This window comes from Diplotaxodon limnothrissa, linkage group LG15, assembly GCF_057381915.1.
Source record: "Diplotaxodon limnothrissa isolate DT_005_m linkage group LG15, D_limnothrissa_male_GT1.1, whole genome shotgun sequence".
Lineage (NCBI taxonomy): Eukaryota > Metazoa > Chordata > Actinopteri > Cichliformes > Cichlidae > Diplotaxodon > Diplotaxodon limnothrissa.
In genome coordinates this window covers 40004764-40148942 of record NC_140610.1, presented here as the reverse complement: position 1 = coordinate 40148942, position 144179 = coordinate 40004764, and the positions used below count along the sequence as shown (strand labels likewise).

Genomic DNA, 144179 nt, shown 5'->3' with positions numbered 1-144179 from the left:
AGACATCTCAGAGAGAGGAGACACCAGCATCTGAACAGAGACTCAAACCAGCAACCTGCAGCTCCCTGCTTGGCTGCTCCAGTTTTCTCCTCACTCATGTTGCCCACCAGTGATTTCTAGCTGCCCACCCACACAGCAGGCTAGAATATGCGCTGAGCCTCAGCACCCAATACTTGGACATGTTTTCTTTATTAAATAATGAACCAGACCCCAAAAGTAAACAGCTGTTATTGCTAGGCAACGGGAGCAGCATTTGGTGATGCAGCACCTGACATTCCTGACCATGTGGGCGGAGCATGCATGAAATGGAATGTTTAGTAGAACTGTGCAACACAAGCACTTAGTTCCAGCATGTTTCATTGTATCCAGACACAGCTAGAGACACATCTACAGCAGCATCTCTGTGCAGGACAAACGACAGTTGACGAAGAAACATCGAAAACTTCACTTCACTCCTCTACAAAACGTTGGCTCCTTTGTTTAAAAGGCCAAAATGAATCAGGGGAGAACGAGAAGAGGATCGGCGAGTGCTTCACCTCACAATTCAGTACAGCTGATTAACCTGCAAGAAGAACTTCAAATGATACAGGCTGAAAATATCAAATTAAAAGAAGAGGCAGAAAAATCAAGAGGAGAAGCTAAAGATTCAAAGTTTGAAACTGATGTAGTATTGCAGGAATTACTGCATGTGGGTCTCAAACTTAAAGGAGAGAAAATGGGAAAACAACAGGCAGAAAAGGAGAATGAAAAGATGAAGAAAGAACTGTTGGAAGCTCAAAAAGCATTGGAGGAAGAGAAAAGCACAGCACAAGAAGCCAAAAATAAATATCAAACTGCAAAGAAGGAGGCAGGAAATGTGATGCAGGAATTACAGGAGGTGCAGGAAGCTTTTGGAGAGGGAAAAAGGAAAATGCAGTTGGCAACACAAGAAGCTGCAAATGTAACAGCTGAAGCTGAAACACTAAGGAAGGAATTACTGCATGTAAAGCAACAACTTGAAGAGGAGAAAAGACGTAAAGATGAGGCAGAAAATGAGATTGAAAATTTGAAGAAAGAATTGTTGGAAGCTCAAAAAGTGTTGGAGGAAGAGAAAATGAAAATACAGGAAGCAAAGAAAGAAATGGAAGATACAAAGAGTCACACTGAAAACATGAAGAAGGAACTGATGAAAGTGCAAGAAGAACTTGCAGAAGAGAAAATTGAGGTGAAGGTATTCAAGAAAGAAATGACGGTGACCAAGAAAGACTGCAAAGACGCACTGAAAGAAATGCGAAAGCACAAAAAGGAAGCTAAAGAGCTCCTCAAACACAAAGGGAAACTGGCCAAACAGCAGCTGAAAGAAAAATTTAAAGATGCCGAGGAGCAGCTCAACAAAACCTTAAACGAACTGAAGGCAAAAGAAAAAGAAAAGCAAGCCGAGGACAGGAGGGGATTCTGGAGCAGACTGCTGAGAAAGAACTGACCCAGCAGCATCAATAGTTTCTTCCCCCTCTCTCCACCTTTCTTTCACCCCATCCTTCTTCTTGGGACGTTTGTTTGTTTTTTAAAAACTGAAATGCACAAATAAAATTGCCATAACTTTACATGTTGCCTGCTTCTTTTCTTGTGTGTCTGTGGATGTAAAACAGTAACACACTTTCTGCTCTGTGTCTTTAATTGTAAATAAATGCAATATGTTTTCATTTTAAAATGCAGTGCAAAAAACTTCTGCTCTGAATCTTTTTTTTAGCAAAAAGCTTTTTTTTGCCTGTTGTGGAAGTTTTCCATTTAAATAAAGCCTGCAGACGAGCGGTGAGCGGTAGCTAACATTCTTTAATCAAACACACAAAGAACAGACAACCAAGCTTGATGAAGTCCCTGCATGACCGCGGGACAGACGGTCAGCAGAGTCTGAGCCCAGCATGGCTCTCAGTTAAATATCTCCAGGAACAAAAGGCAGTACACAGCTGTTTCACACTTTAAGGTTCACACTCCCTTGCTGCCTCCCAGAGTCCTCAAAGAGACAAAAGACTCTTCCTGTGGAGTTCCTGTTTCCCCCAACTTCCTTACTACACCCCCACCATTTGTCTTACTGTATGAGTGTGAGACATGTTAAAATCCAGTGGCACCAAGATATCATACAATAAAATAATGTGATTAATACATAAGTAAAAGAAATTCCTATACATGCCCCTTCCTGATTTCTTATGTTTTAACATGTTTGTTACACTTACATGTCTCCAATTTCAAATGTTAACACAGATGTTCAGAGTAAATACAGATTGTAGTTTTTTAAATGATGATTTCATTTAGTTTGGGGAAACAGCTCCAACTTTACCTCATGTAGAAAAAGTCATTTCCTTCTAAACCTAATAAGTGGTTTTGTCATCTAGCAAGAACTGCAATCAAGCATTTGCAATAACTAATAAAAAAGCACTTGTGACAATTGTGTTGGTGACAGCTTTTGTTATAATATCAATAATATTCATATGAATATGGGATACTGTTACATGTTTGCACAGACTTTTGTGGAATATGGAGACACTCCTGGCATTATATGAGCAAAGTGAGACTCATTTTTTAGGGTTGGTGGAGATGAGTGTGAAGATCCAAACAATCCCTGTCAGTGATGGAGAAGCTTTGATGGAAATATTTGGTAAAAAGTTCACCAGCATGAAGGAAATGAAGTTTCAAACTTTCCTTAGGAGGAGCCCAGCACGCCTGCTTAAAGAAAAGTGAGTGTGGCGATGTGGATGCTTGCAGCGACTGCTGTATAGAGGCCATCCTGCTACACATGAAACACATCAGAGTCATAATTGTTATTTTAGTCACGTGTTTGTTTATTATCCTTATTGTTTTATCTGGGACTGTTTGCAGACATCTCAGAGAGAGGAGACACCAGCATCTGAACAGAGACTCAAACCAGCAACCTGCAGCTCCCTGCTTGGCTGCTCCAGTTTTCTCCTCACTCATGTTGCCCACCAGTGATTTCTAGCTGCCCACCCACACAGCAGGCTAGAATATGTGCTGAGCCTCAGCACCCAATACTTGGACATGTTTTCTTTATTAAATAATGAACCAGACCCCAAAAGTAAACAGCTGTTATTGCTAGGCAACGGGAGCAGCATTTGGTGATGCAGCACCTGACATTCCTGACCATGTGGGCGGAGCATGCATGAAATGGAATGTTCAGTAGAACTGTGCAACACAAGCACTTAGTTCCAGCATGTTTCATTGTATCCAGACACAGCTAGAGACACATCTACAGCAGCATCTCTGTGCAGGACAAACGACAGTTGACGAAGAAACATCGAAAACTTCACTTCACTCCTCTACAAAACGTTGGCTCCTTTGTTTAAAAGGCCAAAATGAATCAGGGGAGGACGAGAAGAGGATCGGCGAGTGCTTCACCTCACAATTCAGTACAGCTGATTAACCTGCAAGAAGAACTTCAAATGATACAGGCTGAAAATATCAAATTAAAAGAAGAGGCAGAAAAATCAAGAGGAGAAGCTAAAGATTCAAAGTTTGAAACTGATGTAGTATTGCAGGAATTACTGCATGTGGGTCTCAAACTTAAAGGAGAGAAAATGGGAAAACAACAGGCAGAAAAGGAGAATGAAAAGATGAAGAAAGAACTGTTGGAAGCTCAAAAAGCATTGGAGGAAGAGAAAAGCACAGCACAAGAAGCCAAAAATAAATATCAAACTGCAAAGAAGGAGGCAGGAAATGTGATTCAGGAATTACAGGAGGTGCAGGAAGCTTTTGAAGAGGGAAAAAGGAAAATGCAGTTGGCAACTCAAGAAGCTGCAAATGTAACAGCTGAAGCTGAAACACTAAGAAAGGAATTACTGCATGTAAAGCAACAACTTGAAGAGGAGAAAAGACGTAAAGATGAGGCAGAAAATGAGATTGAAAATTTGAAGAAAGAATTGTTGGAAGCTCAAAAAGTGTTGGAGGAAGAGAAAATTAAAATACAGGAAGCAAAGAAAGAAATGGAAGATACAAAGAGTCACACTGAAAACATGAAGAAGGAACTGATGAAAGTGCAAGAAGAACTTGCAGAAGAGAAAATTGAGGTGAAGGTATTCAAGAAAGAAATGACGGTGACCAAGAAAGACTGCAAAGACGCACTGAAAGAAATGCGAAAGCACAAAAAGGAAGCTAAAGAGCTCCTCAAACACAAAGGGAAACTGGCCAAACAGCAGCTGAAAGAAAAATTTAAAGATGCCGAGGAGCAGCTCAACAAGACCTTAAACGAACTGAAGGCAAAAGAAAAAGAAAAGCAAGCCGAGGACAGGAGGGGATTCTGGAGCAGACTGCTGAGAAAGAACTGACCCAGCAGCATCAATAGTTTCTTCCCCCTCTCTCCACCTTTCTTTCAGCCCATCCTTCTTCTTGGGACGTTTGTTTGTTTTTTAAAAACTGAAATGCACAAATAAAATTGCCATAACTTGACCTCATGTTGCCTGCTTCTTTTCTTGTGTGTCTGTGGATGTAAAACAGTAACACACTTTCTGCTCTGTGTCTTTAATTGTAAATAAATGCAATATGTTTTCATTTTAAAATGCAGTGCAAAAAACTTCTGCTCTAAATCTTTTTTTTAGCAAAAGGCTTTTTTTTGCCTATTGTGGAACTTTTCCATTTAAATAAAGCCTGCAGACGAGCGGTGAGCGGTAGCTAACATTCTTTAATCAAACACACAAAGAACAGACAACCAAGCTTGATGAAGTCCCTGCATGACCGCGGGACAGACGGTCAGCAGAGTCTGAGCCCAGCATGGCTCTCAGTTAAATATCTCCAGGAACAAAAGGCAGTACACAGCTGTTTCACACCTTAAGGTTCACACTCCCTTGCTGCCTCCCAGAGTCCTCAAAGAGACAAAAGACTCTTCCTGTGGAGTTTTCTGCTTCCCCCAACTTCCTTACTACACCCCCACCATTTGTCTTACTGTATGAGTGTGAGACATGTTAAAATCCAGTGGCACCAAGGTATCATACAATAAAATAATGTGATTAATACATAAGTAAAAGAAATTCCTATACATGCCCCTTCCTGATTTCGTACACTTACATGTTTCCAATTTCAAATGTTAACACAGATGTTCAGAGTAAATACAGATTGTAGTTTTTTAAATGATGATTTCATTTAGTTTGGGGAAACAGCTCCAACTTTACCTCATGTAGAAAAAGTCATTTCCTTCTAAACCTAATAAGTGGTTTTGTCATCTAGCAAGAACTGCAATCAAGCATTTGCAATAACTAATAAAAAAAGCACTTGGGACAATTGTGTTGGTGACAGCTTTTGTTATAATATCAATAATATTCATATGAATATGGGATACTGTTACATGTTTGCACAGACTTTTGTGGAATATGGAGACACTCCTGGCATTATATGAGCAAAGTGAGACTCATTTTTTAGGGTTGGTGGAGATGAGTGTGAAGATCCAAACAATCCCTGTCAGTGATGGAGAAGCTTTGATGGAAATATTTGGTAAAAAGTTCACCAGCATGAAGGAAATGAAGTTTCAAACTTTCCTTAGGAGGAGCCCAGCACGCCTGCTTAAAGAAAAGTGAGTGTGGCGATGTGGATGCTTGCAGCGACTGCTGTATAGAGGCCATCCTGCTACACATGAAACACATCAGAGTCATAATTGTTATTTTAGTCACGTGTTTGTTTATTATCCTTATTGTTTTATCTGGGACTGTTTGCAGACATCTCAGAGAGAGGAGACACCAGCATCTGAACAGAGACTCAAACCAGCAACCTGCAGCTCCCTGCTTGGCTGCTCCAGTTTTAGCGGTTTTTTATCTACTTTTAACCGGATTATTCGTCCAGAATTGCTGTGCGTTCCTGACCTACAGCAGACAAGAGCTTCTGGACATCTGGACTCATAACTCCAACAGTTTTATCGCCGATCTCCGACTCATCCCAGAGATCTCCAGAACACCGGAGGCTGCCCACTCTACCCGGCCGGGCGGAAGTGCACGCAGACAGCGCCGAGATCGTAAACAAAGGCGAGGTAGGCGCGGAGGGCTACGGGCTAAGCTAAAGCTAACACCACACCGGCTGCCTTTACCCAGTATTTTCCTCGCCAATGTCCGTTCTCTGGCAAACAAAATGGATGAGATACGGCTCTCCATCACTAACAACAGACGGATTATGGACTCAAATGTCATGTTTTTCACCGAAACATGGTTGAACAACAGCTGCCCGGACAATGCTATCGAGTTAGCAGGACGCCACACACACCGAGCCGACAGGCTAGCAGATGACTCCGGCAAGACCAGAGGTGGAGGTTTGTGCATTTATATTAACAATGCTTGGTGCATGAACTCCACTACTACTGAGAGTCACTGCTCACCTAATGCGGAGTTTTTAATGGTCAAATGCAGACCTTATTATCTCCCCAGAGAATTCACTTCGATCATACTCACTGCCGTGTATATACCCCCCGACGCTAATGCTAGGTTGGCCATGAAAGAACTTTCTGCAGCCATTAACAAACACCAGAATAAACACCCCGAGGCTGCTTTTATTGTTGCTGGCGACTTCAACCACACCAACTTAAAGACAGTCCTCCCCAGATTCCACCAACATGTCTCCTGCCACACCAGAGGAGACAGGACTTTAGACCATGTGTATTCCAACCTGGCTGGAGCCTACAAAGCCACACCCCTCCCCCACATTGGACAATCGGACCATCTCTCCCTGTTCCTTACACCTAGGTATTCACCACTCATCCAACGTGTGAAACCTGCTGTGAGGACAATTAAAGTGTGGCCAGAGGGGACAGACGCAGTGCTCCAGGACAGATTTAAAAACACAGACTGGAATATGTTCACCCACACAGACCTGGACCAGTACGCCTCATCTGTACTGGATTACATCTCCGAAACCACAGACAGTGTCACCACCCAGAAACGGATCACCATGTACCCCAACCAGAAGCCTTGGATGAACCGGGATGTTCGTCTCCTCCTGAAGGCCCGCAACACTGCCTTTAGGTCAGGAGATGCACACGCCTACAGTACAGCCAGGGCTAATCTAAAGAAGGGTATCAAAAAAGCCAAACACCATTACAAAAAGAAGGTAGAAGAACACTTCTCCAACTCCAACCCCCGACGCATGTGGCAAGGACTCCAGACCATTACAGACTACAGGACCACCAAACCCTCCCCCGCATCCTCTGATGTCTCCTTCCTCAACGAGCTCAACAACTTTTATGCTCATTTTGAGCGAGGGAACCCCACAACCACAACCAAAGCAGACGTGACGCCAGACCACCAACCTCTGACTCTCTCCCCCACCGATGTAGGAGCGGTGCTGAGCAGGATCAATGTCCACAAGGCTGCAGGTCCCGATGGCATCCCCGGGCGTGTTCTCAGAGCGTGTTCTGAGGAGCTTGCAGGAGTGCTGACAGACATATTCAACCTCTCCTTGGCCTACGCTGTGGTACCGGCCTGCTTCAAATCCACCTCCATCGTCCCGATACCCAAAAACTCCAACCCATCTTGCCTCAATGACTACCGCCCAGTAGCACTCACCCCCATCATCACTAAGTGCTTAGAGCAGCTGGTCCTAGCACACTTCAAATCCTGTCTCCCCCCCACCCTGGACCCCCACCAATTCGCATACCGCCAGAACAGGAGCACAGAGGATGCAGTCTCCATCGCAATGCACTCTGTCCTCTCACACCTGGACAACAACAACACCTACGCCAGAATGCTGTTTATAGACTTCAGTTCAGCGTTCAATACAATCCACCCCTCACAACTCATCAGGAAACTGACAGACCTGGGCATCAGTTCCCTCATCTGCAAATGGTTACTGGACTTCCTGACCAACCGCCCCCAACATGTCCGGCTGGATAACCGCTGCTCATCTACCATCACAATGAACACCGGTGTACCACAAGGCTGTGTGATGAGCCCTTTCCTCTACTCCCTCTTCACCCACGACTGCAGACCTGCTGATGGTTCCAACACCATCATTAAGTTTGCAGATGACACCACGGTGATTGGCCTCATCAGTGACAACGATGAGGCCGCCTACAGGGAGGAGGTGGATCGTCTGGCTGAGTGGTGCGACACAAACAACCTGCTGCTTAACACCGAGAAGACCAAGGAGCTCATCGTGGACTACAGGAGGAATGCTGACCCACATCCACCCATCCACATTAAGGGGACGGCTGTGGAGCGTGTGAGCAGCTTCAAGTTCCTGGGAGTCCACATCTCCGAGGATCTCACCTGGACGACCAACTGCTCCAAGCTGGTCAAGAAGGCTCACCAGCGCCTCTTCTTCTTGAGGACTCTGAGGAAGAACCACCTGTCCTCAGACATCCTGGTGAACTTCTATCGTTGCACCATCGAGAGCATCCTGACCAACTGTATAACAGTCTGGTACGGGAACTGCTCTGCCTCGGACCGGAAGGCGTTGCAGAGGGTCGTGAAAACTGCCCAGCGCATCGCCAGAGCACCACTTCCTGCCATAAAAGACATCTACAGGAAGCGGTGTCTGAAAAGGGCTGGGAAAATCATCAGAGACCCCAGTCACCCATCACATGGACTCTTCACCCTCCTGCCCTCTGGGAGGCGCTACAGGAGCCTCCGGACTAAGACCACCAGGTACCGGAACAGCTTCTTCCCCACAGCTGTCAGACTCCTGAACTCTGCCTCCTGACATCTGACCCACGTTAACTCATGGACTGAACATACACACACACACACAATGGACAACTGTACCCTCAAACACACAATAATAACATGGAGTGAACCACCACTCACAACCACTATCACTTTATATAGCCTCTGTAGAAATTATCCACACCCTCACTTACCTTAACTGCACTACTGTATAGCCCTGTGTAAACAATCATTCTGTACATACGATAATTTTTAACCCTACAACTGTTTACAACTTGCATAGTTCCCATTTCTGTATAGCTGTATATCTCAGATTCCTGTAAAGTTATTTATTTCATATTCTGTATAGTTTTTCATATTTATATCCTGTCCATATCCTGTACATAGCTTGTACTCACTACAGCCTGTACATACTTATAGTTATAGAATATTCACAACATACTTCATACCGTGTACATTATAACATAATAGACCCATTTCTGTAATATACTTACATATCTATATTATTGCTAATATATATTGTAATATATCTATATCACTAAGCACTTCTGGATGGATGCAAACTGCATTTCGTTGCCCTGTACCTGTGCATGTGCAATGACAATAAAGTTGAATTCTATTCTATAATTCTATTCTATTCTATTCTAAACGTCAGCTGAATTATTGAATATTCAATTCTTCGGTTTTCCAAGTCCTCCTTTGCTTGTTGTTTAGGTTAGAAAAAAAGAATTGCGGTATAAATGATTCTCACTGAAAATTCACAATAACACAGTCTAGCAGAGACAGGATAAAGACATGATACAAAGTTCTATGGATGTGGCAAAAGAAAAAAGAGAATACCAATGACAAAAATAGAGTGAAATTAGTGTTGTGTGTTAAATTTGACATCTGTGTTTGGTCCATTTGCTTAGGCTGAGTAAAGAAAGTTCTCATATTTTGGTCTTTCAACTTTATTGTATTTTAGTGACAGATCTTGAAAATGAAGTTTAGTTTTCAGATTTTTTCTTGCTGTGTGTCATTATGCCAGCAGGTGGCAGTACGTTAGTCCAGTCGCCTGTGTTGCTGCTCCGTCCACGCGCAGAATCATGTCAGGAAAAGTCGGGAGAAAGCACCAGAGTCCAATTTGGGATTACTTTGAATATGACTATGCTTTGCTTAAAGCAAGTGTCTTGCAGTGGAAAGAGACAAATTGAGGGGCAAATGAGGGACATTTCTAAAGGGAAAAAATCCCACAAACCTTAAAGTGCACTTGAAAAGTTCACACCAGAAGGCTAACCTAGCTTACCTTGAGAAGGTACGGGAGCACACTCAACCCTCATCCCCAGAAAACAGAAGCTAACCCCAGACAAGGCGGCGTGATGCATCCCGAGACAACAGGACGGGGACATCTACATAACTGTGTGAGTCAATTGCCCTCAAAAAGTTTATCAATTCACTTGAACCAAAATTACGAACACCCGGTGCTGCAAGAGTTAATAGTCTCAATACCCAAGGATAAGCACAAGAGCATGACAGATATGAGGAAACTGGGATTTTGTTACACTTAATTATTGCAGACACAACTAAAACTATAACTGAAACTAATCAAAACTAAACTGAAACTAAGGATTTTCAGAAAATAAAAACTAGACTAAACTAGCAAACAATTGGTAAAAACTAATTACAACTGATATAAAATTGAAAATCTGAAGTCGAAGCTGAGTAAAAATAAAAACTAATGAAAATTGCAAAACGATTAAAACCCTGGTGCAGAGATTGGCAAATCTGACCAGGAAATGTTATAAAATGGATTGTCGGAACAGTCAGCGTTAAAGTCACCTTTGACAGTCCAGACTAAGATGTCCGACGCCATGTTGGACATCTTCAGGGTGGAAAAGGGTTGGTGTGACCGAGGTGTGGTTTGGCTTGTTGTATGTATATTTCGAGATGATATGGCTCTGGATGGATCAGTTACCAGGGCATGGAAGGAGGACAGACTCATTAAATGAGGAGAAGGAATTTTCTGGGATTGGAGATCCTCTGGGTGAGTGGTTGACTAAAAGCATGCATAAAATAAAAGCTATTTTTTATTATTGATTGGTAATCGATTGATAATTGGCCACATTTACAGCTGTATTGACTTGTTGTGGACGTAGTCTACTTCATGTTTAAGCACTCTAATTAACAGATTGAAAATAGTGACATTAAAGGAAGAGTATGCAGCGCCACCCTGTCAGACGCCAGTGACGGTGGGGCTCACTGATGAATCAGGTGAGCTGGATTCATGGCTGAATCAAAACATAGATTCCCCTGCTGTGGTCAGTGAGGGGAAAAACAGGGGGAAATAAAAGTAAAAGAGGCATGGATAGACGTTTATGTGTCAAGTTTGTAAACGGGATAAAAAGGGGGTGTTTTACTGTCATTTTAGCATCAGCATTATTGTTACATCAGAATCATATAACAAGCATTGCATTAATCATTTATTGAAGCATTTGACATTATACTAACATTTGTATTACGGTGATTGTTATAACCTCAGGTTAATCTTCTATTTACAGGTGTCAGGATAATCATATGATCTTTCATTGCAGGTGTAACCATGATCATTTCTATACATATTGCAGTTTGTTGCTCATTATAGAGTTGTGCTCAAGTTAATAAGGGTTAAAAGCTACAGTCAACGCAATGTTTGGCTGATCTATGGACTGGAGTGACTTTGGGCATGGAAGGCTGCACGCGCTTACATAACACTGATATCGTGTTTTTCTTTGTGATCTTTTATTCAGTCATGTCTTTTGCTAAGTTTTAAGTAGTGGCAGTTGATTAAACGACATTCATTTAATATTACATACCTGATTCAGAGCATTACACACAGATCAACTTAACAATCTGCAAAACCTTGTAGCTGCAATGTTGTGTCTCCATAAGGGACAGTTGGCTCCAGGAGATAAGTGGGAGTCAGTGCCTGTCCTCGAGAAGGAGAGCATCTTCCTTTGCTGTGTCAACAAGTTCATATTCAAGTGAAGTTCATATTAATACAGGTTTTGTTTCATGGCGATTCTGCGGACGCAGGCTCTGGGCGGAGCCAGGAGTTGAACAGATCTAACATGACAATTAAATTGGTTTCATTCCCTGGCACAGGATGACAGGACTGGAGCAACGACACTGGATAGGAGAAAGTCTCATACTTTCTGAGGTATGAGGTCACTAACCTTTTCTTTTAATTTTCTAGCTCCGTTGATTTGACACATGGGAATGTGTCAAAAAAAGGGGGGAAGTTGAGTTTTAACATCAAACAAGGGTTATATGAACATTTTTATGACTTCATTTGTGTTTTTAATAACTTAGGTATGGTAAAGCTTAAGCTAATAGTGACCCAAGAGGTTTCCGGACTTTTTTAGAGAATCAGTGAGAAGCATAAATCATTATTTCCATGTTTAAGCATTAATCATTGAAATGAACTGAATAGCGTTTAGATGATAAAATGCCTGTGTTCATGAGAAGCTGAGTACCACACTGGAGAGGAAACCGTGGGACAGTAGGCGGAAGCAAACACATGATTTTTGGGGGGCAAATGTTAGGATTAAAAATGGCTAATTTGTTTTTGATGTCTTTTGCTAAAATGAGTGGTTTTAATAATTTTCGTACACACCTTGCAAATGTGCTTATAATGAGTTGGCACTCGGTCTTTTGAAGGTCATAAGCTTCGTTCGGCGTGATGGTCCGGACTGATAAAGTGTAGGAAATGCCTTGAGTGCAGAGGGCTAAATGCAAACACGCTTACACACACATAGGATATGATTAGAATAAGTCCCTGGGACATTCTGAATATTCTAAACCAATTCTGAATCGCCAGAAGATCAGTAGATAACAACATTAGATTATTAGAGCTAGGAAGAGAGGTGTTTTGGTTTTCTGTCTCTTACAGAGAAAGGAACAGACACCAGACGAGGTCACAGATATACGAGGATCCTTCGCAGCAGAGACAGACACAGTGACTGCCGAGATACCAACTGGGTCCAAGTGTCATGGCGTTTGGGCTCCGATTAGTCACCTCAAAAGGATGGATCCCATAAACACAGCAATAACCATGAAGGGGGTGGCGGAAATCCAGGAACACCAGACCAACGAGGTTCGAGAGGCTCTTGGGCAAAAGGGGGACACGTTCCTGTTCCTTTTTCTGGGGGATACACAGGACGCACAGGACCCGAGGATACACAGATCGTTGTTTGAAATCGGGGCAGAATAATCCACTGATCTGTGCAATGACTGAAGGGTTGTCTAACCCCTGAGGTTGAAGAAAGAAGAGCAGAGGATCACCCAACTGGAAGGCACTGGTGGCTGCAGCAATAAAATAAAGGCTAAAAGCTCCTCGGACAGAGGTTCTAGTCTGAGTACGTCTGAAGGGTATAAGGTAGCACCAAAATAAAGCTGTGGGAGAACTGGGGAGTGTCATCTGTACCTGCTATTGTTGTAATAATAGTTTTTCTTGCATCTGAACTGCGCAAACACAGAGGTCATCTCACATATGGTTCGTCCAACAGGGGGACAAAGGGCCTCAGGAGTGAGAAGGAATGAACCCGGCCACACTGGATTACAGGGTGTAGGTGAGCTCTCTATTCTAAAGAGCTCATCAGGGGGAGTGTGAGATTATAATATTATTTTATGCCATGTTAGACCCCTAATTAAAGATTGTGAATTATTATGTAGTTTTAGTTTGCATTATTCTCCTGAATTAGAAGAAGGTGATAACTATTGCATTTGTTAAACTGATTTGCATTACATTAGACTGCTGATTTATTGTGAATGAATGATATTGTTTTATGATGCATTATACTGCTGAGTTATAAGAAATACTGTCATCGCCTTATTTGTCTGATTAGAAGAGAACAGAACATGCTGGAGTTTTCTGCCTCATCTCAGCAGGAGCAGATAAACAGGGAGCCAAGGTCGTAGCTTAGGCGCTGTGTGAGAGAAAGCATGTGAATGTTGTAGAATATTTAGCTGGTTTAGAGTTTAGAAATGTGTTATCATAGAATGTAGAACTGTTGTAGAGACACTGACACTGCCCTCAATATAATAAAGGCTGATTGTGTCGTGAACTTAGGAGTAGATTGTAGGAGACCCCTCCCCCACTTGAGCTGTGAAAGTAAAACAGAGAAGAGTTAATGCTGAGTGGAAATTACCCAGAGGATGTATGGGTGGGGGTCTCAACATTGTAACTGGATACCTGTGGTCTGGAAGGGAGAGGGGTTTTATGACCTCTAGGGCGTTACCTATACCCATAGTGTTTTAACTGTCACGCACACACATTCACACGCACATTCACTTATGTGCACTCACACATACACACAGGTATGCGCACACAGACACAGAGTTTGCAGCACACCGTGGGGGGTTTTATGATAGGGTCACCCCTATAAAACTGTGTTTCACAGACAAAGGGGTGAAGATTTTGCAGAGGGACACCGGCCTCGTCTTCCCTTCTAGAAGTGCATGCTTAAATGAAGATGAATAAAGGTTTTGTGAAATGACTACTGAGTTTCGGTGTCGTCTCTGGAAGTTTCGACGAATAAAAGAACCGGGGTAAAACTGATTTCGCAACAATGTTTAGGCTTTTATGATAAGGTGGGGGCCACTAGAGGCTATAAGAGTTTGATCAATGCTCCACCATTTTGAGATCTGATGCTGTCTGCGTGCGGTGTCCATCTCCCACGCGTGTGACCATTAAAATCATTGTTTGACTCAACCCGGCCGGACCAGTGTTGTTATTGTGGTTTTTCCTCTTGTATCCATCCCCAATATTTGAATCCGTAACAATCTCCACACAAGCACTGAGATTTTACACCAGCTGCTATGTTTTAGGTCACAGTGATCCATTGCCTGAGGAAACAGTAATAAAGATAATTTTGTTCAGGTGCACGGATGCTGTTAGATCTTCCATGCACTCAGCAGGTGACCTTTTGACTACTCCAAGGTTGTTTATGCGACCATACTTTTTCCTCACACTAATCACAGATGCATTGTTATGTCTGATTCACTGATCACACAGTCTGCTAACAAATCCTTAATCCCTCAATATTTAAAATATACAGTAAAAGCATAAGCTAGGTAAAGTAGAGGCATCTATCAACCCCTAATTAATTAAATTAAAGTTGTGGCTCTGCTCCTTGAGAGGCCCAGGAGGAACAATTATGTCATTTAGAGCAAACGCACATTTATCTGTCTCAGCATAATGGTCTTTTGGAAGTAGAGCACTGTCCAACAGTAGCAGCAGTGGTGTACATCCAGTATGTGCGCACACCTGAAACAGGAAATATGGAACTTCAAACAACAATCAAATCAAAACCGCCTCACCGTCATTATGTTCTGGCCCTGTATTTATAGAAATAACCTCTATGATTTACCGTTTCCAATTCCTCTTTAAAACACTTGCTGGTAATGGGTGAATCATTTTGTTGTATCCAGGCTTTGAACATTACTTGTTTGTCGTAAAGAGACACTTACGCTTAAGCACAATAAAGAAAGACCGTAATTTAAAAAGGCAAACGAATATAAAATTGCCTTTCATTTGCTAACAAGATTTGTGATTTTCTGTGTTAAGATGAGTTTTTGTTCTTCTTTTCACAACTTTTTAGTGAGTTTTATATAAAGTGCTAAAAAACAAATTAAATGAAAAGTTAAAAACACATCAGCTCTCAGTGGGGAGAAAATCAGGCTGGATTTCTGTTCTTGTTCAGACTCTATAATCTGTCAGGATCCAAAGGATGCCGCATTGTTTGATGGAAATTTGAATTATTAACATATAAAAGGCTGAAATCTGTGTTTGTGTACTGACAAATTCAGGATGTATTTCTAATGAGACAATGGATAGTATCCTGAAGACGGCTCAGTGAGCTCCTGGACAGTCTGAAGTGCAACCTGGTGGTATTTGAGGGACCAAAACATAACGTCACAGAGCGCCTCTATTAGTATCAGGTGAGCGTGGGCACCAGTCAATGATATCAATTCCTTCATCCTCCAGGAACTGCCTGCATACTCACACCGCATCAGGCAGGGTGTAATCATGGCAGTGGATGACCTGCCAGGTTTGGTATTCTACAGCAAATGTCGATCGAGCTCCATACTGCTGGACAGGGCCCACTACAGAACGTCAGGGCCTCAGGCCACCTTCATGAACTCTGTTTCTGATTGTTTGGTCAGAAACATTTACACCAGTGGCCTGCTGGAGATCATTTTATATCTCTAGCAGTGCTCATCATGTTCCTTCTTGCATAAAAGAGCAGATCCTGCAGTCCTGCTGATGGATTAAGGTTCACACTCCCTTTCTACCTACCAGAGTCCTCAAAGAGACAAAAGACTCTTCCTGTGGAGTTCCTGTTTCCCCCAACTTCCTTACTACACCCCCACCATTTGTCTTACTGTATGAGTGTGAGACATGTTAAAATCCAGTGGCACCAAGGCATCATACAATAAAATAATGTGATTAATACATAAGTAAAAGAAATTCCTATACATGCCCCTTCCTGATTTCTTATGTTTTAACATGTTTGTTACACTTACATGTTTCCAATTTCAAATGTTAACACAGATGTTCAGAGTAAATACAGATTGTAGTTTTTTAAATGATGATTTCATTTAGTTTGGGGAAACAGCTCCAACTTTACCTCATGTAGAAAAAGTCATTTCCTTCTAAACCTAATAAGTGGTTTTGTCATCTAGCAAGAACTGCAATCAAGCATTTGCAATAACTAATAAAAAAAGCACTTGGGACAATTGTGTTGGTGACAGCTTTTGTTATAATATCAATAATATTCATATGAATATGGGATACTGTTACATGTTTGCACAGACTTTTGTGGAATATGGAGACACTCCTGGCATTATATGAGCAAAGTGAGACTCATTTTTTAGGGTTGGTGGAGATGAGTGTGAAGATCCAAACAATCCCTGTCAGTGATGGAGAAGCTTTGATGGAAATATTTGGTAAAAAGTTCACCAGCATGAAGGAAATGAAGTTTCAAACTTTCCTTAGGAGGAGCCCAGCACGCCTGCTTAAAGAAAAGTGAGTGTGGCGATGTGGATGCTTGCAGCGACTGCTGTATAGAGGCCATCCTGCTACACATGAAACACATCAGAGTCATAATTGTTATTTTAGTCACGTGTTTGTTTATTATCCTTATTGTTTTATCTGGGACTGTTTGCAGACATCTCAGAGAGAGGAGACACCAGCATCTGAACAGAGACTCAAACCAGCAACCTGCAGCTCCCTGCTTGGCTGCTCCAGTTTTCTCCTCACTCATGTTGCCCACCAGTGATTTCTAGCTGCCCACCCACACAGCAGGCTAGAATATGCGCTGAGCCTCAGCACCCAGTATTTGGACATGTTTTCTTTATTAAATAATGAACCAGACCCCAAAAGTAAACAGCTGTTATTGCTAGGCAACGGGAGCAGCATTTGGTGATGCAGCACCTGACATTCCTGACCATGTGGGCGGAGCATGCATGAAATGGAATGTTTAGTAGAACTGTGCAACACAAGCACTTAGTTCCAGCATGTTTCATTGTATCCAGACACAGCTAGAGACACATCTACAGCAGCATCTCTGTGCAGGACAAAACGACAGTTGACGAAGAAACATCGAAAACTTCACTTCACTCCTCTACAAAACGTTGGCTCCTTTGTTTAAAAGGCCAAAATGAATCAGGGGAGAACGAGAAGAGGATCGGCGAGTGCTTCACCTCACAATTCAGTACAGCTGATTAACCTGCAAGAAGAACTTCAAATGATACAGGCTGAAAATATCAAATTAAAAGAAGAGGCAGAAAAATCAAGAGGAGAAGCTAAAGATTCAAAGTTTGAAACTGATGTAGTATTGCAGGAATTACTGCATGTGGGTCTCAAACTTAAAGGAGAGAAAATGGGAAAACAACAGGCAGAAAAGGAGAATGAAAAGATGAAGAAAGAACTGTTGGAAGCTCAAAAAGCATTGGAGGAAGAGAAAAGCACAGCACAAGAAGCCAAAAATAAATATCAAACTGCAAAGAAGGAGGCAGGAAATGTGATGCAGGAATTACAGGAGGTGCAGGAAGCTTTTGGAGAGGGAAAAAGGAAAATGCAGTTGGCAACTCAAGAAGCTGCAAATGTAACAGCTGAAGCTGAAACACTAAGGAAGGAATTACTGCATGTAAAGCAACAACTTGAAGAGGAGAAAAGACGTAAAGATGAGGCAGAAAATGAGATTGAAAATTTGAAGAAAGAATTGTTGGAAGCTCAAAAAGTGTTGGAGGAAGAGAAAATTAAAATACAGGAAGCAAAGAAAGAAATGGAAGATACAAAGAGTCACACTGAAAACATGAAGAAGGAACTGATGAAAGTGCAAGAAGAACTTGCAGAAGAGAAAATTGAGGTGAAGGTATTCAAGAAAGAAATGACGGTGACCAAGAAAGACTGCAGAGACGCACTGAAAGAAATGCGAAAGCACAAAAAGGAAGCTAAAGAGCTCCTCAAACACAAAGGGAAACTGGCCAAACAGCAGCTGAAAGAAAAATTTAAAGATGCCGAGGAGCAGCTCAACAAGACCTTAAACGAACTGAAGGCAAAAGAAAAAGAAAAGCAAGCTGAGGACAGGAGGGGATTCTGGAGCAGACTGCTGAGAAAGAACTGACCCAGCAGCATCAATAGTTTCTTCCCCCTCTCTCCACCTTTCTTTCACCCCATCCTTCTTCTTGGGACGTTTGTTTGTTTTTTAAAAACTGAAATGCACAAATAAAATTGCCATAACTTGACCTCATGTTGCCTGCTTCTTTTCTTGTGTGTCTGTGGATGTAAAACAGTAACACACTTTCTGCTCTGTGTCTTTAATTGTAAATAAATGCAATATGTTTTCATTTTAAAATGCAGTGCAAAAAACTTCTGCTCTGAATCTTTTTTTTAGCAAAAAGCTTTTTTTTGCCTGTTGTGGAAGTTTTCCATTTAAATAAAGCCTGCAGACGAGCGGTGAGCGGTAGCTAACATTCTTTGATCAAACACACAAAGAACAGACAACCAAGCTTGATGAAGTCCCTGCATGACCGCGGGACAGACGGTCAGCAGAGTCTGAGCCCAGCATGGCTCTCAGTTAAATATCTCCAGGAACAAAAGGCAGTACACAGCTGTTTCACACCTTAAGGTTCACACTCCCTTGCTGCCTCCCAGAGTCCTCAAAGAGACAAAAGACTCTTCCTGTGGAGTTGTCTGCTTCCCCCAACTTCCTTACTACACCCCCACCATTTGTCTTACTGTATGAGTGTGAGACTTGTTAAAATCCAGTGGCACCAAGGTATCATACAATAAAATAATGTGATTAATACATAAGTAAAAGAAATTCCTTTACATGCCCCTTCCTGATTTCTTACACTTACATGTTTCCAATTTCAAATGTTAACACAGATGTTCAGAGTAAATACAGATTGTAGTTTTTTAAATGATGATTTCATTTAGTTTGGGGAAACAGCTCCAACTTTACCTCATGTAGAAAAAGTCATTTCCTTCTAAACCTAATAAGTGGTTTTGTCATCTAGCAAGAACTGCAATCAAGCATTTGCAATAACTAATAAAAAAAGCACTTGGGACAATTGTGTTGGTGACAGCTTTTGTTATAATATCAATAATATTCATATGAATATGGGATACTGTTACATGTTTGCACAGACTTTTGTGGAATATGGAGACACTCCTGGCATTATATGAGCAAAGTGAGACTCATTTTTTAGGGTTGGTGGAGATGAGTGTGAAGATCCAAACAATCCCTGTCAGTGATGGAGAAGCTTTGATGGAAATATTTGGTAAAAAGTTCACCAGCATGAAGGAAATGAAGTTTCAAACTTTCCTTAGGAGGAGCCCAGCACGCCTGCTTAAAGAAAAGTGAGTGTGGCGATGTGGATGCTTGCAGCGACTGCTGTATAGAGGCCATCCTGCTACACATGAAACACATCAGAGTCATAATTGTTATTTTAGTCACGTGTTTGTTTATTATCCTTATTGTTTTATCTGGGACTGTTTGCAGACATCTCAGAGAGAGGAGACACCAGCATCTGAACAGAGACTCAAACCAGCAACCTGCAGCTCCCTGCTTGGCTGCTCCAGTTTTCTCCTCACTCGTGTTGCCCACCAGTGATTTCTAGCTGCCCACCCACACAGCAGGCTAGAATATGCGCTGAGCCTCAGCACCCAATACTTGGACATATTTTCTTTATTAAATAATGAACCAGACCCCAAAAGTAAACAGCTGTTATTGCTAGGCAACGGGAGCAGCATTTGGTGATGCAGCACCTGACATTCCTGACCATGTGGGCGGAGCATGCATGAAATGGAATGTTCAGTAGAACTGTGCAACACAAGCACTTAGTTCCAGCATGTTTCATTGTATCCAGACACAGCTAGAGACACATCTACAGCAGCATCTCTGTGCAGGACAAACGACAGTTGACGAAGAAACATCGAAAACTTCACTTCACTCCTCTACAAAACGTTGGCTCCTTTGTTTAAAAGGCCAAAATGAATCAGGGGAGAACGAGAAGAGGATCGGCGAGTGCTTCACCTCACAATTCAGTACAGCTGATTAACCTGCAAGAAGAAGTTCAAATGATACAGGCTGAAAATTTCAAATTAAAAGAAGAGGCAGAAAAATCAAGAGGAGAAGCTAAAGATTCAAAGTTTGAAACTGAAGTAGTATTGCAGGAATTACTGCATGTGGGTCTCAAACTTAAAGGAGAGAAAATGGGAAAACAACAGGCAGAAAAGGAGAATGAAAAGATGAAGAAAGAACTGTTGGAAGCTCAAAAAGCATTGGAGGAAGAGAAAAGCACAGCACAAGAAGCCAAAAATAAATATCAAACTGCAAAGAAGGAGGCAGGAAATGTGATGCAGGAATTACAGGAGGTGCAGGAAGCTTTTGGAGAGGGAAAAAGGAAAATGCAGTTGGCAACTCAAGAAGCTGCAAATGTAACGGCTGAAGCTGAAACACTAAGGAAGGAATTACTGCATGTAAAGCAACAACTTGAAGAGGAGAAAAGACGTAAAGATGAGGCAGAAAATGAGATTGAAAATTTGAAGAAAGAATTGTTGGAAGCTCAAAAAGTGTTGGAGGAAGAGAAAATTAAAATACAGGAAGCAAAGAAAGAAATGGAAGATACAAAGAGTCACACTGAAAACATGAAGAAGGAACTGATGAAAGTGCAAGAAGAACTTGCAGAAGAGAAAATTGAGGTGAAGGTATTCAAGAAAGAAATGACGGTGACCAAGAAAGACTGCAAAGACGCACTGAAAGAAATGCGAAAGCACAAAAAGGAAGCTAAAGAGCTCCTCAAACACAAAGGGAAACTGGCCAAACAGCAGCTGAAAGAAAAATTTAAAGATGCCGAGGAGCAGCTCAACAAGACCTTAAACGAACTGAAGGCAAAAGAAAAAGAAAAGCAAGCCGAGGACAGGAGGGGATTCTGGAGCAGACTGCTGAGAAAGAACTGACCCAGCAGCATCAATAGTTTCTTCCCCCTCTCTCCACCTTTCTTTCAGCCCATCCTTCTTCTTGGGACGTTTGCTTGTTTTTTAAAAACTGAAATGCACAAATAAAATTGCCATAACTTGACCTCATGTTGCCTGCTTCTTTTCTTGTGTGTCTGTGGATGTAAAACAGTAACACACTTTCTGCTCTGTGTCTTTAATTGTAAATAAGTGCAATATGTTTTCATTTTAAAATGCAGTGCCAAAAACTTCTGCTCTGAATCTTTTTTTTAGCAAAAAGCTTTTTTTTGCCTGTTGTGGAAGTTTTCCATTTAAATAAAGCCTGCAGACGAGCGGTGAGCGGTAGCTAACATTCTTTGATCAAACACACAAAGAACAGACAACCAAGCTTGATGAAGTCCCTGCATGACCGCGGGACAGACGGTCAGCAGAGTCTGAGCCCAGCATGGCTCTCAGTTAAATATCTCCAGGAACAAAAGGCAGTACACAGCTGTTTCACACCTTAAAGATCTTAAGTTGAATGTTAATATCTATGTGCGAACGTATTTGAGGGAATTTTCTCAGATGTTTTATCATCAGCAGTTACAGTGCTGTGAAAAACTATTTGCCCTCTATCTGATTTCATTTTTGCATACTTTTGTGTTTGTGCCAACTGACAATAGATAGTGACTTAATGTATTTAAATGAACATCTTTGAACTTTCCATAATGCAAATTTTTATTTATGTTGTGACAAAGTACTTTACAAAATTTATTACAGTTCACGCTAAGGGAAAGATCCAGGAAAAACCAAATATGTCAATTCACGTGACAGTAATTGTGAAGCTGGCATTGAAACAGCTGATCGTTTTCTGTGAATTAATTACTCACAAACTAATTTTTTAAATTAGTCATGAGATCTAGTGTTCATAAAAACATATTGGCATGAACAACATGAAAGAATGGATCCACCCTGCCTCATTCACACTGTGGGATATTTTCTTGGCGCACGTTGGGCCCTTTAGTGGCAACTGAGCATATAAACACTGCATCCTCCCTGAGCATTGCTGCTGTCCATCCCTTTATGACTCTGATGTACCCATCTTCTGATGGCTGCTTCCAGCATAATAACACACTATGTGAAAAAGTCATCTCTAACTGATTTCTAGAGCATGACAGTGAGTTCCCTGTTCTGAAATGGACTCCAGAGTCACCAGATATTAAAGCCGCAACTTTGTGATGTGCTTCACATCTTGTATCTATTTTGTATCATTTTGTATCTTCACATTTTGTATCTGCAACCGACAAATCTGCAGCAACTACGTGACGCAGTACCAAGTCAGTACTAACACAGCGTACCAAATAAAGTGACCATGAGTGTATAGCTGTGGTATTGTGGGAAAACTCAACAGGTCATTTATAACCCTGTGGCTTTGCAAACATCTAACATCACATTTAACAGACAGTTTAAAGATTCATTTGCTTATCTGTAAATATGAGAATTATTTAGCAGCACAAAAAACATTAATATGCATAAAAGCTTAACAACATGTTAGGCCCCAGGGTAAAGTCAGACTTTATTCAAATACCCACACAGGAAATCCTTTAAACAGAAGCTGTAAACTCAAAGGGGTCTGGTGTGTTTACAATACTCTAGAAGCTGCACATCATAGTGATTTTATTCAGGATTCGTAAGGTATAAATGTGACTGGAAGTCCAAACCAAACACTGCAGCTCTTAAACCAGACTCGTGGCATCTTTTAAGTGTCATTACGTTGCCACTCTTCAAATGATGAAGGAGCCTGACATGAGTAATGCTCATCTGTGTAACGCAATGTAAAAAGAGCCGTTGAATGGGACGTGGCAGGTCATTTTGTTCTTCTCAGATGTTTGCAGCAGTAATTGAAGACCGGGAATTTCTCACACGTTCAGAATGACCGCAGGCCAGGGATGAAAATTGGAAAAACAGTAACCATGAAGTTACAAGATCAGAGGCAGAAATATTACTCTGAACAAGAATATTTTCTGATATCCTGTTTTTTGTGAGAGGTTTTACTGTTTGTTTAAGTTTAAGCTTTTTGTCCTGGTTGAACTGTTGTAGTAGTTACTGCTGGTAACGTTTAACACGACTGGTCACAGAATTAATGTTCATTCCCTGCAATGTTCATTAAGGCCCATACGTTTTCGGACAGTGACACACTTTTGTAGTTTACCATGCTGGATTTTAACTCAATTGTTCAAGATTTGACTGAAGTTCATTAAAAGTATGTATAAAGTATCAAGTAAAAGTCGTGGACATCGTGTTTGTTCGCTTGGATGCTCTGTCAGGGCTTCACTGCAGTCAGCTTCAGCTGCTGCATGTTTGTGGGTCTCTCTATTTGATAACTAAAAAGCTTGCTGTATTAGACTGTGATCAGGTGATTGAGGTGGCCATTGAAGAATATTGCATTTCTTTCTCTTAAGAAGTATTCGTTTTGCAGTAAGCTTTGGGCCATTAGCGATTCCCGCTGTGACAGGCTGAGCAGAGAGCATATTGCTTCATAATTGATCCTGCTATTTCTATCAGCAGTCACATCATCAATAAACAGTAGCAGCCCAGTTCCACTGAGCCATACATGCCCATGTCCTAAGGTAGCCTGCTTCATGTTTAAAATATGTTGTCATACGCTTGAGTTCATGAAGTGTGCCTTTCCTTTTTGTATGACTCTCATCGTTCTTTCAAGTTAATCTTGTTTTAATCTGGCTGAAAATATTATTTGATACACTCTTTTCTTTTTCAGACGACTCTTTCAGATGTTTTTACGTCAAAATCTAATCTGGCCTTCTTGTTCTTGAGAGTAACCAGTGGTCTGAACTTTGCTTTTAAACCCTCTGCATTTACACTCAGGAAGACGTCTCTTGAAATCCATAAATCCTCGAGAGTGTTCTTGACTTGGTTAGAAGTTGTTTTTCCTAACCATGGAAATAATACCGTCATCATCCACTTCCACCATAATAAAAAGTGAAAGTCTGCTCTTAAATCATATCATGATTGTTTGAGTTGAAATCCACTAAGGTGGTATCCAAGTGTCATTGTACAATAACTGTTTACTTTGAGTGTTACATTCACTGACAACAATATTGTCTGTGACTTCTTAAACCCTTTTAATGTAAAGCTGTAGCAGCAGAAAATGCTTGGTTTGCATTGACAAGTGCATCATTTTTATTACTACTTTCATCACTGGGTTAGAGTCTCAGTCTATGTTATGCTGTCTGACAGCAGACTGTGTCTTTATTTATTTATATAAATATCTTTGAATTTTCCACTATAATGCATATTTGTGTTTCATGGATGTGAAATATCTGCAGCTTACAGCAAAGCCCCTGTCAGTCTGAGATGCAGCAGGCATTTGCTTTGTTTTTGCATCAAACATCCATCTGTCCTTATCCCAGCTACATGTTTTAGATCATCAAATAAAAAATTTTATTAGACAAAAAACAGAGTAAATACAAAATTCACTTTCTAAATGATGCTTTTGTTGTCTTTGTCTACATCTCAGCTTTATCACACCATTTATCATGTCATCACTGGTCTGGTCCAATCACCTTCTCCCGGCCTTCTCCAGGCCAATCAGCATTCATGACACGTACTTTTAATCTCACTGTGCATCTGTCATTCTCTATGCAGACGCCTGCGTGCAACCCACCTCCTCCCCATCACTGCTTCTCTTCATTAAGGCTCCATTCAAGCCACCTTCGTCTCTGGGGGGGTCCTGCTATAATGCCTTTCACAGCTGGGGTTCTGTTCCACTGAGACGGTCCTAACAGTCAAAAACCTATATCGAAATTCTGTTCATCAATAAATCATGTTCATTCTTTCCAATGATCTCTGCTTTTGTCTAATGGTCTAAAACATCTAAGCTTGACAAATAGGCAAAAAAATAAATCAGGAAGAAGGCAAATTCTTTTTCATTGTATTTTATATAGAATAGGCAAACCTCTGGAAAGTTAATCTGAAGTGCCTTAAAATGCCTTGTTTCTATGGCCGACATGAGGTGACTCCTCGGGCTGTAAAAATAGCCCATTATTAAACGCTTAGAGATCGATCAGAGAGCTCACTTGATCTATGACCTCAGTATTCATTTTCCTAATGACTTTATGATTTTATTTGCTAATTTCAAGTCTCATTTAATACAAAATAGTGTTCATTTTGTTAATGATGGTCCTAGTTTATGTAAATAGGTAATTAAACAAAGTATGATGAGTCTTTTCTTCTCCTCACGTCAGGTTTTGCAAACCAAAATGGTGATGAGTGTCCCCAGCCCTCTTATAACTTCCAATACAATTTCAAGTTCTGTGATATTCGCAGAAATATTCACATGAATCAGCCATAGTTGTATGCATCGCCAAATGAGTTGGGGGAATACAGGGTAGCGGTGAATAACTTTGTGCAGTGGTGTGGGAGGAACCATCTGCAGCTGAATATATTAAAAACCAAAGAGATGGTGCTAGATTTCCCACAAAAGGCCCCTTTCTCAGCCAGTCTTCTCAAGGGGGTTGAGACTCACGTCCTCTAAGTACCTATGGCTCCTACTCGACCACAAAATGAACACCAATCTTCGCTACTGGAAGTGGTTTTCTGCACAAAGCTGCTACAGAGTTCGGTTGGTGGTTGCTAGCAGGATTCTCTATGCAGTGGTACCAACAATAAGAACATATACTGGCTGAATAGAATAATCAGGTTGTTGGGCTGAAGATGGACCCTGTGGAGGTCAGAGCGAGAGCAGAGAGCACGGTTCAGGTTTAAGTCAGTCATAGGGGTTACTTTCCACCCTCGGCACTCTGACTTCACAGAGAGAGAGTATATACAGCAACAGCCTGCTGTCTCAGAGCTGCTGCACAGATAGACTGAGAAAGTCTTTTGCCCCCTGGTGATTAGACTGCACAGAAACTCTGGAGGAGAGGGACGAAGCAGGGGGCGGAGGAAGTGAATGACCCGATGGACTTTAAGGATGGGATGGACAGTAATGAGTTTGTGAGCAGCTGACCACCACTGATGGACATTATAAAGTTTTATTAAATGAGTTGCTCTGTCCGTCTTTTACACACTATGTAATGTGCACCTGTAATTTTTTGTCAGTTTTAACGTGGCCAGACACATTAAAATTATTTTATCTACAAAAGTGAAAACAAAAAGGGAGACCAAGTGGCTTAAGAGACAAATATAAATCTTAGTGTTCCATATTTGGACTCTGAAGCGTTAGAATGCTTTAATGCAATGAGAAGTCTGGCTTAATGCACCCTGTGTTTTATGATCTACAGCACAAAAATGTTTATTTTGTCCCCTAACAAAGTAAATCGAAAAGCAGAACATGCTGGTAATTTATCTTACCCACATAGTGTAATGGAAAAAGCTGTGGTAAGCTCTCCTCTCTGCTCCACTTCTGCATGGTCTAGGAGTCTAAGCGGCACTGTCACAGGCAGTGAATTGATGCTGTCAAAGACTATGAAGAATGCAAATTCAGCATTAATGGTCTGTGTCTTCCATCTTTGTAAAACAGCCCTTTTTCAACATTACGCCCACAGAGCAAAGAGCTCCTTGCAGTACAGAAATTAATCAAGATCTTAAGCGTCACAAGGTTAATGTGGAAAAGACATCACATAAAACATTTGTCACGCAAGTCTTCATCCTCTAAACTGCGTTGTTTTGTATGCAGACACCGACGATGTGACAACATATCGGCTTTCATACTCACTTAGCAATTTTTGATCCTATTTCGAGCAAGTTCATCAAACCATGATGTGGAGCTTTTACTAAATAACAACCTGAAACTACATCAGTCCAGCCATTAAAGTCATTATCAGCCACAACAGCAGTGTGTCTGTGTGTGCATATGTGTGTCATGGAAATCACCTCTAATGTCTGTATCAGGACCAGTCGACCAACATAGCCACAAAACTGTACAGTTGTGTAATAACAGTCGAAATGAAGATCAATATGCAGGCTGTAGAAGAGTTTCGTTTCTACTGATTTCAAGCTGGGCCGGGAGGCAGTACGTGGGAGTTGACCCAAATGCAGACACAAGTCGGACAGTGATAAGTTTTTAACAAACAGATATGCAAGATAACAAGACCTGTGAACATAGCAGGAGCTCTGACATGAAGGCACTGAAACAGAGTGAGATTAGATGCTGAGTGGGCAGAGCAATTACTGTGGAAAAGGTGAATACTGAGGAGAGTGGGGGGCTGTCGAGAGGGTAGGAGGGTGAGCATCCGAGAGGAGTGTGATCGACTGAGGTTTCAACCTTATGTTTCCAGGAATCCAAGAGTGACAGGCAGGTGAGAGCAGTGAGAAGCTTAGTTTCCGAGAGGCAGGTTGTGGAGCAACGCAGTGAATTTTGCTAAAGTGACCAGTGTTCAGAGTCTTGAGCTGCAGGTGAGTAAACGGCGTCGTGACTAAAACTGGAAGCACAAGGAAATCAAGGCAAGTACAGAGCATAGACATAAGTCTGGTTAGCACCAGAGGTAGCTGACGAACTGACGGAGAGTGATTTACTGCGTCGGCCTTGAGTATTGCCTCACTCATTGCTGTCAATGGATGGTAGGTGAGCAGAAAAGGTGAGGAACTAAGGCTCCGCCCACAAGGTGGACATACAGGATGACAGTGGAAAAACACCAGACTCCAGATGATGCCAGTTGATGGCTTCTGTGACCTTTGTGACTAAAACATGTCATGGTTTCTCTTTTTACCTCTTTCCCTCATAATGACGACCTCTACCTTTAATAATGAGTTTTGACACCTTAGTATATATCAACAAAGATGTGGTTTGATGACCATTGGAATACTTTCCAGGCTTTTCAAGGGTAGACGTATAGGCAGAGACCACTCTCACTAACATCTGATTCAAACCCAGTCACTTTGTTCCATAAGCAGGGCTGAAATGTGACAGAAACCACTCAGTTCAGAAAAGAGCATCAAGGGTCACTTCTAGTACGCGTACGAGTTCTCAGGCATCAAACTGAACAGCACTTCAGCTCTGTCTGTTTGGTAAAGCAGCACCCCATAACTGAAATTTTCCCTGTAAGTCCAAGTGCTCGACTTTATGTTCCTGACTCTTCACACCTGCTTCCTTTCTCCAACTCTCTGCTTGAAGTTGGGATTTAAGATTTGGGTTGCAAGCTGTGAAAAGGAAGGTTTCATAGTAGAACAACCTGGTACAGCACAACATCAGCACACCTTTCATTACTTTTTTGCACTATTTATTAGTGACAACTAATGGCAAAAACTTTATTGCTATATTTTATGTTCATATTTTATGCAAATCATTGTGTAGATTATTGGAAAGTCAGGAACTCTCATTTGTGTTCATTAAACATCAAAATGACCATAAATTATGACATCGCCAGAGGCTGCAGTTTAATTTGTTCTTATTTTGCTAAAACTCTATGAGTTTGGCAGTATTTGCTTTAGTATCAACACCCACAGTGACACCATACCCACCTCCACCTGTTCCACTGCAAAACGCAGTTGGTGGATTAATAATTTCTCCTCCGTTATTGGTTTTTCATTCAGGCTATTAACTCCTTTTTTTTTTTTTTTGCAACTGTACAGTTTAATCAAATGTTTGAGGCTGGAAGATGCTCCACATTTTGTCAAAGAATTTTTTTTCTTGTTTTTATTTTTTCTAGCATTTGATTCAGTTTTATTCTCTTTGATGTTTTTGGTTTTTGACCCTTGTCCACTCCAACATCAAGCGTTTCAGCTCTCTTGAACATAAATCGTGTTGATGTCTTTCGTTTATGCACGCACATTTTTATGGACCAATAACCCATCAAAGGAGAGTTTGGAGGACATGAGGCCACAATAAATCTGCATCGGCCAGTGGAAGTGTGACAGGCCTGAGTGTGCGACGGCTGGTTTGTGTCTGGTCTTATCTTGTACTGCACTCATCTGCAAACACATGTTTAATTTCAGTACCAAAGCAGATTGCATCTTTTAATGCAAATGTTACTCAGATCCATTTTGTGTTAAAGTGCGACTAATTTTGAAAATCACCAGTGAAGAAAATCAACTCACTCGACTAAACGTCGGGTTTCAGACTAAAAACAGGAGGAGACTCTTGTTTTGAAAGCCAATCATTCCTTCCATGATTTAGGATTTTGGATGCTCAGAATAAGCGCTTCTCAAAAAGGGGGATTATATATACACTCAACAAAAATATAAACGCAACACCTTTGTTACTGCTCCCATTCCCCATGGGATGGACGTAGAGACCTAAAATTCATTCCAGATACACAATATAACCATCCCTCCCAAACAGTGGTCGCAAATCAGTCCAAATGTATGGTAGTGGGCACATCTGCTATATTGAGATAATCCATCCCACCTCACAGGTGTGCCACATCAGGATGCTGATCTGACATCATGAGTAGTGCACAGGTGTACCTCAGACTGCCCACAACAAAAGGCCACCCTGGAATGTGCAGTTTTTTGCGCTATTGGGGGTCTGGGGACCCAGAACCGGTCAGTATCTGGTGTGACCACCATTTGCCTCATGCAGTGCAACACATCGTCGCATGGAGTCTATCAGATTGTCAATTGTGGCCTGTGGAATGTTGGTCCACTCCACTTCAATGGCTGTGCGAGGTTGTTGGATATTCGTGGGAACTGGTACGCGCTGTCGTATACGCCGGTCAAGCACATCCCGAACATGCTCAATGGGTGACATGTCCGGTGAGTATGCTGGCCATGCAAGAACTGGGACATTCTCAGCTGCCATCTGCCCTGAACAATGTGAACCATGATTCATCCGTGAAGCGCACACCTCTCCAACGTGCCAGACGCCATCGAATGTGAGCATTTGCCCACACAAGTCTGTTACGGCGACGAGCTGGAGTCAGGTCAAGACCCCGATGAGGACGACGGGCATGCAGTTGAGCGTCCCTGAGACGGTTTCTGACAGTTTGTGCAGAAATTGTTTGGTTGTGCAAACCAATTGTTCCAGCAGCTGTCTGGGTGGCTGGTCTCAGACGATCTTGGAGGTGAACCTGCTGGATGTGGAGGTCCTGGGCTGGTGTGGTTACACGAGGTCTGCGGTTGTGAGGCCGGTTGGATGTGCTGCCATATTCTCTGAAACGCCTGTGGAGACGGCTTATGGTTGAGAAATGAACATTCAATGCACGGGCGACAGATCTGGTTGACATTCCTGCTGTCAGCATGCCAGTTGCACGCTCCCTCATTGCTTGTGGCATCTGTGGCATTTTGCTGTGAGACAAAACTGCACATTCCAGGGTGGCCTTTTGTTGTGGGCAGTCTGAGGTACACCTGTGCACTACTCATGATGTCAGATCAGCATCCTGATGTGGCACACCTGTGAGGTGGGATGGATTATCTCAATATGGCAGATGTGCCCACTACCACACATTTGGACTGATTTGCGACCACTGTTTGGGAGGGATGGTTATATTGTGTATCTGGAATGAATTTTAGGTCTCTACGTCTATCCCATGGGGAATGGGAGCAGTAACAAAGGTGTTGCGTTTATATTTTTGTTGAGTGTATAATAGTAGCAGTAATTTCTAAACAGCTGATGCATAAATACTCAAATTAAAGCTGTTCTTTCAAAAAAAAAAAAGTGTCAATGTCCAAAATGACCCATCCATCAATCCCAGTTACCACACGGCATGAGGGAGGGTACACCCTGGACAGGTTACCAGTCTGTAGCATCCAAAATGACACATATATGCAAAAATAAACAGGGTTTATCTTTTGGACTATGCTGCTTGTCGATGAAATTGTGATCTGTAGTGAAAACAGGAAGCAGGTGGGGAAAAAAACTGGAAAAGTGAAAGAAGTGCTGCAGGGGGAGAAGAATGAAGTCAGTAAAAAGCAACAGGGAATACATGTGTGAATGAGAGAGTTACAGGTGTAACAGTGAAGCTGTAAGGAGAAGGTGTGTTGAAGCTAGATAAGTTTAAATACCTGGGGTCAACCAAAGCAACAGACAAAGCACAAGAAGAGTGTGCAGACAGGGTCGAGTCTCAGGGGTGATCTGTGACAACATCCCTCTCAAGTCAGTTCTTTTATAAATGATCAGCACACTGTTCCTGAAATATGACTGGTTATTTTAGATTGCATTTATATTGACTTTTTGTGTTTATTTACAGAATGATTTATTTGATGTTTGTGTTTGTTTGGTGTTCTGTGTCTCATTCTCTCTTAATTGCCCTCTTGGAGATAAACACAGTGTTGTTGTTTTTTATTTAAATATTCATTGTTTTGTCTCTAGGTTTTCAAATCATTCAATTTCATGTGGGGTCCCAGCTGTTTTGGAAACAGTTTTGTATCTGTTTGTAAATGTGTAACATTTACTCTCATTTTCAATATTCAGTCTACTGCATCAGATGTTTAAAAGCAGTCATCTCGACTTGTCACAGCAGAAGAATCACAGTTGTTCCTTTAAACATGAACAACTACAGCAATTAAAGTCATTTTTGTCATAGTGCTTCATCTACTGTGACAAGACAACATGTCTGCTGTGAGAAAGGTCTGTGGCTCCTGCTAAATTTAAAAAAAAAAGTCTGTTCTGTGTTTGCAGAAAAGTCCACATCAGCGAAATGTCACGAAAGAACGATGCTATTAGACCTGCCCTTTTCATCCTGAAGGCTTGAATGTCAATGTGGGCTTTGGCCTAGCCTAAAATTTTAATACACATATATTTTTAAAATCATGAAGCAGAAAAAAATCAATCTTCAACTTTCCTGTGAGCTGACAGTCTGCCTCAGTAGATAGAAAAGCACACTGACACGAGTGCAAGTTTGTATTTGCAGATTTAATGTGGTATGGTACACAGGGGTTAAGAATGGGTACCAAGATACAATAAAAATCTGCATAAATATGTATATTGCTCTTTGGTGCACTCCACTGCAGAGAAGAAAACTATTATTTCAAACAATATTCCTCCATTAAGTGCTTTGAATTTCCCACTTGTTCACTTTTAGAGTGACTGAAGGACATAGTCTATGATTAACATATTTTTCCTACTCAAAAAGCCATCCCCTGGCCTTTAGAACTCTTTACAGACCCACTTTACTGCATTTACCATATTTATCCAAGATTTTTCCAGGAACACTGAACTGCAGTATTAACATGGTTATTGATAGATTTTCCAAAGGTCATGGCAAATGTGAGGCTGCTGTTTATAAATAATAATATCATACAGAAACAACTGGATTAGCATATGCGTTCCTATGATAATGAGTGTATTATTATCCAACTGTTAACATCTGGAGGTTTGACAGGTTTTTAAATTCATTATGACATTTTTCTTATAATAATGAAAGTCTTCAGCATCAAGATACTGACCACCAAACTGCTGTTAATACGGTTGGTGGAAAAGAAGACCAGAGAACCTACAGGTAGTGCTGGAAATGGTGCTGAGGTTGGGATAATCTGACAATGCTGTGTAAGTGAAAACCTGGATCTAATGCACTGACCTACACTTCCTTGCTGGCTGACCAGAACATTATGTCATGACGCAAAAACAGAAAATCTACAATAAAGTTTACAAAAAAGTAATGTGCAAAAGTCTTGAACCCTCTCTTATATCTTTTATAATTTGTTTCCACGGAGCCCAATGCCAGGAATCATTTCTAAAGTGCTTTTGAGCAATAGCTCTTCAGGCTTTCTGGAGTTGTTTGTTCCTTTGTTTGTTTGTTAAGCCACTTAACCCTGACCTATGAATCATTCAAGCATAAAAAAGACCAGGAACTCAAGCAGTAAACTAATGTTCCTTCTACACATAAGTACTGTGTTGTTAGCAGCCTGTCACAAAAACATATAATGTGGTTCTTTTTTTTTTTAAAAAAACTAAATCTATGAAAAATGCCAAATATGACACATTTTGACAGGCATAAAACAATATTTTTACTCCAAGTGCCATCAGCCAAGAACATTGATATAGAAAGCTGACAAATTGCTTATAAAATTGGAGGAAACTGGATAAGTGGATAGCAGAAAAAGAGGTTGCAGGCCTAAGAAAACAAAACTACCTACAGCAAGTGAACAATATCTGAGAAACAGGAAGAAAAAAACAGTGAAGAGCTGACACAGGACCTGATCAATGCACCTGGTGCAAGCGTAAGTAAAGCAAAGCAAAGCAAATAAGTCAAATTTATTTTTTAAGTGATTCTCACAGACAAACAGTCACAAAGTGCTGCACACACACACACACACTGAAAGAGTGAAATAAATAAGAACATTAAGGGCCACAACAGCCTATTAAAAAGACACAGTAAGACATATAAAAACTAAAATATGTTTAGTTTAAAAAATAAATAAACAATTCAATAAAAATTCTCATCAGAAACCCAGTTGGGACCAAAATGTTTTAACTGCTTTTTAAAGAATCCACAGAGTCAACTAAACACAGTGGACTATCCCACAGTCTCTGTGACTTATACTGAAGTTCAGTATACTTCAGTATGAGTCACAGCTCATATGCATCACTTTTATTTTATAATGTGCTTCATAATTAGGTCACATTAGGTCACATACCTAATTATACCTAATTTGTCATTTTTAGAAAAGTCTCAAGAGCATTTTCAGGATTTGGTTAGACTTGGACTCACAAATCATTCTGACGGTCTTATCAATCAATATTGACACAGCCACGATAAATCAGTATTTCTAAACCCTGGTCTTGCCATCGACTCCCAGACTCCCTCATAAGTCATGCTTGAGATTTCGATGCGTATGCTGTATGAGCTAGTGACAAACAAACCTCTGAATCTGTTTTGTGTCCTTAACTTATCGACGCTTCACCAAAAGAGTGCAACAGTTCCTGTTCAGTTCAGACTGAAAAGAGAGTCTGCCACTGTTTGGCATCATCAGTGTTGAGTTGGGTCACTGGGAGAATTTATTTTGTGCGCACTCTGTGACTTAAACTGCCTGAGGTTACATCTTCAGGTGCTCCATTATTAAAACACTGTTATCATCGACCTTTTGTGACAAACAGACTGAGATAAATGACAAAATCTTAGGTAACCAGCAGGTAACAACACACACGCAGAGATCGCATCCCCTGCAAGCCTTTCATCTGCAGCTCCAGATGCTATAATGGGCTCCCTCAGGAAGATATCCACCACTTTGCTTGTGGCAAAAAGTGGTACAAATCACGTCTTTAGGGATTTTATTATTTGTACATTAAAGCTCAGCATCAGGAACCTTTTCCTCTTCACAACACCATCACCCAAGGACTGAATGTTCCCCTTGAGTGCCTGAGTGTACAAGAGAAAAATCCTTTCATGATCGGGAACATCATGTGTACAAGCCTCATCCCAAGACAAATGGAAATGAAGCCACACGTGGCTCTGACGGCTCTGACAGGCATCTGACAGCTGCTCTTTGGTAACATTAGTAGTAAAAAGTAAATCAGGAAGTCTTGTGTACAGTGAATAATTAAACAACACAATGGTTTATTTTGTTCTGTTCCATTCAATTCAATCCAGTTTTATTTATGTAGTAGCAGTTCACAGTTACTGTGATTTCATTTCTTTTGTAAGGTAAAGAAAACGCCAACAATCAGAAGATCCCCAACTGGGACGCAGTGAGAGTAGAAAGAAAGAACTCCTTTTAAACTGGAAGAAGGCAAAGAAAGCGAAGGTTCATGCCACAACTGCCTGCAATCCAGTGACCACATGAAGAGGAAAAATCACCACAGCCCCAGAAACTAAAACACTTGGTACAACTTAGAAAAGTAGTAAAAAAGATGTCTTATTTTTTTGCCTGTCCCGTTTGGTTCTTTAGCCATCAGAACTGTCTGAAGGTGGATCATCACGTCCTTGCCGTATTCGTCCATTTGATTGACCTTTGTTATTATTATTTATTTATTATATTTTATTTTCAGCTGTTACAGACAGGAAAAAAAATCTCCTGGATCACCTGTTGAGAGGAGAAAAAATAAAAAAAGAGACAACGAGCAAAAGAGAGAGCAACATAATAAACACAGCACCATTGCAATAATCTGTAACTAACAGTAAATACTAAATATTGAATGATATTGTGTAGCACGCAAGAATGACAGCACACAATGTGCTTTGAGGTAACAGCCAAGAAAGGTGTAGTTTGTGTCTGTGTGCACCTGTGTGGATGAGCTCGCTTGTATTCAAAAGGTTTCTCCATGTAACGATCTGCTAGAGGGAGTAAAAATTCTTAAGCCAATCCTAAGACTATCTAATTTATGAGGTACTGGACAAAGTACATTGGAAATAAAGTCATGACTGTCCAACAATATACGGAAAAACATTAAAGAGAGATGGAAGACTGATAAGAGGAAGAAGGACTGTTTTCTTGGCAAGCATTGGAGAAAGCAGCAAACTCCCTTTGTATTGATCTTGTAGATGAATCCATGTGGGCAGCCAAGCAGAGAGCGATGATGAGTGAGTGATTCTGCATTTCAGTGTGACTGTCACCCAAAACACCTGAACTGGTGGACATGAAGGTAAATGTCTCTGAGGCCTACAGCATAATGAGAGCAAATGTCTGTGTCAACTAATCCTATCTGACCTTTGTTGTTTTAAGGGACTTTGCATTTACTGTCATGTTTTTAAGATATCCATCTACAAATCAGATGTGTTAGAGACAGAAATGTCCTGGCTAAATCTGATTTTAAGGAAATATACAGTCGGTGTTATTTGTTATGTAAGTTTTGCTGTCAGTGCCCATTTCTGTATGTCTGAGCCAAGCAAACCTTGAATAACATGTGTTTTTATGGAAGGTATCGAGATGTGCAACGCTTTGCTGTCCCCATGAACTGTGGTAAACACAAAGGTGCTGGCTGGAACCAAAAATAGTTGTTGGGAGTGATTCTGTCGAAAGATTTTCTTTCAACGAATAAACTTTTGGCTAGAGTTCAAGGTAGAAAGAACGAATTAAATAAAAAAAATATTAAAAGAAATTTTTCAGCATCTCACAATATAAAGCTGTCCAATATCTAATATTAAAATTTGTTTAATGATCTAAAAAATGTAAGCGTGACAGCAAAACAACAAAATAAGAAATTAGGAAGGGGACGAATACTTTTTCGTGGCTCGTTTAAAGCTGTAGTGAAGTGAGAATAAATCTGACAGGCAGGAGAAATAAGTGAGGTAAGACTCATCCTTGAGTAGAGAGACGGATGCACTTTATTCAAACTACTTTTTCTTTTTTACAAGATGATGAATTTCTAGCAGCACAGGCAAGGACTTCTGGGAAACCAATAAAACATCACATTGAACCAGATCCAGAGAAATAAGCTGTTCTGTTCACTCAAAAACAGAACACAACACACCGCTGAGAGTGAATAATTGATAGGATACCTCCTCATGACAAGGTCAGGAGAGGGGAGAACAACTCCCTCCATCTCAGCCCACCAATGCAACCGTCTCCTCCATGTTAACACTGACAACTTATTTCCTTGCTCGGGAATGACTCTATGGGAGTAACTATTCTGTGACGTGATGTGCTCCTGCTGAACCAGGTTCTCTTTGGAGAGAAAACACAAACATCAATATAATGACGGCTCCTTATGAAAACATATTGTAACAGCCACTATGGTGTGGTGTCCCTTTAAGACACCCAAGTCGAGGGTTGATGGTGTCATCAGTGTGTGCCACTGGTCTCTCTGCTCTCTCTCTCTGTGATGGTGTGGACATGTGCTTGCACGCTAGTACATGAGGAGGGACGGATTTTATGTTTTACCTCTCCAGACACCTTTGTTTGCAACGTTATGGGTTGTACGAACACTGTGCGCTATGTTTGTTAAGCTGCAGCCGTTCAACCGGGCTTATATGGTTGATGAAGAGAAGGTATATTAAAGAACACACTGTGGAATCCCCAACGCCAGCGTGAGTGTGTATTCTTTTGGCTACCCTGCTAGGTGTTTTGCCGCCTCCTCTCAACCACTAAACGCAACCCGACGTTACAAAATGGCGCCCGAACATCTTCTCTTGGACCTCAGTATGCAGTATCTTCGAGCATCTGATGATTGGTACGTAAAAAGGTACGACGCGGCAAAGTGGCTGTCCGCCATGTTTCGCGGGAACGGACCAGGCTGGCCTGGACGAGGACGTCGGGAGGATCAAAGGGTCGCGGTGGTGCATTTCCATGGCAACGGCTGGAGCTGCTCCAGCATGGTTTGTGGACTGTGGCGCCGTTCTCTGTTTGGCCTCTTCGTCGTGGCTCCATTGGTGGTGCGTGGACCTGCGTTTCCCGGGCGTGGGTTCGATGCAGCTTTGCCATAGTTCCTGACTTTGCATTTTTTTTCTTATGTATTTCGTGTTGGTTACTGTTGTAACATGACTGTTGTTTGGGTTTTCTACAGTACTTTCTGGTACTGTTTTCACATATTATGCTGTCTGTTGCAAGTTTGTGAAGTAGAAGAAACGCAATGAAAGAAAAGGGGAATTTCATTCTGTAATTGTCCTGGCTATGCTAAGTTTATTTTCTTTCTTTAACATTTATTTAAATGGACATTCACCATGTGGGACACTGTCATGTATGCCAGTTTGTCAATATTGCACTGTACATTTCCCTGTTTTGGTTTTAACTTCTTATCCTGCTGACCATGTATGGAGGCTGGTTAAGTCTGGACTGTACCAATGCTGTACAGGTGTGTAACAATTCCTCCACGACCTGCTTACTACCTAAAGTAGCTATGTGTGGTGAAAGGGGGTAGCGGGAGGAGGGTCACCTGGGTCCGGCTGAGGGCAGCCTTTGTTTAACCCGGGGGGAATATGTAACAGCCACTATGGTGTGGTGTCCCTTTAAGACACCCAAGTCGAGGGTTGATGGTGTCATCAGTGTGTGCCACTGGTCTCTCTGCTCTCTCTCTCTGTGATGGTGTGGACATGTGCTTGCACGCTAGTACATGAGGAGGGACGGATTTTATGTTTTACCTCTCCAGACACCTTTGTTTGCAACGTTATGGGTTGTACGAACACTGTGCGCTATGTTTGTTAAGCTGCAGCCGTTCAACCGGGCTTATATGGTTGATGAAGAGAAGGTATATTAAAGAACACACTGTGGAATCCCCAACGCCAGCGTGAGTGTGTATTCTTTTGGCTACCCTGCTAGGTGTTTTGCCGCCTCCTCTCAACCACTAAACGCAACCCGACGTTACAATATAAAGTCTCAATAACCAGCAGATGGAGGGTAATTATAAAAAACCAGGCAATTTCCTGCTTGATCTATTGCCGTGTAGATGACAAGTAGTCATGCTATGCTGGTATAGATTTTAGCCTCAAGTGATGTAACCCCACTCACTGACCTTGCAAGGGTAACGCCTCAGTACCAAACCACAATGTGGTAGTTTATACAAACACCTTTAGTAGCAATAACTTTAAGTAGTTATTTTCAGCATAACTTGTCATCTCTCAAGTTAATGTGGAGAAATTTTGGCCCACACTCCTTTATAGCTTTGCTTCAGTTCATTGAATTTATGGATATTTGTTTATGCATCAGTCTCACTCTCAAGGTCCAGAGGGCCTTAAGAGGGCCAGCTCTGCTCTAGGATGCCCTCTGGATGCAGCGGATGTGGTGAGTGACAGGAGAATGGTAGCTAAGCTGTCATCCCTGTTGGACAACATCTCCACCCCATGCAGGAGACTCTGACAGCACTGAGCAGTCAGACTGCACAACAAAGACTTCACAACTGACCAAACACACACATCCACACATGTGCAATAGCAATAACACTAAGTGCAATACTCTTTTTCTGACAACGTTGTATTTTACTCAGTTGTATATAGTATTTTATTCTATTCTATTCTATTGTGTACAGTTGTGCACAGCATCTTATTCTTATCCTATTCCAGTGTTTTTCTAATTTTTGCTATGTAACTTTGCACTGTCCACTTTCTGCTGTAACAAAACAAATTTGCCATGTGTGGGACTAATAGAAGTTATCTTATCTTATCTACCAGAGCATTTGAGTCAGACTGAGGTTTGTAACATTTTGAGTCTTCTCTTTTTCAGCCATTCTCTTGCAGATTTGCTCCTGCTTGTTATCCTGCTGCATGACCCAGTTTGACTTCAGCAGAGGCCTTCACAGTCAGCTGCAAGAAGCCCGGGTCCTGTGGTTGTAAAACAAGCCCAAATCATCAGCCCTCCACCACCATGCTTACAGTTGGTATGAGGTGTTTACACCGGTCTGCTCTGTCAGGTTTTCACCAAACATGTAGTCGTGCATTGTAGCCAAATGTCTCCACTTTGGTCCTGTCTGTTCAAAGAACATTGCAAAGCTGTTTATGACATTCATTCATTTCATTCATTTATTTGTTCATTTTCAGGCACAACAAATACCTATATTGAACATAAAATGCACAAAACAAAAAACAAAAATTGCCTGAAAAAGGAGTGGGACGAAGAAAACTTATTAAATCCATCTGGACATGGACTGATATTTGCAGGCTATAATTTTTGCCGTAGGTTGGTTTTCTAAAATTCACAGTCCCCCGACTGTTGGGCAGTAGAATAATTTCTTCCCCTACATCCTTCTAACCTTTAGCTGAAGAGGTCATCCTCCTACCTTTTGCAAACTGATAAGCTGACATTTGCATTCTATTTACACAGAAAGTGGGCAGTTGTTGCAAAGGGGAGAAAGAAACCACAGTGTGAACTTGTAGCTTAACTATGATATATTTCTATTTCTGTAATTTGAGCAACTGAATGCAGTGCTATTAATACCTTCCAGTAATGACTGTATTTACTGATAAGATAAAGGTCATCACATCTCGCTGCTCAATGATGGCTCAATTTGCACTCCGGTTTTATGTCTGGCCTTTCAGCTGTGACATAAATGGAAGAGTCTTGTTCAGACGAACAAATGAAATTGCTTTCATGTTTTATTCCAGTGGTTATTTCAGTTAATGAAATGTCTACTTGAGATTGCCTCTCAAAGTGAAACATTTCCTACAAACAAAATGTTGTATAAAAAATTTATAAAATGTATTTTATACAACTTCACAGAGAAAATAAATATGTTCATAGACTTGTGATCCAGCAGGGCGATGATCCCATAAACAATTTAAGCTTGGTTTTTCAAATGAAGCAGGCTAATATTAAGCATCAAGAATGACCTTCACCCCAACCTCAACCTATTGAAAATTTCTGCACTGTGCTTAAATCCAGGTTTACGCCAGGAAATTAACCAATTTAGATATAACTCTACCTATTCTGACGGGAGTGGTCAAATATCCAGACAGACAGAAGCTTGGCTACCAAAAAGGTCTCGCTGAGTGGCAGTTTGCTGAGGGACATTATATTAGGGATATATTTATACTTTTAACTAAAATGCCAAATAAATACAAACTTATGCTCTCAGTTCTTCTTTTTTAAAGATGCATGTTTCCCAATTATTCCACGTGGAGTTCAAAGAAATCAAAAAATCCCAAACTCACTATGACATCCATGCCTACGATTGAGTGCAAACTTCTGAGCACAACTGCAAAATCCTTTCATTGATAAAATGAATTAGACTATGCATGCAATCTCAGCACATGCAAACAAAACTGCTTCTGATGAAAGAACAGTTCTTGTGTTTTTCTACACTGCATCCCTACATGTTCGTGTTGAACAGCTATCTGTATTTAGATAAAGGTTTGGGCTTTTGTGTAACAGCTATGCTTACATGTTTGTTAGTTTGTGTGTATTTAAATAAAAAGAAACAAAATGTATTTACTTTTTAATAAAACGATCAATAATATTGAAGTTGGTTGTTCCTATTTAGCTTTTACAATCCGCATGAGTGAGAAATGAAGAAAATCAGTTTCTTTTAAAGAAAGAAGGCAATATACTTTAATCTGTCTGCTGCCGGCTTCTGAAATTGTCTGAGCATAACTTTATGAAGTCTGTGAACAACAGACAGAAGTTTCAGCCAAATGATGCATGCATCAGCACTATTCTGTTGACTTCCTTTCAGAATCATTTCTGCCTGTTTTTACTCAGATTGACCAGACTGTACTGCTGGTTGATTGATCCGCATTGTTTTTTTTATTGTCTTTTTATTTATTTTTCCTTAGATCTTGGCTGCAACTGCCGTTGTTGGCATAACGCACAACAACAACAACAACAGTTGCTGCAGCTTCTGGTTTTGCCACAACAGCAACGTCATTGACATTATTTAAAATCAATACAGGAGTAATTATATTCTTTGTCTGCCAAACATAGAGGCTGAGAAATAAATGGCGACAACAAACCCTTCAGACACGTAATTATTCCTTTTCAAAGACACTGTCAATATCGCTTCAGTTTATTCTTTTAGTTGTGTTAGACCTAAAAATAAATGTAACTAAAGTCATTGTTTGTGCTATTTTAAAATGGGGATATTTAAGCTTTCCCAGAATCTATGCAAACTCACTGCAAACAATCATTCTTGTTTTCAGTGCTGAAGACTGTGTGGAAATGATTCCAATGTCCTACCCAGCTTTAATTGCCTAGAATTTGTCTTGTGTGAGACTGTTTACAGTTTCTAGTGTGAAAAATGCCAGAGCTGACTGCAGTTGTTCTCCACTAGAGCTCTTGGCTGACATTGGAAACAGATGGAGCTTCAATCAACCACAAAGCAGTTTTTACCAGCAAGCTCATTTACGCAGAGTAATTCAAATGGGCAGCACGGCAGCACGGCACATGCATCATACAAACAAACTGGTTCAGTTCAGATTTACAGTATGTCTTAATGTTAGACCAGACAGAGACCAAACAGACTGGATTCTGGTTGGCCATGTGGTCTAGAAAGTTTTTAAAGTGCATGCCAAGTGAGCCTCATCATCATTATGCACACATTAATAGGGCGATAGGCAGGTCAAAAGGCATCTGGACGTCTGGCTTAAAGCTACTACTGTGTTTTGTCTCAGCAGCAGCCTGAGCAGAACAGTGACTTGGTTGCTTTAAACCCTTCTCTAACAGCATTTTAATGACCGTGCTAACGTGTAATTAAATTCTGCTTTTCAGTCAAATAAAGTCTAATTTGAAACCAGATGCTTTTTGACTAAACACATCAGACTTATTTTGGGCATGCTAGACATAAAATTTGTTAATGTTAAATTTGAACAAAGGGTCTTTCTGTAATTCTGGAGAGGTGGCAGGTTATATTTATGTTTTGTGCAGAGTTAGACAAGCTACAGTAAGAAGAATCTAACAACAGTTGGACTCTAAATGAGACATAGCCAAGATTTCTACAAAAGATGCTATGTTTTTTGTAATGTTTGCGTGAATGCATGTCATTCTTTCTGTCTGTAAACACGATAGCTTGAAGGTTTTGAACAAATTCTGATAAAATCTTGTATGAGTGTAAAACGGGATCATTTTAACAGTCCATTAAAATTTGGCTTTCAACAAAGAAAACAAATTGAATATATACAAAATATGACAATATTCCCTTACTGCTCAGAGAGTGAGCTGCCCTGGCGAAGGTTTGTGCTCTTGGAGTGCTTCTTCTTCTATCATAAGTTTGATGTTCCAGCGCCTCTAAAACTCATGACAGCACATCTTGTTTGTAACAATTCCAAAGTGTAAGATTAACCGTTTCCATTTATATGAAGGGTTTGTGTTGGTTTGTTTCCTGGCTAACAGTAGCATGTTCCTGACATCACTTTTGACTGACAAGACACTGAAGATCACTACTCTCCATGCTGCTGTTCATTTAATGGTCCAAGTTTAAATGGCTCAAAGGCTACTGGTTACTGGAGGTGAAAAGAATCCATCAAAGATCAGAAAATACAGAATCTTTCTAAAGAAAAATAAACACACAGTTCTTGTGTCTTTCTGCTTCTATCATTTTTTGATACCTTTCCGTAATACGCCGCTGCCCACACTGAAACACACGTATGAGCAGTGTGTAGTCAATTTCTGGGAACTGGAGTTGATATTTCAAAACAGAGCAAGCTGACATCTGAACTCCAAGTATTTTACTCTCAGATTTGTGTACACGAAAGTACTGTTGGTCAGACATGATGAAGAGCAGAGACCCTCCAGTGAAGGCAAGTAAGTGGTGCAACAGATTGAAAGCACACAATGGAAGGGTCAGAGCAGTCGTTTTTACAGTGTTTACAGTGAAGACTTTGTCCACATTTTCAGTCCCGATTTGTTTAAAATGATGACAGCACATGCTATATTTAACAGGAAATCTAATCCATTAGTCATATTTGTTAAATAAACACCAAGAGCCACACACAGAAATGTGTCTTTCCACAGTAGTCCAGGGTTGTTATTGAAGGTTAAGGTGGATGTGATAAGCAGCTAAAGAAGACTGAGTTCCGTTTTCTTGTCCCTCTCAATTCAAGTTCATAATCATAGTTAAAGCTGCTACGGCACTAACGTGTTTTTGTTAGCCGAAAGAGATCAAAAACAGTAAATATACACATTGTTCCCCATAATGGCCGAGGCTGCTCAGCATGTTTCTGCTACTTTAGACAGAAGCTAGACAGACCCCACAGTTTATCCCTGTCTGTGGGCTGTTAGTCCACCGCTTACCTCAGCTGTCAGTGACAGTGAGAAGCATCCACATTTATTTAGTCTGGTATAAAACTATGGTAAACGACTTCTCCTCTGAACAATGACAGCAATACTGCAGTGAGTTGTTGAGGATATGCTGAACTTTGCCTGTCAGTAAGGCTGCTGTTTGTGTTGCTGTTTGTGAAACACTGCTACTCTGACAGTGAATCAACTCTCATATGATGTGAGAATAATCAACTGTTAATCAGAGGGAAAGTGTTAGCTGGCAACATTAGCTAGAATAATGTTCGTTTAGACCAGCGGCCATGGACCGTTTGGTACCGGGCCGCGAGAGTTGAGGCTCACGTGTGAAATTCATAGTTTTCAGGATTTTTATCGATTTTTAGTGTTTTGTTTTGTTTTTAATCGTTTTTATCGTTAACTCTGTTTCCCTGGGTCTTCTCCCGTGTGTTATGAATAATTCTTCTTCTTTTTTTGGTACCGGTACTGATTTATTATGTTGTATTTATCCACGACACCTTAAAGGCAGGCCTGTAAAAATATTGTCGCACATAAACACGGTCCGTGGCGCAAAAAAGGTTGGGGACCGCAGGTTTAGACAGCTCTTGTGAGCTACCCAAAGACGGAAGAGACGTGTGTCTTACCTGCTGATAATAATTAGCTGTGACTATATTGACAAGAAATAAGCATGTTTATTTTATGCAAACTTTTTTCACACATTAGAGCCCTGACTTCAGTTCAGGAGATGACTCTTGAGGTGAGGAGGAAGAGCGTGACATTTTATTAAGAGGCAGCATTACTTTCTTCACATTTTTGTTTCTGTGGTGAGGGGGACTTAATCTCTGACGATAAAGCACAGGTACGATGCTTCATATCTCAAGTCTGAAGGTGCAGGCATGAAGTGAAATGTCCCTCCACCGCAGGCGGCCGCCTACGTATGTGGCCAGTCTCTAGCCACATACGTAAAACACAGTTGGAAAGGAGAGGTGCTTCCACCCACTGCTTTCAAATATGGTGGTTTCCACAAACCACTTCCCTATTCCTCTGTATTTTTAATGGATACATTATAGGTTCATCAGAAAGCAACAATTTGTTGGAAGATATAAACACACACACTAAATCTTTGTATCCTGATGAACATGATACATTTTTCTCCATTTAATAATTACATAAAATTACTGACTGCAGGTGTGGGTACTGATCAGTCTTTTGCAGAAGATCTGACACCTTAAGTTGGGAATTGCCCCACCGTGCACCCCCACCCCACTGCTGATGCTGAACTCACAACAAGACTTGTGCTTGTACAGCACGATGGTTGAGAGGAAGTGAGACGGGCACAGATTTGCACTTGGACTGATTTTAATGGATTTTTTCGATTACAGTAAATGATGAGCTGTGATGTGGGAGTACAGTGGGTTGCACAAATGGCGTGTGTGTTGTCACACAGATAAAACCCAAAGGAGTTCTGACATGTCTCAACCTCTTGTTTAAAAACATAAAAAGCTCTTTATCAAGCATAATTCTCAGAGATGTTCCTGTAAAAACATTCAGCCGTTTCTACACAGACCTCAACTGGAGTCACTGCTGGGAACGTCTTCACTTGTGTATACCAGACCCTCCCACGTTTACTAGCAAATATCTGGAGCTCCTCCTCTCTTAGTAACAGTTCATTTATATCAAAGTTTTGGCCAAACAAAAAGGACATGCAGCATTTTTTGTTCACCTTCTAGTTTGAGTAAAACAATTGTTCTGCATGGGAAAAAGAAATCTCTGTCCAAAACTGTGAGAGCCACTATCACTTCTAACATTTGGTCAGTAGGTGGCAGCTGAGCCTCAGATTGCAGATGATCGTGTGGAGTCTTTACCTTGCCACCTAAAGTGCCCTAAGGTAGATGACTTACGTTGTGAATTGGAAGTGCATATAAAGTAATCTAAAAATCTGCACATTGATACCATGAATCAACCTGAAGACACAGTTTCATAGCCAGGTTATTCAGAAAAGTGTCTGTTTGACATTGTTCCAGCAGTAACTCGTGCTTCATCAATTTTAACTGAGCAGGACTTTGCCTGATTAAAGCCTTCGAAAAATCCTAATTATAACAAAGCACAGAACAAACATGAAAACAAAGTAAAACCAGCCTAAAAGTCAGCCTCCCCAAGAACAAGCTTCCCTGACAGGCGAATGTCACTGAGCTGAGGTCCCACATGTTGGAAACTCGGGTCTTTCATCCCAAATTTGACTCCTCCACCCTCAAGGATGCCATCTGAAGACATTTCACTTCTTTGGATGCTATTAAAGAGAACAGAAGATAGAGGGGGGAATTAAAATAATTTAATAAATACATAAATAAAATGTACAATCCACATCCAGCTTCTCTTTTTTTCCCCTAAGAATAAAAAGGTCACTCTCTGATGAGCTTAGACGGGATACCAAAATGACTGCGATAAAGACAAGACCAGATTAGATTAATATAGGCCAAAGACAAAACCAGTCACTAATCCAAACCCAGGATCTTACAGAAATATCACCATAAACTACATCACTAACTGACCAACTGATGTCCACAGCCAACCTTTCCTGATAAAACTCAACTGGAAATGAACCCGTCTACCCCCATCTGACCTGCCATCCTATCCAATTAAATGTTTCACAAATCAGAGGTGCCTTTCCTGGGACCACAGACAGTCATTAGAGAGATTTGTCTCCATTTAATATCCATTTTCTTCAGATGGGCAGCAGAAGGACGCAGCAGCATTATCTGAATGCTGAGGACAGGAGGTACAGAGTGCCATGTAGGGTACAGCTAAACGAGGTCGTAACAAGATTTTAGGAAATTCAAATGCACTGCTGATGACAGCGTAGTTAGAGGATGGGAATTAGCAGTGAATCATCCCAAACCAGTGCGCTAGAGCTCGGAGTTTTAATGCAGCAGAATCATGGCCAATTTGGGTGACCGTAAATCAGAACGAGTTGTTGGTGTTTAGTTTTGCATCCATTCATAAAATACACCAGAACTCACATCCCTAAACTATCCACGCCAACCAGAACAACGATGAATCAGAGAAAAGCACATTTAATAAACTCTTTGCCACCGTGCCAGGCCAGAGACAGTCAGAGAGGTGGACGAAAACGTCAGACGTCGACACCGGCTGCCAGAGGACGAGATGCGATAAAGATGCAGATGCAGATGTCTGGACACAGTCTGCCAAGTCTGAAAGCGATGCACTACAGTGCTGCACTGCAGTGAGACAGCTTAAAACTGAGTAATGAACTTGAAAATGAATTCTGGGAACACGACAATGTTTCTGCTGAACCAACAAAGAAGTTAAAAATAACATTTGCACTGTATATACTGAGAAACAGCAAATATCCATTTGAGGAGAGGGTATCCAAAAGAGGTTTTTGGTAGAAAAAAGTGAACATTTTATTCACTAAAGCACTAGCTTGACCAACAGGTAAAGTTAACCTTCTCAGGAAGTCAACTCAAGTCTCCCGTAAACTTGATGCCACCACAACACAGAAAGAAAACAAAAACTTAATGTCTGATACTTACAGCAGCAGCCAGTGCCTGATCCAGGTCTTCGATGATGTTGGCTTCGTCTTCCAGGCCAACGGAGAGCCGGATCAGGGTGTCGCTGATGCCCAGCACATTCCTCTCATTTTCTGGCACTGATGCATGGGTCATAATCACCCTGAACGGTATGATAGAGAAGGATTACACATGAGCAGAAAAACATGCTGAGATTCTAATGGAGAGCATAGACAGTGACTTTATAATGGACATAAAGTGTTGCAATTACACTCAACAAAAATATAAACGCAACACCTTTGTTACTGCTCCCATTCCCCATGGGATGGACGTAGAGACCTAAAATTCATTCCAGATACACAATATAACCATCCCTCCCAAACAGTGGTCACAAATCAGTCCAAATGTGTGGTAGTGGGCACATCTGCTATATTGAGATAATCCATCCCACCTCACAGGTGTGCCACATCAGGATGCTGATCTGACATCATGAGTAGTGCACAGGTGTACCTCAGACTGCCCACAACAAAAGGCCACCCTGGAATGTGCAGTTTTGTCTCACAGCAAAATGCCACAGATGCCACAAGCAATGAGGGAGCGTGCAATTGGCATGCTGACAGCAGGAATGTCAACCAGATCTGTCGCCCGTGCATTGAATGTTCATTTCTCAACCATAAGCCGTCTCCACAGGCGTTTCAGAGAATATGGCAGCACATCCAACCGGCCTCACAACCGCAGACCTCGTGTAACCACACCAGCCCAGGACCTCCACATCCAGCAGGTTCACCTCCAAGATCGTCTGAGACCAGCCACCCAGACAGCTGCTGGAACAATTGGTTTGCACAACCAAACAATTTCTGCACAAACTGTCAGAAACCGTCTCAGGGACGCTCAACTGCATGCCCGTCGTCCTCATCGGGGTCTTGACCTGACTCCAGCTCGTCGCCGTAACAGACTTGTGTGGGCAAATGCTCACATTCGATGGCGTCTGGCACGTTGGAGAGGTGTGCGCTTCACGGATGAATCATGGTTCACATTGTTCAGGGCAGATGGCAGCTGAGAATGTCCCAGTTCTTGCATGGCCAGCATACTCACCGGACATGTCACCCATTGAGCATGTTCGGGATGTGCTTGACCGGCGTATACGACAGCGCGTACCAGTTCCCACGAATATCCAACAACCTCGCACAGCCATTGAAGTGGAGTGGACCAACATTCCACAGGCCACAATTGACAATCTGATAGACTCCATGCGACGATGTGTTGCACTGCATGAGGCAAATGGTGGTCACACCAGATACTGACCGGTTCTGGGTCCCCAGACCCCCAATAGCGCAAAAAACTGCACATTCCAGGGTGGCCTTTTGTTGTGGGCAGTCTGAGGTACACCTGTGCACTACTCATGATGTCAGATCAGCATCCTGATGTGGCACACCTGTGAGGTGGGATGGATTATCTCAATATAGCAGATGTGCCCACTACCACACATTTGGACTGATTTGCGACCACTGTTTGGGAGGGATGGTTATATTGTGTATCTGGAATGAATTTTAGGTCTCTACGTCCATCCCATGGGGAATGGGAGCAGTAACAAAGGTGTTGCGTTTATATTTTTGTTGAGTGTAGTTTGAGGGAGTCTGATAGGGCTCATCTATTGGTCTCTGCTGCCCCCTTGTGGTGGTCTGTGTTAAACTGCAGCAAGCTTACAGTAAACCATTTACAGAAGAGTGTACTTTTAACACTACCAAGAATAAAAACACTACAGTGACACTTACGGGTGTTCTGCCAAACTTTCGTACCCACCGAGGCTTTCTGCAATCGCAAACATCTGAAATAAGACCACAAAGGACATGAAGATGAAGTGAAGCACGGCGCGTAATGTGTACAGGCGAGCACAAAAGTTTCAAGGGAATTACAAAAAATGAAAAAGACAATTAGTAACCCACAACGGAAACAAGCCAAAGCAGCACTCTTCACTGTTATTTGTGGTCTGGATCATTTTCAGACATTAACAGCGAGCTTACATAGGCCTTTCATACACACAGTGAAGTCCACAATCTGTTCTCCTTGGATCATGCTGCTTCACAATGGTCCACTTGTAACAAATACTATAATAAAACTGGTCAAATTAACATGAAAACAATGTTTTTCCAGTGTGAAAAAAATGTGATGAATTTGGCAGCAAGTATAAACTGATGTCACATGTTAATTATGGCTATTATAATGTAGCGAAATATTATCAACTTGGAAAGTTTGTAATGTGTCTTGTAGAAAAACAGCGTTTGAAAATGTCACTGTGTCTGTGTGCGTGTGTGTCCGGTCAGTGAAGGCATCTGATCCTGATACAGACTCTATGCAGTCCTATGAAAAACTAAGTACACCCCATGACTCATTAGTTATAGAACCTTTAGAAGCAACAACTTGAAGTAATCATCTTGTGCAAAATAATCGTTTGCACACAAAATTTCAGTTGGATTTATGAAACAGTCGCACTGGCCTATTTTGTTCTTACCACAGTGCGTATGTTCATCGTTCATGACCAACAGTCTTGTTTAATCTTCATACAATTTGCAACCTATCTGCACACTACCCCGTCCACATTTCTCTATATAAGGAAGTAGGTTTACCTCTAGGTGCAGCTGAGAAAGCTGTGAAAGGCAAGAAATAAGAAGAAAGTGAAAATATAGTGTCTGAGGTCCAAACAGGAAGCCAGAAGGGATAGTAGCTCGACTAAACCATTTCTTTGTAATCCCTACAAACACAGTAAGGGTGCATTTAGTTTTTCACAGCACTACATCTCATAGTTTTCCTAAAGCCCAGCAACCTGCTTATTAAATGCAAAATCAAACAGGCCAGAATAAATAAAAACTTTGAGCCAAATTACTTTGAGGTTATTGAGGAAGGTAGTAGCATGCTCAAGTTTCCCTTTAATGTTGAAGGCAATCATCCCTGGACACCCAGTACACTGTCTCTTCATCACTTCGTACTGGGGGTGAGACGGCAGGCCTGTGTCAAAAGAGGGAAGACATATCTCAAAATTTCAAATTTAATTTTAAAGAAAAAGTTGGTAACGTACAACTTAATTTAAATAAGAAAACTGACTAAATTATATTTTATAGGCAAAAGCTGTAAATAATTGGCAAAAACAGCACAATAAGATGAAAGTTAGTTATCTACCCATGAACACCAAAGTAAGTTGGAGGGAAAATGCTGATTAATCAGTTTGCTTAGTTAAAAATTAGCACAGAGGAGGGGCAAAAAATTTTATGGATGAGACACATTCAGTTGGCTACTTTCAATAGAAAATTATGTATTTATTAGAGACGGCACGATGCCACTTTTTTATGTCCGATACGATATCATAAATTTGGATATCTGCCGATACCGATATGAATCCGATATAGTGTGTTTTTCAATAAAACTGTCTTTTTAATATCTTGCTGCTTTTTGTATAAGTTCATACTCAAGTTAAAAAAAACAAAAACAAAAAAAACTAAAGCTATTCTGTTATACCTGTATGCAAAAAATACACTGCACCCAAAATATTTCATATTTCAGCAATACTGATCAATCTAATAAACTTAAACCTGCTCCATCCTCCCTATTCTGGTATTTTAAAGAGTAAGCAACCTAACTAATAGGGCTCTAAAACTCCCAGCAAAAAAAAAAAAAAAAATTTTAAAAATTAAAAAAAAAAAAATAGGGACCCACCCCCCACCTCATGATGCTTAATTGACGTAATCAACTTTAATTTGATGCAGTGTGAAAAAAAAATGCACAGAAATAAAAAAAATTTCAAGAATAATTAAATAGATTCAACATCTTTCTTCAACAGAACTGCAGACTGCACAGATGGTACCTTCCCAAAGGAAAAAGTACTACAGCTTACTAGGGTATATTAGACTTAATAGTTATACTATTAGACTTCTATACATTTTACATCAGATTAAAACTTTGGGTGTAAGATTCGGATAATTATTTATTAAAAGCTAGACATTTAAAATGAGAATAAGAAAGAAAAGTATGTCTTTGTGCCCCCCTTTTCCCTGTTCTTGCCCTATCGGCCCCCCTGGCTAAACTTTGCTAGATCCGCCCCTGCATAGCCGTCAGCTACGTAGAAAAAGATCCTGGTGTAGAAAGTAATATTAAATAAGTTCTAACAACAGCTGATCAAGGTTAAAAGTGCTGCTGTTGTTCAGCCGCTGGTTTCCTCTTTCTGGTGCAAAGTGGGCCAAAAACAAACAAGAGAGATGGACTCGCGACAGAAAAGCTGATCAGCTGATCATTGATCAGTTTCATGATTGAAGTAGCAACAGGAGAGGGAGGAAGAGAGAGAGAAGAGGCCATCGCTCCATAAATCGGTTGTTAAGCTTAACGCTGGAATGCTTTACAAACATTCAGAGATGAACTTACACACTTGCTTTACTTCTCTCTGGGATCACTTCCTCGGAGATGAAATGCTGGATTGCTAGCGAGGCTACAAATACACACAGCCGCTCTACCACGTGACCACATTGCTGCGACGTGCTACGGTTATGAGCCGAGTTACGCCATGTCGCAAGTTTTGAGGTGCTTTTTTTGATATTTAATGGATCGATGACATTTTTTATTTCTCTCCGATATCCGATCCAGTAATTTACGTCAGTATCAGACCGATACCGATACGTAATATCAGATCGGTCCATCTCTAGTATTTATTTATTTACTTATTATGTAGAAATAGAGGGCAACACAAGGCAGGGAGTGCGTTTTGCTAGAAAACAAAAAAAAAAAAAAAAAGAAGCGTGCCACGGGTCACCGCTCAGCAACGTGAACTCAAGTGACCGACAGTGACAATGGTTTAAAGAACAATGGTTCTTTGGATCAATGTTGTCAACTAAATAACTGGCAAACAAAGCATAAAGAGATGAAACCAGGAAAGGTCAGACTTTTATAGTTTAACTGTAAGACCACCAGAGTTGTGAAAAAAAAGACAGTGTTTCAATGGGGAAGGTCACCATTGGTCAGTGTGACCTCAAATGACCTAAAAAGACAATGTACAACAAACTGTGCAACTTGGGTTTTGCAGGCTCCTCCAAATAAGCTTAAAGCTAAATCAGCAAGAGTTTCCTTGTAAAGATTGAGATTGGAGATAATGACAGGCATGTTTTGACAAGTCTGTGGTATGTGTGATTTTAAAATGTTTACAGCAAATCACCTGGGTAGAGGACGCGCTCCACCCTCGGATCAGCCTCCAGAAACTTGGCAACAGCCAGGGTGTTCTTAAAGTGCCGCTCCATCCTCAGGTGAAGGGTCTTCAATCCACGGTTACACAGGAAACAGTCAAAAGGAGACGGCACACTACCCAGTGCTGACGCAGAGGCGGGATCACATGAAGAAAAGGAAAATCCAAAGAGGTTACAAACAAAGCCTCCCAAAATCCAGATCAACAAATACTTTCCTACTGAAGAGAATTTAAACTGGTCAGAACTTGAGCCTCCAAATACAATGTGTGGCATGGAGGCATATAAAGAGGTTTATTGTACATTTCCATAAAAAAATTTAAAAAACACTTGATGCACTCTTTGTATTTAATCACCATTTTGCAGGAACTTCAGTCGCTCGTACAGATCCTCCCTGTTCATGGAGACGAGTCCCATCACCACATCGCTGTGGCCTGCCAAACAGATTATACAACAATAAAGAGAAGTCCAAAACACAGAGTTTATACTGGAGTTGACTTTGTTGCTCTTCTGTGTTTGAGCTTGTGCGTCTTTGCTATGTGATGATGGTGGGGCAAAACTAACTGGGTGAGCATCAAATTCAAACACCTTGACAAAAGTTCTAACTTCACTGGTGATCCCTGCATGTGTTTCTCTGTTTTAATCGTAGAGACAGGCAACGTGAGCATTTTAGCAATGCTTTACAATTATTATTCATTTAAGCTTAAGATCTTATTTCACCCATTTCAGACGTACTTTGGTACATTTTGGAGACATTTTAGGACTAAAGTAATTAATCCCTTCTAGCGTGCAACAGATCATGTGACTAAGCTCACAAAATGTTTGCATCGACTTCTAATGCAAATGTTAGGTTAGTAAAATCGAACCTACCATTCATGTATTTGGTGGCTGAGTACATGCAGATATCAGCTCCCAAAGCCAAGGGGCGCTAAAGGTGCACAAGAGAAACAAGAGTAAATCATTTCCTGAATTATTCCAGGATGAACTGGAATTTGATTGCAGGAGGTTATCGAACTGTTGTTACACAATCAACAGCGCACAAAATGCACCGTGGGTCAAGTTTCACCTGGAAATAGGCCGACATGAAGGTGTTGTCCACGACCACCACTATGTCTTTGTTGTGCTCGTGGACCAAGTCGGAGCAGGCCTTGATGTCCACCACCTTCATCATGGGGTTGGTGGGTGTTTCAATCCACACCAGCTACGTGAGCAAAGAGATGACGTATAAGTCAAACCAAACATGGGGGCAGAGGGAGGGGTGGGTGTAACTTCCAGAAGAGAAATCACTCGAACTGCTGATTCACAATGACCGTTTCAGTTAGCTTAAAGACACGCCCTATTAAGCAACATACTAGTCAAACCAGACACTGGTACAACAGCATGTGTTTATTTTGCAGATAAAATGGAAACATCTCCTAAAAGGTGCACCCAAACACAAACAAACAAACAAACAACACATGTTCTGAAATCTTCTGAAGTGTAATTTTTGCTTTGACATACCTTAGTATTTGGCTTCAAGGCAGCCTTGAGCAATTGTGGTTTTGTGCAGTCAGCAAAAGACACATCCAGGCCGACTTCAGCTGCGATTCTTTGAAAGTAGCGGTTTGTGCCTTGTGATTAAAAAAAAAAGAATCTCTGTTAGTATCACTAAACCACATAACGCATACATAATCTAGGAAACAAGATAACGTCTCATAGCTCACAGAGTTTGTTTTACACATTTGGCCAAGTTGCAAAGTGGTTTCTCACCTCCGTACACGTCATCCATGCTGACGATTCCATCGCCTGCCTTGAGCATGTGAGTGACCGTCACTGTGGCCGCCAGTCCTGAAGCGAGAGCAAGGCCTGCAGAGGAAAAGGTGTGAGAAGTTGTCCAGAGCAGGAATTATTTTCATCATCGTGTCAGAGAAGCCTAAAATTGGAAGGCTCTGTCATTTTTGAAGCGTTAAACATTTAGTAAAACGATGTTAAAACATGTTGTTTAAATTCACTGCTGTGAAATACGGTTGGCTGACGTACAGTACTTTGCTCCGTCCAGTGCAGCTACGGCTTTTTCAAGGCAGTTCCTGGTAGGGTTTCCACTCCGGCTATACTCGAACCCCTACATCAACACAAGATTTTTACATTTCATCACCACGGTCAGCATTTATAATACTTGCTTGCACCTGTTCAGACAGTAAGGGGATGCAGTTATTTAGTGATCAGTGATGACTTGGTATGTGGCACTTTTGTTAAGTTTAAGTATTAAAAAACCCCACAGAAGTAGATATTTATTATTATTAATGTTATTATAAAATACTTTGTGTTGGATTATATATATGTTGCAGGTACATACAAGCTGTTGCTTCTGCCTACACCCTTTTTGTCTAAAACATAGTCGGGTTTTTCCTTCTTTTTCCTTGATTTTGAAAAATACGGCTTGCTTTGAAAAGATCAGAAAGATGTAAATGAAATAAAAAAATACGTTTTTAATTTTTGGAGAAAAAAAATTACCACTTCTAATGGAGGTTAAGTGGTTTGTGTGAAGAAAGCTGACCTGAGTGCAAAAACTCAAAAAAAAAAAAAAAGTTTAACTGGTAATGCATTACAAATGAGGAGTATGCAAAGTACCCATGAAGGTGATGTCCAGGTGAAAATAAGTCCAATTCATCAGCCCTCTGCGACTGTTGATATGAGGTGTTTGTATTGATATGCTTGTGTGTGCATTATTAAATTATAACATCCCCACTTTGGTGTCGTGTTCATTGTTCAAAAAGTTTTGTGGATTCTTTAAATGCCTAAGCTGTGCTGCCATGACCTTTTTACAGAGAAGAGGTTTTCTCCTGGCAGCCCTTGCAAATAAGAAAAAAAAAAGTTTAACTGGTAATGCATTACATATGAGGAGTCTTATAACTGTGAAACATTAAGCAATGAAAACTGACACTAGTGAACTCTGCCCTCAAGAATTTCTTTCCTGTGTAATGTCCTGCCTCTTTTTGTCAGTGTAGTGCTAGAAATCTGTCATCTGTAAGCCAATCAATGCCAGAAGCAATGAGAAGGGAAAAAACGACTTTAACAATCTGAAACATGGAGAGATAATGATGTTAAAGCGGAAACAAAACAATATTTATCTAACACAGACTCCCAGTAATGGATGGCCATGAACTGGTTATCACACGCAGGAAGGAATTACAATACAAGTCAAGCTTCATCTTTCGACTGAGGGTAGTTTCTTATTTAACAGAGTGCGCAGTCAGTCGCATGCAGTGGGTTAAAAACACTTGAATTCACAGATTTTACGTTAACTTTACTTACCTAAAGAGACATTCTTATTCATGCTAAAATTAATACAAGACACGCCTCCATACAGAGCTAAAACATAATAATAGTATAAGAATAACCTAAAAATATACAAACACTTAGAAACCATCGGGCTTCGTATCGTCCATAACACTGGAACGAGTCTGATCCTAACCTGGCCTAAAGTAACGGGATACTTACAGCGTGCTTTCCTGGAGAGTACTGCTTGAACGTGGTAGAAAGGGAAATCGGCGGCACTACAGCCATAGATTTCCATTGCTCCGGCTCCTGACCGACGTGTATGGCATCTGTTGCAAAGGATTTATAAGCCGTGCGGAAACCGGCGAATAAATCGCTTTGTTCTTCTTTTTTGTCCGCGTTACTCATGGCAGTGCGCTCCAAAAATGACTGCTGCGGGCTGAAGATGAGTACACATTACCCGTGCCCAGTAATGGTAAAAGACATTTAATGGAGCCGTGCGCTGCGCTTGTCTCTCGGAGCCAATCAGCGCTCGACACAAACCGCGATGTGGCGCTGATTTGCTGGGGGTTAGTGGGCGTCCAGCCCACGTGGCCATGCACGTTGTTTACGCTGTTCGTCGTGATGCAACGTTTCCTGCTTTTTAAGTCAGGGTCCGCGTCTCTTTTTCCAACACGGTGCCTACGTTTTTAACACGAATGTGCTACTGCACGTTGTTTCCTTCTGGGTTTATAATTCAGGTATTTACCCAAAGACAGTGATTTATGTTGTTTTGTAACGCAACAGAGTCAGTTTACAATAACACTGACTTGGGGGGGATACTCGATTTTTCAGCAGCCGCAATAAAAGTTCTTGTGTTGGTGGCACAATTCACAGAATCTGGTGCATTTTTTTATCCAATCATATTATTATTATCGCTATTTTGTTTTCTTCTTTAAAAACATTTTTGTGTCTGAAGCTGTGTTTCCAGGAGTGAACCACAGGGGGAGGAAGTGCTCTGTAATGACTTTGAACGAGAACAGTCCGCTTTGCTTTATTGTGTGCAGTTTTCTTCAGTTTGTTGAGCAAATTCACACAAGCGCGTGGAGTTAGTGTGATCTCAAAGTGAAAACAACATCAGATAAATATAGGAACATTTCTGGCTATTTGTTTTTTCTGTCATGGAAACAACAAATTGAATCTTTCTATCAGAACTACATTATCTTTGTTGGTGTAGTCACAACATTTTGGTGTCAGTGAGACAGTGGTAACACGATAGAGGTGGTTTTGATGCAGATTTAAGTATTTGTTGTTGTTTTTCATGAATACGTTTATGTATAGTAATGATTTAGCACGTAGACAGTGGGTGTGCTCTGGTATGGAACGATCTGTGGAAAATCAGAGGACTCCGTGCAGTCCTGTGATTTAGTAGCATAAAGAAGAACCTTTTGCAGCAGTAACTTGAAGTAATCGTTTTCCGTGTGACTTTATCAGTCTCTCACATTGTTGTGGAGGAATTTTGTTCCACTCCTCTTTACAGTGTTGCTTCACTTCATTGAGTTCTGTGTGCACTTGTTTGTGCACAGTTCCTGATACAGTATTTAGTCAGCTTGAGATCTGACTTTGGGCCCTTGAACCACCTTGATTCTTTTTTTTTCCTGCTATTCGGCTGTAGATTTTCTGCTGTGCTTGGGATTGTGAGGGACTCATATTTGACTCTAGAATACTTTGGTTTACAAAGAAGTTCATGGTCGATGCAATGAATGCAAATTACCCATGAAGGTGAAAATAAGTCCAATTCATCAGCCCTCTGCGACTGTTGATATGAGGTGTTTGTCCTGATATGCTTGTGTGTGCATTATTAAATTATAACATCCCCACTTTGGTGTCGTGTTCATTGTTCAAAAAGTTTTGTGGATTCTTTAAATGTCTAAGCTGTGCTGCCATGACCTTTTTACAGAGAAGAGGTTTTCTCCTGGCAGCCCTTGCAAATACGAAAACCAACAGGCTCAACTGCAACAACCCCCCCCCCCCCCCCAATTAAATAAATAAATAAATAAATAATGGGAGCTGTGTGTTTCAGACAGTGTTAATGGAGCGTGTTGTTTTGTACATGTTTCAAGGATTTAGGTCTGTGGTTGAAGTGCACAGCCAGTGTTGCATGCTGACAAACTATCAACTGTTACCACCTGTGCCTATTAGGGATTAGGTCCCGGTAGTGTTTTGTGGATGGCTGCGCCCACATGTGCATTAGAACTGCTGAGGAAAGCCTTGTGCTAAAATGCATTTGTATTTTTCTTATTATCTAGTAATATTAAAGATTTTACACATGAAATTGTGAGTGCTGTAGTTCTTATTCATGAGTTAATACTTCCAAACAAGTTATATTTGTTCAGCCTTCTTCTAATTGTACTGTCATGAACTTAAACATTGAATTTGTTAACCGAAGTCTGCAGAATCTGAAGAGTAGGTTTTGGGCTTTTGGCAGTTTCTCTGAGCATTGCACAGTCTGAACTGGAAATCCACTCTTGGAAAGACTGTTGCATTGTTTTAACACAAACTGTGAAAACTTCTGCTTTTACACTTCCAGATAATCAGTAAATCAAGTCCATTTGATTAGTATCTGGCTGCTACTTACTCGCATAATTCCTGTGGAAGCAGAAAGGGTGTATTTAGTTTGAATGCACAGTCACATGAAACCTCACATGACTGTGACTACTGTAAACAAGATCTCACCTTTGTTTTAGGAAACTGTGGACATTTCATGGTTTTGCAGGTATCCAAACAAATCAAGCTGCCGCTGCTATGGCCTTTTCTTGGCAAAGTACTCACTACAGTTTGAACAGAAATTCTGTGAATAAGGGCTTAGAGACCGTCATTTTTTTTTTTTTTTTTTTGCTTTTGTCTAAGTATGTTTATGACTATTTATGAAACGGAATCTGTCATATTTCTTGTATTTTAAATACCTTTCTTTTTTCCTGAAGCACTGAGTCCATCATTGTCAGAAAGAATTAATGTTCATACTTCACTCAGGCTTTTGGTCATACACTTCATTTTAAATGATAACATGAAATAGATTATAAACTAATTACTAATTAGTGGTGATAAAGAAATGCATTCACTGAGGTATCTGGGTGCAATTTTAAATACATGTTTATTTCTGTTCTTCTTAGTATAGATCTTCCACTATAGATTCATTTGAGAGTTAATATTCCTTTTTATTTATTCGAGCTATTCAATGCGGATGATCCACAGAGAGTATGATACACATAAGATTTCCATCTCCAGCTCTAAACTTTTAAAGTTTTAAAGCTGAGGTCTGTGGCTGAAATTAACACTTCCATATAAAAACATTCAGCTGATGTACTATGTGGTCATTAAAATGTAGAACTTTTATTGTCATCGATGTACATTGATGTATTTTGTAGTATGACCTTAAAAAAATTAAAGTACCTTAGCATTTTACTGAATAAAATATTTATTTATTATATTAATATTTATTTTATGTTGAATTTATTATTCAGTATATATTGCAGATCACGTGGGCAGATTACACACTGGTAAAAGACCTTAATAAAATGCAGAAGACACAGTAATACAGTATAAAAATTTAAAATCCAATAATGAGTGCAATAGGCTTCTTTTTTATGAATAACAAGCATGCTTGTAACTCTTGTAACTCTACAAATAAACAGTGCAGTGTTAAATAAAAATAACAGTTCCACAGTGTTAAATTATTACTTTACAAAATGTCCTTCATCCAAGTTTTTGTTTTCTGCAAAAACAAAAGAGAACAATATTTTAGAAAGATTTAGCATAAAGAGGTGGTAAGTACACTGTACTGTACACACAGCTTTTATGAAAATAAAAGACAAGCCCCTATGAGCAGACAGTTTTTGTTACATACATAAAAAATATATATAATTATTGTTGGGATAAACGAGAATAGACTGCGTTAGGTGCGGGGGGGTTGCTGGCTGTTTCCCATGTGTCATGTAAGTTTTAAAAAATCATAGGAAGTGTAACTCCCTTGTTGACATATTTTTGAATGCAGTGCTTTCATGCACAGTACATAATAAAAATAAAATATGTTTAGATTTTAAATAAGTTGCGACCTCCAGTTCGTCAGAATTAACAGCCTGGAAAAAGTAAAATTAAATGAAAAATCATTAAAAAAAAATTAAAGAGGAGCGAGGAAAGACTTTTCACGAGAGAATTAATTGTAGTTTTTGGGGGATTTTTTTTCTTTTTTTGAGGAATTTGGTTACTCGCGAGCAATCTGAACGCTTTCAGTTACAAGGCCAAAGCTAATGGGTAGTTGATGTGTGTGGGAGTTGGATTTCGGTGTTCGTGTAGCTATATTAGAGGTCATTTTAGATTAAAAATGTAAAATATCAAATCACTTTTATTGTCACATCACATGTGCAGGTACACTGGTACAGTACATGTGAGTGAAATTCTTGTGTGCGAGCTTCACAAGCAACAGAGGTGTGCAAAGTACAATAACATAAGAACAAGCAAATATAAGAATGGCTAAATCTGAGAATTATATGAATAAATATATGTACAATATAAGAGTGTATGCATATTACTGAATGTGTATACTAAATATGTATGTCTACGTGTGTATATATGTGTGTGTGTGTGTGTGTATACATATTTTACAAATTAAATAGAGTAAAAATAAAAAAAATATATAAAATATACAGAGGTTGGCTCTTATATGGCTCTTAAATTTGGACTCAACTCAAATACATGAGTAAAATAATAGAAAACGTGTTTATTTTACACTACTGTAGGCTGTGTTTTGATAAAATAGGAGCGGCTTCAGTGAGTGGCCGGTAATAACCTTTCGCAAACTCTCGCGATAATACGAGCCGGAAGATATCAGCCGAAGCGTTCGTACTAGTCAACTGGAGCCGCTTATGTTGTACTGCAGCCGTCGACAGTTTGGGGCGGTAGGAGGAGAGTGGACTGTTTGTTTTCATAAGAGACCGGCAGGAGGGGGGTGCTACTTTTTCGTCCTCGAGCAAACTGTGGTTTTTGTGTGTCCGTGGGAGAAGTAAGTGTTTTCATGTTGTGCAGTTTCCAGTGTTTGCGCGAAGACTTCCAACTGGCGAATCGCATCAGTTCGCCCGGAGGGTCATCGTCAGCGACGACACCCTCTGCTCCGTCAGCGTCGACCGTTTAGAAAATGACCGGAGAGAAGGTCCGCTCCCTGCGCAAGGACCACAGGCCGAGCAAAGACGAGGACTTACTGGAGCCCGACGAAGAGGCTGCGACCGGGACGTTTACAGCCTCCAGGACGAACAACAAGAGCAGAGCGAGTAAAATCTTCAGCAACCACAAGTTAATCAAGTCTTCATCCACACAACAACAACAACAACAGCAGCAGCAGAACCAACAGTCGCAGATTAATGCTAACACCAACACACTGTCAACATCCGATGTTATCGATGACAACAACAAAAACCCCATTATCCGAACTGGGCAGGACTTTCCGGTGCACGAATGTGTATTTAAGGGAGATGTCCGACGACTGTCTTCGCTCATACGGACGCAGAATATCGCCCAGAAAGACGTCCATGGTGAGTTTAACAACTGCTCATCTCAGCTGCCTTTAAAAAGCCCACAATGAACTGCCAATTTCAAGGTCCAGTGAAGCTTAGTTTTAGCTAATAGGCCATCATTCTCCGGCAGCATTAGATGTAGGCGAGGTTTCTTGTTGCCAAGGCCCAGATAACTGATGTCCAAATTGAGGAGCAGTTTAATGTCAATACCCTGTAATTTCTTCATATTCACTTCTTTCAAGCCTGCATAAGGAAAGGTCCCAGCGGCCTTTCAGTCCACATTTCAAATTTATCACATATTCCTTGTGACATGAGTCATCTTTAAACACTGGATGATAAGTTGGTTCAGGGCCCTATGGCTAACGCATCAAGGCGTGTTGTGCGAAACTTTGGGATTCCCAGACTTGACTGCAATTCATCTGCAAGGCAAAGTCTGTTCAGATAACGCCACATTTTCCAAATCAACGCATTCTTAACTGACAGATCTACAGCGAAGGGTTGTTCCGGTTCGCATGTAAAGAAAAAAGGATGGGCTGTGCTTACTGTCAGCTCTGGAATGTGTTCTGTCCTCAAAACACTGACATGCTGTAATGAAACAACGTAGCAGAAGGGGAGGGCATTTACTCTGGTGATGCTGAAGAATCTGAACTTGTTAAGCCTTTTTGCCTTCTCGGTTGATGGTTACCTGGGCTCAGTATCTTGAATTCGTGGCTTTATTCCCATAAATTTTTAGCTTCTAGTGGATATAAGTTGAAGCTGGACCATCAAATCACTGAAGTAAGGCAGGCTTTGTTTGATATGTTTATTAACACTATTATATTTCATCCATTCACTTTGCTGTTTTGTTATGATTTTTTTTCCAGAAAACTTGTTGCTTAAAGAAATACCTTTTTAAACAATTGTTTTCCACTTGCTTGTGGGAGGGAGGAAATAGTCCCAGTGAATCCAGACAATACTTTCGTAACACTGCGTTGTTGACGAGTTAAAATGCAGCTTGTTTACAGATTAAACGTCATTTACGTCAGCTGATTTTGGATTGGTGCTTTAAAAAATATCAGTGGTTTATTTGAAACTGTCAACAGTGGTGGCTGTAAGTGAACTCAGACCTCATATACACAGAAAAAAATCTTTCTGTTGTTCATCACAGCGTCCCTTGTGATTTTTAGCTGAACCCCAGCTTTGGCACATTTCCCCATATTTACCCCACGTTGTTTTTGGATGCGTGCCTACCTCCGTCTTCCTCTGTAAGGGAGAGCCTGAAGGAGCTGGTCCTACAGTTTGGCCAGATAGTAGGTAGAGGCTTTTGCACACCTGCCACAAATATCATTTCTCTCTTGAATGATTACCATGTAACACATACATTGTGTCTGTTAGCAGGCCATGTGCCTGCCTCTGAAATGTAGCTTGCTTTGTGGTGCAGTTGGGTAGTAATCAGTGGTATTGCCATCATGGTAGGAGAAGGCACAGTGAGCACAGACTTACCATATCATTTGGAGTTTAGCAAAGGCTGCCTCCCAGATTAAACATCTAATTCACTCCAGCTGTGACAGCCCTAAAGGCAAAATGCTCTTCGAAGTCTCTCGCTTGTTTTTGTTATTCTTAAATGCAGTACACAAATTCTGTTTTTTTTCCCCTTTCTTCAGGAAACACACCGCTGCATCTTGCTGTCATGATGGGACATAAAGGTGAGTAGTGTTGAAACATTCACCTCCACGTGCTTTATTTTGGTTTCTCTCCTTGTCTCCGTCTCCGTGGCTTTTTAAACACGCCTCTCTGTAGGCCCGTGCATCTTTTGTTTGTGTGTGTTTCAGTTTATTTCCCTCCCTTTGTGTGTGCATTTGCCAGGCTAAGCACCACCAGACATTTGTCACAGATCACCACATAGATCCCAGAAGGCAAGATGCTCATGCATGAATAAAGAGGTTGTGTTAATGGATTTTCTCCTGGTCAAAATCACGATGGAACAAGAGACCTTTCCTTCTTTATCTGTTAAGAGCGGGTTTTCTTTTCTCCCCAACTTTATAGATTCACAAAGGATTATCAGATCATATTTAATCAGTGAGTACTGGATAATGATGATAGTGCAAGAATTAGGCCCCTCTCAGTAGTTAAAGTCTCATTCTGATTGATGTAACACTGCTGGCTTGAAAGACTTTAACTTTGAAGCTGGCACAGGAGGTAATTAGTTGAGATAAGCGATGTAATTTTCAGTGCCTATAATATTTGCTTAGTCTGTTATTTTTAGTTACCTGCCAGTGTCTCTCACCAAAGAGGTTACTTTGGTTTTGTGATCGGTTCGAATTGGCTTGTGAAAAAGAGGTGAACGTGTTTCAGAGGCTACAACAATGTGTATTTTCTCAGAATGTTGAACATATAACAAATTGCACATTAATGAGATCTGGGCGTCTTAGAATAACTGTGAGTTAAGAGTATATAATGAATATGTCATGATGTATCAAGGCAATGTAGGAATCTTACATGAGTTTGTTTTTAGAATGAATTGCTCTGGCTGGACTGAAAGCATCCACATAAAACATTAAAACGCTGTCCCTTCAAGACTCAATGCCTGCATTTTAATATGACAAGGAAACATCAGAACATGCTTCTGAAAAATTAATTTAGCCTTTTTTGCAGTCAGCTCCTGATCAACCATTCAGGCATAGGGTTACCCGTGCTGCACATTGTCATTTGTGGTGTTTGTCACTGAAGCACGGGTTTCGATTGATTTCACATTCGCACAGCTCAATTTCTGTCAGTGTGATGGCTCTGCCACTACCTACTGGTAATTCAGATAGCAGAGTACCGAAGTGTTGTCGTGGACGGGATGCCATGGAATTGATTTTGCTAATGAGGTTGCCTGTCTCTTGCCTGAGCTGCTGCCTGGTCCTCTAGGGATGCTCAGGCCAGACGGGCTGAAGGCTACAGCATGAGATCACAGCCTGGGTGTGGCTGGCCTGTTGGGATGCAGAGGACAAGGCTCTCTTTGTTTCTGGCTTTTCTGCATATATGTCCGCCATTGTGGTAATGACAGTTGTGCATATCAGCAGTCTACTGTCTGATCGTTTGCATGACTGGAATAGTTGCACAGGTGAAATATCTAACGTAAAAGACGAAGAAAATCCAAAGCAGAGCATAATGCAGTCCTAAAAGCTGATGTCATTGTCAGAGGAGTAAGACAGTTTGTCTGGATTCTGCTTCCTGTCATGTGCCTGGAAAGAAAACTCTTTCTTTTTTGTTTCTTTCTTTTTTTGTTTCATTTGTCTAATGGGTGTGAATGAAAGATAAAATGGTGAGATTCTAAAAATGGCTTTGAAAGATACAGTTCCAGTGAGTGTTTGACATTAGTGGGCCACCCTGGCTGGAAAAAAATACTCTAAAGTGGCACACACATGCTCATTTTAAGATTTTGATTAAAATAGTGCATTTGAGTCAAACAGGAAAAGAAAATTTCCTGTTTGACTCAAATCCACAATTGCAAATGTTGCTGAGTATGTAAATAATGGTTAAAAAAAAAAAAGCCAGATCAACATTTAAAATGTACTCAGACTTAGTCAAAACTGTAGGGTGAAGGTAGGGAGCTTTAACAGCAATCGGATCCTGTCGACAGAAGCCCCATCTGCAGCCAGTGCACAGCAAGTAGCATTAGAAAAGTGCTTTACATCACCATCCTGTTCCCTCACTCATGAGTTGAATGCGACTCAAGCAGGACGTCTGTGCAGCAGATGCACGTGCAATCAGCCCAGCAGCCCACAAGGAGTTTTCCTTTATCAGTGCTCGCACAAGTGCATATTAGATCGAACAAGACAGCAAACGGTGGCTAATAACAAGCAGCCTAAATGTCATTTTATCCAGTTAGCTAACTTTGTTTATATTTAAAACACTAAATACACACACAGCAATACATTATAGCCATTTTGTATAGAAGCTATGCTGCCCAAATTGGGACAAGTGATCCCAAATTTGTCATGATTTGATCATGGTTATATAAAATTCAATTTCATTTTATTTATATAGCGCCAAATTACCGCAGCAGTAACCTCAAGATGCTCTTATATTCCAAGGTAGAGACTGTAATACACAGAAAACAACCTCTTTTGAGCAAGTACTTGGCAACAGTGGGAAGAAGAAACGGGAAGAACCCTCCAGCAGAACCAGTAGGTTGGGAGTGATGGGAGGAAGGCAGGACAAAAACACACTGTGGAATAGATCCAGTGGAAGAGATTCACAATAACTAAGGATGAAATGCAAAATGGTGTGCGTAAGCTCATAGTGAGTGAAGAAGAAACAGCCATCATGGAAAGCCCACAGCACCCTAGGCCTATTGCAGCATAACTAAGGGAGGATTCAGGGTCAACTGATCCAGTCCTAACTCTATGCTTTATCAAAAAAGGAAAGTTTTAAGCCTAATCTCATACCAAATATCAAATATCATACCAAATATTCTTGGACAAGATACTAACTCCGATGCATTAATCGGAGTGTGAATATTTGTGAATGTTAGAAAGCACTTGCATAGAAAAAGCATAGAAAAAAAGTGCTTGTATGAGTGGATGAATGAGGTAAGTTGCATAAAGCGCTTTGTGTGCTCAGTGTTTACCATTTGAGAGGGGCCTGCTTTTAAATATCCTAGGAACCACCAACCAAATAAACTGGCAGTCTCTGAGCAAAGTGGATGATTGGGTGGGTATGGTGCTGTGAGGTTTTTAAGATAGGATGGGGCCTGATTATTCAAGACCTTGTATCTTGTGAGAAGGATTTTAAATTTGATTCTGGATTTAAGAGGGAGCCTATGAAGAGAAGTATGGGTCAAATATTCTCTCTCTTTCTAGTCTGCTGCAGCATTTTGGATCAATTGCAGGCTTTTCGGAGAGTTTCTGGACACTGATAAAAATGAATTCGGAAGTGAAAATTCTTGAATGATGGACAGAAAACAAAGCATAACTGATTTATTTGAGTAATTTAGTTAAACTACTTCTGATAACTAAATACTAATCAAAACATTATTGTATTAAAATTTAATTTGTTAGGAATCTTGTGGAAAAATCTGATGTTCAGGTCACAGAATTATCAGGTAAGATACTTTTGGAGAGAGCCAAAGGAAATAAAAAAGGGGTGGGTGTGTCTGTCTGTGTCCTTGACTCTGTAGTGACCAGTGAAAGATAAAACAGTATCTGTTTGTCTCCACCTGAGCACCATGTCCATGATAATGTGTAAATCGACTAAAAAGGTCCTGCATGTTACTTTGTTACGATAAGAAAACAGAACTCTCGGCTGTTCCAAAAGTTTGACTTGTTACTCATTCCTGAGAGAAATGCAAGTCTTTGATATCTCTGAAAGCGCCTCTGTGGATGTAGCTGCCATGTTGCTGTGTGTGTCTTTCTGAGAAAATGTTTGATGGTTGATTATGAAACTGTTCTTGAAACCAAATGGTGGCGTGCCACACACAGGCACATGCCACCTTCATCCTGACCTGCTTTTAAACCGATCCTCATTTGCTGCTGTTTGAAGCCATTTCATCTACAGCCATGGCTCAATATCATAGCTCATTCTTTACTTAACTGTTGGTAACAACTTGAATGCGTCACAAATGCTATTATTTCACCAATAAGAGCAAACAGGAGACAAGTGCTTGAAACGGGAATTACAAATGTTTGCCTGGATGTTCAAGTTTAAACAAACACTTTAGTCAGTGGAATAGCCACGTGTCTTTGCTGTTAGTCACATTTGATACATAAAGCCTTCATTATCTCAACATGATGTAGCTACAATTGTGCTGTGATGTCCCGCTTACCTCACAGGTAATGGAAATGTATCAGAGTCGATCTTCGAATAGCAACTGTTTGTAATTTTTATCTTAAAGTGCGAGGCGATTAACTTAGTTTCTGCATTTAATTCACATCATAAACAACTGACATAGAACTCAAGTGTTGTGTGCCTTTAAAACAAAAGTGTATCCATGATGCCACACTATACGCTTGCATCTGAAACACAAAACTCAGACCAGAAGCTTGAAGGTGTGGGGCTCAGGACACACGGCCTGGCTGTTCTCCTCGTGGTTATATAATGCATGTCTGCTAAATGTTGTCGTTATCATTACACAATCGTTTGATTTAGCAGAGGGATATATAGGTCAGAGCCTTGAGGAAATGCAAAGCTTACATCAGAAAGCATGCTCTTGTCCGTTTGTTTGCCTGTGTTGCCTCCATATCAACTTCTGTTATCAGCGACTGAGTCCCGGAGCTGGGTGACAGTTTGAACTAACATGTAAAGACTGGGCTTTGCTGTAATGTTGCATTATTCATTCACTTTTCAGCTATCTTCCTGTTACCAATGCAGCTATTTTAATTCATTCAAGCATGCGATATGAACAGTATTAGTCAATCTTTTTGAAGTGGTCAGCTTTTGGACAGCGTTCGGCATCAAGCAGAAATTTACCAAGAAAATCCATTAAAGCCAGTAATGAGCCAAGTCTTTGAAACTCTGCATCACTGGTGTGACCATAATGACTTCCCAGCGCCGCGTCTCTGTTCATCTCGATTTTCTTTGCCATGCTCCCATCTTGATGTCTGCTGTACTATACACAACTGGTGTTACTGTTAATTGCTTATGAGGAGAATGTAGCCTAACTGTTTGAACTGGTTGATGTCACATCTTGCCCTTTTTATTTCTGTAACTACACTCCTGGGAGAGACGTGCTTCTCTTTGTTGTGTGGTTAATGCGTCTAATAAGGAAGAGTTTCAGATTGTATTGCCCTCCGTCATTAAGACTTTGTGTTACCCTCTTTCTCATTAATGAAACATGGGGAGTATGTATATGGTGCATGTGGTTTTGTGATGTATTTGATAGCTGTTATTATCTATGCAAAAAAACAAGTCAGGAGGACTTGAATGAGTTCACGTGATACACCCATGACTAAAAAGACCGGTCGAGCAAATGTAACTTCTGGCTCCAACAAGCAAAGGCCCCACATATGCACTCAGCAGCAGACCATTAGCACTTAGCCCCTGCTTAGCATTTGTAGGACTGTGACTTTTCGGGCCAGTGCTGGGACAGAGCTGTACAGATGCCAACATTATAATGAGTGATGTCACAACAAAACTGACAGCTGAGCCGGAACAACAGGCTTCAGTTGTGGCTGGCTGTAGTTTGTTGACACGCTGCCCGGAGAGCAGAGGGATTTTATGCTGCTCTTACTGCTGATCTCACCATAGAAAAGAGACGAAGCTCTTTGGCTGTTTTCCAGGTGTTAGAATTCAAGCACCGCTCGGAGGGTGACTACATAGTACCAAGGGATGTCTTTTCCTTTAGCTCAAAATTTAGTTCGTTAATTTAAAGCAATGCAGGACAAAAAAAAAAAAAGAAAAAGGAAAGATTCCAAGTCTTGCATAATTGTAGGTCCCATATGGCTTTTTGGTTAAAGTTCTATACACAAACTAGCCCTCTGGACACCCTGGAAACATTGTGAGAAATGTGCTCTATGTAACCGATGACACCTGTACTGCAGAGTAGTCAGTTTGAAGTAAACACATCAGATAAAACTTGCAGAGCAGGAGAAGTAAAGCTGTTTAACTTTGCATCTCATTTTTGTTCGGTTCCTCTGTGGTTTGAAAATCGAACACATGACTAGAGCTGGACGCAGGGTTTTTCTTCTGTGTATTAAGCAGTCACCATAAAAAATATCAATGTAGTTTTTTTTTTTTAAAGTTTTTATTGTTTTGTTTTCAGCATATATTGTATTATGTGTTTGCTTCATATTAATAGGATGTAAAATGAAGATACATAAAAAAACATACCCCAAAGCACCTTTTACTTCTGTGGATTTTTATTATTAGTTACTGGAACATTAATTTCCTAATATCTATGACTATGAAGTTTGGGTGCTGTCACATTTTCAGACTATTTCTGGTCAGGAAATCATCCTTCAGCCCGTTGTCAAGTCAAGATGCCAAACTGAAATCTATTAGGTCTGTGGTACTGCTAGTGAGTCGTGTGTTAGGCACATTCCTGGTGGCTTTTTGGGTTTTCAGTTTGTCCTTCTGTTTGTCTTTTGGTGTTTAGTGATTAACTGTCCTCCTTGCAGAGTGTGCCCATCTGCTGCTGGCCCACAATGCACCAGTGAAGGTGAAGAACGCTCAGGGATGGAGCCCCCTCGCCGAGGCCATTAGCTACGGAGACCGACAGATGAGTAAGTATCTCTGACTCGCTGAGTAGCTGGCTTTGCTCAATAAAACACTCACGCAGAGGTTTGAAACTGATGTTGGTCAGTGAACTCGTTTACTAAAGCGAGGCATCAGGCTTGCACCAGTGGGAGAAGGCAAGAGAGAGAAGTTTTCATCAACAGATACAAATCAACAAACGGCTCTGCACATTCTTCCACGCGGCCGCCTCGCAGTGAGGCCACCACACCGGCCTGGCTCTTTTGTCCCTCAGAGGGGGGCATTCCTCAAGGCCCTCTGGCTTTTGTATTCCAGTGAAAAGCAATTCATTAGATATTTCCCTCAGTCCTGATAGGCTGATTATGCTCAAGCCCATATCACACGTGTTTTTGTCCCACGTTTCATAATGGCCCAAAAGTTTGTTTTGAAACAGTGAGAATGTTTTGTATTATTTCACTGTCACGAGTACCTGTGGCACTGTACAAAAAGTCACGTTAGATTTTTTGTAATGACTGAGGGAGAATGGATTGAACGACAGCTGTTACAGTTTTGCTAGTACCGTAGTGCTCTGCTAGTGAGAATTTCACCTGCAATCTATTTAGAGCTTTTGATGACAGAAACAGGAAGGCTTGAGGTTTGTTCACTGTGGTGGGGTCTGTAGCTGTGGTGAATGCATTAAAAGTATTTTACAACCCTTCACTACTGCTACAGAACTACCAGGTTAGGTGTTGATTGGCCCACTTCATTCTCAGCTATTGGAACATCTCAAGTACAGCATTCGGATTTTACATATAAGTTAATAAGTTCCAGTTAAAAAATGACTTTGCTAACCTAGTACATGTTGATACATGAATGAAAGAGCTTGCTCTTTCATTCATGTATCCACACAGCCACTTCGCACCAATGTTACGTCATAAACGGAAGCAGCTTTAAGTTCCTCCATCGACTGCTTCCTCTAATGAACTGACTCAAAGTATGTCTGTTGACTGAAACCTCTAATGAACTCTAATGACATTTCATCTTACAGCTGGCAGGTTTCTTGTGCAGGTGACCATGCAGGTACATGTTGCAGTAAGGTTTTAAAGAAAGGTGTAGCTCTCTATTCTCTGCTCAACATTCATTTCCCCCGTATGTTGTTGCGACACAGTGCGTTTGTTACCCGGGTGTGTGGCTTTCCGTTTGAACGAGGAGACAAAATGTGGCTCAGAAATAGTTTTTGTCATGTGTTTGGTTCAGAAAGAGCTATTTCAGTCCTCGCTCGCCTCTGCCACACAGCTGTGTTGTCAGCTTCAGGGACTTGTTCAAAGAGAGTTTCAGTCATATTACTGTATGTGAGGCAGGGAGCTGCTTTTTCATGTGGGTGTCAGGCAGTAATGGTCTCACTAGCCTGAATAAACAACCAGACTTGGCAAGAAAAGTTTAAGTTGAAGAAGTTTGGCTTAAGAAGATCCTTTTCTCTTTCTGTGTCTTTGTAATAAGCTTGAGTTTAGATTTTTCTCACATGTTTTCTTCCTGTATTCAAAATTTATAGAGCTATTAGGAGTCACTTATAAATATCCACGATTAAGGCATTAGAATAGATTAGAATTAGAATAACTCATGATTCATCAAGTCATACATACACAAGATCACTTCATAATAGAATTAGTGCCAACAATCAGCAGCATTCATACATACAGAATAGAAATGCATCACAGCGTCTTATTTTTCTGTATACTAATTGCTTTTGGCTGAAATAATCCCTGACTATTAAATCACCCTGAGGGCACAAGTTCAACATCAAATAATCACTAACTGGCTTTCTTGTAGATAGAATCATCGTTATCCATAAAATTCATCTTCTTATCAGTATATGTTGCAGTATATGCTATTAATGTTATGGTGTTATATGTTATAGTGCATGTGTGAATCAAAACAAGGCAGCATTCAGTAACAAATGAGGAGATTTATATTACTCCTCCAACCTGTGCAGAAGAGTCAGGGTTAGAATTCCTGTAAAAGTAAAGGCACCAACAACACTATCACCAGCATATTTGAACATTTTCAGTTGGATAATTTTTATTTCTGAATATTATTATCTTGATTGACTGACTGAATGATATTTTACATTTTGCTTTTTCGGGTGATATGTGTGGCATTAGAAGGAAGAAAAGTTCTTTTTTGTTTTTTTATTAAGGCCATAGCAAAGCAAACGAATTCTTAAATGTTATTTTCTTATTTATTAATTATAAGCTGCCATAGTTTTATTTTAGCTTGTAACTAGTGAATTTTTCTACATTTATTTGCAAACAAAGGTTTGTTTATAGCCTCACTGTAACCTCACTGACAAATTAATGTAGAGCAAAATTATTGTGCATATAAAAATATGACAGCACAGGCTGCAGGGATAAAGAACAACGGAATTCTGTTTCAGCTTGTAATTATTTGTTATGTCTAAAAATTACATTTTCCTGATATGATTCAGAGCGTTTAAATGAAACTAAATTGAATCAAGCTCCCTGCATGTGATATGTCATCTTCAGTTAACTCGGCCGTTTGAGTTAGCTTGCAAAATTTGTCGACCTCGGTGAGTTTTCGCATCCATTTAATATTCTGGCCTGTGTCATTTTGAACTTTTCCCACATTCTTGGAGACCTGCCAGCAGCAGCCCTCCACCTGCGTATCTTGTTAAATAGTTGCCCTTTGTGGTAATGTAAAAGCAAGTTTTTTGTCTTGACTCTGTCTCTTTTTATTAGTGTGGAGGTGAAACTGCTGAGATCACTCGACTAATTAGTGCCAGCAAAGTGCCCCGATCAGTATCTCGGTGAATTAGTGCCAGCGTGGAGAGTCAGTTGGGTTTAGTGTTGAAACGGCCCGCATTGGTTTCTCAGTCTGTGTTGGCTGGGTGGTCTGTGACCAGATGGTGAGATTTTACTCCCTTCCTTGTCCTGCTGCGAGGCGGTGAGGATCAGGAGGAGCCCCATCCAGAGCTTGTCTACACTCATTAGGCAGCCAGGCCACAAAGACACCCTCATCCTGTAGTTGTGTCTGTGCCGGCTGGCGCATGTGCGTTCCTGTGCTCTCATTTGGCCTAGTTTTACCGTTGAGTCCTCTGCCCCTCTGTGCTGCTGCACGGGGACCACCAGTTAGACAATATGAACAACATGTTTGTGTATGTTGACTCGCCACGTGGACATGGAGGAGGGCACAGGAGATGGTCAGGCTGATGACTATGCCATATGGGCACTGCTGCTTTTAGTCCTATTAAAATGTAGGACGGGCGGGTTCTCAGTGGCCAAACATATCCCCCCCTTTTTTTTTTTCATAACTGCTTCCATGACTTAATCACTGGAATAGTTGTTGTCATTTATTCCCTTCATGGCTTCGTCAAAAGCACCACAGTTATGTTAGTGAGCAACTGATGCTCCCACTCCCTAATAAGCATCACATAACATCTAAATAGTTGTTGTAAATTTGCGTGGAACCGTTTTCTTTTGCACAAGTCTCCTGCAGCCAGTGCTGCAGAACGCTTGTTAATGTGACCCATCATGGCTAAAAGCCCCCTGTGAGCGTTCCTCTCCCCTAGTTCGTTAAGGAGGTTAAAGGAGTTGCTCATTAACAGGCAGCTCTGTATCTGCCATTGCTGCTCCCTTTGAACTTCCTGGAACGGTTTGATCCCTGCAGGCTATGCATCAGGGTTGGTTGGATGATGCTGGGAGTGCCCCATTTGGCTCCAGGAAGCTGGTAAATCTCAGTAAAAATTGCTGTAGCCTGTAGCACTTTTTTTTTCATTGTTGACATGATTCGCTTAGAGAAACCGTTAAGTACACAGTATTTCCTGTACGTTTAAAAACGTCTTGCCCTAAACTTTAACCTTACCAATATTGCAGGTCTGCCCTTTGCTGTGCAGCATAAAAACAGATGGTATGATATTTTTGGGCATGAAAGAAGCACAGTATCTGTCATTCTGATCACCACCTGTAATTTTAAATAAAACTGACGATGTTCTGCAAGGCACTCAGATTGTGGGAAATCTTGAAAGATGCCCATATGGAAGTGAAGCCCAGCACCCTTAATTTTAGAAATGTTCAAGTAATCATGATTAACCTCCTAGGACCTGGCGTCCACATATGTGGACATCACATTTTGGGTTATTTAGACCAAAATACTCAATTTTGCTCTACAAGGGCCTGATATCCACTTATGAGGACATTATACTGCTACTGTTACTCAAAATTTTAAACGAATATGCTCATATGTGGCTCTTATTTTTCTTAAAAACAAAAATAAATAAAAAAAAAAAAATCTGGCAATTTTTCGTTTTTACATTCATCGGGCCCCAATGTGACCAAATTTCAAAGAGAAATTAAAAATGCTGCTGTGGAAGAGTTCGGGTTAAGGACAGCCTGTCTTTCAGGGAGTGTGGAGAAAATGGTCAGATTTGCCAAAACATGGTTGTTAAACTTTTTTTTTTTTTTTTTTTTTTAAACATGGTTGATCAACTCACAGTAGAATATTTATTAAGTTTAGCAGTGGGATCGGATCCAGTAAAACAGGGTTATAAAAAATATTCATGGCAAAAAATAATGTGCCATCCAATAACCTTAAATTAAACTTTGATATGTTTTTGTATAGAAAAAGCTGGTGTGTCACTTTTTTTCTCTTCTGTTTTTCTGCTCATCTTTCCGTGCGCTCTCAGTCACAGCGCTGCTGAGGAAGCTGAAGCAGCAGTCCAGGGAGAGCGTGGAGGACAAGAGGCCCAAACTGCTGAAAGCCCTCAAAGAGGTAACGTAGTCCTAAAGTCCTGCTAGAAGCCAGTTTTGCCACTCTGCACCCAACTTTGGCAGCCTCTTTTTGTTTTGTTTTGTTTTTTGTTTTTTGGCCGCTATTTTGAAGCCTCTGCCCTGAACGAACTGAGTTGGAGCCGTAACTTTATTTTAAATACTCAATGGACTATTAAAAAAATACATTTGCTCAAATTAAGTTTTAAAAAGTCTTTTTACCTTCAAGTTATACTTCTACAGCTTCATAATGGCTAATTCCAGAGTGCTGACACCATCGATGACTCTCACCAGAGCACTAATGTCATGCTAATTAATTCAGTAAACCAATAAAACCAGCCCTTTTTTTTAATTTTTTTTTTATTGTAACAAATAGATATGCCTGCCACTACACAGATGAAATTGCAGTGAGTCTCTGCTTTGCATTTGTGTCGGTTAAACCACAGGATTTTTCGAGTACCATTTCTCTCTTTTATAATGTCTCTGATAGTCCTTGCTGCTCCTGACCCTTTGATGGGATATCTTGTTTTATGGTCATCAGATCTTTTTACCTGTCAGAGTGCTCTCATTCAATTCTGTCCTGTTTCTTTTCCTTTCACTGGGATCTATTCTGCAAGCACAGCCTTAGCACATGTCAGGGGTAGACATTTGTTCAAACACAAGTAAGAGAAACAAGACACTGCAGACCGACTCAGAGAGTATTAGAAAACGTGCGCACGGGTGAATGCCTCTGAGAAGACACACACACCGAGTGCAGGCTCGGTTGCTTTATTTATAGTGAAAGTAAGTTACATAGTACTTCCTCTTTTAACAGAAAGGGGAGAGGTCAGGCATTATCTCAGCTTATCTGACCTTGCACACATACACTGAAAATAACAATGCAGAAGTATATCATGCTTATCTGACATCACTAGGGATGGGTATCGTTTAGGTTTTATCCGATACCGGTGCCAAATCGGTACTTTTGAAACGGTGCCGGTGCTCAAACGATGCTCAAACCGGTGCTTAAAGAATGGAGAACACAAACTTTGTCCAAAAACCTCTCATGGTCAGCTGTTTTTTGTAAAAAGATAACAATGTTAGCCTTTTCTGAAGCTATGGGGCATATATGGTATCACTCTTGGCTGGAAGCAGTGCTTAAACAATGGAAAAAACACAAACTTTGTCCAAAACCTCTCATGTTTAACTGTTTTCCACTTTTTCTTTGGTCATTTTAGCCTTTTTGGCCAGGGTGAAGGGAGTATCTGCCATCAAACAAGAGGTCAGCTGTGCAGTAATGCTGAGGAAATCAAGAACAGGACACGAGCAAATAAAACTCTGCGTTTTATCGTGTTTAAAGAGGTTATACCACTTCACTTGACCTTCCTCCCTCACTGTAAAAGTTTTAAAGTCTCAAGTACTTGACAGACCTCGAAGGCTGTATTTTCCCTGAAATGATGAGACCGGCGATTTTCTTGTGTCATCATCTCTCTGAGATTATAAAGCTCTGGGAAGTGATGATCCTCGGCCAGCCTGACATCATTGCTGACGTGTGGATTGAGACCACCGATCGTAGCGGTGATCCAAGCCTTACAAGATAATTAGACTGTACTGAGGTGGGGTTTGCTATGTAAAGAAGCAGAGGCTCAGTTATACTTTCATGTAAAGTGAAACGCTGGCGTGCTACTTTTATAATCTCATTAAATAAAACCAAATATGGTGTCCAAGTCTGTGGTTTAATTTATTTTTCTGTTGCATAGAGCTCGCTATGTCACTATTGTTACAGTGGGTGAATTGTTCTGTCACTATCAAAACCATCGTCCTCGTGGTGTAACTCAGTAGGAGTACTATTTATTTTTGAGTATTTTTAATTATTTATTTATTTTCAATCTGGTGGCTGTGAGGCACAGAGAGGGTAGGGAAGTTGGAGAGTGTTGAGAGACAGACTCTGACATTGTGGGTTTCCGGCCTTTTCATCAGATCTGTGGAATAATAATCAGCAGTAGAAACACGTAGCCTCACTCCTTATTGATTTTTCTTTATCTGTGTTCACAGCTCGGAGACTTTTACTTGGAGCTTCACTGGGACTTCCAAAGTTGGGGTGAGTTTCTCTGTCTGCTCTCCTTTGACAGTTTCTCAGATTTGATCCACTGTGGAAATGAATCACATGTCATTGTTCTGAAAAACGAACACTAAGGAATCTCAGGGAGAAGAACAGACTTAGTGTTCAGGTGGTTACGGATGGATTACCGTGTATCATGAGGGACTTTGAGTGACGTCAAGCTGAAAATGACGGTGCCTGTTTGAAATGAGCCAATACGCCTTCCTTTAAAATGGATGTCTCACCTTTAATGATCTAATACATCAGGTAAAACATAACAGCGGGTAAAACATAACAGCGGACCTCACAGATGGAGCACGGTGTGTGGCGATAGACGAAATGCCTTCACTAGAGCTCAAGCATCAGCATTTGCTTAGCTTGCAGACCAAACCCAGGACTGTAGGCCTGGGCTGATTTCTGTGTACTCAGTGTGTCTTTGTGAATTATTGACAAGGTGAATAGGGTTATGTAATACACACGTGATGGTAACAAAATGTAAAATGGTTACATAAGGATATATTTTTGCCAGTTGAGATGGTGTAATAGTGAAAGTTATATTTTTAAGGTTTGTGTGCTCGGAGAACAACACAGACTTGTATCAGATGCACATCTTGCTTATTGACTGGTCTTTATTTTCTGTTGTTGTTTTTGTTAATGCGCAACTATTCTTCTGTACTTTGGAGCAGCAAGTAGAGTATCATGCCTTCAGTTACTTAATACGATAGGGACTGTGAGTTATTAAATATTTAGCTGTTGAACTACTTCTGGTATGTGGCACTCTAGTTTCCAGGTTTATATGCCACCAAAGCTTTGAAATCTGCAGTTTTTTTTCCTCAAATGTGCTTTCTAAATTTAGACGTTTTACACACCCTTACTGTATCTTTTCATGTTGCAGTGCCTTTGCTCTCCAGAATCCTGCCTTCAGATGCCTGCAAGATCTACAAACAAGGCATCAACATCAGGCAAGTCCTGTCAACAAATGTTCATTTAAATAGCATTCTGACATTTCAAAACTCAGTCACTTCTCAAGCTGCCTGTTAAAGTAAACCAGAAGATGTAAGCCCTGCCATATTAAACATTTCCCAGAGAAAGCCTGCTCTTCGTGCACTTTGTTTTTAAGGCTTGCTGGTTTATTTGTAACTGCTGCTGTACACAGCATCCACTCGTCTTTCTTTTCTCTACTTCCAGTTTCTCAGTTTTGTTAACTAGAGTGTGAAATCAGCGCCTGCAGTATGAGCAGTACGAGGAAGCCGAACAGCGATCCCTCTGTGCGCACAACTCTTCCTTCTGTTTCGCTTTAAATCACAGTCTCATAGATGAAGCTACTGTACAGTCTACTGTGCTGAGTAGCTCACTTACAAAGAGCATCAGCAGAAATTCATCACACCCTGACACATGCTGACACAGTCTCAACAGTGAATCTACAGTAGGAATATATGCCGCTGTGCTCCAGCGCCTTTCAGGCAAAAATCTAACGCTATGCAGGCTTGAGGGCTGGCTTCCACATTTACAGCATATGCACATAGATTTTCATACATATATGACAAATCCTGCCACCCCTTTATCACGCACGTAAACCTATGCCTCTACGTTTGGGTTTATATCAGCACAGTCTATTTGAGGATTGAATTGAGTTTGTAAAAGTGTGTGTGCGCGCGCGCGTGTGTGTGCATCTTCACTCTTCCTTATGAGGTAACCTTGATGTGGAGCTTGTCATTATTCTGTGAAACCGCTCCTGGCTGTCTAATTTGGTATTCAAAATGCCCTCTTATTATGCCAGAGTTGTAGGGAGAAAAAGGGAGAGCGAGAGACGGAGCGGGTGAAAGGAAAAAAACTGTCACAGCAAGTTCATTTACATACCAGCTCCACGGTGTGTCAGGCCTATCATACCTACCCGTAGCACCTACCGCTTTGTGTGCATTCTTCTCAAGCAGATCACTTATTCTCTTTGCCGTCACGCTTTATTTCAGGACTACCCACTCTGACAACACAAAGAAAATTTTGAAAAGTGCTGTTGGACTCCCGTGGCAGTGATTACCATACACATTGTCTCCGACCTTTCAAAAGTGTAACATCGAGCACAGTTTTGTCTTCGCTCACAGTTTTGACACGGTTGTGCTGCTGGCCTGAAAAGTTAACTTGAGCTCACAATAATTCTGACTTTTGTCTCCTCTGTGTATGTTCACGATGTGTTTATGCAGACTGGATACAACCCTGATAGACTTCACTGACATGAAATGCCAGCGGGGTGACCTCAGTTTCATCTTTAACGGCAATGCTATTCCCTCAGAGTCTTTTGTTGTGCTGGATAATGAACAGAAAGTCTACCAGCGGATACACCATGAGGTGTGTGAAACCCTTGGGGCCCTTTAATTTGTGATGTCTGTTAAGAACAAAGCAGCATATTTAAAGTTTTATCATTGACTTGAAAAATGCAGGTTTGTGATTCTACAGTGAAGACAACTAAATCTAAAGTTGTTTAGTTGTGTTTAAGTAAATTATATAACAGTGTCCCTACATATTTTGGTATTTCTTATGTCTAGCAGGAATATTTGACCTGATGACAGCACTAGACCAAAGGTCAGGGCATCTAAATGTTAACAGATGTAACCCTCTGGGAAACTACAACAGTTCAACATCTTGTGCAAACACTTCAGAAAGAGTTGGAGGAACCGACTGACATCATTGTTTCCAACACTAGGATGTGGCTGTTCAGTGTTCACTATGCATGATGCATAATGATGTGCTATATTTATTTATTTATTGTACACTTTAAGGAGTCGGAGATGGAAACAGAAGAAGAAGTGGATATTCTGATGAGCAGCGACGTGTACTCCGCCACACTGTCCACCAAATCCATCACGTTCTCTAGGGCGCAGACTGGTTGGCTGTTCAGGGAAGACAAGACGGTGGGTGTCATTTGTCAGCTTTTAGAAACTCTGCTCTGACTGTGGACCTTCAGGGACTTTTAAAAGTTTAAGACATAACGACTGTAGTCAACTTTTGAACCCAGTTCTTGTACTTTATAACTCAGTTGACTGGGATAGCTGGTGAAATTAAACTTTACTTATGGTTTCACAGATATATCAGTGTGTAACGTGACATTGATTGCAATATCTCATTTTTAGGTTGTTGTGTTTTTTTGTTTTGTTTTTGACTGTTTTCTTTAAAAAAACCAGACCTGAAAAGAACATCAGCAGCCTTTAGACCGGATCTGAAGCCTGATCGATATGAGATTTTAATACCATGTATTTGATGATCATCAGATATATGGACGGATACCAAAACCTTTTTTTTCCTTCCAGACACATGAAACATAAACAGATTTTGCTAATGTTGTTAAGTGTGTGTATTTATGAGTCCTTACTATAATAATAAGACGATGGCCTTGTTTTGCCGACGGGGAAATTTGAGCGTTCGGTGGTAAACTATTCAGTGTTAATTCATAACAAAGGTGTTTTTCTTCTTTAGCTTCGTTTTTATTTATTGGCAATTTCAAATTCCAGTGCCAACATATCATATTTCCTGTTGTAACCCCCACACCAGGAAGGAAAGGCAGTAAATACATCAGAGAGGCAGTGATGACCCCAGGAAGGGAGCTCAGGTGACAGGATTGGGGTTCAAAACAACACAGACAAATCTGGCAGTGTGGAGTTAGTGACTGAAATATGACAGTATTGCTTTTTGCCCTCTCAATCCTTTGTCCTTTTGACTTCTGTTTGAAAGGGAAATTGGTCAGTCTGTGGCAGGGGGGAACTTATCTAACTGTTTATTAATCTCCAGGAGCGCGTGGGAAACTTTCTGGCCGATTTCTACTCTGTGAACGGCCTGGTGCTCGAGTCCAGGAAGAGGAGAGAGCATCTGAGCGAGGAGGACATCTTGAGGAACAAAGCCATCATGGAGAGTCTGAGCAAAGGAGGGAACCTCATAGAGCAGAACTTTGAGGTGAGCATCACTGACATGAATAAAGATTTATGTGTCTTTGTTTGATAACTTCACAAACCAAAAAAACAAAAACAGTCTTCCTGTGGCTATGCCTATTTTATGTGCAGTTGAAGTCCTGTTTTGAAGCTTTAACTTTAGCATTATAGCATCACATGTCAATTCTTTAGAGCCAACCTTCAGCATATTTAGACGAGAGGTTGGATTGATAAGTTATGAGCTATGGCCAAAAAGCTGCTTAGCTATCTGCATCCATATTATTAGGCACAGAGTTATGGAGTGCTATGCAACATTCCAGTTCAAGTTTATTTATATTGCAGCAGCACACAATAACAGTCATCAAATGAACTAGTGTCCTGCTAGAATCCAGCAGACTTCTTGGACAGACTGTAAAGTTAACCGCACATCAAGCCAAAACACACAAGCACTACAATCATAGTCGGGAGGTCCAGTTCAGTGACTTGAATTTGGAGACATGAAGTCTGGCAGACAGCTACCAGCTGCAGCTGCCTGTAACGGCATCCAGGCGTCCTTCAAAGTGGTCGTGCTCCCAATAATTCAAACTTTAGGTCCTGATAAGATTTAAATAGGTGAGTTAAGTACATTTTAACAAAGACCTCTCACTTATGAAAAGGGAAGTGGAGACCAAAGGTTTGTGGTAGTAAACTGAAGTTAGGTGCTTAACATCTGAATCTGTGAAGGGTGACTCTGTTTGGGCCAGGAAATGCAGTTTTTATCACTAAACGTTTGTCACCATACTTCTTTTAACCTTTTTTATTTCTACAGGGAGATACAGTGCTGCAGGTTTGATGGGCACTGAAATGTACTTAATTTACATTTCTCTAGTTCATTTTCCCACAGGTTCTCATTCAGCAGTGAAGTTAAAGTCGTTAAATTTGTGTTACAGTTTTTTTTCTTTAACTTGGGTCAGTTTGTTCTAACATGAATCCTCGAGTGCACCTGTGTATCAAGTGCACCTGTACACCTCCAGCACTTTGTCGATAAACATTGTCTTTACTTATACCTGCAGCGTAACCACCAGTCCAATCCTGAAACTGTCCTGTCCCGCTGGAACATTGGGGTAGGACACGAGCCTCTCAGACAAAATAAACCTCACAGTACTCCTCACCCCCGTGTCCATACAAAGATAAATCCTACAGAAACGGACCCTGTCGAGCCACTTTGTATGGTTTATTGAAAAATTCCTGACTGGATCCCCACTAATGTTCCTTTTGATGTTTTTATTTGTTTGAAGACAGAATGAACAAATGCCCCTGAGCCACTCTGCATGGATTCAAATTCTACCACTGCCCCCCAGTGGTGAAAGCTACTAAGCTGTTCATCGCTCACCCACCATCCCCTCACTATAGTATGTTCGAGAGGAAGCCGTAAACACAACCACTCTGTGAACATAAAGCCTCTCGACACACAATGGACGCTCACGGCTTTTTGTTCTGTTTTTGACCGTCCTGTGTTCTGTGTTGGGCTTTGTTTCATCAAAGTGTTCTCTGTTGTCTGTCAGAACTTTGTGCTGATGTGAATTGGTGCCTGCTCTTGTTTAAAGTGGGGGGGAAACAGTTTGAAGGGATATCATTTTTTGTTTTAGTTTTGATGTGAAAATAGTCTCGCCTCCACACCTGTGGAAAATGATACATGGGAAGTGGATGAGATAAGCAGCTGCTGTGACGCAACGGTGTTTACTACAGCAGGAGAGAACAAGTCAGTCTGTGGACGCAGGCAGAGCGTGGGAGGCTTTGGAATAGAGCTGGACACTATTGATCGCACGGATGAAAGCTAACCCCCCCTCCCGGTGCCGTGGAATGATGGGGGAGCAGGTCCGGCATGCCAGCAGATCAAGGTCTCCACAGCCTGTGTGTACTCTGTCCTCATCACAACAATGTGCCAGGCCTGGTACACAGTGTGAGAGAGGACATAATAAGGCTGCACACCTTATGTCAGCCATCTCTTGGCACAGAGGTGTCTCGTCATCCAGAACCTGTTTTCAGATTCTTCTGCCCTAGTTGTCGTACTCAACCACAGCTTACAAAACAGAGATCGGCTGGTTTAATAGTGATTTAAAAAAAAATCTGAACTCTGGCAGAGCAGGGAGCTAATATTTAGGAATAGCAGACTGTCAAAGCACCTCGTAGTTCAGAGTCATCCAGAACAGATCGTCCAATCTTAATATGAACTGACACCGAAGAAGAACATTAAATCAAGAAGGCCAAGCGCCAAACGTTTTCCAATTTTTTGTTTTTAAAAAAAAAATTATTTCTTTTGAAGAAAGTTGTCTTTGATCCTTCGTTGCTCGTGGGGAGAGTCACTCACTTCAGCTGATAAAAATGATCTGGTGAATGAATCTGATACGGCAGCGTTACAGCTGAATTTCAACAAAGCTTAACATTTGAAGGCTGTTTACTGTGCAGCTCCTGTTTATTCAGTTAAGATCACTGGTTCACACAGTTGTTATCAACCATGAACAATAACATAGAATCTAATTTCAAGGCCGGCACAACAGCATCAACAGCTCTCCTTCTCCTCCTTCTTCTTCTCTGTGACCGTTTGTGACGCTCACCCGCTGAATTAACTAAAGATTTAACATCACTGAATCAGGACTTTCTAGATTAACCCTCCTGCCATCCTTTAAAAAACTCACACCCATCACCCTAGGGACCATTCTCAGCCACGCCATAAAAAGACCATATATCCATATTTTATTCCACTTTAAATTAGCCAACCTTGTAAAACTACTTCTCCCTGAAATATTCATGTAAAGTTTTAATTATATTTTCGTTGTTTTAACCCTTCAAATCCCAGTGTTATTACATGAGCGCCCTGTGTTATGAGCCCCAAAAACCAAAAAACGAAACTAAATATTTCCACAAAAAACCAGTTGAAGTAATATGTGATTGTCATTATAAGTAGGCCTTTAGATGGACCAAAGATTGGCACCAACATACATTTTGACCTGCCATTATTTTTTTTGCATTTTTTTTGCAATTTAAAAATTAAAACTTCAAGGCCCTGAGTCTTCATTGACATCCAAGAAAAGAAGAAAAAATAAAATCATATGATGATAATTTGGGGTTGAAAAATAGCGTTTATAATGGAAGTCAATGGGCAGAAAATGGTCCCCAGGGTGATGGGTGTGGGGATTTCTGCTGCTCAGCCATTTTAGGCTGATTTAAGGAATTCACACTGGAATATTAACATTGACAGGTAAAAACTATCCTGTGGCAAGTTTGGTTATATTCCACTGAACACAGTGGAAATGGCAGCCATTTGACACATAGCAGTGGCACAAAAAGGTCCCAAGAAGGCAGGAAGGTTAAGTTTGGTTGATTCCCGCTTTTAGTAATTACTGATTTAGCTTTAATACTATGCTAACATTTAGCTTATTATATAAAGTTACTTTGCTGTTGTTGGATGGCTGTTAATTATGTCAGCATAAAAGTATACTGCTTAGTGATGCGCTGGGGCCCTCTAGTGGCATGTGCCGTGTATGTCATTGCTCTGCGGGGAAAAATTAAAGGTGTGTAGGTAAACACTAATGTTGATATAAAAGTAATGACAAAAAACATCTGTATGTCACAACTTAGATCAGTTTTAACATTTTTTTTGTTAGTTTCACTCACTGTTTTTAAGTGTGACCTTTCAGTATTTTACACTTTAGCCTAACCATGACCTTTTTTTAATCTCTTTTCTGACTTTTAGCCAGCAAGAAGGCAATCTCTAACCCCCCCGTCACCCAACACTATATCCTGGGAAGAATACATCACGGCTGACAATGGAAAGTAGGTGTCTGAAGTGTTTGGGAATAAATAAAGCAGGAATCTCTACGTGTGCCAAATGCAATATTCACATAGGTTGATGTTTTAGTTACTGGAAGAACACTGGTAGTTTTCCATGTCTGCATTAATGAGCTGTGAGCTCTTCCTGACTGAACTGCCTTCATCGTGGGATACAATTTTCTGTCTCAGAGCTCCTCATCTAGGAAGAGAGCTGGTGTGCAAGGAGAGCAAGAAAAACTTCAAAGCCACAATAGCCATGAGTCAAGACTTCCCTCTGAGCATCGAATCGTAAGTCTTCATTTAAGCTGCCCTCCAGATGGTTATTAAAAAGCAGGCAGCATCATTTTCTATTGGTATTTTCAGGCTTGTTTAGTGGGGATAAAGGGGGAAATTATTCATTCATTGAGACCTAAATGCTTTAGTAAAATAGACTTTGTTTTTGTTTGTTGATTTGGGTTCTCGTGTCCCTCAGGTTACTGAATGTTCTGGAAGTGATTGCACCCTTCAAGCACTTTAATAAACTCAGGGAGTTTGTTCAGATGAAGCTCCCCCCTGGCTTTCCCGTCAAGCTCGGTAAGCAGAGTTTTATATGGTGTTGCAAACAGTAGTCTGCTGATTGATGTTCATGACTTTTTCGTGTGATGTGTTCTTCATGTCATCCATATAATTGTGCTCTCGGCTCCCCGCAGACATCCCCGTGTTTCCTACGATCACGGCCACGGTGACGTTTCAGGAGTTTCGCTACGATGAGTTTGATGAATCCATTTTTAGCATTCCCAATGATTATAAAGAAGACCCTAGCCGCTTCCCCGACCTTTAACCTCACACACTGGACACTGAACCGCAAACAAGCAACGAGGCAACATTATGCTACAGAGGGTACTTTTTGAATTTAAGAAACAAAACAAAAAACATGAGGAATAAAAACTGTGTTTTGCGACTACCCCTCGCCCGCCCCGACTCTGAATACAGACTGCGACCAGACAGCCTAACACACCTAAATTTAAATCGGAGGTAGCGGGTTGTTCGACATCTCCTCGTGTCGCAGGTTTGAACTTTACCTTTTAGATTTGATTCGATGCAGCGTCCGAGGCAGGAAGCGCAGGTGACTGTGAGAATCTCATCAGTGAAGGGGCATTGGAGTTAATATGAGAAACAACACAGCAGGTGAATTTTCTGTATATTCAGTACGAGTACGAAAAACAGCAGCTCAGCTGATGCTTTGTATTTAAGTATGTAAGTAATGTTCATAAAGGGACTGTTTTAAACTGATGTGTAGTTAAAGCACTGAGTGACTGTGAGAGACGCTGGAGAGGAATTCCACTTGAAATTGATTTTGAGATCAATTTTTCACTTTTCAAAACACTCGTGAAAAATCATCAACCTTTTTTTTAAAAATATTTTATGATCTTACATTTATTAAATTACATATCATAATTTATGTCCTAATCTATGTTACAGGCCTGTGTAAGAACTCTATTAAAGAACACACTAGACTATTCCTATTTAATGATTAAGGATGAAATGTAAATGTCCAAAGGGGTCGAATTATTACTAAAAAAGTGTTACTTAAAAAAAAAAAAAAAGGATTATAACGGCCATGTTAAGTAAACAAGAAAGTGAAAGGTCTGTTATTTTAATTTGGATGTAAGTTTGAAATGCCAAGAATAAGCTTGACATTTGACTCAACGATATTCTTGGGATGTGAGGTTAATTTAATTAGTTTTTTCTTAAGGTGGCCTTTATAATCCTTTGAGAAGTTTGTTTTGTATAAAGCTGAGTACTTTTTGTAGATAAAAGTCCTTAAAAAAATCAGTTTTCCGTAGAATTCCACTTTAACTGTGCACATTTTTAACGTGTGCGTGCGTGCGTGCGTGTGTGTGTGTGTGCGTGCGTGTGTGTGTGCGTGCGTGTGTGTGTGTGTGTGAGCGATGATTTTTACTGGCACAGAGTCAGTGAATATTTGAGGCACTATTTGGATCCACTACACCTACTCGCCTTCCAGCTGACTTCTTAGACTCATGTTGTGAAGCTGAATCTTTAAACCTGCATTTGAAATATTAACTTTTAATGGCGGCAGTGGTAGCGATGCTGCAGATTTTAATGGTACTGCGAAGTCTGAGCGACAGGGCAGTGTAAGTTAGGCTAACCCAGCCTTTTGTTTTTTACTTCATCAGATTGTTTTGTTGTTCTTTTTTAACTGTGTAACCAACCGCACAGTTGTGCTAAAAGAGGAACTCTGGGGATTGTACAGTGAGCAGGTGTCTGGGAATCAGTAAGTACAGCATTCATGCCCCTTTTTTTTCTTACACTTAACAAAAATCAGGCATTTCCACCGCACACTATAGAAATACATGTTCAGTTATTGATTTGTCTTTTACTTTCTTTTTTTATTCCTACGTGTTTATGGGTTTCAGACATCCTCTGCAAAAAGAAGAGTTGTGTAATGTTTTTTATTTTTATGCATCATGTGACATAATTTGAGACTGTTGGTTTGTAAATGGTGGGAGTTGCTTTTTTTGTACATACTTATGTCGCTTTAACAAGAAAAAAAAAGAATCTCTTAATTGTTTTGTTGGATTTTTTTCTTTCTACTCCCTGGAGATGTGTGGAACCAATAACCTGTCAGCTGTGTGAAGAAGCTCAATATCAGTCTGTAGGAAGGAAGGAAGGAAGGGTTTAACTCTAAGGAGTCTTCGTAGGTGCTGCTATGGTTCATGAGCTCTTAATGTTGATACAGACAGCTTTCTGTGGGATGTTGCTATTGTACTGGTGGCTCAGAGTTGTTCAGCATCCTAATCATTGAAACACCGTGCTTACATATGCATATTTAGTATGATAACCAAATGCAGTTTGACTTTTCACATTCCATAGTACAGGCAGGCGCAGCTAGTGGAAGTGTGCCTCTTCACTGACATAATGCTTTACATTTATTTGATGCTCCTTCCCGAATTCAGCTGATTGGATTTGACATGTTTTCTGTAGGAAATGATTCATCCATGTCTAAATGTCAGTTGTACAGCAAAAACTGTTGTATAAGTCTGCGACACTATTTTCATATAAAATGTACCGAAATAAAAAGCCACATATCTAATGTTTGCACTCTTGTGTTTTTTCTAACTTGGTCATATTAAAACATGCGTGGCACGGATACGACACCTCATCTGGGTATCCTTTTATTCTGAGCTCGTTCTGGGGCATCCTACACTTCCTCTTCTTTTTTTCTTTTTTAACCTTTGTGGGTTTATAAGTCTTTATTTTGCGTTTTACTGGACAATGGGACAAGACATGGTTGTCAAATAGTCAATATTTCAGTTTTTGTTCAACTAAAACGGAGCTGCGATAGAAAGTTTGGTTTATAGCTTGACTGGGCAGAAAAGAGAATCCGCAGCAGCCTTTCAGAATATTTTTGTTCACGTGGTTTCTGAAACAAAGCAGAAAAAAAAAGAGAAAAAGTTGATATATAAAGTAAAACATGACGACCTGTCCTGTACCCTTAATGGTGAGTGTTGACACCTCAGTACATATCGATAAAGATGTGGTTTGATGACCATTGGAACAGTTACCAGGTTTTTCCAAGGGTAGCTGCATAGGCAGAGACCATCCTCACTCATTTCTGATGCACATTCAGTTATTTTGTTCTATACGCAGCCTAAAACAGTCAGACACCCACCAGTTCAGGGAAAAAAAGCTTCAAGGGTTACTCTTTGTTTCAAGAGTTTAAGAATTAAATTACTTTTGACAAACAAGCACTTGCACCTGAGGTGGGAGGGGCTTATAAAGAATATGTGCAGGAGGAAGGCTTTATCTACAAATATAAATTGTGGCACCCCCAGTACAGTTCTAACTACTGCAAAGTAAGTGGTTGAGAGAAATAAAATATATTTATTTATTACTGGCTGGCTCATGACTTCTCCACACCACTGCATGCATGCCTCTAATTTAGTACTTTTCTTTCACACACACACACACACACACAATGCACTGAGCTGTTTAATTCTCAGGCAAAGTCTCTGTACATGGCAACAGTAAGCATGTATAGTTTATCCCTCAGGTTTCAGTGGAAAGAAACTCCATGAATGTAGAGATTAGGACTGAACCATAACGTGACAACACCTGAGTGAAGGTTAACAGTTGCCAGGCACCCAGAACATAACCACAGAATAAATCCCATCGTAGCAATTATTTTTCAAAATAAGGACCCTTGTGGCGCAACTTGACAGTTTACCCCAATTTTATTTGTGTCCTTTGGAAATTCTATTGCAGACAACATATTTCATTGTCACAACACATTTCAATCTACAATGTACAATAATAAAGGGTTGTAAATAGGTCAGTAGAGATTAAACACAGCTGGGTGTGTTACACAGTTAAAGCAAAACGGTTCGTTTGGAAAAAATAAAACGGTGAGTGGCAAACAACGAGCAGTGTGAATGAGGACAAAGTCCTGACCAGTAAAATATTTACAGATGCTGCGTTTTTAGAGGAAAACGCTGCGTATTCTACTGTCAGAAAGACAAACAAACTCCAATGACAAAATCTTTAAAAAGTACAGCAATGACAATTTAAAACCAGGTTTCATGTTCTTCATATTTTAGTAATTGTTTCTTATATCTTTACAAAAGTTCTGCCTCCCCCTCCCCTCCGTACACCCCACTGCCCACCCTCCTTTGCAGTGTTTCTACAGTTAAGACAAAATCTGTTTAACTTGGAGCGATCAGGCACAGACATATCGTGGCCTATATTAAAAATATAAAAAGGACAGTGAAAAGACAATGCTATCTGGTTTGGACGTTTTTAGTCGCTCATCTCCATGTCTTCCTGGTGGTGATCATCTCCATTCAGTTTGGACTTTTTGGGGATTTGACCCTCAGATCTCTCCATCTCCTCCTGGCTTTTCGGGGACGAGATTGAGTCAGAGTCGCTCTTCCTCTCGTCCTCCTCCTCCTCTCCTTTTTCGCTGTCATAACCCTGCTCCTCCTCATCGTAGTCCCGAGTCACCTGTGCCGCATTTAATCACGTTAATGACGAGCAGAGTAATGCATCCAGCCACCTGTCTCTAAACAGTGCCTGCTCTACATACCTTAACATCTCCTTTCTCGCTGTCGGACTTGCGGTCCCGATCTCGTTCTTTGTCTTTGCTCTTTTTTTTCTTACTGTTGGAGCGTTCGCGTTCGTCTCTGCTGCGGTCCCTGTCCTCCCTTCTGTCTCGGTCCCTTTCCTTCTCACGGTCCTTGTCCTTCTTTTTTTCTTTCTTGTGGCTGTAAAGAGAACAAAAATATTTTTAAACTGTGGCACTCAAAATTAAATAAACTTCATTGTACATCAGATGGAGAAAGCTCACCGTCTGGGGGACGGAGACCTGGAGACCCTTCTCTTAGGGGAGCGAGAAGCACTGCGACTTCGCCTGTGTCTCCTGAGACACACAAAGGAGTAAAAATAAGTAACATTCATAAAAACATCCTCATCATTTATTCAGGACTTACTTGATTTTCTGCTGTCTATAGAAGAGTAAGAGCTTCTGGTCTTTCACACTGTAAATTGGCTCACCTGCATTTCATCATATTATCACACCGTATTCAAGACTACTCACCGATTAATGCTCCGAGACCTCCTGGCGCTGCTGTAGCTTTTGGGGGGAGTCTTGGATCTTTTCTTGGACTTCTCCTCCTTCCTCCTGTCTCTGTACGAGATGAAAGCAAACAAAAACATTACCAAACATTTTCATGCCTGAAAAGTCTCAAAACCTGGAGCTGCCCACTGCCAACGTTAAAAACTAAAGCTCAAAAATATTTTTGACAAATTTCAATTTTGAAATGATCAACCTCTGGTCTCCAAACACACTTTGAATGAAATGAAACACAGGAGCCATTTTGCTCCTCAGGATAACAGCTGACCTAGATCTACTGCGACGGCTTCGATCCCGGGAGTAGGACCTCCTCTTCCGTGGGCTCTTGGACCTCCTCCTGCTCCTTGAATGAGACCTACGCCGAGATCTGCTCTTCGAACGTCTGCTCAAAATAAGCAGCAGCACATTTACAAACAATTAATATTCAAAAATATACTAATTATGAAACTAAAAAGGCTTCACCCGACATTGCCGTAGACGCATCTTTACCTGTGTCTTGAACGAGATCTGGTTCGTCTACGCCGTGAACGCGAACGGGAGCGGGAATGTTTGCGCTTGTCATCTTTCTTACCTGCAACAGTAAAGACAAAGTTATACATGTATTATACATTTACTTACTGCTCTCTAAACATCAATAAACAGGTAAACTGAGAAGTAATTTCCGATAACACGTAATCTATATGAAGCAAGTATTTCTGGTACAGTTATATTTGAAGCGTGCTTTGAAACCGCGCTCACTTCCTGGTTCAATAGCTGCAGAAATAAGAGACTGGGCCTCTCGGACTCTCTTCATGGCCTCTTCAATCTCCTTATTCGATGCATCAGCCTTCAGCCCTGGACTCAAGTTCAATCCAGCTGCAAGGTTCAATCTGCAAATGGCATCAATTATTTAGACACTGCTCAAATAAATATGTATGCTGACTGGACTGCACAACCCGTCTGTGTCTGCACTTTTCTTACTTGGGATCCATGGATTGCATGAGCTTCAGGAAATCTGCGGAAAGAGCCTGGAAAGAAAGGAAGACAAGGATATTACTATGATTTTAAGAACTAAGAACTTTTTTCTTGAACTTAAACGGCGCTATGAAGGTAACTGATCCTCACCTGGGGGTTCATGTTCGGTCCGGGCATTCCCATAGCAGCCATCTGCTCAATGCTAGGAGCTCCAAGACCGCCAAATGGTGTCGCTCCCATCTGAAATGTGGAGCATAGACACTAGAATATATTGTAGAGGTAAAAAGCATAGCACGCTTTATTTATGTAACGTTTTGGAGGGGGGATTTTTTTTTAATAGGATACTTTCAGATGTACTGTTTTTGTTATTTTCAGATAATTGTGCTTTAGAAAGAAGAGGGGTGCTTGCAAATGGGCCTAAGGCTTTGTGATGGATCAGAGAAAAGTGTGTTCAGCAGGCTCCAAGCACCTGCTAGTCAAAATCTGTGGTCCAGTAGCTAAATCTGATCAAATAGTAGCATTGCTAACTCTGAACCACCAGCAGCTTGCTTAGTTTGAATGAATTACTGTGCTTTTAGACATAAATGTTACCAAATATCCCCACCAAGACGAAAAAAAGCCTGCTGTGTGTTTGTTTATTGCAATAAGGGAGATTCATGCCCTTTTCCAAGTTAAATTTTGATTGATGGCTGCAGAGAAGGTAGGAGCAGTTTTAGAAAATCATCAACATCTAAAATATCTTTTTCCCCTGATCAAATAACAGTTAAATATTATTGTATGATATGTTATGTGAAAATGTAAAAACTCACAGATGCCAGAGGATTCGGTGTCGGAAGAAGGCCTCCACCGGGCATCATTCCTGCCACAGCATTGGCTGGAGCCAACAGCGACATAGCTTTAGATTCATCGGGAATGACTCCTGGAGGAAAAACCAAGAACATCTCAGTACATCTTCAAAGACGACGTCGACAACACTCAGACAAGACTTGCAGACAAGCCACCTCAGTCTAACTACACTGTAGTAAAAGAATGAAAAACAAAAATCCACTTTTTTGTCTTGTCTGTAAATCTTGATCCCTGACTTTTGTTGTTGTTGTTGTTGCTGTTTTGCTTTGTTGTGAATATGATTGTAGGATTAGCAGCTATAAGTTTCAAAGTCACAATACACACTGTGGTCAACACTGCCAAGATTTTATCACCTGTACTTGTTTTTTAAGTCATGAACCAAACGTAAGCAAGCACAGCCAGTTGTCCCGTGGGATGTGCTCTCAACTTTCATTAGATGTTTTATGAACAAGCGACTCGCGCCGGCTGCTTCGCTATAAAGCACACAAAAACATTGAGATACAGAAAACAAAGTTCATGATTTGGGTGTAGACACAAGGGTACATTTCAACATCACTTACCATTACCAATACAAAAAACAGAAAAGGCTTACTCATTTGACCTTTTCTAGCCTTTTTCTGGTGGGTTCTCTCTCTTTTTGTTTTTTTTATACAACCCCACCACAAAAAACACTTAACAACCAGGTAAAGTACTGCTAATCAAATACAGTACTGACAGGTTTTAGCCAACAGTATGTCACAAAAAATATAGTAAATAAACAATAATCTACACTGAACAATTACAGGCTATTGGCAGCAAAGGTAGTGATAAGAAAAATATTCCCAAAGCTGAAGAGAACCAAATGGTAAAAATGACAGAAAAAAAAATCTCATGAGATGATCATCCATGGCTGTGCAATCTGAAAACAGGCTATTTTTTAATCTGACATGTTTCTTTACATTATGAAGGGAGGAGAGAGGGAGGGAGGGAGAGAGGGAGAGAGAGAGAGAGAGGGGGGAGACATGCACCCACGCACACCCACGCACACAACAGAAAGGACACTTGAGAAACAGGATAAGGCTGCAGAAGACAAAACTGTTGGTGGCATTTTCAGCGGGGCCTGGTAAATAGGGCTGGCTGAACCAGGAAAAAGAACTGTAAAACACAACAACAAAAGAAACACCACTGTTAAACTTGAGATTCACTCAACTCGTTCAGAGTCATGTTTGGAGAGGGTCAATTAAAAAAATTAAGTTAATAAAAATGCATTTTTACGGCAACATCAAGAGGCTTAAAACCATAATTATCTCTTGTGTTAGTGAAAGTTTTGGAATGCAAATTTACAGTAATACAGTAATTTATAGTAATAACAGTAATACAAGGCTTTGGAAAATAAAGCAAGTAAATGCCGAGGGCAGTTTCTGTGCTTATTATGACCAAAAGCCAAATCAGAATTAACTGCCACAACACCCGCTGGCCAAAACTCAGATGATGGCAAACACCTTCAAAAATCTAGTCTAGCATGCACAGCTGATTAGTTCTTCTATTTGGCATGCTTTGTGCTGGTGTAGGGATGTCCCGAACATTTTCTCTTCTTTTATTGGTTTAAAGTCTGATTAGTGTTAACAAAAGGAAACAGACCCAAATCTTGATCCAGTATTCATATTTTCCCTCTAATGTAGCTGTGTGATACGTTTCCAGCTAAAGAAATTTACATTAAAAAAAAGAAAAAAAAAGTCAGTTCAGTTTGGAGACTTGTGTGCGTGTTTGAAGGGGATGGATTCAACATCCACACAGGTGTTTTCTCTTATTAGGCTGATCAGACCAGTTTTCAGGAGCTTCACCCTGACTCTTTTCCTGGTTTTCTTGCACCTACTGGACTAGAGTTTGCGATCCAACCATCACAGCCCAACCCAAGCCGATCCTAAAAACATGATCAAATCAACCAATAACCGAAACACCTATGTGTATGTGCAGAGCATTTACTGCTATGTCACTGTGGATCTGATGGCTTTCACAGTATCTAAGACAACATTAAAACACATTGCTGCCGAATTTCAATTCGCAGAAGGTTAAAATATAAACAGAGGATCAGAAATGGTTCCGATATGTTTGGATTGCCTTGACACTATTCTACTTGCTCGGGGTATCCCTTGTTTGGTGAATGCCTACTACATGACACACATTGTATCTGAGAATATAAAAAATCCTTTCAACATGTGAGGACATTAGAGTTCCCTGCACCCTCCCAAATCCCCTAATTTGATTAAGCAGTTGTGAGGCTATTTTTTTCTTTTTTCAAAAAAGATGCCTTGAACAGAGAGAAAAAAAAGTTAATATTTTACTGCAGAACAAGAGAGAGAAGGGGCTTGCGATTGGTGCCATTATTTTTTCTAATCTCCTGATGGCATCAGAGGACCACTTTCAGCCAGCAAGGAAGGGGCTCTCTGCAAATGACTTGTCCACTATGAAAACCACAACACAAATAACAGAGAGAGAAGTTTACAGCTAGATTGTAAGACACAGACACAAATGTACATTTCCCTTTTACATACCTAGAAATGCCAAGCACTGAAAAGCTTAGCTGCTTTCTCATGGCAGTAGGAAAAACAGAAACCTCAATGTCTCTAGTGTTTGCAAGTCTAACAAATACACCTACGCATTATGACGTACGTTCAGAGATGACCACAGCCAAAGGAATAAAACAGATACCCACCTTCAGCGAAAGGGACCACGATCAAGGCTCTGTCCACGAAGACTGTGTTCGTCAGGTGTTGGGAAACTCCCACGGACTCAGCCTCAAGGAATTTTACAAAACAGACACGTGAAGTCACAGGCAAGGGAGAGTCACTGGAAGAAAATACAGATAGGTTGTGCAAAGAATACAAACAAGGGGAGACAACATGCCTTCTTCATACTCAGTCTGTGTCCACAGGGACAAGAAAGCACAGGAGTGACTCTTGTTCCCTGCATCCTCTGCATAGTACAACACAGTATCATCCAGAGGTGACACACAACCTTTTTCTTCAGCCATTTCTGATCCTGTTGCACTCCTTAGCACCACAGTATGAGGATAAAACTCAATACTGGTATAAAACTGGCGGCGATCAAACTTTCAAACAGTTACTAAATTGTTACAACTACATCTACCCGGAAAATCACCACCTTGATTATTTCATACCTGTCCAGTAGCCACGTGTAATTCAACAGAGAAAACACAACACAGAGAGAATTAAGGTAAGAAAACACTGTGCAGTGTGTACTGTAGCTCATTATTGTCCACTGTGGATCTAAACAAAGCATGCACCTAAGGAAATATTCCAATTTAGCTCAACCAGGCGTGTAACCAAATGTCCCACTGCTCATTAAGAGTCATAATTAGTTGTTCTTTTGCACTGTCGCTGGTTTAGGATGCTAATCAACAGCTCATTTTATACGAAAAGCTGCCACATAAGTCCCACTTGAAATCAAAATAATTAGGAGCAACTCTGGTGATTATTAAAATTAAGCCATTCATGCTTATTTCTCCCGTGTATATTTTTATGACTTTGTTTTCTGACGGAGAGATTACAGATAACTCGATAAACAGGATGTATAGCTGCCTACCGTGTATGTGTTAGATAACCGACTTACACAAACGATTACCAATTTTTTGATTGCTTAATCGACAAATGTGATAATCGGCAGATGCGTATGGATGAAGAATTGAAGTATTGTTAAATACATGCATATCTAATTTGAAAGAAGCAAGCGTTGCCACGTTCAATAAAGACGCGGGAGCATTAGCACTACCGTGCAGCGAGGCCTGCTCGATGCTGTAGGCCTCAGCAAGAGCCCCGCGTGAGCCGCCATAGATTGTGGAGGATAATTTACCAGTTCATAATTCACAATACTCACTCGGGCGGGAACAGTTTGAGCTCCTCTATGGTTCCGAGGAATCCAAACAGAGTCCTCATTTGTTCGGACGTCGTACTCGGTGAAACGTTTGTCACCTGGATTACGTGCGTGTTGGAATTCATTTTCGCGAGTGCTATAGTCGAGCTAGCTATATGCTAGCAGCGTCCCCGAATCTTAAACAGAAAAGACAAAAACTGTAAACGTTCACAACTACAAAAACATCAGGCGACCACAAAAGCTAGCATCTTCCCCAAAGATAGATGGTGGCTGTTTTTTTTGTTTTGTTTTTGGGGTTTTTTTTTCCTCCGGACAGCCCTACAATAGTGAGCACAGAACAACAATGCCACTGCCCAAACTGTCGTGAGGTTGCTTTGGATACTTCAGGTACTGTTTGTAGAATCGTACTTAAGAATTTTTCCTCCATATACAGTCGTCACAGGGTCAAAAATATATGCCGTACGTTTGATCTTTTCAAGAGATGGAGTAAAATTATATTGATCATAGTGGACTGCACTGTGTTACTAATAAAATCCTGGCACTTTGGTTTTGAAGGTGGAATCTAAGGTAGTGCACACAAATGTATTGATGCCTATCTCGAAATTAAACATTTTGAGGTAATTCTCAAAGTCTGTTGTGCTTTAATGTGATATATAAATAAACTTGACTAATGTTCTGTAAAATAAACGAAATAGTGTTTCATAAAGCTGAAACGAGAAATGCACTGGAGAGTAAATAGCTCTATTTTTTCCTACACCACATAAAGGCAACACGAGTCGGAATACGGCTGAAACCAGGTGGGTGTGTTTAAGGTTGTGTCACATGATTCTGTTGCTAGGCTGTTAGCTGGTGGCTTCTCCATCTGATGTTAGTGCAGTCTATTACCTCCTTACCCTAAACTATGCTATTATACACAAATCGTTTTCAGGCGACAGCGATTTGCGCATATACAGCGAAAATTTTAACAAGCAAACCCTGATTAATTCTCTTGATGTGTGTGCTGGAAAATCATCGCTGTAGTGGCTACTCAACGACCCACATCTAGGCACGTTGCTGGCTAGCTTAGCACCCGTTTTAGGCGGGATGTCAACAGGTTTCCGTAGTGTTAGTCTTAGTTTTATCTTTCAAAACGTGAGGAGGCAATTTAGTAAATGAGACAGAAGCTGCCACTTAAACCGAGGAGATCTCAGGACAGCTTACTCCCTGGATAAGCTGATATGGTTGAACCACAGAGATCAAGAACATGAGACAGGCAAGTGGATGCACTTCTGTGTTTTATTTTGTATCATTGGAGTTAGAGTTGGTGTTTACATTGAATATAATCACTGTTTGCCCAACAACAATATTTAATTTGATTTATTTTCTTTATGTAATGCACTGATCCAAAGAATAACATGTTAAAATCAAGACACTCGCATAGATGAGCACAGAATTACTAGCCCCTATATGAAAGATTTTGCCTTTTTAAGTATTTCCTAAGTGCTGTTAAACAGGACAAGGAATGTTTAGCAGATTTTCCAAGCACCCTAGTTTTATTTGGGATGTCTACATGATCTTACTTTAACAAACAACTACCGGGGTCAAAATTAATAGCTCCTTTGATGATAATAGTCTTTTTTTTGGTGGTAATAGTGTGTTGTAGTTTTCAACAATCCCAGCCTATTCTTCTCTTTGGTGAGTTTCTAGATTTTGATGGTCTTTTGGCATGGACTTTGGTCTTCAGTTCAACCCACAGGCTTTGTGCAGACCAGCCTGTAATGTTTACTTCGGTGCTCTAGTTTCTTCTCACCTGACACGCTTCTACTATGCATAATCTTTCTTCGGGTTATTCTTAGTACACTTCAGTCTGTCTTAAGGATATCTGTTCATCCGAAGTCAAGTTTTTCTTAATCTTCAACCATGCAGTCCAATTCCTTTGCAGGGTTCTGCTGATTTTCTTCTTTGAGAATACAATTCCCAACTTGGCTAAGTCATTCACTCGTGCCTTGGCAGTTGTTCTGGGGTCTTTAGACACATCTCTCACTTGTTCTCTTTCCAGAGTCTTTGAAACCTTTCACAGGCTGCCAGGCTTGTTCTGTACTCTGTGACTCTCTTTGAATTTTTTGATGCAACTTCTCACTTTTCTGTTTCTTCGCAGTTGAAAACACTGTGATAACTTTGTGTATCCATCTCCTGCTTTGTGGGCATAAACAATTCTTTTTCTAAATTATAAACTGATTTTGTTTGTTTTTGGCGTGATGCTTTCTCAACTGACAGCACTGTTGTGTCACATTGAAAGACAAGCCTCAGTTTGAGCATTACAAAGTTAAAGCACAACAGTGGTTTGTGGTATGGTCAGTTTTTCAGGGGGCTAATATTATTGAAATATAATAATGCCGCCCAACACGACTCTACTCTGGATCTTGCTGCATATCCCAGGATTGGAATAGCAGTGCTCAAGCACCTTGAGGCGACTGTTGTTGTGATTTGGTGCTATATAATTAAAAATTTAATTAAAATGAAAAACATTAAAAGATGAATTTATAAGACCATGGAAATAAGATCTTTTAATGGCTTAGCCAGAATAGATCATCAATCTTAATGCTTCACTTAGATTTGGCTGATAGGTGATATTTAGTTTCATGGTCCACGCCAAAGCTTAAAACTAAAGCAGATGTTTGTTTTTGTTACTCTTGCAGGAGAATGTGGAAAATCTATGAAATCAAAGATCATGAAATGCTGAAAATCTTCCCACTCACGCTCCCGTTCTCATGACGCCAGCAGGGAGTTATGGGCTTCTTAAGGGTAGTAGCCAGAATCATGGGTAGGATCAGTACATTCAGGTCCTATCAGCTGGTGCTTCTCCTGGCTGCTGCACTCGCTGTTGTAGCTTTTTACTACTTTGGCTCAGAGAGACAGAATTTCTCCAGCACCACAAAGAGGATCAAGCAGACCCAGGCCAGTCACAACACCAACAGAAACGATGCAGACCTCACCGTGGACACCAGGCTCTCGCACCCGGACGAGCCAAAGGAGCAAGGATGGGAAGAGCGAGGTGTAGAAGAAGACGGCGACGCTTTGACGTCCAGGAAAGCGGACAGTGAGGCTGGTTACCAACATTACCACGTGCTAATGATGTTCACCAAAGTGGACAAGAGCCGGAGCTTGCAGGATAAATTCCGAGTGGCCATGCTGTCCATGGTAAAACACGGACACTTCTTGGAAGGAGAGGTGTTGGTTCTCCACTTTGTGAGTGACCAGGCCAGCCAAGAACTGGGCAAGAGGATGCTGCTGGAGCTTTTCCTTGACACAACGTTTAAATACGAGGTATTTCTCGACACTCACTTCAGTAAATGCCGTTAACTTATTTATTAGTGTTTCTGACCAAGTATCTATTTATTTTGACATATTAGTTTGTTAATAACAAAACAAAGGAGTAAGTGATTTATGCAGTTAAACACTTGACAGACTGTGTTCAGCTTGATTTATATTTCTAAGATATCTCTATTTCTAATGGGGAGGGAAAAATATGTTTATGTAAATTCTTCTTGTGGGTAGCAGATCCTATTTTTAGAGCCCAAAATGCTCATGATCCACACACACTTTCTGGGATGGTATTTATATTTTTGCACTGAATGAGTGAGAAGGGTTTTTTTTTTTTTTTTTTTAAAGGGAGCTTCTGATAGAAATGTCTAACTTTTGTAACACCTTGACTAATCACTAAATAGAACTGGTGCGCTTCCTGTGAAGCTACTTGACCTTTTAATCAAAAATCCTTCCGTTTAAGAAACACATTGGCTGTACTTGCTATTTACAGTTGAAACACAGGGGGGCAGTGTTTTCCTGCCAAGCTGATGCCTCACACATGGGAATATCCCTCCCTTATTGTGTTCTTCCTGCCAAAAAACAGGATTATTTCCCCCCTCTTGTGCTCTTTCTGTTACATGCATATTTTACCCACTTTCTCCTGTTTTGTATTTCTCACAGAGCACACCATCATAAACTGGCTTACAAACTACAATCTCCCTTTTCAGATCTTCCTCGACAGGCAGGGCCTCCTTTCTCAGGAATGTCTCATCTTATAAAACCTCTGCTGTGGATGTTCCACTGCTCTTTTATCTTAGGCTGATCGCATTCCTGCTGGGATTGGTCAGGGATCTGCTCGGCTTGGGATCTTGGCAGTTTAGTGGCTGCAGGCTGGATCGGATCCCGTTCAAATGATTCTTTTGCAATCAGACCGTACTCAGACTTTTCTAGTGGACAAGTTTTACTATGCAGAGCTAAGTCCTCAGAGGACTGCTGCATGGATATTAGAAAAATGTTGTGTCAAAAACCCATTTTTGGTTATATTTGCTTAAAGCATTAGCAGGGACTTGGTCAGACAAGAGTTCCTCTGTGTTGGTGCGGAAATGCTAAACCTGACTTGTGGGTATTTTCTTTTCCTTTTGCATTTACTATTTCTGTCACAGTTCTATGTCCTTCTTACTGTACAGATCCAGTTTTGTGCAAAAGTCTTGAGCCACCACTCATATCTTCATATTTGGGTAGGAAAATGGGTGCACGGATTCATTGAAACATGTGCAAACACACATGGAAGTACAGCATAGAAGGGGAAAAACAATTCTAATGAGCTTCAAAGTCAGTATTTGTTCGATCTTCAAAGCAGCCTGAAATCACTTGGGTGAGTTGTCTGCCCATTTCTGTAAGTAGACTTCAGGCTTCTAAAGGACATTCAGAGTTCTTCTTTGTTCTGCTCCCTGTCAAAATGACCCCGCACTGCTTCAATAATGTTAAGGTCTGTGCTCTGCGGAGGCCAATCGATGACTGATGTGTTTTTCTCTCCATGTTTGCTTTTATTACATTAGCAGTGTGTTGGGGATCGTTGTCACGCTGAAAACTAAAGTTGCCAATCTGAGACTTCACAGATGATTTTGAATGGTGGAGCAAAGTCTGACTGCACTTTTCTGCATTCACGATTCCATCACTTTTTGACAAGATCCCCAAAACCTTCGCTTGAAATGCAGCTCCACTGTTGTACCTCTCTCCTGACCTCCTGGTTTTCAGTCCAGTTCTTGTGTAATTTGACGTATTTCAGCCTTTTCCTCCTGTTCCTTTCATTACAGCCACCCTTCCACTGAGACTGTTTGTGATCAGGCTTTAGTAAACAGTAGATGGATCGACTAAGCACCAGATCCATCTCTCAGGTCCTGTTTCAGGTCTTTTCTGCTTTGTTTTTTTCCCTTTTAGACATGACTTTCAGATACTGTTCATCTGCTGTGCACAGATTTTCAGGCCAGCCACCTCTTCCCCAAATCTGCAATTATCTCAAACATCTCTGGCTTGCCACGTATGCTTCATGCTCCTCTCTCCCCTGGTTTCCTCTCAGTATGCTCTCACGTGAAGACGTTTCTGTACTTTCTGTACTGCAGTGCCCTCTCACCTTTAGTCTGATGTAAACACATCTTGACAGTGCTTTATGTTGTTGTTGTTGTTTTTTTAATCCAAGCTACACGCTCCATACATTCAAAGTCGTTTTTTTTTCTCATCAGTCTCATAATATCATTCCAGACCAGCGATTTAAAAAAACAAAAAAAACAAAACGTTTCTAGATCATGAATCATAAAACTGCCTTCTGCCGTCACCGCCACGAGTACAGCCGCTGTCTCTCCTGCTTAGAGACAGCGGCAGAAACGTATACCAGCAGTTTAGATGGGACAGAGACTCCTCGGGGTCTGACAAGGGCAGTGTTGACATCCTTGTCTGCTCATCTTGAGGCTCATTCCTGTTAATGATTTAACTTTAAGGAGCACGAGGATTAGATGAGTATGTATTTTAGGCTACATTGCTTCCCAGCAGCAGCACATTAAATGGCCCACTTGACATTTGCAGCAGAGAGACTGCAGAGTCACGCTGCCTAGAGGTTACGCACTTTACTCCCTAACCATATTTCATGGAACTCACTTGAGCAGTGTCTCATGCAGTGCTAACAGCTCACGGGAATTAAGCAGTGTTGTGATATAATTCCTGGGTTAATATCTGCGTCCTAATGGCAGTGTTTTTGTGTCAGAGCCATTGTACAATGTGTTAGTATTCTGCAGCTGATAAGAGGACATAAAAGGCAATAACAAGTCGCTCAGGAGGATCTAGGAAACACAAGATCAACTCATAACATGGATTTAATAAAACTCAAGAAGGCTTTTTGAGGTCACTGATTTCTATTTATCCTGTAAAGTTCAGGTTCAAGGACGAGGTTAATGTCTCATATTCCTGAAGTTAATGTCATACTGACAGAGACTTTTGTGTCCACATTATTAAATCCACTTTGTAAGCATCCATCCTCCATGTTTATGTTACATATGTTCATCATTTCTCTAGCTTTTCATTCAAAAACATGTTATTGCTCATTAAGTAAGCGCAAAGTCCGAATCTTTTCAAGCTCTGTGCTCTCTGAAGGGAGCGCTGCTCAAGTCAGGCCACAGAAGTCAAAAAAGGAACTTTTGCTCAGTCCTGGCACGCCTTCAAAAGCAACACGGCGGCTGCCAAACATGTCCAGCCTTTCAAGTTCACTGCTAATATTCTCGATCAACTGATATTTTAAAACATCAGAGCTCGAATGATGTGCTCGAGTTTCTCTGCTTGGTTTTTGTCGGTCAAACAAAAGTGAAAACTCTCTGGCTTTCCATTTATGTGCCACAGGTAAGATTTTATGAGTCCGAGTGTCAGAATAAACATACACAACAGTGTGAAGTTTTGGGGCTTTGAAAGTTGGAACTGGGTGTGTTGCAAAAATAACTACTGTTCATTAAACCAGGACACAGTATTTTAGTACTTTCACATAAGCCTGCACTGGGAATTGATAAGGTTTCCCTGTACCAATATAGATTACCTGGGACGTTTTATGACCTTTTTTCTTTCCTTTTCTTCACAAATCCACCTGAACAATACATTTAACCCCTTAACTCTTTACCTCCTGAAAGCCTCTCGGCCTTCTAAGGCTACGTCCACACTAGCCCGGATAGATTTGAAAACGCTCCGCGTCCACACTGTTTTCAGTCGTTTTCAGAGTTGTGCGTTCACATTGACAGTGACGTATTGTGGCAACACCACTAACCTCGTCAAACACCTCAGAGTAAATCATATCACAGAATATGATGAGCTTATGTGGAGGCGAACCGAAGAGGAGGAGTGGACAGGGACAGGTGCTGATAGGGCGAGACAGACGTCTCTCACAGAGTCCTTTAGTGCTGCAGGCAGGCAACATGCTCAAATAGTGCACAACTTCAGGTTTTTTATCTCTATAGGATTATTCTGCATCATTAAGCTATAAGAGCAAGTAATGTAATCATTATGATGCCATATTATTATATTATTATTACAATTACATAATGCAGTTTATATATTGTATTATTAAATACAGTGAAACATTAAGTGTTTGTACAGAGTATCGGTATCGGATCAGTATCATCGATACCACCCTGGATTTTACTTGGTATCGGATCGAAAAGGAAATCAGTGGTATCGCACATCACTAATGTGTGAAACGCAAGAAGATTCGACCTGCCTCATTTCTGTCTGCCGCTTATTTACTTTCCGGCTCTTTGAAGCGTCGCGGCAGAATGTCGAGGAAAAGCAGCGAGTTTTTAAAATGGACTAACAATGAGGTGGAGTTGTTGCTGCGAGTAACACGAAAGTACAAAGTTGCAAAAGCGAGTGAGAATTAAAGAATTTGAAGAAAAGCTATCTGGAGCACGTACAGACTGATATTAATCTTTAATAGGGCTAAACAACTGCTGTATAACGCCCTCTGCTATCTTAGTTTAATTGGTCACATGACTGCATCATGTTTTAGAAAGTCTGCGTTTTTGCTGTCCACACTGCAACGCGAAAGCACCGTTTCCAAATGTATGCGTTTTCAAGAGCGTTTTCAAAACGCTGCGTTTTCCATCAGCCAAAACGCCGTCTCAGTGTGGACAGGAGGCCAAAACGGAGAGAAAACCCAGAAACTATACTAATGGACTAAAACTACAACTTTGATGTATGCTGTGGTGTCAGAGCTCGTCTTTAAGGGTACAGGGGAGGTCATCAAATATCGTCTGTATGTTGAAAACAGTTAAACCTTTAATTCCTTTAGTGGGAAAAACACCATACAGCTCCTTTAATCTGTGACCTCAGTGAATGCTGATAGATTTAAGGTCTCAGTCAATGCTTTCATGTTGTATTCAATGTAATTGTAACTGTAAATTATGATGGGGGAGGCTTTAGGGCAGGGCTACCTTAGGATGTATTATTTATTTGCTCAGTCCTATCCTTGTTTTGCTCTGTTCAGCTTTAAAACGGCAAGTTATCGACAGATGAAATGTTCTGCCTGAAGCTTTAAGATTTCAGTTTTATTTATATCGTCAGCTCACAACAACAGTCGCCTCAAGGCTTTTTATATTGTAGGGTGAAGAGACTACAATATTAGAGAGAATAGAAAACGCCAACAATCAGGGGAGACTCTGAGCAAGCAATTGGCAACAATAGGAAGGAAAAACTCCCTTTTAACAGGAAGAAACCTCTAACGGGACATCATGGGAGAGAGCTGAAATTGCTAATTGAATCATTTAATCATTAATCATGATAAAATGCAAAAGTATAAACACAAAGAGAGAGAAAAGAGGTGAGTAAAGAAGCACTCAGTAGCTCGTTGGAAGTCCCCTAGCTTCCTAAGCCTGTTGCAGTATAACTAAGGGATGGTTCAGGGTCACCTGATGCAGTCTTAACTATATCTGCTATCAAAGAGGATCATTTTAAGTCTAATCTTGTAAGAGAGTGTTGTTTCCTAAATCCAAACTGGGAGCCTGTTTCATTTTTTTTAAAGAGAGAAAAAAAGGACCTGATATCTGAAGTCTCTGCTTACTATTCTACCTCTATGCACGTCGTCTAACCCTGCAGTGCACAAGTCCCGGTAATTGCAACGGGTTAAGACTTCTTTTCGCCACACTGACACGTGTCTGGCCTTAACAGAAAGTAGCCCAGCCCAAATCGACTTACTTATTTTTCCTCCTGCAAGAACACTTTAATGATAATCACTACTTAGTGTATTTTTTTAAAATCCTCTTGCCCTAATCTGTAGAGATATCTACTGTACAAGATGTTGTGGGATTTGAAGCTTGCAGAGGCAGCATGAAGGGAAACTTGGGCATAAGAAGGCAGCACCTAATGGAATTTGGGTCGTGGACTGGTGCAGCTGTTTGCAGCCATCGTCTGAACTGAAATCACCAAAACTGAAAGATTTCAGCAGAACTTCCATAGTGGAGTCAGCGTTACTTCATTGGGTCATTCTAATAGGCAGGTTCTTCATTACTTTACTTCACATTAGCTCAAGTCCAGATCTTCTGCTTAGAAAATATCCCATGCACCCCTGATCCTTATCACAGTGCGTAGCTCAGCATTGCTCACTGCTTCAAGTATTTGTCATAATTTAGTCCAAATAGCTTAGTGTGCTGTAAATGGATTTCAGTATGACATAAACATTTGAGTAGACAGTTACCGACACGGTAAGCGGGGGAAGTTAAAGGTGATGAGCTCACTAAACCTGTCCAATGCAGACAGTGGCCTCAAGCTGCACCAGTTGTTGAAAACGATATTATTTTCCCAGCTTTCTTTCACGACTCAATTTTGTTCATATTTTCCTGCAGGTGGTGTTTCATGACGTCGTGGCTCTGACTCAGAAGCTCTTCCCTATTGTGGAAGCCATGCAGAAGCATTTCAGCGCTGGCTCCGGAGCCTATTACAGCGACGCCATCTTCTTTCTGTCCGTAGCTATGCATCACATCATGCCTGAAAGTAAGACGTGGAACATTTTATCCCATTTAGTCCCTTTAGTTCTTATCCTATCTGACAGCAACCGTCGCCTCAGTTATTACTCTGTTCCTTTGCTTGAGGAGAGAAATGTACATAACAGATCATGTTTCACATATAGAGCCGCAAGCTGTTGTTGACGGGTGACGATATGTCAGAAAAGTCTGCGTTAGTTCTCTGGCGTACCGAGCTTTAAATAAACTCAGTCACTCACTTCTTTAATTTGCTGGTGCGCAGCTGGAAAAAAGCAGGTTGGGCAGGTATCTCACATGCACGTGGCATGCTGCAGAGGCCCTGGGGAGTGAGGAAGGAAGGATGTGCTCTGTCATTACTGTCCATACCGGTGCCTCCTGTGTGGGTGCTGACTGTGGGCAGAGATCTCTTCTGTTGTGCACTGTTGTGGATCACTTCAATGGATGTGCAGCATGGGGCATGCAGTAGAGATCAACAATAGAGAACAGCTTACATTTTTCAAATGTTTTCAACGTTACTCCGTATTCCAGTTTAAATTTATCCTAACATGAACAAGAGGGATGAAGCTGAAGCGTGTTCAGCTTGATGGTTGGTGATGGCAGTTGTTCAGGTGAAAGCTTGAAGAGATGAGCCTTTAAGTAATTTTAAGAGACGTTGTTCATCCAACTGTCTAATTGTTAGACTGCTCAAACTTTAAAGCGAATAATTCAAATAACAAATAAAATCTCGCTGGAGATCGTGTCCTTAAAGCGCTTATTGATCAACCATGTGTTGCACGTCTGCTCTGTGTGCCCACGTGGTCACACATTTCTATTTAAAGAATGCTTTTATCTAGAAAGGGCATAATGTGGTAGTTTTGGGACAGGTGGGGGTGAGAGTATGTGATGCACAAAGCTACAGCAGGGTTGTTTTCTAGGCACCAGTCTTTGATGTAACTGTTTCTCTCATCACTGGGTGAGATAAGCAGCAGACAAAGAAGCTTCTGATTAGTGGCACAAGTGTGAAGGATGGACGTTTTGTCAGATTTGTTGCTGTTTTCAAAAGAGAATTCATGGAGGAAATTGTCAGCACTGTTACGCTTTCCTGTACACAGTCTGAATATGAAAATGTTTCATCAGCGCATATGAGAAATGCAAAATGTTTTTGAGGTCCTTATGTTAATTTTTATTAATTTAGGTACAGGTTACGCCACACTGATGCTACAGTAGAGTAGCATAACATAAAGAATTCATGAGGACATCAAAACCATGTAAGTGTAGCATGCAGGTCATTAAATGTCTTGAAAACAGATCTATGTATTCTCTGTCCTTTGAGAATAGGCGAGAAATAAAATTGCACAATGGAAAGCTGTTAATTAATGACAAGGTTCCTAAACACTTGTTCTGTTTAGGGGAAAGGTGTTACGTGCTTTTGTGTCCCCTCGAGAGGTAAACGTGCTGCTACTTGAGTCTCTGCTGCGACCTCGTCTTTTGTTTTCCACACAGGGTTAAAGTGACACTGTTAATGTGCGAACCGCTTTGAAAAAGTGACAAAGATGATAACTGAATCCCAGGAAGAAGCAGCGGTTTTGTTGAAAACTGTGATTTTGAGTCACCTCTCATTTGCTTATATTTTGCTTCCAAGATGCCAGATGTCATTTTTTTCAAGTGGTCTTGAGAGATGGTTTTCCAGTTTTTCTTTGTTTTAGGCAGCAGCCTATTGCAAGAACACATCTTTTCCTCCCCATTTCTTTAGTTGAATCTATAACAATTGAAAACGATAACACAGTTTGACAGGCTTAAACTGGTATTTTTGCACCAACAAGGTAACTCCCAACGAGCTCTCAGCCAAAAACCTGGCACATCTCAGCGTGTTGTACAATGTGTCCTTAAAAAATTTGAGGAAACTGGACAAGGGGAGAATAAAAGAAGCGGCAAGCCCGAAAAACGACCTACACCAGATGAACAGTATCTGAAAGTCATGTCATTAAGAAACATGTAAAAATCTAGCAAAGACCTGACACAGGGTCACACATATCGATGACAGTTTTAGTAGGGTTAAGGTTGTGTCTGTATACCTACCTGCCAGTGAAATCACACATTTTAATGTGTGCAGGTTTTCTGATTTGTAATAATGCTGCTCAGTTTCAGTGAATTGTTTGGTGTCTTGAAGGCGTCTTAATTGAACCCAGGTGGAGCCTAGCTGGTTGTATTATCACACTGAACAACACCAGAAACTCTGTGTTCAAGTAACTGACTTGAGTATCCTCAGCACGGGTTAAGGTTTGAGTTCATCAATCTAGCTAACATGTTAACCTTATTAGCGTCATACTGGCAGAGAGTAACTTTCAGGAATTTGTTTCAAGTCTACAGTTTTGCCGTTTGCAAGCCTAAAATACTGTCACTTAGACTTAATGAAGTTTGTGAACGCAGTACAGCTGCTTTCTGTTGTCCTGTTTTTCCATTTTATTTTTATTGTTTGTGACTGTAGGACCTCGTTGTTTGGAGTAAACCGTTTATATTGAATCAGGAAACGTACTTTTGGTGGCATTTTCTAGTGAATCTTGGTAAAAGCAGAAAACAGCGTCTCATACGAATAGACTAACATCAAGGCTATTATTACAGCTTAATGAGGTTGACCCACTTTCTTACTTTAAAAATAAATAAATATATATCATGTTAGGTAACAATGTCTCTGTTGTTTTGTTGCTGTGCCTGAGTTTGACCAGATCTGACCAGAGCCTCAGGCAGGCTCTAAGCCACACTAATGACATTATTCCTGCAGTAAATAAGTGAAAGCAGCACCCACACACCTGGCCCAGATTGACCTCAACTCACATATTTTCCACATAACAATATTTTTTTGTTTAACTGTTTGGGGGGGGAAAAGAGTTTTGTATTTTGATCACACGGGGATGGATTCTTTTCAAAAGATTATTTATGTAGAGAAAATTAAATTGAAATAAACAAACAATGTAGAAGTTTCCTACTATTTTTATATGAGTGCGTTTAATTTATGTTTCATATCTTAGACATAAAGATACCGTTAAAGATGCCTTCAGTCTGTTTGGAGATTAGTACATACAAGTTTAAGAAATTAATTAATTTAATAATTAAGAGAGGTTTTCAACAAAAATACAACAAATCTCGTCCTCATCTCTAAATCAAACTAAGCAAATGCACATAAAAGTTTCATTGAAGTTTTGACTTATGTGTACACTGACCGCTTTCAAACGTGAAGTACCCTATTTTTGGGGCTATAAGGCGAACTTAAAATCCTGTAATTTTCTCCAAAATCGACAGTGTGCCTTATGTATGAATTCTGGTTGTGCTTACTGACGTCGAATCGATTTTATGTGGTACACAGCGTTAAAAAAATCTGTCAAAAATGTTTTGGTACGACTTTGGTGAGCTATGAAGCCGCATGGCTTAGAGGATTACGGCTACAGTAGTCAGGAGCCTGGCAGAGCCATCTGGGTCCTAAACTCCGTCTCTTCAGGTCCCAAAGTCAAATCAACACTGCGGCATCACTGAGAATTAAAAACTGTCTAAATTCTTTCATCTTTAATAAAATGATCAGCGTTGCTGCTTTACCAGGTGTAACAATTAAGTTTAACATCCAGGCATCCATGAAAACAGAATTTATTAAATGTAACTGCGTTAGAAGTTAGCAGGAAGTTAGCTCGCTAGTTTCCACCTAAACATGATATAGCATGTTCTGACTGAGAGATTTCTGAAACAGTTCAAACGTACAGCTCTGCTATCATTTCCAACATAAATGAAGACAGGAAACTAAACAGCAGTGACGTTTGTAGGGTTACTGAAGTTGGGCTAGCTGGTATATAATGATGTGCTCCTCATACATGCCAACTCTCCTGATTTTTCCGGGAGAATCCCGAATTTCAGTGCCCCTCACGAAAATCTCCCGGAGCCACCATTCTCCCAAAATTTCTCCTGATTTTCCACCCGGACAACAAAAATGAAAAACCATATCCCAGTATTCATAGCGCGGCCTAGCCAAGTCCAGTCTCCAACAATGGCGGCAGCTACTTAGTTTTAATATTACTCTTATTTCTCTTTCTGGGTCGCAAAAAAACTTTTAACATATTTTCAGGCGAGAATGTAGCTGTGTAAACTTCAAATATCTGAGCATTAATGAATCAATGGTACAGAAGTGGAGGAAGCAAGAAGAATGAGATGAGTAAAGTTTGATCTGTTTCTTTATTTCCCAAGAGCTGCCTTTGGGACCAACATGGACTTAATCCATGTTGGTTGGATAAACCATACATTTAGGTTTAGATGTAGAGGGGGGGGAAAAGACGATGTCAAGTTTATTTGTGTAGCACATTTAAACACAACAGATGTTGACCTAAGTGAGAACAACAATCACTATGACAATTAGGGGAGGAAAAAAGGAATTACAAATCAGCACAAGAACATAGTTTATTTAATTAAAAGAAGGATGAAAGCATAATTATAAATAATTAAAGATAATAATAGGGCTGGGCCATATCATACCGTTCACGGTAATACCGGTATAATGTTGGGCAACGATAAGAAAATGAAATATCGCGATAGAATATGGGTAAAACGCACATGCGCAGTGCCTTTGTTTTCATACGCACATGGCGGAAAAAGCACGGCGGCAACGGAGAATGTGGAGGGCGAAAGCGGCTCGTTGAATGAAACAGATGAACCAGAACTGGTTTGTAAAAATGCTGCAACTTCACTGGTGTGGAACTGGTTTAACTTTCGTCCGTCAGATACACAACAAAGCACTATTTTTGGTAGCGCATGCTAGCGGGCCGTCGTTATTACCGTGTTGTTTGGAAAATACGGGGCATTTAAAATCAATCCTTTGATTTTTCTGGAAATCGACAAAGCCCCTTATAATTCCGTGTGCCTTATGTATGAATTCTGGTCGTGTTTACTGACCTCGAAACGATTTTATGTACACGGCGCTCGAAAATCTGTCAAATGTTTTAGTGCGACTTTGCTAAGCTACGAAGTCGCACCGCTTGATGGATTGTCGGAGCATTATGGCTATCGTAGGCGGAGCCTCGCGGAGTGATACGTACTGTGCTTCAACATAATATTACCGTATTGTGTGTGTATATAACCTCTTTTTAAGTTTTGTGGATATTATACATGGTTATGCTGAGGATATGTCGGCCAGTTTCCACTGGAAATGCCTTTTGGTTAAACTGTCAGCGAGGAATTTGCATTTGCACTGTAAAATGTTTATATAACTTTAATGCACATAAAGAACAGCTGCTTGTTTAAGTGAAAATACATTGATGTTTTTTGGGGGGGGGGGGGGCGGGGGTTTGCACTAATAAAGTTGTGAAGTTGTAAAGTATTTTGTCTAGTGTCAATTATGTCGTCAGTCATATCGTTATCGCAAATTTTCAAATGTATATCGTGATAAATATTTTTGGTCATATCGCCCTGCTCTAGATAATAATATACGATAATAATATAAAGACGTACAGCAATGTAGGAGCTGCAACAGGGTTCTTTGTGTTATCATTACTCAAAAATGCAAAAAGATAAATGTTGATTTGAAAACATGCAGCTCCGCTTTCACCTTTAGAGGACTTTGTGTTGAGTTATTGGTCCAACATCAAACCCACCACATTACAATGTTGTAAGAACTGAAGGCCCTCTTCCTGTTACACTCACGCTCGTTAAGCCATGTTAGTACAAACAAACAGCGCTGACCACGCAGAGATTACGCTTCCTAGCCCCTCTGTGTTGCCACAGCACATTCGGGCATTGTGATGTGCAGCTTCCTTGTTTGGAGAGCACAGAAAACAGGTTGCTGCCGCACTGCTGAGCCATCGTCTTTTCACGTCACTTGTTTTAACAGACAGAAGCACTTAAATATGTTTATGTGTGACCTAGCTGAGTTTTTCTAGTGACTTAAGCAACATTAAATAAATAAGGTCACTGTCTTTCATTGTACGACCGCATTAGTAAGACTGAGGAGACATTTAATCACCAGACATTTAAAAACGAGAATGATGTTCTGAAGTGTCCTGGATCTCAGAAAGTCGCCACATCTTTTCAGTCCATCGGCTTTAGATGTTGTTAACTCGACAGCCTGTAGGTGTTCATCGTTGACTTTACATCCGAAGTTGACACAAGTTTTCATCAGTTCATAATAACGTTGTGAGCACAGTGCCTCATTCCTGAGCATTTCCCATCCTTTCATCACTATGCCAACCAGAATAATATAGGAAGCTGAAACAATGAACTGATGAGGGCTCGAATATCCTGGTTACTGTTATTACAGGTTCTTTCCCAGACCACAAGATGCAGTGTTAAGCATTTACTCTGCATGCTACGCCACTGTGTTCACGTTTCGTCATATTCCTCTCCACATTTTCTTCTCGTGCATGTTTCTCATTTCTAGGTCAGTGCTAACATTGCACAGAGAGAGGCCAAACGAGCCACCTCGGAGCAAAACCTCTGTCAGTGTCTGCTCTTATTTCCTCTAACTCGGTATTCCTGGAAGGGCCAGTTCTCTCACTAAATGTTGTTATCCAAGCTGAATGATGTGCTAGTGGTCACGGAAATGGATCCTTCAGGGAGATTTTACTCAGAAGTACATTTTCTTGGGATCATTTTTAAAATAGACAATCTATTTCCATTATCTGTTCAACTTAGTCTCTGCATTTATCCTCTGTGTTTCCATTTCAGGTCTGACGCGCATAGTGCAGCTTGACTTGGACCTGAAGTACAGGACCAACATCAGGGACCTTTTTCAGGAGTTTCACCGGTTTCCTCCAGGAGCAGTTATAGGGATCACCAGAGAGATGCAGCCAGTATACAGGTAAGCAGTGCAGACCTACAGAGCACCTACTAGGGAAATCTGAACCTGCCAGTCGTTGGAAGCTTCAGACTGACACCAGTCTGCTGCATCTTGACATGCACATGAATAAAAGTGAGGCTCTCTGCTTTTAACTTCGGCGCTCTTGCTTTCAAGTGTTCGCTCAATACGTCAGTATAATTTCCGGCTCAGGCTAGATCAAAGGCTACCATCTGTCATGAGGAGAGACTCGACTGCTGGGCTTTGACTTTTGGCGAGAAAGCATCCTCACTTTGTTTTTAAATTGTGCCAAAGTAAAATTCAGGTGTCAGTCTGACAAAAACAAATTACACCCTCTTTCAATTCAAAGGTTTTGTATGTCTGAATGTAATAAAGAAATTCATCTGTTCCTAGCAGGTCTAAAAATGTGATAACTACAGCCTCAGATTAACAGTGGCACACAGCATATACTATATTGTGTCAGTATGTATTTAACAAAGAGCATATAAGAAGGTCATAAACGGCTAAGTGCACTTGATTAATTGAGAAGTTTTGTCAGTTTTCTGGTCTGGAGCGTTCAGGTGTGTCTTTAACACAGTGCCAGTGAGGAAAGACGTCAGCAGTGATGTTAGAGAAGCAATTGTTGCTGCTCATCAATCTGGGAAGGGTCATAAGGCCAGTTCCAAACAATTCATCCATTATTCTACAGCGAGAATGACTATTCTCAAGTGCAAAGCATTTAACACTCCTTCCCAGGAGTGGACGTGCCAGCAAATTCACCCCGAGGTGAGACCACGATGCTCATGAAACTGCAAAAATCCCAGAGCTGCATCTCAGACTCTACAGGCCTCATTCAACATGTTAGATTAGTGTGGCTTGTTTGGATGGGTTGCAAAAGGAAAGCTTCTTCTTGCTAAAATGGGGCGACCGTGGCTCAGGGGCTTGGGAAGCACATCTGTAACCGGAAGGTCGCCGGTTCGATAGTGGCATTGCAAAGCGTTTTGGGTGCCTTGAAAAGCGCTATATAAATCCAATCCATTATTATTATTATTATTATTATTATTATTATTATTATTATAAAAACAACACGGCAGCACGGCGTAGGTTTGCAAAGCTGCATCTAAATGGACCACAAGACATCTGGAATAATGTCGTTTGGATAGATGAGAGTGTGAGAGGTCCCGGGTTCGAATCCCGGGCCGCACGGCTGTGACAAAAACCCAGAGGTGCATAGGAATGTTCCAAACTATTTTATTATTTTTTTATTTCATGTTAAGTTGAACCTGGCTGAAATAGTGTGTTGGGACCAAAAGAGAGCAGCGCATAAACAAATGCAGGTAAACCTCAATGAACTGAAAGGGCACCGTCAAGAGGAGTGGACCAAAACTCTTCAACAATAATGTGAGACACTGATAAAGTCATACAGAAAGCAACGAGACCCCAAACTTCCTCAGTTGTCGGAGGTGGTACAGGCGCTGCCTAGCCTTTTCGGACTGGACCTGAATGTGGGCAGACCATGTCAGATCTGAGGAGATGTGGACACGTATGGATACATATCAATGTCTGTTTTATATGTGTTTTGGTCACCAGTACCACTTTCGACCGATAGTGTGACATTAACATGATTTAATCCACTGGCCTGACAAAAAGTAAGGGAAAGGGAGAGAAATAGAAAGTAGAGAGAGAAGACAGGAAGCAGGAAGTTCATCTTCATCTGCTAATTCTTCTGTCAAATGAAGTATAAAGTCCCTGAAGGTGACAAGCAACCCTTGAATTGATCGGGATCGTGCATACATACGTTTGTAAGTGGTGTAAGTGTACATACCACATTTTTAATGAAATATTAATAACCAGTTGAAACGCTGTACAAATCTCAGTCGCTCTTGTTGACCCCAGATGGATTTCAGCCTTTTTGCGCCTCACATGCATGCTCACAGTTGGTGTCTCTCACAGTTGCTAAGTGAGAAGGAACATCAGAGGTCTGGTGTCCAGACTGATTCACAGGAACCTAAACGCTGTGTGTCTTTCTCAGATACAAGCACAAATGAAAAAGTTGCAATGCAGCCTGTAACAGGAAATTAAGCAGCCTTTCTGATTGTAGTTTCAGGATTTTCATGCGAAATGAAACGCTGGGATTGTGAAATATCGACATGAGGCGAAATTCCTGCAGAATCTGAAATTAATTTGAATTTGATTTATGAAACTGCATCCTTTTCAGGGTTTTGGAAAAAGACATCTCTGTTATGTGTTTGGCAGCTATGGAAGAAATTAACTTCATTTACTGGAGACAAACACAGTTTAAGGGGAAATGCTTTGAGGGGAAATGAGGCTCTCATATCTGCAGAGACTCATATTTCACCTCTGTCGTGCCAGCATCATCCTAATGCGCTTAACTTATTTGCATCGTTTCCAAGTAGTGTTGCTAGTTTATTATTTTCATATTGTCATCTGGACTTGAAACTTGAACCTCGAGCACTTGTTGCATATCTGGTATTTATTAAGGGTGTATTGGACTTTACCTCAGCTGAACCAATCAGACCGGCTACCCAGGTCTTAACTATACCTCGATTTAAAGGTTCACGTTAATAGATTTGTTTCTAGAAGCATGTTTCGCCATTCAGCAAGGCTTGGTACTAATATGTCATTTATCTTTTCTCCAACTATGAAGAAAAGACAAATTCCCCAACACTGAAATCTGAAAACTAAACCCACTGATTGACAGTCCAATGAGATACACAAGAAACAGCAGGTGAACTGAAGAGAAATAACACAGTTCATAAATAATTGTTGTCACTTCACAGCGAAGATTCAGAAAACGATTTAAAAAACAAATACAAGAAAAAAATCTTTGTGGAGAAGGAAAAAGAAGCGTTTTTCACTGGGAATAAAACAATCAGTCAAACCAGCAGGGGTCCTTTTGAAAGCACCCGTATACAGAAATTCAAATGGAAATTTTTGGAGAGTTTTTACAGTGAAAAGGGCTCCACATGTGGTAACAGGCCTTTACTACGTTAGTCAAATGGTTTAGAGGTCTGGCGGACTGTCCCTAAATACTCTGTCCGATCTAAAATCTGGTTTGTTGTAAAGTTTATGAGATGATGTCAGTGTTACAAGCTGTGTTGTCAAACCTGCTGATAGAGGAATGTCCTAGATTGTGACTTTACACTTGCTCCGATTTATAAGTCAGATTTATAACTGGCTTAAAATGAGATTCTGCAAGTGGCATAACTATGAGGTCAGACTTAGAAGGCCAAGTTATGACAACTATGGTGAAAATGTTGTTTTGAGTCTCTCATGCCAGAATAATAATTGAGGATTTGGCAGGAACCACGATGAGTCACCTGTTAAGAAGTGCTCTCGTCCTGCAATTCATATTTATCTCCTGTCTCTCTCTCAGAACTGCCAGGAGTAAACAAACTGTTCATCACTCACACTCAGAATCCAGCAACACGCCAGTTTGATTCATACAGTACAAAACTCTGAGTGCCCTCGTTAGGCAGTGGAAATTTATTAAATCCTCTTGGACATGAGGATCCAGCGCTCCGATGTGGCGCTCCAGATTGAATCTCTTTCCTCCCGTCATCCTCGGCTCTGCAAACATGTTTTTAAAACACTGCCTTAAATGCTCATTATATTTTATTAACATACAAAGGCGTTAAAATAAGCAGATGTGGTAACAGATGTCTGGTCAGGTTCTCAGTCTTTTCAGCATTCCTTTATTGGCTTTCTTACCGTTGCATTTCTGAACTTTATGAATGAAAGGCTCATAGGTGCATCTATTCGAAACCTTGGATGAGTTTGAATCTCAGTGACCTCGACCTCAAGGTCAGAGTAAGTTTTCTGAAACTGTTGTGAATGCAATAACTTGAGAACAAACCAACATAGTAAGTGTGTCTGCTGGGAGGGTGATGGGTAGCTGCATTGCCATACTTATGAGGGGTTGCCAGTATTTAACGTACTCACTGGTGTCTGCACCCACAGAAGTGAAACTGAGCTGCACGCTAATAAATCTTAAAAATGGTTACTTTTAGTGGAACATATGAAGGAGAGAAGACTTCAGTGTATACACAGTGATAGGAAAACCTGACAAATGCATGGATACATTGACGAAATACCAGCTGTTGCATAGCCTAATGAGCAAGCAAGCCTATAATTACTTTGTTTCAGAAAGGTACAAGCTTTGTGCTAATCACTGCTGCTGCTGCTGCACTACTGCATATTACTATCAAACTGACCAATCACAGTTGTTGAGGTCTGTGTTTCTGCAAAGGGTAATTATATTTCTGTGAAGATTCACATCAAGCTCTGTACACTGATTTAGTCATTGTGTGTGTGTGTGTGTGTGTGTGTGTGTGTGTGTACACACAGGTAAACAAGGGCCCCCGATTTTCAGGCTCTTTGTTCCTCAGCTGATTTTTTTTCCCAGTTTTCTCCAAGATAATAAAACAAACACACCAGGTCCGTTTAGACTACTTCACTGTTTTCCACTCCAGTGCAGCATCAAAACAGGACGTCACTGTGTGTGTGCTTGTGTGTTTGTGTCGATGTCTGTGTGTGTGAGATAGTGAGACTCAATGAGCCAAGTCCAGGTGGGAAGTTTCATGCAGGAGCAGCTGCTATACTGGTACAAACACGGGCAGGTGGTTTCCTGTGGGCTCTTGAAGATTGTGTGCTAATAAAACAATTAATCAAAAAGTGTTTAATTTTAGAAAGAAGCCAAATAAGGATAACAAGTCACAGGTTTGCTTTCTTTGCACTATTTTTAAACACTTCACTAAGGTGGCTGTAGACAGGAGGTAGAGCAGGTCACCTACTGATCGGAAGGTTGGTGGTTCGGTTCCTGGCTCCTCCAGTCTGCATGTCAAGTATCCTTGGGCAAGATACTAACCCCAACTTGCTCTCCGATGCATCCATCGGAGTATGAATGTCGTTAGAAAGCACTAAGTGTAGATAAAGTGCTTGTGAGAATGGGTGTGATTTGGTGAATGAGGCATGTTGTATAGAGCGCTTTGAGTGCTCCGTGAGAGTAGAAAAGCGCTATATAAGAATCAGTCCATTTACCAATTTTTTCCAGCAATTTCTCAGGCTTTTCTTTAGACATGGCTTACACATCGTACACAGAGTGCTTGTGTATGATAAAGTACAGGAAATCTTGTCAACGTGAAGTTACAGATTAAGATTTCAAGTGCACGTGATATTGAAGGCGACAAGTGTGATATTAATATCGTCTTCTCTGCAATGCCTGTGCATTAATCTTATCACTAACCCCTAATAACTCACGCCAACCAAAGTTAAATTCCTCTGTAGCGAATGCGTTTCTACGGCCACATTTATATGTTGTTTGTAATGCTTTGTTTGCTCTCAGGATTTGATTGATGCTTGCTTGTCATGTGTGTTGGAGAAGTGCCATCAGTGGAAAAGCAGTGTTTGTGTGTGCATGCTAATCAGTAAATCTGGTGTCTCTGTTCTTCCCAGTGGTTTACCAACACTGGGAATCCCCACTAATGTCCTCCTGTGGGCCTGGACAGGCTTATTCAGCAGCAGAATACCAAGAAATCGTATATCAACTTAAGTTTTTCCACATTAAGCTCAGTGTCTGTCTCTGCACTGACATGTGACTCACTCACTCTTGCAGTTTGTGGGGGTTAAAAGCACATTCCCCGAGCTGCAATTGATTTTTCTCCTCTTTCCTTTTTAAAGGAAATTTGAAAGTGTTGACAGCGGTTAGCTTTTGCGTCACTGAAATTCTGGAGGATATTGCTGAAGCCACTGGCTGAGATCAATAGAAAATACAGAGATTCAAGTTTTTATTGTTTTTCTTTCTCTTTTTTTGTTTCGAGGATTTGTTTTTGTTCCAATTGCAGCGACAGGTCAGGACCAGTGTAATGTCAGGATGCATGATCCAAATTAAATAAGTAGCACTGACTCTGCACCCCAAAAGAAAGAAGCCTTTTATTTAATTACATTTAACCCAGACTGAGTGAACATTGGAGAAGCCTATCCGTTATCTGTTTGTTATCTCTGCATGCTGTCCTGTTAATTGGCCTCTAGCTAATGGACTTGATAATATTTAAATTTTTGAGACTTGCTATTAGCGAGGCAGAGTGCACGTCCTCTTTTCCTGTGCCGAGCAGAGAGAGGGCTCTCAGCTCACACTGCGTTTTGGTGCTAATGGACCGAGCATTATGCAGGAGAATACATCCTCCCACCAGCCACACTGAGAGCACATCCTGCCCCTGAAAAGTTCATTATTGGAAGAAATGCCCCGTGCCTCTTCCCTTGCAGCTGTCGTCGTAATGTTTTAAAACCCCGGAGACATGCTTACATAAGTGTCACAGCCACGGGCGCACACAATGAGCAGCGAGGAAATTGCTCTCTTTAAGCTTTGTGTTTTGAGGCTCCATTGTGTGATGCATCCCACATGTTTCCCCTTTTTGCTGTAAGATGATACCGAATGCTTAATATGAAATAATGACTAATGTAGCACGGACACTGAGACACTTTGTCATTGATCTTAATAAAATTAGATTTTGCATCTGGCGGTCAGCATCATCATCAAGAACAGCGAGTCTACCATGATGCCTTCATTCAGTCAACAGAATTGCCAAACATTGTTTAACATGACGGTGTTAAATGACTTTAATCATGCTTTTTAATGACTCTATTCTAAAATTAAGCTCTTTATCATCTCTTCTATTAAAGCGTCTCTTTTGCATCCATCCTGGAATTTTAATGTGTTTTTGTGTATCCCAACTACAGACGAAAAGGGCCGGACTTTTCATTTGCACAGCCCAGACTCCCTTCTGTCGGTTAGCACATTTTTTGCAGTTATCAGAAACCAGGCTGTTTCATATTCTGAAGAAGCAGAAGCATGCATTTGGAGGGGATGGCAGCACAGACTGCCCTTGTCACCAGCTACTGCTTTTCATTCTTTCACAAGTGAGAGAGACACTTGATTTGAAAGGTTGGCAGTGAAAATTCAAGGCAGGAGAGGACGGAGGTGTGAAGAGTATGAGCCCTAATCTGAGCTAGTGAGCTTATTTGCTCACTTTGAGTGAATGTGGTGTGAGTGTGCTGGTACAAAGCCAGAGAAAGTCTTTGTGTCACAGCATGGAGAGCCATTCTCTATTATTTGCTCAGTTTTCTAACCTTCTCCAAACGTAGAGCGGAACGTTTCATTAAAGTTTAAAGGGCTTTTCTTGGGAATATGCCTTGCCAGTGCCCGGTTAGACTCCATTAACATTGCGTATCATAGATTCTAAAAGGTGCTTGGATGCTTAAAAATATTCCTCAGAGATTTTTTTTTTCTCCCACGTTGACATGATTGCATCGCACAGTTGCTGCAGATTGGTTGGCTACACGTCCATGATGCGAATTTCCTGTTCCCCCACATCCCAAAGGTACCCTGCTGGACTGAGATCTGGTGACTGTAGAGGTCATTTGAGTGCAGTGAACTCACTGTCACGTTCAAGAAACCAGTTTGAGATGTTTTGTGACATGTGGCACGTTATTCTGCTGGAAGCAGCCATCAAAAGATGCGTACGCCGCCACCACCGAATCGTTAACACTACGCAGAATGGATCTATGCTTTCATGGTGTTTGCCAGCTTCTGACCCTGCTGTCTACCCTCAGTTTCTTGTTCTTTGCTGACAGCTAAGAACAGGGAAATTTTGACTAATATTAGCTTCACATAAACTCTGGAATGCATTTTTGTCCAAAAAAAGGACGGTGTCCTGTTGCCTTATTTGTCATGTCTGTAACTAGTAAGATAGAAGTCATACATTACTGGCCATCATGATGCTGAAGAAAATGCAATTTATTGTTCTTAATGTATTTTACTCAGTGCTTACTTACTTACTTACTCCCTCAGAGCAGCAAAACAGAAAAGTAAATGTTCCCTGACTTCACCATGTTTACTCTGGATGCATCTCAGTGCACGTACATCGTGCAGTGCACGTAGACACAGTGAATGTCTTTAAAATGATAAATACTCCACAGGGGCCCCAAGTCCCCAGTCACTAACCACCACACTCTATAAAACTGTGAGGATAAGCTACAGCTGCCAAATATAGGTCAGCAATAATACAAAAGTGTGACTCAGAATCTCCTGCTCCCACAAGATTTGATCAAACTGCACACACACAGAGAAAGACAAATGCATACTGTGTGTGATTTTTATTTATTCTTTTTCATTTTTTTGCCGCTCACATGCATTTATTTATCCAAAAAGTCAGCAGAGCAGAAATTAAATGAGTGGTTAATTTTGTTTTCTGTTTCTGCGTTACTATTTCATCTACTGTAGCTTTCCTCCTCTGTGGCCCAAACTAAGAATAAGCTGTATCTGTGTGTACGTGTGCACAAGCAAGCAAGTAAGAGCACATTTCCATTCATCCTCGTCTTCAGTTGGCACGAAACATCTTCGCACCAGCTGTCAGTACACAGAAGGAGCATTTTGTACTTTCTTGAAGCAAACACTTCATCCCCACCCCCACTCCCTAAAAATAAAAATGGTACAAGCAGCAGCATAAAAATCCTGATCTCCCTAAATTTGATAGGGACGCCTAAACCACAGCAATAGTTTTCCTGACAAATGCATGAGGGAAAGAAACAAAAGGTCATGACTACTTATGTTTCTTCTTCAAATGAAGTCATCAGTTTATTCATCAGTCTGAAAAAAGGCAACTTTCCCTTACCTCCAACCCTTCATATTCAACCTAGTGTTTTGACTGTTACACACATTTTGCCCAAATGCACTTCGACATGCAGACCCATCCTTATTCTGGCACCTCTTCTTTTTTCCTCAGGCACACTTTCTGGCAGTACCGGAAGGAGAACCCTCAGACCAGAGTCGGGGAACCTCCTCCTGACGGCCTCCCGGGCTTCAACAGCGGTGTGATGTTGTTGGACCTAGGTGCTATGAGGTCCTCGGCTCTTTACAATAAGCTGTTGGAGCCCAGCAATGTGGCCAAACTAGCAGACCAGTATCGCTTTAGAGGCCACCTGGGTGATCAAGACTTCTTTACCATGATCGGAATGGAGCATCCTGAACTGTTTTACTCCTTGGCGTGTGGCTGGAACCGGCAGCTGTGCACCTGGTGGAGGGATCACGGATACGGAGACATATTTCAGTTGTATTATCGCTGCGATGGACCTGTCTATATCTATCATGGGAACTGTAACACCCCTATACCAGACGACTGAGGTTTACACTGGCTTGATACTACAACTGTTTTCATTTTATGGCAGTTCCCTTTTGTGACCGCAGTCAGATATCTTGCCCCCTGCTGGCCAAGGGGACCCCACCACCCAACAAGATGTGGTGTTTGTGGAAGTTGTTTTAGCACAGGTCGCCATTATGAGTGAAAACAGCTCTGCATTACAGTCGTACAGAGTAGTGTATTAACAGGAGGTTGTTTTTTCCGGTACTACACACATGACATTATGATGTAATGTATACAGGTCCATGTGGGATTTGAGCCCGTCACTGCAGAAGGATTTTACTGCTCTTTCATGTTCCACAAACGCATAAACTTGTTTGCTAGTTTGGATGTGACTTAGACCCCAGCCACACAGGCGTACAGACTGGTGTGTGGCAACCAGCGGTCGTGAGGGAGCTGTGAAGGAGTTGTGAGTGGTTGCTTGAAAAATAATTGCTAAAGCACGAGTCACACAGGCTGGGAACCTTTGGGAAAACTGTATTCCTCTCCTGGTTGGCAAAAACCTTGGAATTGCTTTGGCTGGTAGCATATTGGCCTGAGCTGCAGTGACAACATGAAAGGTGCGCCACACTTTTCCAGATTTTACTGCAGCTCTGCTAGTAGTTAGCGAGTGTTTGCAGACAGCATCATGTAAGTACGGGCAACTGTGGAAATCTGCGAGCAACCAAAGCAATCACTGTGAGGTTTTTGGTGCGTTTCCTTCTATGAAACAGAGCTCACACAGCAAGAGCCAGCCACTTCCAGGAGTCAGCTGCCAACTCGTTGGGGAATATATGTTTCCCTAGCAACTGCATCCAATGTGGCAGACAGCTCTTGAGCAGTGCAATAATGATGTCACATGAGAAGCATCTTTTATTTCTGTGGAGAGAAAAAATTGCAGTGTTGACGTTTGATTTAGGTTTATTGTTTATATATTTACAGTTTCAGTTTATGTGTTTAACAAACTTAAAAACAAGAGCATCAAGTACACCAAGTAGTGTACAGTATTTAACGCAGTAACTCCCAAATCACTAACTGATGTTGAAATATTAATGCAGTGAAGCAAATGCGTAGACCGACCTCGGCTCGCTTCATTCTCCGACACGTCGAGTTTTCAGTGTCCCAAGTTCAGCCTACATCACACCATAGCAGGTGAGGGCTAATCTCTGTCAATTACTTGTATTTTTTCTTTCTTGGAACCAGAGGGATCGCTCTTCGTGGACTTTGTGGGTCAGCCACAGCTCTTTTCAAACACGTCTTTACAGGTAGAAAAGCAGAAGTGAGTGGGTGGGGGGAGACAGCAGAGAGCTGGCCACAGGGATTGGAGAGATAACGATTAACAATGACGACACTGAAGGCTGTTGTTTGTGCCCCGTGTTTGCAGTGTAGCCGAAGGCCAAACAGACCTACTTCATTCAGACACGTTTCTGAAGGAGCGTTGCGGCCAAAAGCGTGACTGCGGATGCTGACCCACTTTTCAGTTTTCTTGCTGTGCTCAATGAAGTCCTGCTCAGATTCAAAGAAATGTCAACACTCGATATTAATCAGAAACTTAATCGCTTTATGTAGCACTGAAGCACGCTGCCGAGGAGAAAACGAACCGTGGGATAAGACTATAAAAAGAATGTCTTCAGTTCTCAACACCTTATAGCTTTTTCTGTTTTACTACTAACAGAGCCAGTGGCTTTACTGGTTACATGATGATTACATTAGTTTTACTGGGATTGCCACTATCAGTGTACATCACTATGTTTCAGTGCATTACAGTGTTTAAAATGACATAAAATGGTTGATATTGATAATCTATCAGAAAGCATGTACAATTTTTTTAAAGTACAGTCATGTACCAGAAAGGATGGATTATTAAAGGGAAGGATGAAACCATACGTCCCAGCTTGGTCTTATGGACCTCTGCCAACAGCTGTACTGTAAGTGTCATACAATACATCCATGTGATGGTTTGTGTGTGATCTAAAAGCTTGTATATCAGTTTCTTGTTGGTACTCTGCTAACACATACAAACCTATTTGTGTCATCATCTAAAAAAATGTTATATGTGTATCGTCTAGAGATTCACTCACACAATTTCTGATTCCAGGTTATTTTTGTTTGTTTGTTGCCAATTCTGATTTTCTTTCTAAGAACTACACCTGACAGATTATAGAAAAATTAAGTTTTCTTTAATGCACCAATTACAGTTTGGAGTTACAGGACATGTTACTGAAACAATTGAAAATAAAATGCTTTATTGATATAAACAGAACTAATGTCAGTTTCTTAGATCATTTTGCATATAAATTTACCAACAGTGATCCTTTTTTATTTTTCACTCAACTCCACAACTTTCCTGTCACTGCTTTGGTCCTTTGCTCATACCGAGGCTCACACCAAGCTTGTGGCTAGCTCTGAGCTCTGGCTAGCTTTAGCTTTAGCCACGTTCCCTTCTTTTAAATGGTGATGTGAACGCTTTCATGGTTCTCCCCCTACCTATTTGCTTTAGTGTCTTTACTCACAGTGGAGAACCTCCACAGTAACGACATATTAACACGTGTCTGCGAGTGTGCAAGCGACTGTTTGTCTGCACTGCTGTCCATGTGCTGAATATGCATGAAACAGACGGGGTCACTGGTCAGTTGATCGGTATTGTCGAGTGCTTATTCCTGTGTTACGTGCATCCATTGCCATGTCAGTTGTTTCTGTTGTCCTTCAAACACTCAGACTTTGTATAAAGCGTTTTAGCTCGTTTGGCTAAATGACCAATGCACTTATGCAATTGTGAGGCATCCATCATCTGTCTGTCCCTGTTTGTGAGCCTCTTTGACATCTCGTTGGCTTTTAATTAGTCATTAGTTTGTGCAGATGCAGTCAAGCAGTGACAACAAAACTTAGACAAGCAACTACACCCTGGTTAATCTGACTGAGATCATGGAGAGTGTGAATAATCTGGTGTGTATGGCATTGATGTACTAACACTATACTTACCAAAGTAACAGCTGTCTGTATTTTTCACTTTAATAACCCCTCAGCAGATGATGCTAATGTCTAAAGATCAAATTTGTCTTGACGGAACCAAATGAGAAAGCTTTACATGCCCTTTTCATTTAATAAAGTCTTCCTGTGACAGCAGAGTTATCAAATCTTTAAAATGTTGTTACAGTGTGTGTTTCTCTTTCCTAAATAAAATGTCTTGCTGTTATTAAAATTCTTTGTCCTTATTGTTTGTGTGCACGTGGGAGGTAAAGCTGCCAACACTTCAGTAAAAGAGGATGCGTTTACTTACGTAAAGTATAAAAATGCATACAGATCAACCTCGCTTATGTTATAACACCAGTCCATGTCTGTGCTCTTGTTTATCTGCTGCAAGCCAGGCCTGACCCATTTCTCTCACTCAAATTTGCCATCACACCCAGTTAAAGCTCCATAAGCAGAACATTTGCAAGAATGTAATGATGTTATCTTTATCATCAGTGACAGCCTTCATTCACTTGTCCTTGTAAACATCTGCAATCGTTTGAATGGTGTTTTCTTGTACAGCAGGGTGCAGCGTATTGTGGCCTGTTCCTGTTGTGTTAATGTGACAATCAGCGAGGAGATGACAGGCTCGTTTCTTTTCTGCTTTTCATAGAGTTTAATCATGACAGCAGAGATCGCAGCGATCAAATTCAAAACCTACATTTAATTGAGAAAAGTAGAAAAAAAATCAGCATAGCTTACTCTGAAACAATATCTGCTCTCTTTCAGTTTGCTGTAGGCAACAGGTTCAGGTACACCATTTTAGTTTTTTGCTTTTCAAGCAGCCAGGTGTTTTCAGTTGTAGCTGTCCATGCTACATGCGCTAATACACCTCTGTTTCACCTTTTCTGGGATGGTAACAAGATAGATTTTCTCATTTTGATTAAAACCACAGGACCAGTTTTCCTTGACACCTGTATCCAGCTCGAGCACAAAGAAGGACGCGGTGTTTGTGGACCTTCAGTGTTTCTTATCTGTTGTTTTTATCTGCGCTTGATTTTTTTTCCCTAAGCCTGCCGCTCACCTCTCGTCAGATGGGGAGCAGACAGCCGTCCCCCTTGAGCACTCATTTCGCCTCTTCTTCAGTCAATGTTCCACCAGCACTTGATAGGCATAATTAAAAATTCAGGCAAACGCACGTGTGTAATTAAAATTGAACACTTAAACTGCTGGCTTATGGTGACAGCTGCTGTGGTAGAAAGAGAAAAGTAATTGAAATTCAGCAGACTTTGCTGACAGTCTGTCCAATTTGAACATTCAGACCATATCGAATCAAAGATATATTGCCTTTGCTCCTTCTGAAACACATTCAGCTGACAGAAGCTCCACGTAACCCGTGTGCAAATATGTGTACGTGGAGTGTTTTCACTTTAACCTGTGTGTGATTGTTTGTGTGTATGAGAGTGTAGACAGCACAACACACCAATTGGAAAAACAAATGTAGGCCAGTACCTTCCTGAGAGCTCCTCCACCTTGTCTCTCCGTCAGCTATTTTCTCTCTAGTATCTCTCCCACCCATAGACCGGGCAGGCTGCCCACTAAAAAGTTGAATAAGCGGCCTTCATCCATCTGTACAGTTTGTTCTGCACTCATTGTTGCTTTACTCAGACTCCATAAATGTCTTTAGAACTCAATATGCACGATAAAAAAAAAATTATTTTTAGTTTTTATTCTTTTTCCTGAAACTAAAGGGAAAACACACCAGCCAGCCTGGAAGAGCATTGTATTGAAATAGATACAAAGTTGCATTATGTACATGCTGTGTATGTGTGCAATATTTAACTATTGGGGACTTTAGCACAACATTTAAAACCATCCTTGCTGCAAACTGATGAGCAAACTGACAGACCTGGGACTGCCTCACTCCATCTGCCTCTGGATAAAAACCTGATCACTCCCAGAGGGTGAGAGACGGCCACTACATCTCCTCACCTCTCAGTCTCAGCTCTGACTCCCCCACAGGGCTCTGTGAGGATCCCCCTAGTCTTCACCCTCCCTACTTCCCATTGCATACTCGCCCAGTCCAGCAGCAGCATCATCAAACTTGTGGATTACACCACCGTACTGGGGCTCATCTCTGGGGTGGATGAGTAACTGTCTGGTTGGTGTAAAAGGATTACAACTTGATCCTTAACACCACCGACACCAATGAGCTGATGATTAACAGGAGGAAGGAAATTGGAATTCGGTCCATTTTCATCAGTGGGGAATGTGTGGAAAGGGTGTCAGGCTTCTGGATCTGCGATGTGCACATCAAAGGGGACCTGACCTGGAGCACAGACAGAAAGCAGGCACAGCAGAGGCTTCACTTCCTGAGGATCTCCAGGAAGAACCAACACATCCAAAAACTGCTTGTGTCCTTTTACCATAGAGAGCATATTGACATACTGAAACAGTGTGTGGTTTAGCAGCTGCACAGTGGCAGAGTGGAAAATGCTGCAGATAGTCATCACCACTTCCCAGAAGACCATCAGATGCCCTCTCTCCTCTCTGCAGGAACTTTGCAGTCCCCGCTGCCTCAAAACAGCCCAGAGCATCCAACCCCAGACACCTGTTTGAACAGCTGCCCTCAGGCAAGGACAAAGAGATTTAAAAAATACTTTATCCAAAAGAAACAACTTCATTTACACTGCTCGAGCTGTGCAACTTTTTAACACAATGAATTATTTTATTGTTTCAGCTTAAATGTCTTTTATGTGTGATATAATGTGACACTTACATGTATATTTTATGGCCCTTTTTTAAAATGCATTTACTTTCAATGGGGTTGGATGAATCAGACGTTTGCACTGATTTCACTGTACATGTGAAATGACAATAAAGATGTAATTATGACACTTAACCTGTCAAATGTTCTGCTATGTCTAAAAACCAAGTTAAAATTCACTGCAAGCCAACAAGTCCAGATTATAAGACAATGTAGTGATGTTGAAAAAAGGTTTTTTTTCAATAGCATCTATCGCTTCATATTCAAAGCACAATCATGGTGAATACCTGTGTTCTAATTCATTTCACGTGTGGTTCAACAGCAGTTTGATGCACTGATGCTGTGTACGAGTGCCCACAACAGCACGTGTCTAACCTTGACATAGTCAGTCAATATGCATTAAAGTGTTTCATTCAGAGGACAGAGAAAAACAATTCAACAATTTCTAACAATAGTCAGTCCCAAGGTGAGTGTAATCAATGACAAACATTAAGTGCAGCTGTCACGTGCACATGAATCCTATGGCTTTATCCAATTTGTCACCAAACACAGGCTTACTATTTTACACTGAACTAAGCCTAAAAGGCTTTAATACCAGTGACCTAATTTGTCAGCTTTAAACAAAGTAACCTACAGTGGGGCAAAAAAGTATTTAGTCAGCCACCGATTGTGCAAGTTCCCCCACCTAAAATGATGACAGAGGTCAGTAATTTGCACCAGAGGTACACTTCAACTGTGAGAGACAGAATGTGAAAAAAAAATCCATGAATTCACATGGTAGGATTTGTAAAGAATTTATTCGTAAATCAGGGTGGAAAATAAGTATTTGGTCACCTCAAACAAGGAAAATCTCTGGCTCTCACAGACCTGTAACGTCTTCTGTAAGAAGCTTTTCTGTCCCCCACTCGTTACCTGTATGAATGGCACCTGTTTGAACTCATCATCTGTATAAAAGACACCTGTCCACAGCCTCAAACAGTCAGACTCCAAACTCCGCCATGGCCAAGACCAAAGAGCTTTCGAAGGACACCAGGAAAAGTATTGTAGACCTGCACCAGACTGGGAAGAGTGAATCTACAATAGGCAAGCAGCTTGGTGTGAAAAAATCAACTGTGGGAGCAATCATCAGAAAATGGAAGACATACAAGACCACTGATAATCTCCCTCGATCTGGGGCTCCACGCAAGATCTCATCCCGTGGGGTCAAAATGATCATGAGAACGGTGAGCAAAGATCCCAGAACCACACGGGGGGACCTGGTGAATGACCTGCAGAGAGCTGGGACCAAAGTAACAAAGGTCACCATCAGTAACACACTACAACGGCAGGGAATCAAATCCCGCAGTGCCAGACGTGTTCCGCTGCTGAAGCCAGTGCATGTCCAGGCCCGTCTGAAGTTTGCCAGAGAGCACATGGATGATACAGCAGAGGATTGGGAGAATGTCATGTGGTCAGATGAAACCAAAGTAGAACTTTTTGGTATAAACTCAACTCGTCGTGTTTGGAGGAAGAAGAATACTGAGTTGCATCCCAAGAACACCATACCTACTGTGAAGCATGGGGGTGGAAACATCATGCTATGGGGCTGTTTTTCTGCCAAGGGGACAGGACGACTGATCCGTGTTAAGGACAGAATGAATGGGGCCATGTATCGTGAGATTTTGAGCCAAAACCTCCTTCCATCAGTGAGAACTTTGAAGATGAAACGAGGCTGGGTCTTCCAACATGACAATGATCCAAAACACACCGCCCGGGCAACAAAGGAGTGGCTCCGTAAGAAGCATTTGAAAGTCCTGGAGTGTCCTAGCCAGTCTCCAGACCTCAACCCCATAGAAAATCTGTGGCGGGAGTTGAAAGTCCGTGTTGCTCGGCGACAGCCCCAAAACATCACTGCTCTCGAGAAGATCTGCATGGAGGAATGGGCCAAAATACCAGCTACTGTGTGTGCAAACCTGGTAAAGACCTATAGTAAACGTTTGACCTCTGTTATTGCCAACAAAGGTTATGTTACAAAGTATTGAGTTGTATTTTTGTTATTGACCAAATACTTATTTTCCACCCTGATTTACGAATAAATTCTTTACAAATCCTACCATGTGGATTCATGGATTTTTTTTTCACATTCTGTCTCTCACAGTTGAAGTGTACCTCTGGTGCAAATTACTGACCTCTGTCATCATTTTAGGTGGGGGAACTTGCACAATCGGTGGCTGACTAAATACTTTTTTGCCCCACTGTAGATCAGCACCAACATTAAATGTGTTCGTCTGGATATGTTTTATAAAGTTTAGGGTAGGTAGGTATTCCTGACAAACACACCAACAGTCAAATACCACCAGCTGGAAAATAAAAATATTGGGTGGAGTATCAGGAAACAGATTAAAGCTTCAGACAAGAACAATAGTGATAAAGGACAATGATCTGTATGCAAATGTTCGGGTCTTCTTTCCTGTCCTCCTTTCCCTCTCTATCCATTACTATTTTTCATCATGCTCCGATCTTGGCACCCAAGTTTTTGCATATGCATAGCAGTACACAAATTAACATGCACTCACACACGGCACCGCCATCTGTGGCTTTTGGAGATTGCCTTGTTTTCAGCCTCTCAGTGTCACAACAGCTGTAACTTCTAAACAAGAGGGAAGATTATGATGACAGCAGAGGATCATTTCATGAATCACAAGCGATGAAACATCAGTGCAAATGGCACGACCTGAAATTGGGCCACGGACTGTCAGCGCTGTTGACTGAGGCTGACTAGATTAGCCAAGCAACAGGTTTGAACTGTGCAGTTTTATAAAGTTTTATGCAGTAAGGTGATGAGCTATTATTCTATGTGACACTCACTGATGGAATAGATTTCCCAGGGGGGGGGGAAAGAAGGAGATAACGCCACGCAGAGACAGAGAAAGATGTGAGACAGGAGTTATTTCAAAACTTGTTAGACTGGAAATTTTAAGCATTCCTGTAATGCCCTTGTTCATTTTTCCCCTTTTGTTTCATCATCCTTTATTTACCCAGGTGAAAAGTCTCATTGGGATCAAACAGATACTGGATGCAAAGCCTACACGATGTGTTGCTGTTTTTTTATATTGTGAAACATCCTGCAAAACAACTTCAAGTATACTACATTTATTGTGTTCAAAGGTTGCATGAAAATACCAGGTAGTTTTAGTGCAGGCCACACTGGTTTAATAAGTTTACAGTGATTAACTGGTGCAGAGGGACTGTGTTGTTCATGATCCGGGTTGAGTTGGGTGGTGGTGTTGCTTAGATTCACTCACTGAATTCTCACATGCACGATAGCTTGTGTAACATTAGCTTACATCACGTTGAATTCAGTTGGATAAATCCACAAACAGTGAATCCAGAGCAGCAGCAGCACACAAAATCTACTAACTTATTTTTAAGTGATTCTTTTCCCCACATAGTGCCACTAGAACTGATCTTAGGGCTGAATCTCACTAGCTGAGGACATTCGATAGAATTAGAAATTTGAAATAAAGTTTGTATTCGATTGTATTAACAATAATTCAATATTATCTTTAAATGGCAGGTTATATTTGTACAGAAATACCTGGTAGAAGACATTATTTTTATACTATGAGTATGTCTGTGAAGGGTCTCAGTCATCCAGGTCATTGTAGTCAAAGGAGCTTGCAAAGAAAAGCGTCTGGACTTCTTTAAGTTGCTTGAAGATGTTTCACCTCTCATCCGAGAAGCTTCTTCAGTTCTAAGGTCAAATGGTGGGGAGTCCCAGTTTTAAACCTAGTGGGAGTGACCCCCCACAGAGGGACAAAAGGACCCCCTGAGGATCCTCTAATCGCCTGAGCCAAGGTGTGAAACTGGGTGTGGGTCCCAATCAGCCAGGGTTTTGGGTGAGGTCATTGTGAAACCGCGCCACACTTTATCATGCGAATTCCTATACTATGAGTATGTTTCAGAGTTCACTTTCTGCTGGAGATCTGTTCCTGTTAAAAGTGAGTTCCTTCTTCCTGCTGTCACCATTGGGCCACTTGTAGGGGATTACCTGTTTGTTGCAGTTTTCTCTCTAACGTTGTTCATTCTTTACCTCACAAAATTAAGTTCTTTGAAGTAACCGTTGAACTGAATACTGAGGAGAACAGCAAACACACACAAATATGTGTGTGTGTCTTTTTATATACACTGTATTGGCAAAAGCATTAACTGAATTCAGGTGTTCCAATCACTTCCAAGGCTGCAGGTGTATAAAATCAAGCACCCAGTCATGTGTAGAGTGGGTTGCTCTCGGGAGCTCAGTGAATTCCATTGTGGTACTGTGACATGATATCAAGTGGATTGTGCCAAGTGTAAAGTTTGGTGAAGGGGGGATTATGGTGTGGAGTTGAGTTTCAGGTGCTGGGCTCAGCCCCTTAATTCCAGTGAAAGGAACTCTTAATGCTTCAGCATACCAAGACACTTTGGATGATTTCATGTTCCCAACTTTGTGGGAACAGTTTTAGGGAACTTTATTAAAGACATAGATGAGCAAGTCTGGTGTAGAAGAACTTGACTGGCCTGCACAGAGTTCTGATTTCAACCTGACAGAAAACCTTTGGGATGAATTTGAGTGGAGGTTATAAGCCAGTGTCTGAAGAATGGTCCAAAATTCTCATAAACACTCCTAAACCTTGTGGAAAGCCTTCCCAGAAGAGTTGAAGCTGTTGGGCCAACATCATATTAAACCAAGTTCATATGCATGTGAAGGCAGACATGCAAACTTTGGCAATATATACTTATATAATAATAAAGTTTCTTTACTTTTCTTAGATATTTATGTTGAGTTTCATGTGAATGATTGAGTGGGAATGGGACTGATTCATTGGAGAGGTGCGTCACCAACCACGGGGAATATGGCATCTCACAATGGGCAGACAGTGGGATACTTCAACCGGCTGTCTCAAGAGCTACACCTAGACACATTACAGCCATTAATACACGAGATATGGAATTACAATGCCTTCTGGAAGGATACAAACTGTGAACACTGGCCGGGAGGCTGACCCATATAATATATGACTCTGTCTAGCTGAAATTAGGTCTCTGTGTCGCCCTACTTCTCCACAGGGAGACGTGTCTGTGTGATTCTTACTCTGAATCTGAATAAGTACGCGGGACCACTGTGTGCGGTAAGACCATCTCTTTTACTTCCTGTATTACCATCTACCGGCATGCATTGCCAGTGCGTAACACGTAATTACACAATCAAACAGTGAACACATACTGCCCATACAACAAATGTACCAGAGACAATTATGAATACACCACATCTCCCCTTTTAAACAAAAACAGAATATTCCTTTTCTCAGGACAGAACTTCTCTTTTTCAAAGCCATACAAGAACATCTGGCAAACAATCTGCATTACATTTTTAGCCTTTTGTTTTTGTTTTCTTGTTCTTTTCTTTTCTTAACAACTCTTTTTAGCTTTATTTTACTGTGCTCTACAAAACCCTTATAACACAGTTACATAACAACAACCTTTTTTTTTTCTTACAGATCTAACTTTTTAGGTTTAACTATTGGCCTCCCTGACTTGGTTCTGACCACATCAGTGTTAACAGGTGTAGCAGGGATCACACTGGGTGTTTGAGGCTTCTGCAACACAGGCACATTAGCAGGTTCATGCACAGGTGAACTTAAAGGAATCAAATGCACACGATTACGCCTCACAGTCCCTTGTGGTAACTCCACTGTGTATGATCGGGGTGTAGAGTGATTTTGGATAACAGTGCCTGTAGTTTTGACATCAGTCACCCAAACTTGCTCTCCTGGGGACAGGCTGCATAAAGGTTTTGCGCGGTGGCGCCTGTTGAAGTTTGCCATGTCCATCATCCTCTTCTCCCTTTCCTTTCGAGCGAGCAGTGCGTTGTCCGGCAGTGTGGGCTCCAGCTGCGATGGAAGCATCGGCAGTGTGGTTCGCAGACGTCTGCCCATTAAAAGCTCTGCAGGGCTGTATCCGGACTGCAGTGGTGTAGCTCTATAGGCAAGAAGAGCTAGATAAGGATCAGCTGCTTTTTTCAGAAGATTTTTTACAGTCTGCACAGCACGTTCTGCTTCTCCATTACTTTGCGGAAACTTGGGACTGCTTGTGATGTGTTTGAAGCCGTATGCTGCTGCAAAGTCTGTAAAGATTTGACCTGAATACTGTGGCCCATTATCAGACATGAGGACCTCTGGGATGCCGTGACGGGCAAAGAAAGATTTCAGGTGAGTAATGACATCGTTTGATTTTGTCCTGTTTAACAAAGCAATCTCAACAAATCTAGAGTGATAGTCAACAGCGAGAAGGTAAGTTTTCCCTCCCAGCTCGAAAAGATCTGTGCCCACTCTCTGCCATGGGCGGGCAGGGTATTCTGTTGGCATGAGTGGCTCACTGTTATTGTGTCTTTCTTGAATACACGTTTTGCACTTGAGCACCATCTCAGAGATTTGTTGACTCAGCCCGGGCCACCACACTGTTTGGCGTGCACGAGCTTTACATTTTACAACACCTTGATGTCCTTCGTGTAGTTTTTCCAGCACCTCGTTTCTCATTGCTGAAGGAATGACAAGCCGTGTGTCTTTTAACAAAAGGCCGTCTTCAACAGTGAGCGTGGCTCGGTCAGGCCAGTAATTTCGCAGTAAAGGCTCTTGTTTTGCATGTTCTGGCCAGCCTTCGGTGCACATGTCCATGACGCGAGCACACACACTGTCGCTTTTCAGTTGTTCCTTCAGTGTTTGCATATATGATGAACTGACAGGCATGTTTGCTACAATACTGTCGACATATATGTCTGTGCTTTCCATTAGCTCTTTGTCTGACAGGTTCATTGGTTTTTTCAGAGGTGAGCGGGACAAAGTATCTGCTGTCCAGAGCGATTTCCCTGGGGCGTACTGCACAGTGTACGAGTAACGCATGAGTCTCATTCTGAATCGCTGGATCCTGGGTGGCAAGAGATCCAGAGCTTGTCCTCCCAGTAAACGAGAGGTTTGTGGTCCGTTTCAAGACAAAAATGTTTACCAATCAGGAAATCACGAAAACGCTCACACGCCCATGTAGATGCCAGTGCCTCTTTTTCCACTTGTGCGTATCGTTGTTCTGTAGGAGAAAGGGACCTCGATGCATACGCCACTGGTCGCCATCCTTCTTCCCACAGCTGCAAAAGAACACCTCCGAGACCATAGGATGAAGCATCTGCTGATACTTTAATGTCTCTGTTGGGGTCATACATTGCGAGCACTGGGGGTGAGGTCAGGGCATCTCGTAATGTTTTGAAAGCTCTCACTTGGTCAGTTCCCCAATACCATGCGTTCTTTTTGGAAAGAAGATCTCGCAGGGCTTTGTCTTTTTCAGCTAAATGGGGGATGAACTTGCCCACTTGATTCACCATGCCCAGAAAACTGCGCAACTCTGACACATTAGTTGGCTCTGTCATTTCTGTAATTGCCTCCGTTTTCTTCGGGTCAGGACTGATTCCTGTATCCGCTATGATGTGACCCAAGAAAGCAACCTTGCTCTGGGAGAGCTCGCATTTTTCAACATTCAGCGTTATGCCTGCTTTTTCCAGTCTTTGCAGTGTAGCATGGAGACGGGAATCGTGCTCCTGATGGTTACGTCCCCACACCAACACATCGTCAATGTGACACACCACTCCTTCGAGACCCTCGATGACCTCCGCCATCATGCGCTGAAAGTGTTCGGGCGCTGAGTTGATCCCAAACGGTAGGCGGTTAAAGTGGAACCGCCCAAAGGGTGTGATGAAGGTGGTGAGTTTGGCAGACTCATCGGACAGGGGAATCTGCCAGAAGCCCATGTTGGCATCCAGTTTGCTAAACACTTTGGCTCCTGCGAGCATTCCGAGACTTTGTTCAACCGATGGCAGCACATATTTTTCCCTGCACACATACTCATTTAGTCCGGTAAAGTCTACGCAAAGTCTTAGCCTAGGGCTGTTTTTCTTTGGAACAACAACCATGCCGGCACACCAATCCGTTGGTTCCTCAACTCGGGTAATGACACCAAGCTCTTCCATTCGTTGGAGTTCCTCTTTTACCCTTCCCATCAGAGGCAGAGGAAGCCTTCGCGGAGTTTTGAGTGAGTACGGCACAGCATTCGGTTTGAGTTTAATGTGATAGGCCCGCTGCACTTTCCCTAGACCATTGCAAAGTTTAGGGTAAGTAGTCTTCAGAGTGTCCATTGAAACCGCGTCAACTCGCACCAGCAGGCCAAGAGCTGTAATGGCGGGCAGGCCTAGCAGTGGAGTGCTCAGGTTTCTTACAACATAGACCTTCTCTGTTGTCTGTTTCGCTCCGTAGTTGAGCTGTAGCTTTGTAAAACCTGCAACGTCCAGTGGTGTTTTTCCAGGGCCTAACAAAGGTTTTTCTGGCTGCTGGAGAACTGGTCTGTGTTCGTTAGCAAAAATCTTTGATAAGTCCGAGTCAGCTATTACAGTCACATCTGCTCCAGTATCCAGTTTGAAAGTGATTTTCGCATCTTTCACTTGTATGTTGGCTGTCCACGCCTGGCCGTCACTGGAAACTGAGCCTAGGAAGAAACCTTGCTCCTCTTCCTCCTCAATACTTTGCACTGTCTTGCTTTGTCTGCAGACTCGCTGGTAGTGACCTTTTTTTCCACATAAATGACATTTTGCATCATTTGCTGGGCACTCAGGTTTCGGATGTGGAGAGCCTCCGCACTTGTAGCATTTATTACTTTGTCTCTCGCTATATTGCTGTTGTGTTTTGACAGTTTTATTTTTGAACATGTTGAACTTTGTTTTGTCGTGCTTTTGTATCACTCTGTCAACTGTTTTCGCATTTACATGCATTACATTTGTTTCACTTCTCAAAGCTGACTGTTGCTTTTTGATTTCTTCTGACTGCCTGGCCATATTTATAGCTTTATCCAAGTCCAAGTCTTTTTCCATCTGCATGCGCTCAGACAGCCTCGTGTCGGCCAAGCCCACTACTATTCTGTCTCTTATCAGCTCATCGTGGAGCGGTCCGTAGTTACAGTGCTCTGCTAATGCATGCAAGGCAGTCACGAATGCATCAACAGTCTCATTCGGCTCTTGTTTGCGCATATTAAAACGTGCGCGCTCATAAACAACATTTTTCCTGACAATGAAAAAGTTGTGGAAGCTATCTCTCACTTTAGCATAGTCCCGTTGGTCTACATCACTTAACTTTAGTCCTCTCAGGACGTCATCCGCTTCGTCTCCCATACAATATATGAGAGTGTTCACTTGATTTTCCTCCGAGCTCGCAGACAGATTACTTGCCTGACGGAATCTCTCGAAGCGACGGACCCATCTTGTCCATTCGTGTGGTTTGGAAAAATCAAAGGGCTCCGGTGGTTGGATGCTAAACGTAGCGCTGGGAGTGCTAGCCGCGGTGCTAACTCCTGCCCTCGGACGATCGTCTACGTCGTCATTCGGCATTTTGTTTCCACCTTCCCCTTCTCCTCACACTCGGCAGATGTATGGAGTCTTACGAGTCACACAGCACTTCTGACACCATGTGTGATTCTTACTCTGAATCTGAATAAGTACGCGGGACCACTGTGTGCGGTAAGACCATCTCTTTTACTTCCTGTATTACCATCTACCGGCATGCATTGCCAGTGCGTAACACGTAATTACACAATCAAACAGTGAACACATACTGCCCATACAACAAATGTACCAGAGACAATTATGAATACACCACAGTGTCCACACTGACTTCTAATCTTGTATTTAACTGCAGAATCTGATTTACAGTCTGAGGTGACTCACGACTCTATCATGTTGAGATAACTGAACTTATCTTCAATGCACTGGATTCACTTAATGTCCAGTTTCTTGAACTAACTCAACAGACTGTTGGAATATTTTCTTATAAAGTCATCCTTTTTAAGCATTTCTGTCCAAACAAAAAGTTATTAGACACGAAGTGCAGCAGCACTACATTAAACCAGGTATGATTCTTTCATGGAAATGACTACGTGGGTTCAGGAACACTCCAGAAATCACTGTGTATGAACACAGGTCATCAGGTCATCCACAAATGCAAGTTAAAATGCATGAATGAAAAGTAGGGGGCATCATCCAGGAACACTTTCAAAGTGGAAAACTATTCTGTGCTCGGTCGAATCAAAAATGTAATTCTTTTTGGAAAACATGGACAGTTCATCATCTGGACTAAAGAGCAGAGGGACCATCTAGCTTGTTATCATCACACAGTTCAAAAGCCTCCTCTATTTTTGCTGGTATGGGAGTGCATTAGAGCTCCAGATGATTTCACCCAGAAAAACTGCATCGGAGATCACCTGCTGCTTAAAAAAACATTTGATTTATGATTCTGAAGTGCTGGCTAAATGCAGAATTTCCACAGACACAACCAGTTATTTATGTTAGCACCGTGAATGCATCGCACAGATGAAAATAGAGGTTCTATAGGAACCTTGGTGTATCATTATTTTCTTATTACTCTATGCCAGTGGAAAAGAATGACAGGCCGCAGCACACACACTAACTTTTGATGGTAATATTTATAATTTTACCCATCAGACTTAATTACTCATTGCTGAAGGTGACAGACGCTGTTCTGGTGCATTTTAATCTATGCTGCATAGCTGTTTGTACAGACAGTCAGAGCTGTTTGACTGAAAAGGCATCAAAAGGTAAACTTGACCAATAAAGGATGGTACTGGGCAAGTTCCTTGAAAATGGTAAATATATTAATTTTGTAGTTACTCATTTACATGGTCGCCTAAGAAGACCTTTCAAAAGATCTCTGGTTTGGTCCCAGCAGGAGACACAAATCCCTTTGGAGTTGTGTCAGGAATGGCATCCAGCATAAAAAAATCTCCCAAAATCAAACACGCAGCGCAACCTGCTGTGGTAACCCCTTGTGAATAAGGGAACAGCCAAAAGTAGTTTTCTTTCTTTAGGAATTACTCACAGTTACTCACCTAACAAGGGAAAGATCTTTGGTTTTACTTCAAGAGGAGATCAAATCCCTTGGGGGTTGCATCAGCAAATGTGAAATCTGCCTCGGAGTGCTTTGAAATCGCACGGAGTGAGCTGCTGCAGTAACACCTTGTGAATATGTAGCACACATCTTGCGATTAACACACAAAACATAAAACAAGATACTATGATGGGCAGATCAGCAGTTTGCAATTAGTTCATGTGACTAAATGTCCAATTTTAAACCCTCATACGTCTCATTATAAAATGTAATTTCATTACACTAATAAAATAATGTGTTACTGCCTGACACTGATAATGAAGAATACAGTAAAGTCCTGTCCACACACATTCAGGCTTCGGCGTCAGTGGCTCATTCATTGTGGCTGGTTACATTTAATTACATGCAGTACAGCATGGCCAGTATCACTAATGCTAATAACACACTCAGTGCCTTTACCACCCCACCCTTCAGCTTCTGTGCTGGGCTCTCACGTGCCTGATTTAACTAAGATTTAATGTTCCTAAGTGTGGTCATTTGTTTCTCAGGTTAACTGATTTCTCAGTCATGTTGAGATTCATCACAAGCTTTTTTTTCTTTTAAATCACTTAAACTGGGCTTAACATTTGCTACTGCCCTCACCTCCGTGAACTGCACTGATTCCCATTTTACTAGCTGTTGCAAGGTGTGGCTGCCTGATTCACTGTACTGTCAGAAAAAAACAAGAAAACACTTTTTTTTTTTTTTTTTTAGAAAAAGCTTGTTTACAATTAAAAATTATATTCTAATTGTATTGTTGGGAAAATAAACGAAATTCATGTTTTTATACCCAAATTTGAGTCGGCACACTAAACTTCTCTGGTGATAAAATAATATTAAACCACTAAAACAATTTTTTTCTGTTTGAGAATCCAAGTAAAAATAGTAACTTGGCATCAAAAATAATAATAATGTATTTTACTATTTTTTCAGCAAAACAGTAAATTTATAAATTCACAGAAACGTAATATGATATCATTATATTTTGATTCAGTTCAATTCAATTTTATTTATATGGTGCCATTCGTCACCTTACAATGTGCCACATTTCCTACAGTGATAGAGAGAAAACCCCTGCAGCCCCTGTGAGCAAACACTTGGCGACAGTAGGAAAAAAACTCCCTTTTAACAGGAAGAAACCTGCAGCAGATCCAGGCTCTGTTAGTGTTTTGTGTTTTTTGGTTCTTTGATTTTGTTTTTTTCATTATGTTCTAGTTTTCTTTGTCTAAAGGGTTTAAGGTATGTCATAAGTTTAGGTTCTCTAACTGGTTTATGTTCGGTTGTTTAATCCTTGCCGTTAATAATTATGTTTACCTCCCTCAGTGTCTAGCCTTGTCTTGTGTTTTGTGAATCTTCTCTCTGTTTTATTCCTCCCGTCCTTAGTGTTAAGCTTGCGCGTCTTGAGTTCAGGCTGTGTGTTTCCTGGTTCCTGTCTTATTTTGATAGTCCCAGTCCTGTGTGCAGTGTGTCTGGTTTTGTTTCTCTTGTCTCTTTGCCTCTGATTTGTCCCAGCTGTGTTTCCCTTCTGTCTCCCATTCCCTGATTGCTCCCTCTGTGTATTTAAGCCCTGTGTTTTTCTTGGTCTGTGTCATGATCTCCCTCATTTCTCACTGTCTGCCTGCTTAGTTTGTTTGTATTTTTAGTTTAGCCAGTTTTCTGTTTTGCCATCCAGCAATGAAACTGTGTTTGAGTTCACCGTCTCACCTCCATGAATCTGCATTTTTGGGTCCACCATTCCTGCCTGCACACAGTACTTGACAGGGAGGGGCAGTCATCTGCTGCTACTGGTTGTGGGGAAGAAGACAGGACACAGGAAGCATTTCAGCATTAACAATCGTGATTAAAGTGCTTGTAGATACTGGTGGATTTTAGTGCTGTCAGCGTTAATCTCGTTATAAAGAGATTAAAATGACATTAACATTAGCACATTAACGCAGCAAATCTCTGTTAACGTTAACGGGTTGACGCCATCCAATACCACGCATGGGGCGATCCGCGTTAACTTGCTAACAGAGATTTGCCGCGTTAATGCAGTTATGGCGTTAACCCTCTCAGGCTCAAATTAAGTTTTTGTTGCTAATGCACAAAAGAATACCTGCAGTGGTACTTCTGAGTAAAAAAATCTCATAAAATATGTATGTGGGGTAATCAGGTTGTTAGCTTTTACTTGTTGCAAATCTGCAACGCCTGCCTTGAGAGGGTTAACGTCATTTTAACGAGATTAACTCAGACAGCACTCGTGGATTTACTGTTAAAAAATACATAAAACTTAGTTTATTAATGATCATTTCTCTTAATTTATGACTGCCATATCAGAAGTGTTGCACTGGGTGGTGATCTAATTTGTTAAGCACTGTACTTTAGTATACTGTCATTTTTTAAGAAACGATCAACTGGAGAATGTGAGAGATTTGTGGTGATTAAAAAACATTTTCTCAGAAGACCCATTTCTTCTGTTTGTTCTGTCGTCATGATTACTCTGACTAAACAGAAAATGAATCTCCCATTAGTTTTACGATTCAAAACGTAATTACTTTAATTGTAAAAATTTTAAAAAGACCATTTATGACCTTTTGGCTCCAGCAAGGCATCAGAACACGAATGACCCACATGTTGAAACACCTTAGAAAACTGACCAACAGGGGTGACGAAGCCTGAGACAAGACCACAGAGAGCAAACACTGCATCCAGCTCTCTTTGAAAGAACAAGATAATTCTCTTATGGTTATATATCAGGTTAATCCGCCTTGTGTGTGTGTGTACTGAGAACTGCCACCTCCATAGTTTGAGCTCCTCAGGTAATTCAAAGCTTTATGTATTAGTTACATGACAGAAAATGTTGACCCCATTCTGCGACATACGTTGGTAACAGGCTTCTGGTGAGATCATAGGACGGAATTTCCGGGAGTATTTTGGGATAGCAGGGTAAAATTGGGCAGTCGGTCAATGCTTAAAGACAGTCGCAGAACAACCTTGGTGTGCACGTAATGACTGAATAATACTGTGACTGCATAGCATTCTTAGTCACATATATAATGGAATCACTGAATTCATGCACGTACGCTCTGGCACACTTAATTACACAAGCTAGCTGAAAGGTCATGACTATGAAGCTCTTATATGTTGATGTCATTTGTCAGGCTTGATATAAAAGACAAAAACATGCCTCACACTGTAAGTAGGTCAGTGTGCTACAGAACATGCAACAGGCTAGCAGTGGAGAAGCTCCAGCAGTGATTAACAGCCAATCACTGCATGTATTAGAAAACTGGTATTAGGTCATCATTAGAAGACCATCTGTGGGGAGTTCATCACAGATCTGCTGGGCTGTTTTAATTTTATTTAATCAATTCAAATCAAAGCTTAAAAATTCTTGAATGGGCTGAAGGTTGGCGCAATAAGCAGATGGATGCAGTGAGTCAGAAAATCAGCGCAAGTGTTGTCATTCTTTAACCGCCACCGCTCCGTGCTGCGTGTAACAGAAATCACATGGACAAAAGGGATTGCGAAATAAATATCTTTATGCTAACAGATCTGTGAAGGCTCTCCATCATCCAGGTCATGCAAACATAGCTATGCCCAAGCTTTCTAAAATGCATTGCTGCCGTCTTAAAATGTTATATTTTCTCAGTTTAAACCTTTTGTATGTTTTCTATTTTCTATTGTGAATCAGTTTCTACTATGGGTTTGTGAGATTTCCACATCATTATATTCTCTGTTGTTTACATTTTACACAGCTCCCCTCCTTTTACAGATTTAGGGTTGTACTTTAAGTAAAAGTCCGTCTTCAAGTCTATGCACAAAATTCAACTCAATCCATCCAACAACTTTTTCCCCCTTGGTGCTATTGCAATCATGACTACAGAGATTTTACACATGCATCCTAAAACTACACCATCTAGACCAGGGGCAGGCAACTCCAGGCTTCAAGTCCCGTTGTCCTGCAGGTTTTAGATGTGTCCTTGATCCAACACAGCTGATTTAAATGGCTAAATTACTGCCTCAACATGTCCTCAAGTTCTCCAGAGGCCTGGGAATGAACTAATCATTTGAATCAGGGGTGTTGACCCAGGGTGATATCTAAAACCTGCAGGATACTGGCACTTGAGGCCTTTTTAACCTTTACATGTAGTTTAGTTTAAGATGGTAAACAAGGATGTTTTTGTGCATTTATCTCACTGCCTGTAAGGCTCTCCAGCACAAACCCAAACCTAGCTCAGACACTCCTTTCTTCACACAGAGCTGCTCACAAACAGCATGAACATCAGAAATGCTGTGAACACCTTTTAATTGCCTGGCACAGTGTAGCACGTATAACTCATGACACCCAAGCCACACGGGTTGGCATGACTACATCTTGCAGCCTGTGCATGAGAACTCTTAAGGTCCCAGTATGCTACTGCGTAAGAAGCAAGCAGTGATTAGTCAACGTGCAGCAGCTGTGTTAATCAGCCCTCCCTGACACAGCTTCCCAAACCTTTCTGCTCCACCTGTTTTTCTGCGACTGAGCAGAAACAATCACCAGACACTGCTGTCATCGCTGTCATCGCCTCGCTTTAATGAGCTGTCTGGATCGTGTCCTGGTAAAGACGTGATTATTAACAAACCAATAAATCAATTATTGACTGAGCTAGACGGCTGATAGAAACACTCAACTTTGCGTAACTATGACAAACAGTTACGCTGTAACTTCCCTATAAGTGTGGTCTCTATTGTTTGGAACATCATTATAAGCCACCACAGGGCCATATGCTCAAAGGCTCTGCCCTGATTCCTTGGCCCAGATGGCTAGTGTCCACTGGCTCTGTCTCTGCCAAGGCAGTGTTGGTGACTCACTGGCATTTAGGGAGTCAAACCTTCTGAGGTGATAAACACGCTGTTGTTGGACTGACATCACTGACATGGAAGCATCTTAATCACAGGTTTCATATATGTGGAATGGAAGATATGAAAATGGAGTTTTGTCATGGTGTGATTTCGACTAAGTCTGAGGGTTTTCTAAAGGATTAAGAGACGTTTCTTAGAGAAACGCTTTCATTACATTTTATTATATTACTGATTCTGACACACTATCCAAAAATAACTCCAATAAGCAATGGCTTAAGTTTCACATATAAAACAGGGGCATGTACAAAATACATTAATCTTAGTTGGTGTTTTATATAAGCGAGCAGTGAGAGTATGTTGTAGGTCACAGCTTCATCTACCATAGAAATAGTAAATGTTAACGTATGGGCTGCTGAATGATCTCACATGTCGACAAATCATCTATTTTTATATTCACAACCACAAAACTCACATTCATTAACCATATGAAGTCATTCATTAATGCTAACAGCAGGACTCGGAAGCTTTGGGGTCCTTGGGCATCCTTTGAAGCCCATAGTCAATTGTTATTCATCACATAGAAAGTCAGCAGCTCTGAGCTTCTAAGAGCCAGGAGGGCAGTTGCTGGAGGCTTGGGTTATGTGCAAACTTTAATCTAATGTCCACAAGTACAAATAAGGATCCTGTTTAGAATCATATATTAACACTTAAGAACAATTGTTGTAACATTGTTTCCAGCCAACAGAACGAATACGAGGAATAAATCTGTGTCTGCGAATCTATATTTATGCTGGCACGAAGAGCTCTTTGTTTACTGACATAGCCAAAGATTTATCAAAGGGGTTTCATGTAGGCTCAGTGAGAGGGGCTCTATGGCAGCTGTAACAGGTGGAGTTTTAGAGATTTGTAACATGAAGGATGTCCAGGGGACACACAGTGTTACAGGTATGAATAAATAACCCCAAAAGGAACTAGAAGCCTGATATTAAGTGATGAAGTGCAGGCGTGGCAGCCAGAGATCTCGCTGGTACCAGTGAATAGACACACCCCTGAGATTTCTATTCAAATGCAGAGAAACCTGTTCAAACCCACACATTTGGCAAGACAGGAAGAGAGAAAAAAAGAGAGAAGGCGGGGAGTTGGAATTGAAGACGTGGGGAACGTGACTAAATGTCAAATGAACATTTCTAAATGTCACAGTTAAAATGATAAAGATTAAAAATGTAAAACGTTTGTTTGGCTAAATGGATGGATGGATGTGACTTAAAAACCAGCAAGCTTGAAAAATCCTAAAATGCTCCATAGATTGGGCAGCACGGTGGCACGGTGGTTAGCACTGTTGCCGCACAGCAAGAAGGTCCTGAGTTCAATTCCACCATCAGGCCGGGGTCTTTCTGTGTGGAGTTTGCATGTTCTCCCCGTGTTTGCGTGGGTTCTCTCCGGGTACTCCGGCTTCCTCCCACCGTCCAAAGACATGCAGCTTGTGGGGATAGGTTAATTGGATAACCCAGGGTGTACCCCGCCTTTTGCCCTATGACAGCTGGGATAGGCTCCAGCGCCCCCCGCGACCCTGAAAAGGATAAGCGGAAGCAAATGGATGGATGGATTGGGAACTGGAGACCTTTGGATGTATTTTTCTTTTTCGTCTTGTCAGCTATTCTGTTTTTTCCTTGCTGCTTAATTTCTGCGACAGACTGATGAGTAAGT

The 144179-nt window shown here is 41.1% G+C and overlaps 4 protein-coding genes across 5 annotated transcripts; 2 read left to right on the top strand and 2 right to left on the bottom strand.

Annotated features, from left to right (window-relative positions):
• Positions 1–43945: 43945 nt before the first annotated feature.
• LOC146617997 (cystathionine gamma-lyase-like) lies at positions 43946–56053 on the bottom strand. The gene is made up of 12 exons (XM_085372130.1): positions 55793–56053; positions 54332–54413; positions 54062–54157; positions 53813–53922; positions 53379–53513; positions 53183–53240; positions 52669–52746; positions 52288–52440; positions 49975–50096; positions 48866–48918; positions 47115–47253; positions 43946–45850 (listed from the first exon to the last, which is right to left on the bottom strand). Exons 1-12 carry the CDS (start codon positions 55976–55978, stop codon positions 45836–45838), a joined length of 1227 nt encoding a protein of 408 aa, XP_085228256.1. The 5' UTR covers positions 55979–56053; the 3' UTR covers positions 43946–45835.
• Positions 56054–60491: 4438 nt separating this feature from the next.
• Positions 60492–85230, top strand: LOC146617996 (ankyrin repeat domain-containing protein 13C). Its single transcript, XM_085371792.1, has 13 exons — positions 60492–61137; positions 62763–62804; positions 69201–69305; positions 73955–74040; positions 76071–76116; positions 77012–77078; positions 78318–78462; positions 78894–79025; positions 79900–80061; positions 83773–83852; positions 84039–84137; positions 84322–84422; positions 84539–85230. Exons 1-13 carry the CDS (start codon positions 60744–60746, stop codon positions 84667–84669), a joined length of 1590 nt encoding a protein of 529 aa, XP_085227918.1. The 5' UTR covers positions 60492–60743; the 3' UTR covers positions 84670–85230.
• Positions 85231–88081: 2851 nt separating this feature from the next.
• Positions 88082–95517, bottom strand: LOC146617995 (uncharacterized). 2 transcript variants are annotated; one of them, XM_085372551.1, is made up of 12 exons: positions 95155–95517; positions 93974–94107; positions 91242–91351; positions 90583–90672; positions 90439–90485; positions 90217–90347; positions 89968–90049; positions 89747–89860; positions 89443–89532; positions 89194–89265; positions 88933–89110; positions 88082–88850 (listed from the first exon to the last, which is right to left on the bottom strand). In XM_085372551.1, the coding sequence occupies exons 1-12, from the start codon at positions 95274–95276 to the stop codon at positions 88647–88649; spliced, it is 1374 nt and encodes a 457-aa protein (XP_085228677.1). In that variant the 5' UTR covers positions 95277–95517; the 3' UTR covers positions 88082–88646. The 2 variants fall into 2 exon arrangements, with proteins under 2 accessions (XP_085228677.1, XP_085228678.1); XM_085372552.1 differs by lacking the exon at positions 95155–95517 and having other exon boundaries at positions 91242–91751; positions 93974–94038.
• Positions 95518–97840: 2323 nt separating this feature from the next.
• On the top strand, positions 97841–122182 carry xxylt1 (xyloside xylosyltransferase 1). The gene is made up of 4 exons (XM_085372744.1): positions 97841–98457; positions 104811–104958; positions 111627–111759; positions 120540–122182. The coding sequence occupies exons 1-4, from the start codon at positions 97921–97923 to the stop codon at positions 120934–120936; spliced, it is 1215 nt and encodes a 404-aa protein (XP_085228870.1). The 5' UTR covers positions 97841–97920; the 3' UTR covers positions 120937–122182.
• Positions 122183–144179: the final 21997 nt, after the last annotated feature.

Excerpts from the sequence above, each read along its gene's own strand:
- LOC146617997 (XM_085372130.1), bottom strand. The coding sequence starts at position 55,978 with ATGAGTAACGCGGACAAAAAAGAAGAACAAAGCGATTTATTCGCCGGT. Across the intron at positions 54,414-55,792 it reads ACTCTCCAGGAAAGCACGCT|GGGTTCGAGTATAGCCGGAG; the intron begins GTAAGTATCCCG and ends GTGTTGATGTAG. Across the intron at positions 47,254-48,865 it reads GAAAGTTTGGCAGAACACCC|GGTGATTATGACCCATGCAT; the intron begins GTAAGTGTCACT and ends CATACCGTTCAG.
- LOC146617996 (XM_085371792.1), top strand. The coding sequence starts at position 60,744 with ATGACCGGAGAGAAGGTCCGCTCCCTGCGCAAGGACCACAGGCCGAGC. Across the intron at positions 69,306-73,954 it reads CTACGGAGACCGACAGATGA|TCACAGCGCTGCTGAGGAAG; the intron begins GTAAGTATCTCT and ends GTGCGCTCTCAG. Across the intron at positions 78,463-78,893 it reads ACCAGCGGATACACCATGAG|GAGTCGGAGATGGAAACAGA; the intron begins GTGTGTGAAACC and ends GTACACTTTAAG.
- LOC146617995 (XM_085372551.1), bottom strand. The coding sequence starts at position 95,276 with ATGAATTCCAACACGCACGTAATCCAGGTGACAAACGTTTCACCGAGT. Across the intron at positions 90,673-91,241 it reads CACCGAATCCTCTGGCATCT|ATGGGAGCGACACCATTTGG; the intron begins GTGAGTTTTTAC and ends TCCACATTTCAG. Across the intron at positions 89,111-89,193 it reads AGGTCTCCGTCCCCCAGACG|CCACAAGAAAGAAAAAAAGA; the intron begins GTGAGCTTTCTC and ends TTCTCTTTACAG.
- xxylt1 (XM_085372744.1), top strand. The coding sequence starts at position 97,921 with ATGGGCTTCTTAAGGGTAGTAGCCAGAATCATGGGTAGGATCAGTACA. Across the intron at positions 98,458-104,810 it reads ACACAACGTTTAAATACGAG|GTGGTGTTTCATGACGTCGT; the intron begins GTATTTCTCGAC and ends ATTTTCCTGCAG. Across the intron at positions 104,959-111,626 it reads GCATCACATCATGCCTGAAA|GTCTGACGCGCATAGTGCAG; the intron begins GTAAGACGTGGA and ends TTTCCATTTCAG.